This window comes from Eptesicus fuscus, chromosome 4 (assembly GCF_027574615.1).
Source record: "Eptesicus fuscus isolate TK198812 chromosome 4, DD_ASM_mEF_20220401, whole genome shotgun sequence".
NCBI lineage: Eukaryota > Metazoa > Chordata > Mammalia > Chiroptera > Vespertilionidae > Eptesicus > Eptesicus fuscus.
In genome coordinates, this window is record NC_072476.1 from 6,993,878 (window position 1) to 7,119,091 (window position 125,214).

A 125,214-nucleotide genomic window follows, 5' to 3' on the forward strand; every position below is an offset into this window, starting at 1 on the left:
CTGATTCAGCTGGTTCCCTACTTAGTTAGGGTCTCACAAGCTGAAGTCAAAGTTGTGGCCAGCCTGGCTTCTCATCTGGAGCCTTTGGTGTAGAATTCACTTCCAGACTCATCTAGGTTAGTACTGAATTCAGTTCCATTTGGCTGTAGGACTGAGATCCCCATTTATTTGCTGACTCAGCCAAGAGTCATTCTCAGCTTCTAATGGCCATCTACATTCCTTGGCTGAGGGCCTCTCCATATTCAAAGTTGGCAATAGCACATCAAGTCTTCCTGCTTCAAATTTCTCAGATTTGTTCTGTCTTCCTCCTCTGTCACTAGCCGGAGAAGCTTCTCTGCCTTTAAGAGCTCATGTAATTACATTGGGCCTACCTGAATAATTCAGAATAATCTCGCTATCTTAAGGTCAACTGATTAGTAAACTTAATTACATCTGCAAAATACCTTTTTCCATGTAAGATGATATTCAAAGCGATTAGGGCATGGAGTCTTTGGGGGCCATTATTCTCCTTAGCCCTCAAAAATTTGCATCTGTCCTATATGCAAAGTACACTCACTTCTTCCCAAGGTTCTTAAAAGTCTCATCCCACTACAGCACCAAGTCTGAGTCCAAAAATCTCATACATTTCATCAAATCAAAAGTCCCTAATCATATTATCTAAATCAGATGCAGATGTGGCTGTGGGTATAATCCATCCTGGAGCACAATTCTTCTCATCTGTGGACCTGTGAAACTAAAGAAAAGTCATGTTCTCCCAACATGCTATGGTGTGACAGGCATAGAATAATAGCTACAGACATTATGGTTCAAAAAGGGGAGGATGGGTTTTTCCAAAATGGCAGCAGGTTAAGTGACAATCTCCCAGGACCAAACTGGAATTACAGCTAAAATATAGACAAACCATCCTGAATAGTCAACTCAAGACTAGCTGGAGAGACGCCTTATAACCAAGGACATAAAGTGGAGACTGAATAGAAACTGGAAGGAAGAGTGGAGGCATGAGAGGGCTGGCCAGGCTCCCGTAGACAGAAGCTGAAGTTCTGGAGGGATATCTCAGTTGTAGGGGGTTCCCCCTGAAAACTTCGGTGTCTAAACCCCAAGTTGGGCTCCCCAGGCCAGAGCACCAGAACTGAGAAAGATAAATTGGATGTAAAAAAGCAGAAGGATTACTGTCTGCCAGCCAGAGACGACTGGAAATGCAGGCACCCTCTTAAAGGACCAACACACAAAATTTTGTGTGCATCCACTCAACTTTGATTCCAGCAGAGGGAGGGCAGAGTGGACTAGAGCTGTGTGAAGAGAATCCAGGTTTGGGGGCTCTAAGGTTAGAGCTCAAAAGGCAGCATCGTGTATTCCTGTGCTGAGTCACTCCCCCATATTGCAGAAGACATCTTTCTCAGACAGACCTTTACCATCCAGGCAGCTTTTGCTTGGGTGGGGAAGCAATTGCACCACTCTTTGGAGTTTATACCTTCTTATGGTCTATAACTCGAGACTCATTAAGAGACTGAGAATAAAAATCAGCCTGCAAGCAGAGGCAGATCTCTGGATGCTTTGAGTCTTTGCCTGATCTGCTACTGGACCTAGGGCTAGGAAAAGCAGACCTTGGTGTACATCTTGGTCCTTTTCAAAGGCATCCAATCCAGCAGAGGGAGCCACAAGCTGTGGATTGCTGAGACCTTCAAAGAGCATACTCAGGCCCAATCACAAACAGCATCTGATCACCACAGACCCTCCAAAAAGAATGGGAGTCATAGCAGATCTACCTAATACATAGAAACAAACCCAAACAGCCAGCTAAAATGGGAAGACAAAAAAAAAAAAAGCCCCAAATGAAAGAACAAGAGAATTCTCCAAAAGAAGAGCTAAATGAAATGGATATAAGAAATTTATCAGATATAGAAATCAGAATATTGTTTACAAGAATGCTCAATAGCATGAGAAAAGATATAGAAACTATGTAAAATGACTAGTCGGAAATGAAAAATGACATACCAATAATAAATAACACATAGGAAGGAATAAAGAGTAGATTAGGGGAAGCTGGAGATTAGATCAGTGAATTAGAAGACAGGGTAGAAAAAAATCAATCAGAGAACCAAAAAGAAAAAAACAATTAAAAAACAGGACAACTTACAGGACCTGTGGTACAACATGTAATGTAACAATACTCGCATTATAGGAGTACCAGAAGGTGAAGAAACTGAGCAAGGGCTAGAAAACCTGTTGCAAGAAATGATGGCAGAAAACTTCCCTAACGTAGTGAAGGAAAAAGTCACCCAAGTTCAGGAGGCACAGAGAGTCTCAAGCAAGAAGAACCCAAAGAGGCCCACACCTAGACACATCATAATTAAAATGCCAAAAATTAACATCAAAGAGAATCTTAAAGACAGCAATAGAAAAGCAATTTGTTACCTACACAGGAGGTCCCATAAGGCTGTCACTGATTTCTCATCAGAAACAGAAGGGAATGGCATGAAGTATTCAAGGAAATGAAAACCAAGGATCTGAAACTAAGACTACAATATCCAGCAAGGCTATGGTTCAAAATAGAAAATAGATGTTGAAATAAAGAGCTTCCCAGACCAAAAAAAAAAAAGGCTAAAGGAGTTTTTCACCACCAAACCAACATAGCAAGAAATGTTAAAGGGACTGTTGTAACAAGAAAAATTATAGAGAAAGATGGGAATAAAGAATTAAAATGGCACCCTAGCTGGTTTAGCTCAGTGGATAGAGCATCAGCCTGTGGACTGAAGGGTCCTGGGTTCGATTCTGGCCAAGGGCATATGCCCAGGTTGTGGGCTCAATCCCCAGTAGGGGGCATGCAGGAGGCAGCGATCAATGATTCACTCTTATCATTGATGTTTCTATCTCTTCCTCTCTGAAATCAATAAAGATATTTATATATATATATATATATATATATATATATATATATTTAAAAAGAATTAAAATGGCAATAAATAAGTACCTATCAATAATAACCTTAAATGTAAGTAGATTAAATGCTCCAATCAAAAGACATAGGGTAGGAGATTAAAAATGGTGGCAGAGTAAGTGGATGCTACACAAACATGCAACCAGAACCAAACTGGAATTACAACTAAAACACACCAAAAAATAAAAATAAATCACACTAAACTCTGAATAATCAACTGAAGACTAGCTGGAGAGAATCCTGATAATCAAGGATGGAAAGTGGAGACCACATAGAGACTGGTAGGAAGGGCGGAGGCATGAGAGGTCTGGACGAGCTACCATGGAGAGCAGCTGAAGTTCTGGAGATATATCACAACTGTGTGGGGTTGCCACTGAGAACTCTTGCATCTAATACCCAAGCTAGGCCCCCCAAGCAGAGAGCACCAGAACTGAGAAAGGTGCCCACATAACATCTGACTGTGAAAAGCAGCAGAGTTGTGGTCTGCCAGGAAAAAACAGCTGGAAATGCAGGCATCCTCTTAAAGGGCCAATGCACAAAATTCCATGTGCAGCCACTTACCTTGTGCTCCGGCAGAGGGAGGGCAGAGTGGACTGGAGCTGTGTGAGCAGAAGACTGGATTGGGGGCTCTGGGTGAGAGCTCAGAAGGCAGACACTCTGGTTTCCTGTGCTGAGTCATTCCCTCATCTCTGCTGCGGAGGTCACCTTTCTCAGGCAGACATTTGCTATCCTGGAGGTTTTGCCTGCTGGAAAGACAGTTGACCCACCCTATTGGAAAATACCTTGCCCCAAAGTGTGGAGTTTCTGAGGCCCATTGAGACACTGAGAATAACAATTAGCTTCCAGGCAGAAGCAATTGCCTCACCCTATTGGGAAAACTCACCACACTTGTGGACAATTGCCTGAGGACTACTCAAGACTGAATCCAATCAGTCTGCAGGCAAAGGCAGTCTCTGGAGACTTTGAGTCTTTGCCTGATCTAATCAGTCAGAAACAACATTTGACACTATCCTGCACTAGAGATTGAGAGGCATAGCAGAACTACCTAATACATAGTCACAAACCCAACAGGCCACTCAAAATGAGGAGACAAAGAAACAACCCCCAAATGAAAGAACAAGAGAATTCTCCAGAAGAAGAGATCAATGAAATGGAGATAAGACATTTATTTAATATAGAGTTCAGAATAATGATGGTAAAGATGCTAAACAGAATGAGAAAAGGTATAGTGACATGAAAAAAGAACAGTCAGAAATAAAGAATGACATAACACAAAAAAATAACACATTGGATGGAGTACACAGCAGATTAGGTGAAGCTGAGGATCAGATCAGTGAATTAGAAAATAGGGTAGAAAACATCACCCAATCAGAGAACCAAAAGGAAAAAGCAACTAAAAAACAGGAAGACAGCTTAAGGAAGCAGTGGGACAACGTGAAACATAACAATATTCACATAGTAGGTGTGCCAGAAGAGGCAGAAGGGGAGAAAGGGATAGAGGACATGTTTGAAGAAATAATGGCAGAAAACTTTCCTAACCTGGTGAAGGAAAAAGTCACACAAGTTCAGGAGGCACAGAGAGTCCCATGCAAGAAGAACCCAAACAGCCCACACCCAGACACATCATAATTAAAATGCCAAAAATTCGCCCTAACCGGTTTGGCTCAGTGGATAGAGTATCGGCCTGCGGACTGAAAGGTCCCAGGTTCGATTCCGGTCAAGGGCATGTACCTTGGTTGTGAACACATCCCCAGTAGGAGGTGTGCAGGAGGCAGCTGATCGATGTTTCTAATTCTCTATCCCTCTCCCTTCCTCTCTGTAAAAAAAAAATCAATAAAATATATTTTAAAAATAAAAATAAAATGCCAAAAATTCACAACAAAGAGAGAATCTTAAAGGCAGCAAGAGAAAAGCAAACTGTTATCTACAAAGAAGCTCCCATAAGGCTATCACTGATTTTCCATCAGAAACTCTACAGGTCAGAAGGGAATGGTATGAAGTACTCAAGGTAATGGAAAGCAAGGATCTGAAACCAAGATTGCTATATCTAGCAAGGCTATCATTCGAAATAGACAGTGAAATAAAGAGCTTCCCAAACCCTCCCCCTAACCCCCCAAAAAATGGCTAAAGGAGTACATCACCACCAAGCCAACATTACAAGAAATGCTAAAGGAACTGCTGTAATGAGAAGAGGAAATAGAGAGAGAAACCTCTATTTATAGAATTAAAATGGCAATAAATAAGTACCTATCAATAATAACCTTAAATGCAAATGGATTAAATGCTCCAATCAAAAGACATAGAGTAGCTGAATGGATACAAAAAAATGACCCAACCATATGCTGTCTACAAGAGACCCATCTCAGGACAAAAGACTCACACAGGATGACAGAGAAGGGATGGGAACATTTTTTCCCAGGAAAATGGGAAATAAATAAAAGCTGGGGTAGCAATACTCATATCTGATAAAATAGACTTCAAAATGAAGTCCATCACAAGAGACAACAAAGGTCACTACATAATACTAACGGGATCAATCCAACAAGAGGATAGAATCCTGGTAAACATATATGCACCCAATATAGGAGCACCTAAATATATTTTTTAAAACTTCTAGAGGACTTTAAAGGAGAGATGGACAACAATACAGTCATAGTAGGGGACTTTAACACTCTGCTGACTTCATGGGATAGATCTTCCAGACAAAATATTAATAAGGAAACAGTGACTCTAAAGGACACACTGGATCAGATTAATTTAACTGACATTTATAGAACATTTCACCCAAAAGCTGCAGAATATACACTGAGTGGCCAGGTTATTATGATCTCTGAACACATAATAATCTGGCCACTCAGTATGTGTATGTGTGTGTGTGTGTGTGTGTGTGTGTGTGTGTGTGTGTGTGTATGAGGCCCAGTGCATGAATTCGTGCATGGGTGGGGTCTGGCCAGCCTGGCCAGGGGGAGGGTACATGGGCGGTTAGCCTGCCTGCCTGCTGGTTAAACTCCTGGTCGAGGGGACAATTTGCATATTAGCCTTTTATTATATAGGATATACACTGAGTGGCCAGATTATTATACATTCAGAGATCGTAATAATCTGGCCACTCAGTGTAAATTCTTCTCAAGTGCACATGGATCATTCACAAAGACCACATGTTAGGACACAAAACAAGTCTCTACAAGTTCAAGAAGACTGAAATCATATCAAGCATCTTCTCAGATCACAGTAGAATGAAATTAGAAATCAACTACAGTTAAAACACCCAAAAACATTCAAACACATGGAGGCTAGATAGCATGTTATTAAACAACTAGAGGCCCGATGCACGAAGATTCTTACAAGAATGGGCCTTCCTTCCCATGGCTGCTGGCACCGCCTTCGCTCAGGCCGGAGTTGCCTTTCTGCCTTCCCACGCTGCCCAGAGGCCCAGAGCTGCTGGGGCGGTGCGGAATACCTGCGTCGCCATATGCAAATTAACCCACCATCTTTGTTGGGTTAATTTGCATACTCACTCCTGATTGGCTGGTGGGCATTGCGAAAGTATGGTCAATTTGCATCTTTCTCTTTTATTAGTGTAGATGAATGGTTTACCAATGAGATCAAGTAAGAAATCAAAAACTTCCTGGAAACAAATGAAAATTAACACACAACAACCCAAAATCTCTGGGACACAGCAAAAGCAAGGAAGTTCATAGTACTACAGGCCTACCTAAAAACAAACAAACAAACAAGAAAAGTTAATAATAAACTATTTAACCCTACAACTTAAAGAACTAGAAAGAAAACAATAAGAAAAGCCCAGAGTAGTAAGTAGAAGGAAGGAAATAATAAAGATTAGAGCAGAAATAAATGACATAGAGACAAAAACAAAACAAAACAAAATCAATGAAACCAAGAGCTGGTTCTTTGAAAGGATAAACAGGATTGATGAACTGTTAGCCAGGCTCATCAAAAAACAAAGAGAGAGGACCCAAATAAATAAAACCAGAACCGAAAGCAGAGAGGTAACAACTGACACCACAGAAATACTAAGGATTGTAAGAAAATACTATGAACAACTATATGCCAACAAGCTGGACAATGTGGATGAAATGGACAGATTCCTGGAAAAATACAACCTACCAGGAAAAATCAGAAAACCTGAATAGGCCAATAACAATTGGTGAAATTGAAGCAGTAATAAAAAAAACTCCAGCAAACAAAAGCCCAGGTCCAGACAGCTTAATAGGGGAGTTTTACCAAACATTCAAAGAAGAACTAACACATACCCTCCTCACACTATTCCAAGAGGAAGAAACACTTCCAAGCTCTTTTTATGAGGACAGCATTATACTAATTCCAAAACCAGAGAAAGACACTACACAGAAAGAGAATTACAGGCCAATATCCCTGATGAACATAGATGCTAAAATCCTCAACAAAATATTAGCAAATCGGATCCAGCAATATATTAAAAAGATCATACACCATGATCAAGTGGGATTTATTCCAGGGTTGCAAGGCTGGTACAATATTCGCAAATCAATAAATGTGATACATCACATAAACAAATTGAAAGACAAAAATCACATGATCATATCAATAGACGCAGAAAAAGCATTCAACAAACTCCAACACCCATTTTTGATAAGAACTCTCAGCAAAGTGGGAACAGAGGGAGCATATCTCAACACAATAAAGGCCATATACGACAAACCTACAGCGAATATCATATACTCAATGGGCAAAAACATATGACATGATATCTACACTAATAAAAGAGAAAGATGCAAATTGACCGTACCTTCATGATGCTCACCAGCCAATCAGGAGTGCGTATGCAAATTAACCTGACAAAGCTGGCTGGTTAATTTGCATACACAGATGCCAAGTGGCCGGGGGTAGGGCAGGACACCTGTGTTATCGCCATGGCAATGACACAGGCATTCCACACCGCCCCCAGCCACTCCGGGCCTCTGGGCAGCGTGGGAAGGCGGAAAGGTGGCTCCAGGCTGGAGCAAAGGCAGAAAGGCAGCTCTGGGCCAGAGTGAAGGCAGTGCTGGCAGCCAGGGGAAGGAAGGCCCATTCTTGCACGAATCTTTGTGCATCGGCCTCAAGTCTATATATATAAAAGGCTAAGCAACCATCTGACCGTCTGACCAGCCAGTAGGTATGATGTGCACTGACCACCAGAGGGCAGACACTCAACGCAGGAGCTGCCGAGCTGCAGTGACTTGGCAGCAGTGGTTCTTGGGTGACGCACCCCGGAACCAGAGAGGAGGGATCCTGATTCCTCACGAGGCCCCGCGATTCCACCTTTGGCCGTGGGTGGAATATTACTTTTAATTTAATTTCCTTTTAATGTGCACAAATCTGTGCACCAGGCCACTAGTTGTACATAAAAAACCCTAAAAACTCCACCAAAAACTCCTAGATTTAACTAATGAATTTGGCAATGTAGCAGGATACAAAATTAACACCCAGAAATTGATGGTATTTTTATACACCAATAATGAATTAGATGTTGAAAAAAGAGATAGAGGAAAATATAAACAAGTGGAAGAATATACCGTGTTCATGGACTGGTAGAATTAACATCATTAAAATATCCATACTACTCAAAGAAATCTACAGGTTAAATGCAATCCCTATTAAAATGCTAACACCATATTTCACAGATCTAGAACAAATACTCCAAAAATTTATAGGAAACCAAAAAAGACCCTGAATAGCCACAGCAATCTTGAGAAAGAAGAACAAAGTTGGAGGGATCACAATTCCAGATACTAAGTTATACTATAAAGCCACTGTAATCAAAACAGCCTGGTACTGGCACAAGAACAGGAATATAGATCAATGGAATAAAATAGAGACCCCAGAAATCAACCCAAGCCGTTACACTCAATTAATATTTGACAAAGGACACAAGAATATACAATGGAGGCAAGACAGTCTCTTCAATAAATGGTGTTAGGAAAATTGGATAAATACATGCAAAAAATATATATATATACCATACACAAGAATAAACTCAAAATGGGTAAAAGACTTAAATGTAAGCCGTGAAACCATAAAAATCCTAGAAGAAACCATAATCTCAGACATGTCTCGTAGCAATATGTTTGCGGATACATGTCCTAGGGCAAAGGAGAAAATAAACTAAGAAGAAAATAAATAAATGGGACTACATCAAAATAAAAAGCTTCTGCACAAAATGAAAAGGGAGAATATATTTGGCAATGATAAATCAGATAAAGTTTTAATATCCAAAATATATAAGGAACTCATACAACTTAACAAAAGGAAGATAACCAATCTAATTTAAAAATGGGCAAATGACCTAAAGAGACACTTCTCTAAAGCTAACATACAGATGGCCAAGAGACATATGAAAAAAATGCTCAAAGTCACTGATAATCAGAGAGAGGCAAATTAAAACGATTGTGAAGTATGACCTTACACCTGTCAGAATGGCTATAATCAACAAATCAACAGACAAGTGTTGGCGAGGATGTGGAGAAAAGGGAACCCTAGTACACTGCTGCTGGGAATGCAGACTGGTGCAGCCATTATGGAAAATAGTATGGAGTTTCCTCAAAAAATTAAGTAATATTAAGGAACTGCCATTAGACCCACGGGTCCCACTTCTAGGAATATATCCTAAGAAACCCGAAACACCTATTAGAAAGAATGTATGCACCCCTATGTTCATAGCAGCACAATTTACAATAGCTAAGATCTGGAAACAGCCCAAGTGCCCATCAATAGATGAGTCGATAAAAAAGCTGTGGTACATTTACACCAAGGACTACTACACAGCAGTAAAAAAGAAGGATCTCTTACCCGTTGGAGAGTAAGTATTTTTTTTATTGTCTAAAGTTTTACTTAAGTCTCCTTTTTCCCCAATTGACCCCCTCTCTCAGCCATTTCCACCCCGGGCAAGCCCCCACCGCCCCAGTGTCTGTGTCCATTGGTTATGCTAATATGCATGCATACAAGTCCTTTGGTTGCTCTCTAACACCCCTCCCCTCCCCTGCCATTTGTCTCTGGATCTATTCTTGTTCATCAAATTATGTTGATCATTATCTCCCACATATGAGTGAGATCATGTGATATTTATCTTTCTCCGACTGGCTTATTTTGCTTAGCATAATGCTCTCCAGTTCCATCCATGCTGTTGTGGAGAGTAAGTATTATGTTAAGCGAAATAAGCCAGTCAGAGAAAGATAAGTATCACATGATCTCACTCATATATAGAATCTAATGAACAAAATAAACTGATGAACAAAATAGATCCTGAGACATGGAAGCATGGAACAGACTGCGGAACCTCAGAGATAAGGCGGGGGAGGGTGGGTGGGTGGGAAGAGATCAAAGAACTTGCATGCATATATGCAAAACCCATGGACACGGACAATAGGGTGGTGAAGACCTGGGGTGGGCGGTTGGGGTGGGCTAGAAAGGGTCAACGGGGGAAGAAAGAGGATATATGTAATACTTTCAACAATAAAGATTTAATTTTAGAAAAAGTTCTCTCTGCTCCCCCACCCAACATATGAAGTGAAGCAGGGGCAGAATAATAGCAGTAAACATCCCCATTCAGAAAGAAAAATGGGAGACACACACAGTTATTGGTCCATAGTAATTCTAAAATCTTACTGGGCGAGGCTGCAAAGGCCCCCTCCCCCTCCCCTTTCCCCGGAAATGGGACTGCTTCCCGGAACTGGCTCTCCATGTGGCTGGTTTGCCTTAGAGTGGCCCATCCTTTCCTGTTTGGCCACAGTGGAGAAGACATTGGAGGCTATGCCTTTCTGAGGTAGCACAGCATTTCGGTGTCCTTGTTGCTCCTAGAAATTTGGGAGCACTCATGGTCATATTTAGTCTTGAACGCTCATGGTCATATTTCTCCCCATTGAGGCCTTTTTATCTGAATGTATGTGTTACATCCCTAGAAAAAGAATCCCAGGACTTTCCCTCCTGTGTGTTTTCATCTTGCTTCTTCATGGCCCCTGTTGCCCGCTGAGGTTGTCGGTACAACAAAACCAAGCTGACGGGACAGGAGCAGGCTGTTCTGCCGTTTTTCTAGACCGTTGAGTTGCGTATCACACTTGGGACTGATGACTCCACACTTGTCTAACTTGCCTGTGAGGTTCACGATTTTCCCAGCTCTGTGGTCATCAATAATGTCAAATTCACCAAAGTCTCCAGATGATGACTTTGGAGCACAGCCTAATAAGAACCAGATGTTTGCCTTTTCAGCATTGTTGATACTCTGTTGTTGTTTTTAACGTCTCACAAATTTGCATGTCATCCTTGCACAGGGGCCATGCTAACCTTCTCTGTATTGTTACAATTTTAGTGTATGTGCTGCCGAAGCAAGCACAATACCTATTTTTTTTATTATTTAAGGAACAGACATGTATTTTCTTGCCGTTCTGGAGCTAGAGGTCCAAGATCAAGGTGCTGGTAGAGTCAGCTTCCTCGATGTATCTGTCTTTGGTTTGCAGACTGTTGTCCTCATGGCCTCTCCATGTGTCTGTCCTCTGTTGGTGTGCACCTCTGGTTTCTCCTCATGTGTCCAAATTTTCTCTTCTTAGGACACCAGGCAGAGTGGATCGAGCACGATACTCTTGAGAGCATCAGCCAGGGCACCATTATGGTGGCTCGAGAGATGGTGGGAACAGCCACTCATGGTCTTTTAAAAATCCAAGCTAATGGCTTTCATAGAGGGTCGGAGGCTTCTTACCTGTTTGATTCCTGTCAGCCCAATGGGCCAACAGCTAAACTCACATTTCTTTTCAGACATTCCTCCTCTTATTTATTATTATTTTTAAATATACTTTTATTGATTTCAGGGAGAGAAACATCAATGAGAATCACCGATGGGCTGCCCCCTGCATGCTCCCTAATGGCAACTGAGCCTGCAACCCATTCTTGACCAGGAACGGTGACCTCCTGGTTCATGGGTCGATGACCCATCACTGAGCCACACTGGCCGGGCTGATTCGGAGGTTTTCATAAAGGGCATGAGAGCCATACCCTTGATATGGGCCTTGTCACAAAGATGAGTTTTAACCAAACTTTGTGGCTTCAGAGTCTTGTCAGTTTTATCTTTCACTGGTTAAAATGTGGATCATTTGCCTGGAGTTTCAACATTATCTTCCATTTCTACTTAAAAACTGGCCAATTATTTTGTGAGCCAACTCTTTATTACAGTAACTTATCAAATGTACCCAATAGCAACTAATGCATGCAACTAATATTCTCTTTCCCAAAGTTTTTGCCTAAGGCTCCAAGCTCATTTGGATAGAATTTATATTCTTAGTTATTTCCAGCTTATAGTTTAACTAATTGCTTCATCACTGCATAACACCCATCATCATTCTTCCAACTTCCAATGATAGTTTCCTCACCAGCCACTGTCCAGCTCCAAGATCAAAGTCACATAATTCAGGTTTATTTTTCATTGTAGCAGCACCCCACTTCTGGGAACTAGTTCTGTAACGGTTGGTTTAGACTCATGATGATGTGGTAACAACCAATCTCCAAGTATCAGTGGCTCACAGCAAAAGAAGTTCATTTCTTTTACATTACACGTCCTTTTACAGGTGGCTACAGTTCATCTTCATGGTATCTTAATTCTGGGTTCCAGGTTGAAGAAGTCTTGATCTGGCAATTGCCAGGCTCATGGCAGAGGGAAAAGAGAAGGGAAGCTACCAGACTACTCGTTGGTGCTTAAAGCTTCTATTTACATTTCTACTCACATCCAATTGGCCAAACCAAATCGGAGAGCCAAGCCTATTACAAGTGGGGCATGAATGTGAAGTTCTGTAGTGAGGGGCCCCACAGGAATGACAGTATGTATTTGGAATAATGCATCTACCACAGGGCTGTACCAGAAATGTCAGTCATTGAGTTCATCTACTCCTTCTTATACCCTCTGCTATAGCATCTTGTATCATATAACCTCACATATATCTTGGTTAAGGATGAAATCTTGACTCATTATAGAGACAAATTATAGGCAGGCCAATGTAGACAAATTATAGGCAGGCCAATGTAGCCTGACCTAGACCATCAGGTTCCTTTGGTTAGGCATTGAACCATAAAACACTGAATGAACGAGGCAGTTAGTAGAGAGAGATGCAGCTGAAAGCTCGTGATACAAGATGGATTTGGAGAAACCACAACTAACCAAGACCCTGATTTCTGAAAGTTGGGCTGACAGCAGCCAAGCCAGGATTTCGGTGCACACTGCTCTTATGGCCTCACTCAGGTCAGTATCCCTCAGGGACGAGGAGTACACAGGGAGCCTGTGAAACCTCCAGGGCATGTGTCCCTTTGTCTGGTAGGTCTGCTCAGACTTGCTGCTACCTGTTCAAAAACCTTCCATGGGTCCCCTAGTCCAAAGGAGAAGTTCAAGCTAATGAGCCTGGCATCCGAGACCTCAACCTAGCCATCTAGCCACCTCTTCCAGGAGGTTCTAGACCAGTGATGGGCAACCTTTTGAGCTTGGTGTGTCAAACTTCGCCAAAAAACTGAGCATAACTTGGGTAGTGTGTCACTTTGAGGAAAAAAACATTATTTTGCAAATGTTTCATCCTCAGGAGCAGCAAATGTTTCATCCTTGGCATGTGGCCGCGTGTCATCAGAAATGGCTACGCGTGCCGAAACCGGTTTGGCTCAGTGGATAGAGCATCGGCCTGCAGACTGAAAGGTCCCAGGTTCGATTCCGGTCAAGGGCATGTACCTTGGTTGCGGGCACATCCCCAGTAGGGGGTGTGCAAGAGGCAGCTGATAAATGTTTCTCTCTCATCGATGTTTCTGGCTCTCTGTCCCTCTCTCTTCCTCTCTGTAAAAAATCAATAAAATATATTTAAAAAAAAAAAAGAAATGGCTAAGCGTGTCAGTGCTGACACGCGTGTCATAGGTTCGCCATCACTGTTCTAGACAGTTTCCTGAGTGAGTCAGGTAAGCAGCCTTTTAGGGGTGGCGCTGTCCAGCACGGCCAGACAGAAGTCAGAGAGCACACGCGGATACCCGGCTGCACACATGTGGCATAATCTCTGCATGGGCCTGACGGTCTCTAGCAGGTCCCAGTCGATGTCACAGGCGGTGCCGTTTTGTTCTGAAGGCAGAACGGTGCGGGAGTAGAAGATGAAGAGGACAGGATTCTGCTGAGGATCAGGCTGCCGGGGAAGAGATGGAGAATCAGGGAAGCCCAGCGGCCCCGGTCCAAGTCGGTCTTCTGCTGGGGCAGAACCTGGCGGCCGGCAGCTGCTCCGTGGGGTGGACGGCAGATTGTTTGCACACGCTGAGAGCGAGCTCTTTCCCGTAGGTGTCTGAGTTACATCTGTACACAGGGTGCACCATCTCAAGCAAGACAAAGGCGTGGGTCCCCTCCCAGGCTCGCGCAGCTGCAAGTTCAGCAGCCAGGGAGCAGAACCCAGCCTGGCCTTCTCCTGTGAGTGCCTTCCCTGCCAGTCTCTCACAAACTCACGATCTTCTTTCCGCCTCTTTCGCAGGTTTGATCATGCCCCTTGCGCTCTGTGAACCAATCACTTTTGGGTGCGACCGTGGACCTGCTCTGAGGCCCCACCATATCAACATTCTCCCTCTAAAAATGCTGTTTAATACTGGGGTGCTCAGTCTGCCAGGACGACCTACAGACCAATCCCAGTGCTTCTCAGAACAGCATTTAGATCCACTAGCCGTTTTCCAGTCGCAGCCACATCTCAACCATCTGCATACACTCAGGGCCAAGTATACCCACTAGCACCTGGCACAGGCCAACCGCCGCTCCAGGGCCACCCCAAGGCGCCCCAGGATGCCCAGCCGTGGATGGAGGCAGTGAAAGCTGGGGCTGTGTATCTGGGGTCCAGTCCCGCCCTCTGGTCCCTCCCCCAGTCCAGGTCAAAGAGGCCTGGGACCACACCAAGGACATCACATCCAGCCCTTCCACAACTGGGGTCACCACAGCATCCACGTGTGTCCCCCACTCGGTGGCAGATACTGCGGCTGGACAGGTGGGGCAGCCAAGAGCCGCCTGTGGATCGAAGGTGGGATGGGGCAGGGCAGCCAGAACCCAGCCCTGAGATCCTGGGTGGGGTCAGGTGCTGCCTTAGCCCGAAAGCCAGGTGTCCGGAGACAGGTGCCACGCCCAGCTCCAAACACGAGGCACCTGCACTTGGAACGCAGAAATTTAGAGTTGGGGCCTGGAGCTCAAGTGCCTCATAAAAACCAGGCTCCTTGCCTCCTCTGCCTGCTTCAGCCACATGCCCCCTTAGAAACAGCATGTGCTGGTCCGGAGCCGCTGGCTCTCCAGCTGAACTCTCATGTAAAACGCAATGCTTTTTTCTGGGTACGGGTCTGGCCTGTGGGACTCTGCCTGGCAACCTCTCCTTAACTGGCTCCGCATTTAACTCCACTCAAATGGCAAATCTTCTGAGACAGGCCCTTCCCTGTCCACTGTATCCAAAGTAACAGCCTGTTACTCACAATGCCTCTTCTTGGTTGCCAATGCCCACCGATGACACCCCTCCCCCCCGCACACACATACATCTCACCTGTGTCCCAGCCTGGTCTGGCCCGCTGCTCAGGGCTAGGTACCCACAGTGGCCTTTCCCCAGCGACAGTACTGAGCCAGATGGGGGTGTCACCCTCCCGGCCGCACCTGTTCCTGTGGGAGGTGAAAGGCCAGCCTGCTGCAGTCACAGTGCCTGGAACAGTCTGGCTGAAGCCTGCCGAGGCCTGGCCTGGCAGCACGGCCGGGAGGTGGGAAGGCTGGACACGTGGAGGGCCTGGGCCAGCCTTTCCAGGAACACACATGCACGGGGGAGTCTCAACATTTTTTTTTTTAATTTCTTACAAAACCATGTGTCCCATCCAAACAGGACAGTGCAGGCCCTCGCCAGCCATTGTGGCCCAAGGGGGGAGGCCCCCAGGAACGAGTGGCTGCCAACCCCCGAAGAGCCATCCGCCCCCCTGCACGGGGCCAGTGTGAGGAAGGGGGTCCGGCCGCAGGGTCTGTGCTGCCCTGCCCCAGCTGCTGGCAGAGAAGGCACACCCTGGGTCCCTGGTGCTCTTAGTGCCTGCAAGGGAAGGAGGGAGAAGAGGGTCTGAGGGGAGGAGCCGAGGCTGGGGCCCGGGACGGGGCAGGCCAGGGACAGGCCCACAATATCTCACCGAGAACGCACGACGCTATCAGGTCGTCACTGTGATGGAAATGATGACCACCAGGATGAGGACAGAGATGGACACACAGATGGCAATCAGCACCTTTTTCTGCGGGAGAGGAGGGAGTCAGGGACACGCACTCGGGGGGGGGGGGGGGCACCCAGAGGAGGCTCACCTTCCGCGCCTTCCTCTGGTTCTCCAGGGCCCTCTTCACGTGCTCCTGTCCGCGTTCCACGTAGTCTGCTGAGCTCAGGATGTTCTTCTCAATCCGGTCGATCATCTCCCCCTGTCCGGAGGAGGTGGCCGTTCAGGCAGGTGGGACGAGTGGGCTGGGAGGACCCAGGCGTTCGCTCTGCCCACCCCAGCCCCAAACAACCAAAGGACATTCCTGGCAGAAAACACTGCCCTCACGAAGACATGGAGGCGGGACCACCTCTGACACAGTTCACACTCCTGAGGTAGCGCCCAGGCCCCTTGGATCACGTGGTGCCTTCTGCTCTGCCCCCTTGACCCACACAACCCTGATTCGCAGCGGTGTCTTGGAGCCAAGGGCCTTAAACAGTTCATAGCTTTTCACAGAGCATGAACTTTGGTCCCCTCACAAAACTGACTGAATTTGCCCATTCTTCTAGGCCTGTCTCCCACCAGCTGTGGCGCTCTTCCTATCCCGGCTTCCTCATGCATCACCAGCCTCCGGGGTCCGGCACTCCTGAATGAAACCCCTTCCCCACGACTCCCAGCTATAAAAGGGTGCTGGCTGCAGCACTAGTGGGTCAGCTCCTCCAGGACAAGGCTGGACGCTCGCCTCATCCCAGCAACCAGGGCCACAGCAAGAATAACGCTTCCCACCCCAACTTGTACAGATTTTAGGAGACAGGCCCTGGGCGGGGGGGGACTTTGACTACAGCTCTTAAAGGTATAAGGGTGTATTCTACTGGCGGAGGAGCCAGGGTTGGGGCCGTACTTGGGGTGGGGAATGTTATATATAGAAAAGTGGTCGTCTGGGTCGCTGTAGAGGTGGTTGCAACTCGGGGGCACAGCTAAGGATGGGAGTAAGGGCCAGCCTTGAGGGCATGGCCCAGAAGGGAGGGGAACAAAAGCCTGGGGGGGAGAGGCTAAGCGTGGCGGTGGGCTGACAGTTTCGGCTGGAGGTCTGGCTGAACATGGTCTCCTATCTGGGGTCTGGGTCAAGCTCAGCCGGCTCCCTGGGCTGCCCACCTGCATCTCCACCTCCGTAGCCAGAAAAGTGAAGATCTCATGAAGTTCACGAATACTGCGTTCAAGCTGCTGGATCTCACTGTGCCGGGCCGAGATCTCATTTAGGGCCTGCCGCGTCACCTGTGTGTCCTTCAATATCTGGGGAGTAGACAGGAGTGGAGGGACAGGTAACAGGGAAGGCAGCAGCAGGTCAGAAGTTCATGTCGATGTTTATGGCAGCCCCTGGGTCTAGCACTGGGCCAGGGCCCTGCTGACTGACTCCAGGCATGCAAATCCATTCCCTCCTGGGCCTCAGTATCCCCTCAATCCAAAAGGACCTGAGCTTGGAGAGGAAGGGAGGCCCAGCAGAGGGAGGCTGGCTGTGGCCACTCACGTTGGACACGAACACCTCGCTCTGCCCGCTGTCCAGCATCTGTTCGAGCTCCTCATCAGACACCATTCCGGCATTTGCTGTGAAGGAAAAGGCCAGGTTTAGAGCTGGGTCAGGCTCCCCTCCCTGTGGGCCAGGCACCACCACTCACTGATCTTCAGCTGCCTCCGAATCCGCTCCACATTCTTCTCCCGGTATTCGGACTGCATCGAGTTGCACTTGTTGATGAGCTCCACGAATTGCTGGGACAGGACCCCGTGCTACAGATGGAGAACACAGGCTGTGCCTCTCTGCGAGGACCCTTGCCCAGTCTGGGACTCAGGACCCCACCGGGACAGTGAGCAGACAGCATGAGCTGCTACAGGTGCCTGCTGCTTTACCCACACAGTTCAAGCTGAAGGCTCCCCTAGTCCCTCAAAGTAAAAGCCAAAGTCCTGACCAGGGCCTACATGACCGGCCTCTCCCCAATGTCCCCTCTGACCTTACCTCCTTCCACTGTCCCTCCCTTACTTCCTCCAACCACCGTGGGCTCCTTCCTCCTCCCTGAACAAAGCACGCCCCTGCCTTGGGCCTTGCGCTCACTGTTCCTTCGGCCTAGAATGCTCGTGCCTCACGAAGGCCTGGAAGTCTTTGCTCCAGTGTTCCTTTCAGAATGCAGTTTTCTCCGCTTGACTAAAATTGCAACCTACTTCTGCCAGCACTCTCGATCCCTCTTTCCCTGCACCTTTTTCCTTAATACATAACAATGTTCTAAAATAACGTACTTCTTTATTACGGTGATTGTCTGTCCCCGCTGGAATGTAAGCTCCGTGAGGATTGGGATCTTTGGGCTGCTGTAGCCCAAACAGCGAGCACTCGATATGTACTTGTTGACCGCTTGCTGAACACCAGCCTCACTGCTTACACTCGGGTGTGTGCTAGGAAAGCCTGGAGTTCAGTCTGTTGCCCAGGTTTACAGGTCCGGCTGGGCCCTCAGCCTCTTACGCTGATGACCACACAGGCTCCCCTTGAAATGCCCTCTCACCTTGTCCATTTCCCTGGTGCCTCAGTCCTTGGAGAACCTTCCTCAGAGACACAACTGCTCTCCTGGCTTCAGTGCACCCTTTCAAGATGCCCAAACTGCTCCACCTTCCATCTCGGCTCTGCTGAGCTCTGGGCCCACTCACTCCAACTCTGACCTCCAAGAACTCCAAACCCCTCCTCACTGGGCACCCAGTCAGATCACCTCCAATCTTCCTAAGATGTTGATTAAGTGACCTTCCCCCCAGGGAAGTTCCACTTCCTGACTTCCTGAATTCTGCCCACAGGGCAGAGGCTGTCCCGGCATCCGGGCAGGAAACCTCCGTCATTTATGACTGCCCCTGTTTCTTCCTTAGACAGAGCCATGAGCGAACAAGTCCTACGTCAGTAATGTCTTCCTCACCTATTCAAGCTTAACTTCCCACCTTGGCTCCTAGAAAGTACGTCTCCCATAGCTGAGCCCAGGTCGTATCTGGGGACTCAGCAACTTCTCATTGAATGAAGAAAAAGGCAGGGTGTTATAATGAATTGGGAATTCTTGATGTTGGGTGAGTCCTTTCTCTCTCTGAGCCTCAGTTTCCCCATTTGGAAAATCATTAGGTTGGACTTGATGATCTCCAAGTCCCTCCCCTCTTACTTCTATAAAACACTGGCTGAAATGTTCTAGTTCTGGGAATAACAAACCCACCTGCGTTTTCCTCATTCTTGTGTTGACTGAATTATAATTCTCATCAGCTTCTTCCTTCTGGGGCTCAATGGCTGTGGGAAGACACAAGGGCATTGTGGGGGATGGAGGGTGACCTGTGGCTTCTGAAAACTGTTTGGGGATCAGGGCACAGGGCCAGTGTCACACCCAAGTCACACAACAGAGAGATGCTTATCTCCATACGATTTTGGGGGGAAATATAGTTTATCATTAAATGACTAATTCTAAGTCTCTGACAGGGGAAAGCATATTTTTTCTTTGCAATACATCAGCTAATTCCCAGAAGGATGCAGAGGCCTCCTAACAAAACCCCAAATGCCTGCCCAAAGAATGCACACTGGGCGGTAAGAATTTTAGGAGTAAATGGTTTCATAGTAAATAAAAGAACCCGAGAGGCAGGCGTGTGCTGTGGAAAGTGCTATGGGCCGGAACACAGAGACGGAGATTCTAGACTGCTCTGTAACCTGGATCTATCACTGGGCTCTCAGGGCCACAAACTCCCCAGATATGTCAGGAGCTGGGCAGGACCAGAGGGAAGGATCTGTCTCAGGTCCCAGGAGCTCACCCTTTAGCTGCCCGCGGATCTCCCTCCCCAGCTGTTTGATCTCCTCGCGCAGGTTCTGCAGGTCCTGCTTCATGCCTGAAAAAAGAAAGCAGTTCCTACCTCAACAAACCTCCCTTGCCACCACCTGCGTGGAACTACAATACCCAAAATGCGTCTGGTGGAGCATGCGTTCTGCTCCCAGGTTTTCACTCACTATCCTCAGGAAGGGGCGTGGCCAGGATGGTGACCTGCTGTTTCTCCAACTCTCGGACTTTATTCTCCAGCTTGACAATAGTCTGCCGAATTGTCCGGACCTGGGGAGGGTGACCGAGAGGGCTGAAGGAGATACGAAGGTCCTCCAGACCGCGCTGCTCCCCGCGTCCTCCAGGCCCCTCGAGAATTCAGGCAGAGATCCCAGCCTCATACCTTCTGGAAGAACTCATCGTCCGGGCTCCCCAGCCGTGCCGTGCCCGGGTGTACCACCAGCGCGACCCGCTCCCTGTCCTCATCGTCCGAGCTGTCATCCCCCTGCTAGGGCCGAGGGGTCATTGGCATCACTTCCTTGCTGTGGTTCTCTCCCCGCAGGACTCACGGGCTTCCGGGTCTTTCCTTCCTAGCGCTCAGCCACCCCTCCCAGCCCCGAAGACCAGGAATCCTGCATCCCGGCCAGACCCCACCCCGTCCTCCCGTCCCAACCCTGCTGCCCGACTTCTCACCTGCCTCAGCTCTTGGGTCCTGTCCCGCATGGCGGCCCGAGCTCCCTCTCCCCGCACCTGAGCCCTGAGGGCCTCAAGATTCTAAGTTTGGAACTCCCGTACTGCCCTCACACCCTGACACTCCCCTCCGCCTTCACCCTGCGGACCCCCAGGCCCCCCACGAGCCGCCAGAGGCTCTGTCCCTGACACCATCCACAGTCAATGGGACGGTGCTACCCAGGGGACCTCCGGGGTTCCACAGGTTGGAATTCCCTTTTCTTTCCCCCCCCCTCCCGCTCCCGCAGCTTAGGCCCCACCCTCTTTTGGATGACTCGGGGCATGCGCACGGGGTTGCGTCTCCTTCCCGTGGGTGGGAAAGGAGGAGGTCGGAAGCTGCAGTGCCCCGACCGGAAGCAAAATTGCCAGGATGTGAGAGCCCACCCCCTTTACCGGAACTGTCTTCCCAAGGCAACCGTGTTGCCAAAAGGGGTGGAAATGCCTCATTTGTACGTAATCTGAGCGGCCCTGCATCTCACATCACCCCACGGTGCACCCCCGCGTCACGTGACTGGTCGGGTCCCAGTCTCCCAGACCACAGAACGTGACGTTTTGACTGTCACGTGCCCCCCCCCTCCTGTCAACCCTTCTCTGGAACACCCATGTCCCCACGACGTCCCTGGGCGCTCGAGCGGCGCCCCTCCAGCTCCCACGAGGCGGGGAGGGGGCGCTAACTAACTCCAGAGACCTTTGGAAGCAGTAGGTCGTAGGACCCTTGATGAATTCGGCTCTATTTCTTTTGGGTCCAGAGGCGTGGGCAGACTGAAGACTTAGACTTTGGAGCTGTCAGCATCATGGGACCTTGAAATTCAGGAAATAATAAGATCCAGCGTCAGAATTGCAGGATTTTGAAGGCAGAGAATCTGGGGGTGGGAAGTGACCTCACCCAAGCAGAAATCTCTTTTCCCCGCATCGTCCTGGCGCAGCCGGTGACGGCAGGTGGGCGGCTGGCGCCCTGCTTGAGCACTGCAGTCCCACCGCACTCACCACCTTGTGAGCCGCCAGACCGTTTCGGGTTAGCTCAGGCTGAGAAAAGTGTCTGGATTATATTGAGCAGTTTGCCTTGCACCTGGGTTACCCTCCAGAGCCCCCACATTCCACATGATAGTTGATTATAGTTGACCGTGAGCTCTTGAAGTCAGGGTATGATTGTCTTGTTTTTACCTGAGTCCCAGCACCTGGTTCCGTACCTAATGGGCCCTCAGTAAATATCTATGGACAGAATTACAGCCTTTCATGTGTCTGAAGATAAAGCTCATATTCCTTGGTTTTCTCTTTTAGGCTTCAGACTCTCACAGTGACACTTCTCTAACCCTGGCCCTCTAGACGTTCATTCAATAGTTATTAATTGGGCACTTACTATGGGATAGACACTGTTCTAGGAGCAGGAGATACATCAGGGCCTCACAAATAAAAACACCTTGCATTTGTGGAACTTACTCAATAGAAAGAGTCCTATAGCCACTGACTGAGTCCCAGCACACCTAGAATGAATATCAAGTCTCCTGGACCCCACAGCTCTTTGCAGGAAGCTTATACGAAGGTTCAAGCAGGGGGAGGAAAGACCCCTCGCTAGTACGCCCTGGTAAGAAAATCTAGATTCCTGTGACTGAGTTGTTGTGGCCTTCTGGAAAGTCACTTGTCCCTGGGCCTTGATCTCCCATCTATATAAAGAAAGATCATCTTTATGGGTATTCCCTGCTGTACAGTCCAATGATTATGAGTTTGGGAACTGTCCAATGCTGTCTTATCCTATATAAGGGGCTTTGATTCTTCTCCTCTTCCCTCTAGAACCCAGCTCGCCTGGGGGTCAGGAATGAGGATGCTGCCACTCTGATCAACACACAGGGGAAATGAGAGGTTGGAGGGGTTTCAGGAGGCCAAGCCTGTTCCGTGGGATCCCTTGGAGATCATGAGGAAGATTTCTCTGCTCGTGGGTCTTTCATGTCAACCTCTACCTCCATGTCTCCCTGTTCTCTCCCTCTCCCTCTCCCTCTCCCTCTCCCTCTCCTTCTCCCTCTCCCTCTCCCTCTCCCTCTTTCTCCCTCTCCCTCTCCCTCTCCCTCTCCCTCTCCCTCTCCCTCTCCCTCTCCCTCTCCCTCTCCATCTCCCTCTCCCTCTCCTTCTCCCTCTCCCTCTCCCTCTCCCTCTCCTTCTCCCTCTCCCTCTCCCTCTCCCTCTCCCTTCTTTCTCCCTCCTCCCTTCTCCCTCTCCCTTCTTTCTCCCTTCTCCCTCTCCCTTCTTTCTCCCTTCTCCCTCCTCCCTTCTCCCTCTCCCTTCTTTCTCCCTCCTCCCTTCTCCCTCTCCCTTCTTTCTCCCTTCTCCCTTCTCCCTTCTTTCTCCCTTCTCCCTTCTCCCTTCTCCCTTCTCCCTTCTTTCTCCCTTCTCCCTTCTCCCTCTCCCTCTCCCTCTCACTGTGTCTGTCTCAGACTGTCTTTCTGTGTGACACAGTGGAAGGGATTGTGGGCATCTGACTCCTAGTCCTGGGTGTGATCTTGAATAAGTCATTGCTCCTCTCTGGGACTCAGTTTCTCCATTGGACAGCGTGGTCAGGTCATTTCTGCCTTGCCTACGCTAAAAATGGAACAATATCAAGTGAGGTTAGGAAGGATATGGAAGGGTCTTGGGACATGTTGAGTGTTCTGCCTCTTCCGGCTTTTACTGCTGTGAGTTTAGCACTCTCTCAGCCCGGCCTCTCTCTGCTTCTCAGCCTTTGTTTGTTTGTTTTGTTTATTTTTCTCTATTGATTAAGGTATTACATATGTGTCCTTATCCCCCCCACCCCCACCCCAACCCCCACTTCTAAGCCTTTTAATTTTATTGTTGATCCTCATCCAAGGATATTTTTTCCATCACTTTCTAGAGAGAGTGGAAAGGAGGGAGAAGGGCAGGGAGAGAGACAAAGAAACATCGACATGAGAGAGACACACTGGTTGGCTGCCACCCACACGCGCCGCCTTCCGTGGCTGGGGAACCTGCAACTGGGATATGTTGCCCTTGACCGGGAATTGAGCCCATGACCCTGCGGTCTGCAGGGCAATGCTCTAACCACTGGGAAAACCAGCTAGGGCTGCTTCTCAGCCTTTAGACGACTCGCCTTCTTGGTCCTCTGCTGTGATTTGGAATTGTTGTTGCCTTTGTTAAATTGCCCAGGATGATGATATTCACCATTTTATTTGTGGTCTCTGGGTAGGATCGGGGAGCTTTGGGGTGGTGACTTACGGTCCCAGGAGGCTGGCTCAAAGGCACGAGGAGTGGTATGTGGAGGGATGGGGAGCAGGGGCCATCTAGAGAGAATGGTTCTGCGGATGGGGCTTTCCAGAGCTGAACCCTTGCCTTTGTTTCCTGGTCCCTTACTGCTCAGGCCCTTTGAGCAGCCTTGGAGTGGGTATTAAGCATATTGGGTCTTGGATGTGTGAGTATTGGTGGTGTATGCATATTTTTCTTTCAGTATAAAGGTCAGGCCCTACCTGATCCTGAGGCTTGGTAGCCTGCCCCGTCCCTTCCCCTTGTAGATCCATCCTGCAAACACTGGAGCTAGATGACCTGGCTTAGAATCCCAACTCGTTCACCTCCTGTATAATTCCATAAGGCAAGGTACTTAACCTTTCTATGCCTCAGTTTACTCACTTGAAAAATGGGAACAATAATAGTTCCAACTTCATAGGGCTGCTGTAAGGATTACATAAAGTGATATAAGTAAAGTGAATAGAACAGTGCTTGGTACTGTGCTATGTAAGTGTTTGCTGCTATTATATGACGGTATGATGATGACTGTTACTCTGAGGGTGTCAGCAGCCCCAGTGTCTCCGCCAGGGATCCCACTCTGCTGCTTGTCCCCCGCTTTCCACCTCCTAAACCCCACTGTGCACCAGGTCCTAGGCTAGTGGCCTTGCTAACTCCTGCGAATCTCTCATGCCTCCACTTGGATCTGACGCACCATGTATTTGGCTTATTTATTTTATATATTGTTTGTCTTTACCCCTCCTCTCCACCTACCAGAATGTAAACTCCATGAGGACAGGAATTCTCATCTGCATTACTCACTGCTGGGTCCCAAGCACCTACAACCATACCTGGCACACAGTAGCTGATCAATAACTATTCATAAGTGAATGAGATGATCCCTTTTTAAATTTTTATGTATTGATTTGGGAGAGAGAGAGAGAAACATTGATTTGTTGTTCCATTTATTTATGCATTCACTGGTTGATTCTCATACATGCCCTGACTAGAGAATGAACCCACAACCTTGGCATATCAGGATGATGCTCTAACCAACTAAGCTACTCAGCCAGGGCCAAATTACTTATTTTAAATATAAAATTTATATAGCATTTACTATGTACCAGGTGCCAAATAAGCACTTCATAAATATTTACTTATTTAATCTCCATACCAATTCGGTGAGATAGATAGAAACTGAAGCACAGAGATATTAAGTAACTTGCCCTAAGTTACACACTAGTAAGTGAGAGAGCTAGGATTTGAACCCAGAGAGGAAGCTCCAGAGTCTATGCTCTTAACCACTACACTAGGATCCAAGGGTAAAACTCATCAGAGGTGGCTCCCGGGGCTGCATCCACCTTTGGGGACTTGCTGCTACCTATTGATGCCCTGCTTTGGATCATCTGGGGTCGGAGGGGGCAGACTGCCTGAGTCTGAGCCTTCTTCCTTCCCACACCTTCAGTTGGGGCTGACAGCGGGGGGAGTTGTGGGTCCTTTTCTCTCTCATGGTTAGCTGTGTCCCCGGAGACAAAGATATTCATGCATGCCTCAGGTTAAAGGGCCTCTGTTCACCCCCAAATGTCTGTGAGGCTGTTTTTGTGCCAAGCTCCAAAGGCCACAGAGATGGAGCCCCAAGTCTTTTCTCATGATGTGCTTTGGGCCTGACCTTGATCACTTCCTAGAGCTTCACTGAGAACCTCTCCTCTTCGAACCCTACACCTATTCACATGGCTTTGCCTGACATCTATATGCTCCCAAACCCACGTCTCCAACTCACAATGTTCTCTTGAGTTCCAGACCCTGGAATCTACCTGCCCCCTAGACATTCTAGAGGTCCCATAGGCATCTTAAACTCAACGTGTCCCAAACAGGATGTATCCCTACCCGCCCCCCCCCCCCCCCCCCGCCCCAGACTTTCCTAAACCAGCTTCTGATTTTCCTGTTTCTTCACTATATGGGTGACATAAGGTTACCCATGCCATAACCTTGTTCTTAAACTTCACTCTAAAGGTGATGGATCAGCCTGGCCGGCATGGCTCAGTGATGGAACATCAACCTATGTATGAACCAAGAGGTCACAGTTCGATTCCTGGTCAGGGCACATGCCCGGATTGAGGACTTGATCCCCAGTGTGGGGCGTGCAGAAGGCAGCCAATCAATGATTCTTTCTCATCATTGATGTTTCTATCTCTCCCTCTCCCTTCCTCTCTGAAATCAATAAAAATTTATTTTAAAGAAGTAAAGGTGATAGATTACACAGTTGTCAGGATAAACTTCAAAAAATCCTAGAAGAAAATATGGGCAAAATCCTTCATAACTCTCGGAGTGAAGTAAAATTCAGAAGCTATAAATAACAGAATAATGTATTTGTCTACATGAAAAAAGTCTGCATGGTAAAAACATCAAAGCAAGATCGAAAGACAAACAACAAACTGGAAAAATATGTGCAATTCCTATTATATACAAAGTATTAATATCCCTACTAGTTCAAGAGCTTCCACATATTGATAAGAAAGACCAATAGTTAAATAAAGAATGCGAAAAACAGACAGATCACAAAAAAGTAAATGATAAGGATTTAAACACATGCGAATGTTCAACTTCATATATAATAAGAGAAATGAAAATTAAGATAATACTGAAATAACATTTTTTATTTCATTAGCAAAAATCTATGTTTGGTAAAACACTCTTTTGGTAAGACTGTGGCAGAAACAGTGACTTTTACCCATTGTTGGTAGAAATGCAAAATGATACAACCCAGATAATACTTATCAAAATTATAAATGCAGATACACTTTGAACCAGCAGTCCCATTTCTGAATCTATCTGAAAGGTTTTCCTGCTGTATCCGTGAGCTGCTGCTTCATAAGAAACCATCTCAGTACTCACTGGCATAAAACAGTGATTTATTTTTCCAGGTCCTAGGGATGGCCGGGTGGTTTTTCTGCTGGTCTTACCTTAGATGACAAGTGGTTGGGGGGCTGGCACCGCTGCTGGAGCTGGACGGCCCGTGACGGTCTCTCTCACACGCCCATGTCTGGGGCCTTAGCTCTGGTGGCCGGGTGGGATGGGATGTTGAGCCCCTCTCTCCGTGTGCTATTTCATCCGGGTTTCTTCATAGCACAGAGGCCTCAGGATTCCAAGAAGGTGAGAGTAGAAGCAGGGTCTCTTGAGACACTGCTCAGAAGTTACACATTACTTCTGCCATATTCTCTCTTTTTTTTTTTAATTAAAAAATTTTAATTCATTGATTTGAGAGAGAGAGATTTGTCATTCCACCCACCCATGCATTCATTGGTTGATTCTTATTTGTGCCCTGACCAGGGATCAAACTTGCAACGTTGGCGTGTCAGGAGGATGCTCTAAGCAACTGAGCTACCTGGCCAGGGCACTTCTGCCATATTCTATTAGTCAAAGCAAGTCACAAGTCCACACCAGCTGCACAGGGTGGATAAATAGAATTTTCACTCACATTATGAAAGGACATATATAGCAATGTTCTGCATTGAATATTATCCGCAATAGGTCAGAAACTTGTCCATCAGCAGGTATGCAGCTCTCAAAAAGGATGAGGGTGCTCATTATGTATAAATATGAAAGCGCTTCCAAATATGTTGTTAGCTAAATACCCGGGACCAAGGTGTAGAGTGAGTGTATCATGCTACTGTTATATAATTAAAGAGTGTGTATGTGTGTGTGTATTTGCTTGTATTGTCATAAAGAAATCCTGGAAGGTACATAAGAAACTAATAAAAGTGGTTCTCTATGGGTGGTTTGTGAGAACAAGGTGGCGAGTACAGTTGTTAGAGTAAGAATTTTCACTGTACAGTAATACTTGATATTATTTAGATTTTTTAAATATGTATTTTTATTGATTTCAGAGAGGAAAGGAGAGGGAGAAAGAGATAGAAACATCTTTGATGAGTGAGAATCATTGATAGGCTGCTTCCAGCATGCCCCCTACTGGGGATTGAGCCCGAAACCTGGGCACGTACCCTTGACTGGAATTGAACCTGGGACCCTTTCAGTCCGCAGGCCGACGCTCTATCCACTGAGCCAAACCAGCCAGGGATTATTTAGCTTTTTGAACCATGTTAAAGTATTGCCTATTTTGAGTAACTAAATCAAGGAAAGCTACCTTTGAATAAGTTTAAGCAAAGGAGTATGTCTTAATCAGCTCAGGCTGCTATAACAAAATACCGTAGACTTGGAGGCCTAAGCAACAAACATTTATTGCTCCCAGTTTTGGAGGCTGAGAAGTCCAAGGTCAAGGTGCCTGGAGATTCAGTTCTTGGTCAGGGCTTCTTCCTGGCTTGCAGGTGGCCGTCCTCTTCAGGTGGCAGAGAGAAAAGCGTTTGGTCTCTCTTCCTTTGCTTAGAAGGGCACTACTCCAATCAGGGGCTCTACCCTACTGTCCTCAACCAGCTCTAATCACCTCCCCAAAGCCCTACCTCCTGACACCATTACTTGGGGGTTAGGGCTTTGACATATGCATTGGGGGTGGGGGGTGGGGGACATTCAGCCCATCACGGAATGCTATGACCAGACTTTCGTTTTGTAAAGATCCCTGTGTGGCCGCGTACAGGGGCCCACCGATGGCTGTGACATGTGCACTACGCAAGACAGACACACGAGGGGCACCAATTACGTTGCAGACATCACCTATGTGAGTATTCATTGCAGCAATTACCTGACAGAGGGAGGGAGAGCGTCCTGGGGAAGGGACTCCTTTTTCTGTTTGCACAAGGACACAGTTAGGGTCGGCAGTCGCCCTGCCCTGCCGTGTGAAGGTTGATTTGGCAGATCAGTTCGAAATCACCTCAGGCCAAAAATAATGAGGTCTACACTGAGGCCTGGAGGTGGGTGGAATACCCGCTGAAGAGAGGGAGTCTGTCAGACACAGCTGCAGACTGGAAGTGCTGGTGAGGGAGTGGGAGGGTCCTAGGTCACTCCCGGGTCTCTGGCTCTGGCTGACCGTGGAGGCAAGTTTGTTGGAATAAGAGAAATATCTTAAAATAAATTGCTTTTTTAAATCACAGCAACAGACTTTTAGAAAATGTAAAAACATCATTTACAAAAGTATATAGTACCTAAGTAAGTCTTTTAAAGATAGGTTAATATCCTTTATGTGAAAAAAATTTTAAATTTTATAGAAAGACTTTAAAGAGGTCCTGAACAAATGGATAGATATACCATGTAAATGGATAGGAGACTCAATGTTGTAATGACTCAGTTCCCCCAAAATATATCTACAAAGCCAGTTCCATGTGTCTCTGCTGCCGGATGTTGACTGTTTTTTTGGTGGAGAGAAGGGCTGGGATGAGCCTCCTGGGCGGCAGATAACCAGTTCACCTGGAGAATGATTCAACAGCCCACCACTTCTGCCTGGAGTGGACCCCAGCTCCTGCCGTGAGCAACTTAAACTCTTTGTGCTTGAGTTTCCTTGTTTGTAAACGGAGATAATAGTAGTATCCTCAGATGGTCGTTTTGAAGATGAAATGAATTAATAGAAATAAAACATTTAAAACAGAGCTTGGTACATGATATGTACTATATGAGACTTCACTATTGCCCTTGCTAGGTGCCTCAGTTGGTTAGAACATTGTCCAATACGCCGAGGTTGCAGGTTTGGTCCCCGGTCAGGGCACCTAAGAAACAACTAATGCATGCATAAGTAAGTGGAACAACAAATTTATGCCCCCCCCTCCTTGCTCTCTAAAAAATAAAGAAGAGCTATTATTATCACTATTATTAATATTATATTCATGCTACAGGTTTATGATGATCTGAAAGGGGAGTGGAAATAGTAGGGGGCTGTGCTACTGAATTCCAGGGGCCTAAGGAACGAAACCTGAAAACGGGCTGTGAGGGCTGGGGAGCAGCAGGGGCACACACCAGAGTAACAGGGCCCGTGGCATCGGCTGCAGTTGAGATTTTCAAGTTACAAATGGCTCCCACGCTCATTTTCCCAGTAAACCCGCTCACACGGCGCCCGCAGGGTGCGGAATGTGGCCCATTTCACAGGTTTGTAGCTTAGGGCTTAGAGAAGCTAGGTGACTGGCTCCACGGAGCAGGTTGAGGTTGCTTTGCTCATCGCTGTGTCTCCAGCATCGAGCATAATCCTGGTGCAAAGAGTCGTCTCCTTAAATGCTAGTTAATGGGTGAACGGGTCAAATGGGTATTCGTTCTTCGGCTCCTGAGCACGGCAGGGTGGTGGGTCCTGTGCCAGGTGCCACGGGAGGCAGAGATGAATGAGGTGGGGTCCTGGAAGCTGAGGCTCTCGGAGTCCAGCCTGTTGCTAAGCTGTGTGTACATTTCTCCGCCCACAGCACTGAGGCTCTGAAGGGCAGCTGCTCTGGGAAGGAGCCCAAACCTGCTGCAGAAATAGAGCTTTGCAGTGAGGCGTCCCTGAGATTTGGGGGTGTTTCTTACACAGCACAGCCCAGCCTTAGCCTTGCCACCTGATAAACCCAGACTTGACTGAAAGTAAGACTGGCCAGAGGTGGTTGTGAAAACCGAGGTTTCTGGGCTCCATCCCAGATTCCTGAATGGAAATTCCCAGGGTGGAGGCCTGGCAGCCTGTATCTGCGGCACGCTTTCCCTCCAGCTTCGGGAGGGTCCAGGAACATCCCAGCAGCTGGACTCTGAAAGAAGGGTAGGCGGCGGGTTTGGAAATATGACAGGATAGGTGCTCCGGGATCAGGAACACGAGGAAGCACGTGGAAATGGGAAAATGCAGGGACTGGGATCGGGGAACGTGAGGATGGTGGTGTGGCCGAAAGTGGGGAGTCAAGTCAGAAAATCTGAGCCCTGGGGAACCGGGGAGGCAGGAACAGAGGCCGGCTTGGCTATGCTGATGCTTTAGAACGGCCACGCAGGCAGGAGGCTGTATAGGAGGTGGGTGTGTGGTCCCGGCATCCCACCTCATAGGGTTCTTGGGTGGACTTCAAGCGATCATGGATGCACTTAGCTCAAAATCACTGGACAACGAGGATTACCATCGTTGTTACATCGTGTGTCTGTGTCCGTCTTTAGAACGGCAGTCAGATTTGAATTGCACACCTTTCACTCATACATTCGTTTAACAAATATGTGTTTATTGAGCATCTACTGTGTGGCAGGTGCTATAGTGCCCCTGGAAAACCAGCAATGAGCAAAGCAAAGAGAATGCCTGTCTTCATGAAGCTTTCTCCTTGTCTTTATGCCTGGGTAAAGGCGTGAGGGCATATGGCATTCACTCACTCCGTCACTTAGATTTTCAGGGAACATCTACTTTGTGCCGGACCTTGTGTTGGTTGTCGGGGAGAAGCAGGCAGGAGTCGGGCCCAGTCTGGTCTAGTGGGGAAGCAGACTCAGCCCCCGCCTCATCACACTGTCTGCCTGGACTGCTGGCAGAGGTCGACCTGGGCTTTGAAAGTGACCATCAGAGAAGGGATAAGACAGTGTACCCAGCAGAGGAAATGGCACAGTGACAGGCTTGAGGTATTTGGGATCTGTGACTCTTTGGTGTGGTTAAGGCCTTGGGTTCGTGGCACAGGGAAGGAAGTAGTAGGAGAGATGAGGCGATGGTGGTGTGATTTCAAATGCCAGAGCAGCGACTGAGTGCAGTCAGGGGGCGGCGGGGGGCATGGAGTTATTGGTGCAGGGGTTGATATGATCACATTGGTTTGGGGGCGGTCACACTAGCAGCTGGGAGGAGATGTGGATGTGAAGGAAAGAGCCTGCAGGCGGGGAGACCAGAGAGGAGGCTCTCCCTCAGGCCCAGGGGAAAGCAGATGAGGGCCTGGACTGACCCACGGTGGTTGCATGGAGAGGACCTAGGAGGCGGCTCTGGATTCGGCCACTGAGGCAAAGCTGTAATGTTGTGGTTTCACAAGAATGGGCTTTGTCATCAGAGAATGCAAGTGAGACGCAGCTGAGTACCCTGCCCGGCCCTCCACGAGGCCAGGTGCCCAGACGCGCGCTAGGGAAGGCGCGGCCAGCACGGTTGGGGCGGTTCCGTCGAAGCCTTGGCCTCGCTCGCTAGCGCTGCGGATGTACTAGGATCACACCTTTTGTCTCTGTCCTCGGTGCCCAGCCCAGGGCTCAGGCACGCAACAGCTGCTGCCTCTGAGGAGCAGGATCTGGCTTGCGTATAGATGTCAATATTGTAGACATGCAGACACACAGCTGAACCTGGGGTGGTGAGAAGGTAAAGAAAGCAGATGAGATGGGGCCTGGGGAACCCCGCTGTGGGGGGGGGGGGGTTGTGGAAGAATGGAGGGGTCTGTGAGGAGGCTGAGAAACAACATCCAGAAGTGTGTGTGTGTGTGTGTGTGTGTGTGTGTGTGTGTGTGTGTTGTGGGGGGGTGGGCGGGGTAGAGGCAGGAGACAGGCTGGGAACCAAGGAGGGGAGGGTTTAAAGAAGAGCCCTGGCTGGTTTGACTCAGTGGATAGAGCGTCGGCCTGCAGACTGAAGGGTCCCAGGTTCAATTTCGGCCAAGGGCACATGCCTGGGTTGTGGGCTTGGTCCCCAGTAGGGGGTGTGCAGGAGGCAGCCAATCAATGATTCTCTCTCATTGATGTTTCTGTCTCTCTCTCCCTCTCCTTTCCTCTCTGAAATCAATAAAAATACATTTTAAAGAATAAAGAAAGAAAGAAGAGAGAAGTCATCAGGGTCATATGTCCCTGAAAGATCACGGAGGATAAGGCCTGACAGGTAGTCGATGGATTTGCTATCAAAGAGGTCACTGGTACTTGGCAAAAATAGGTTCAAGGCCTGTTGGGGGCCAAAGCCCCATTACAGGAGTACAGGGGTGAGGTCACGCTGCGACATGGAGATGGAGAGGAGAGGTGGGCACCGAGGAGACGGATGCAGGTACCTGGATGGTCAGGGGTATCAGAATTCCCCTCCCCATGTGAACGAATTTCCATTTTATCTTAAAGATAGGCCAGGAGGTCTGGTTAGGTAGTGAGCATCCTGTCCCTGGAGGTAGACAAGCAGAGCTCTGAGACTCCCTGCTGCCCAGGGACTCAGGCTTCCAGTGGGAAAGGCTGTGCAAAAAGATGATGCCCCTTGTCCTTCTCAGCTGGGCTCGGCTGATTCCTCACATCACAAAAGCCACCTAGAGGGTCAGGCTTGCTATTTCTAGTGTCCAGAGAGTCTCCTGCAGGGCCACACACTCACACACACTCACACACACACACTCACACTCACACACACACTCACACACACACACACACTCACACACACACACACACACACACACTCTCACACACACACACACTCACACACACACACTCACACACACACACTCACACACACACACACACACACTCACACACACACTCACACACACACACTCACACACTCACACACACACACACACTCACACACACACACTCACACACACACACACTCACACACACACACACACACACTCACACACTCACACACACACACACACTCACACTCACACACACACACTCACACACACACACTCACACACACACTCACACACACACACTCACACACACACACACTCACACACACACACACACACACACACACACACACACACACACACACACACTCACACACACACACACACACACACACACACACACACACACACACACACACACACTCACACACACACACACACACACACACACACTCACACACACACACACACACACTCACACACACACACACACACACACACACACTCACACACACACACACACACACACACACACACACACACACACACACACTCACACACAGAGGTGGTCGTGCACAGGCTCACACATACTCCCAGACACAAAACATAAAATCTACCCCCGGCGCCTGCTGTCAGGGATTCACAGCGCCGCTCCCCGGATTTTCATTCTCTTACCCCTTCTCGCTGCTGTCCCACCCCCGCCCCGCCCCGCCCCCAGCATCCCCAGCCTCCTGCACCTCCTCCGTCCTCTCCGCATCTCTCCGGCTCCCAGCTCTGCTCCCCCCACCCCTCCCCTAGGACTCTCCGGGTCTCCGCTTCCTGGGTCCCCCTCCCCCGGACTACAACCCCCAGGCGCCCCCAGACCCGGGTGCTGCGCATGCCCCCTGCTCCCCGCCCCCTCCCGGTTCCCCCCTCCCTCCCGTGCTCCTCACCTCCCTCCGCCCCCCTCCCCCGCGCCTCGGCTCCCGCATCCCTCCATCCCAGCCTGTGCCGCAGCCGCATCGCCACCGCAGCCCCGGCAGAGCCGAGCCGGTCCAGGCCCTTGCCCCTGCTCGGCCCTCCGCCCGCCGCCCCCGGTCCCGCCCCCGCCTGCGGCGCCTCCCCCAGCGGCTCTGCTGCTCCCCCTGTACCCCCAGACCCCTGCCTCCAGCACCGAGCCTGAAGGTAGGAGCAGCAGCCGAGGCGGGAGGACGAGGAGGAGGAGGAGGAGCCGTCGCAGGATGAAGGATCGGACTCAGGAGCTGCGGAGTGTGAGCTTGGGGGTGGGGAAAATGGGGGGAGGGACCCCAATATTTGGGGAGCGCGTGGGGGTGGAGTGGGGCAGGTGCTGGGTTGTGGGGGCAAATGATGAGACTGGCGGTTGGTGGCAGGGGCACCACAATTTCTGGAGGCACCTGATGTTCCCCAGTGAACCTGCATTTTGGGGACAGTGGCTGGAAGGTGTTGGAAGCCGGTAAGACACAAGGGGCAGGAGAGGTCTCACGGGCCTCGGACACCCCACCTCCCAGGAGGGCCCTGGGTCCGCTCTGGGGGTGGGAAAGAGTGAGTGTCAGGAAGGAACCGGAGGGTGCTGTCAGCCCCAGCAGCAGATTTTCGGGGTCAGAAGGATGGGCTGTTAGTGGGCCAGGCTGAGCTCAGGACCGGACATGGGGGAGGCTCTGGGGAAGGACACAGGTTGGGACTGAGATGCCAACACCTGGCAGTGAATGAAGTGCGAGTGTGAGTGTGTGTGCGCGCACGTGTGTGCTGCTCTCCATGGGAAGGGGCACCTCAGACCCAGGAGGGAAGGGGCTGCCTCAGGAGACAGCCAGAGGGCCAGGGCCTGAGATGGGGTGACCCAGAGGTTGGAGGTGGGGATGCAGAGGAGAAGGGGAGGAGGCTCCAGGCACAGGGCCGTGGAATTGGGTTGTCTGACATGGACTGTGCTCTGCGGGGGAACTGCCGCTGAACAGCTGGCAGGCCGCCGTGGCCTGGTCCGCCGTGGCCCGGTCTGCCGTGGGCCCGGTCTGCCGTGGGCCCGGTCTGCCGTGGGCCCGGTCCGCCGTGGGCCCGGTCCGCCGTGGCCCGGTCTGCAGGCCTGAGAGGCCAGGCTCCGGAGCTGGCCCGGCAGGGAGTTGTGCTTGGGGGACTGGTGTCTGCGTGAAGGCTGCGTTTGGAGGGGCTGGGAGCGTTTGGAGGGGCTGGGAGCGGGAGCTTGATGGGAATGGTGTCTGGTGGGGAGGAGGCTGGGGGATTCGGAGAAATGACCGGGGCTCCAGGAGGCAGAGCTGACACCCTGCTGTGGGCTCCGGTCTTGTGGTGTTACGTTCTTAAAGCACTAGCCCCAGCTGGTTCACTCCATTCGACAGGTCAGGGAAACGGGTTCGGAGATGGGCAGGGACTTGCCCAAGGTCACCAAGCAAGTGTGTGGGGTGGAGGTGGGGGATAAAAACTCTTTGGAGAGCCCCCCTGGATTTGGGGGTGGGGAACCAGGTCACTAAGACGAGAGGAAGGGGCTCCGAGGCCCGTGAGTGCTGTCTCTGGGGAGAGCTGGGTTGGCGAGTGGGAAGGAAGCAGGAATTGGTGGTCAGGGCAGGGAATGTGAGGTTTATTTCTTTATTAAACTTACCGAATAGGCATCAGGAAAATAACAGTAATAAAAAATAACCAACACTTATGTGCCAGACCCCGTTCTAAGTTTTTTATACATATTAACTCGTTGTGATTGTCACAGCGACTCTAGGAGGCTGGAACTAGTGTTAGCCCATTTTAAAGATAAGGAAACTGAGGCCCAGAGAGGTTAAGTAACTTAACCGAAGTCACGTAGCTAATAAAAGGCGGCCAGGCAGGCTGGCTCCATCGGGGCTCTAAACCACCCTTCTCTCGGGAAGTCATTGCCATCCATAATTTTTTAGACCCTCACCCGCCTCCTGGGCAGGGAGGCAGACTGAGAGACTCCCTCATTTTATAGCTGAGGAAACTAAAGCCCAGAGTGGTTACCTAACTCGCCCAAGGTCACACAGCTAGCAAGTGAGGAGTTTGGACTTGAACCCAGAGCCCCTGCTGCCAAGACTCTCCGTGACTCCAAAATCCAGAGGAATGGAACGTGGAGTGGGGTGAGGGTGGAATTAGAGAGAGGGGGAGGGAGAAAGGGATGGAGGAGGAGGCAGGGGTTGGGAGTCTTCATCTGAGTGGGTCGGGGGACCCTGCCCAGGGGTGAGGAATCTGTCTGCTCGGGCTACTGGGGGCAGCGAGGTGGAAGAGGAGGGAAGTGGTATGGAGGGCTGGCGGGCTGGAGGGCTGGGTGCCTGCTGATGGCTCTGGTGTTAGTCATAGCTCTGGGAAACTGGAGATTTGGGAGGGGGTGGGTGGAGAGGAAAGAAGCTGCCAGATGCAAGGAGTGCTGAGGGTCTCCCTGCCAGAGTGAAGAGCAAGGAGGCTGGGAAGCAGGAGAAACTGAGCAGGGCGTGGGAGGCCTGGGAAAGGGCTCTCTAAGCGCTGAGAGGGATGGGGCAGTGGTGGGAGGGGACGTCAGCCCAGCAGGTGATTGTCTTTCCACCAGTGCTTTAGAGTCCCCAGGGGGTTGTCAGATAGGTTTATCACTTAGCAGTTGAGGGCACAGGTTTGGGAGTCAGACTGTTTGAGTTCAAATCCTGGCTTTGCTACTTCCTGTGTGACCTTGGGTAAGTTGCTTAACCTCTCTGATAGTCATTTTTTTCATGTGTGAAATCCGAGTATTTGACAATTTGCAGGGTTATCCTAAGGGTTGAGATTAGTTACTGTGCAAAAGTACCCAGAAGAAGGCCTGGTGCCCAGCAGGACTCTATGAAGGTTTGTTATTCCACAGCTGACTTGTTTGTTTCTCTTGAACCCTTGAGATGGGCAGGATGTGACCCTAATTTATTTGAGAGTGAATTGAGGACCACACAGGTAACCTGACTTGCTCAAGGTCACACAGCGGTTAATGGCAGAGCCAGGGTCAAACCAGGATTTTCTGCCTCCAGTGTACCAAACCCCTTTGGTCGGGAGCTAGGAGGTGCTTGGCTGGAATGGAGGCTGCAATCGGGGTTAATCAGCTGGATTGGTGTCCCAAGATCCAGAAACTGGGGCCCGGGATGGGGCTCAAGAGGAGAGGAGGGAGAGCAAGGGAGGCAGAGAAGAAGGCTGGTGGGAGAGAGAAGGCACTAGGAGACGCGTGGGCTGGGGAATGGGAAGGCCGGAGACAGAGGAAACGGGGAGACTGGGAAATGGAGGACGGCGAGGCCTGCGCTGAGGGGGCTTGACTCAGGCCTCGTGGGAATGGGGGCCGGCCCGAGTCCCCCGTGCAGCGCGCAGGTGCGGACGGGCACAGCAGGCGCCTTAGAACGGCAGACCTGGAGGAACAGGAGAGAAGCCCGTGTGTACGGAGGGACAGAGACCAGGAGAGCCGGGGTGATGGCCGGGCCACCAGCTGCACGCGGCGTGTTCCTGCGCTTCAAACAGCGAGCTCCCCCTGCTTCTGGGGACCTTTGCACTTGTTGTTCCCGCGGCCAGAGTGCCGGTCCCTCTGTTTTTAATGCCTCCCTCTGCCGTGAGTTCTGCTCCCCAGGTTTGGCACAGGTGACTCCTTCAGGATTGGCTCAAGGGTCAACCCCCCAAAAGGCCTCCCTGGCCGTCCTGCGTCAAGCCGCCCCTGGCTCATGTCTCTCCGTCACGTCCCTGGTTTCTCTCTCTCCTGCTCTCGGCACAGCCGACACTGTCCTGATCGTTTTTCACTGTCTGTCTCCCTCCACTGGCACGTCAGCTCCTTGGGGCAGGACCTTCTTCCCGTCTTGTTCACCATGTTCTCAGGCGCCTGGGAGCGAACTCGGCCCAGGTCGTGCCAGTCCATCCTGGGCAGGTGAATGAGGGGCTCAGTGGGCAGAGGGAGGATGCGGAAGGGAGGAAGTGGGAAGGCAGGGAAGGCAGAGGAGAGAGGCGGGTGGGAGGGCTAGCCTAGATGCTGGTAGGAGGAGAGGCCCAGGTCGGGGCACAGATGGGCAGAAGGGGGGATACAGGGGGGACACGCTGCTGCCTCTAGATCAAGCGATGCTTGCACCCCTGAGGAGCGCGCGTGAGCACGTGTGTGCGTACATGGGCCCCTGTGTGTTCACACACACACACTCTGTGACTTTTCTGTCACCCGATTCCAGTCTCTTCCCACCTCTGTTTTAGTCACCCTCTCAGCATCGGTCGCTTTGGGCAGTGACTTGCTGGCTCACATTGTCCCTCTCCTCCTTCCATCTGCCCACCTGTCTGTTGTCCCCTGCTGCTGACACGCACACAGGGCCCTTGGTGTCCAATGGGAGGACCGCAGCTAGAGGCTTGGGTCTGATCTGATCACCCCTGTTCCCCAGGCAGCTCCTAGGGGCCCAGGATCTCTTCTCTCCTTCCGTCCTCAAGCGCTTGAGGGGTTGTCGAGCCGTAAAGAGCAAAGTGTCTGGCTTCAAGTCTAGGCATCGCCCTATCAGCACCCATCAGCTGTATAATCTTGGGCAAGTTATTTAACCTCCCATGCCTCAGTTTCCTCATCTGTCAAATGGGAATATGGATAGTATCTACTTCATGGAGTGGCTGTAAGGATTAAACAAGAAATTCAAAGCACTTGTAACAGGGCCTGCGCCTGGTAATCAGTACATGTGTGTTGTGTTAGATATATATTATTCTTTTTAAAAATATATATTTTTATTGATTTCTTAGAGGAAGGGAAAGAGAGAGAGAAAACATCAATGATGAGAATCATGGATTGGCTGCCTCCTGCACGCCCCCCACTGGGGATTGAGCCGCAACTCAGGCATATGCCCGACTGGGAATTGAACCGTGACCTCCTGGTTTGTAGGTCAACTGAGCCACATTGGCCGGGGCTAATTCTTTTTTTTTTTCTTTCAATAAAATTTTAGTTAATTGATTGATTTTAAATATATGTTTTACTGATTTCAGAGAGGAAGGGAGAGAAAGAGAGAGATAGAAACATCAATGATGAGAGGGAATCATTGATTGGCTGCCTCCTGCACGTTGGACTGAGCCCACAACCCAGGTATGTGCCTTTGACCAGGAAGCAAATCCAAGACCCTTCAGTTCAGGGGCTGACACTCGAACCACTGAGCAACACCAGCTAGGGCAAGGACATGATTTTTAAAAATTGATTTTAGAGAGGAGAAAGAGAGAAAAACATCAGTTGGTTGCCTCCCACACGGATCCCAACTGGGAATCAAACCCACAACCTGGGTATGTGCCCTGACTGGGAATCGAACCAGTGACCTTTAGCTGCACGGGACAATGCTCCAACCAACTGAGCCACACCAGCAGGGCTAGATGCAGGCAATTCTTACCTCCATTTTGCTCATGAGGAAACAGAGGCTTGAATTGTCCAGTGAAGAGGCTCAGTCGCATTTGACCCTCTGTTCCAAGGTAGTCTCATGTGCCCGCAGCCTCTCTCTTTCAGGCCAGCTTCCAGGAGTGGAGGCCGTGCTCATCATTAAACACGTACACCCCAGAGCAGGGGCTCAGCCCACCATCTCACAGCCGAACCGGGCCCAGAGCGGGCGGGGTTCTCCTAGGGTCACACAGCGAGTGGGGAGGGGAGAACGCTCCTTGTGGGAGCTCTCCCTGCCGCCAGGCACCTCTGATGCTTTTCTGTCCTGGCCACGGGAGTTCAGCGGGAGTGAGGACACAGCGAACGGACTCTCTGAGGCCAGGTAGGAAGGGAAGGATGGAGGGGAAAGAGCCTGGGATTTAGCACCGGGCAGTTCAGGCCCCACCTCTGGCCTTATTTGCTGCGAAGCCTTAGACAGGTAGGCAACTTCTCTGAGCCTGTTTCGTCACCTGTAACGTGGGAGGGGAAGGGGTAATAGCCGCCCCCACTCGGCATTCATCTTCTCTCTGGCAGCGTGGGGCATTTCCCCGCCTGGTTTCATTGCCCTCCTGCCACCATTTGGGGTGGACGTGATTGCCGCCCAGCAAATGCAGAGGCTGAGGCTCAGAGGGGAGAAGTCATGTGGCCTTCTAGCTACGGACTTGGGCAAATTCCTTAGCCTCTCTCTGTCTCAGTTTCCCCATCTACAAAAGGGAGCTAGAATGCCTATCTCGGGGGGTATGTGCAAGAATTAGGAGAGCCCTGGCCAGTGTAGCTCGGTTGGCTGGAGCGTTGCCCGTGCACTGGAAGGTGGCAGGTTTGATTCCTGGTCAGGGCACCTACCTAGGCTGCAGGTTAGCGCCCAGTCAGGGTGCATATATAGCCGCTTGATGTTTCTCTCTCACGTCGATATTTCTCTCTCTCTCCCCCCTCTCTCAAAAATCAATGAAACACATTTTTTAAAATATAATCAAATGGGTAAATATATGCAGAGGGCATAGAATGGTAGCCATAACATGCTGTGTAAATGTTTGCCATGATTATAACGTTGGTCAATGGTCCTCATAGAGTTTTAATGAAGATTAAATGAGATAACAAGATGGTAAGGTCTGTGCAAAGGTGCTATTCAATGATAACATTTTGCCAGGACCTCAGGGCACAGAGCCTCCCCCAGATTGGACCTTGAGAGGGAGATAGCTGGGGGCAGAGGTGCTGGAAGGAGGTGGCTGACGGGGTGGGGGCTGCAGGAGTCTCCAGCTGTGGAGGGGTTTGGGGGAGGCCTGTCTTAGATGCCTACCGTTTCCCCACTCCTTTCAGCCTGGGCACCACTTCCCTTTATCCCCTCTGACCTCCTGCTCCCTCATCTGTGAAATGGGGACAGTGGTATTTGTTCTTCCTTTCTCAGCAGGGCTACAGCGGTGAGGATCAAGGGATTATGGATGCAGAAGTGTTTGTTTGTGAACTGTAGCGGATCGTTAGCGCTCAGCTCTGTAATTATTACACCAAATAGGTCATCCTTGGGTCCTCTGTCTCTTTTCCTGTCTCAAGGACAGGGATAGGCAGGTAGCGTGCCTCAGGGCAGAAGCTAAGGAACTGGCTCTGGGAACAATAGGAGGGACAGGAATTAGACTTCAGGAAGTCTAAGTCAGCAGTGGAAGGGAAAGAGACAGAGAACCGGAAGGTGAGGCCTCATGACCTGAGGGCAGCTGGGCCAAGTCGAGTGCCTGGAGGCAGAGAAGGGGCAGAGGCCTGGCTTGTGGTGCCAGGGGAAGGAGTCCTCATGGGGCAGCTGGCGTTTTGAGGACAGGGCAGCATGGGAGGCTGGGGGGGCTTCAGAGATGAGCCAAGCATCCCCAAGTCTCGAAGGGCCAAGGTCTAAGGGGGCGGTCCCGGGCAGGTGCGGGCTTGAGAAGCCCCATCAGAGTCCGAAGGCCTACCTGGTGCCACCCTTCTCCTGGGGCGGCTGTGGGCAGAGGTGGAGGAGCCTCCCTCTCCTGGGGGACTTAGGGGTTCTCTGGAAATTAAATGTAAGTGCACACACCTTCTGACGGGGTGTGGGGTCGTCTGCGGAGAATTCCTGGCGTTTCCGGAGTCCGGCCGGGTCTTCTCTGGGCTGGCGGTTCCTTCGGTGCTATCGGGCTCTGCGATCCCGCGTTCACCGGGCTGTCTAGATTGCATCTAGGTCCCATCTGGCTGTCTAGGTTCGATCTGCGCTGTCTGGCATCTGTCTGTGCCGAGTCTGGTTCGGTCTGAGCCGTCTGGTTCTGCCAGGCTCTGTCTGCGATCTGCTTGGACCCTGTGAGGTTCCATGTGAGCCCTTCTCTCTAGATCCCCCGGCCCTGCCAGGCAGACACTTTTTGGATCCTGCCTTGACTTCATGCAGGCTCTGGACTTAGATCTGAGTGGTGGTTAGGGTCTTGCTGGGACTCAGGGTGAACTCTAAGTTTCCAGTGGGGCTGATTCGGGCTCCAGGAATTAAGCTTGGAGGGCTCAGCTTTTGTCCTGACTTCTGCCCCACGCAGAGAATCTTGAGTCAGGAGTGTAGCACCGGTGAGCCTCCCTGCCCCTCTCCCTTTCCCAGCTCCGAACGAATACCAGGCTCAGAGGGCCTCCCGAATGCCCCGGGGCGCGGGGGACCCGTGGTGTCCACACGTAGCTGCATGCAGCTCTGCTGTGGGTCTGCGTGTGGGTGAACGTCAGCACGTTAGTGTGTCTCCGTGTGGGTGTCAGTGGGTCTGTCTGCGCCTTGTGTGTGTCACTGGCTCTCGGTGGAGGTGTGGGTGTGTGAATCCCTTTGTGTCTCTGAGCCCTGCGGGTGGAGGGCTGAGCAGCTGCAGGTTGCAACTAGGAAATCCAAGCCAGTGAGAGTAGGTGGGTGTGAAGTTGGAAGAGGCTGGATGAAAGCAAGTGAACTCACCCAGGAGAGTCGGGGAGTCGGCGGGGCAGCGGGGGCCGAGCAAGCTGAGGGGGTGCGGTGGGCAGGAGGAGGAAGACACAGAAGGGAGGGGGGGTACTGCTGTGTCACCTCCAGCCCTCACCGGGCCTGACTGCTTGCTGGCAGTGAATTGACCTTGTATAGGGGACGTGGCTGGAAGAGGGGGATGCAGGACGGGAAGAAGAGGGGAGCAAAGGGAGGCCTGGCCCCAGAGGCTGAGGGATGGTGGAGAGGGTCAGGCTCCTGGGACTCCATTCCAGACCCCTTCTCAGCGCCCAGAGCCAGTGCCTGCAGGCTGGCATTAGCTGGTTGTTACAGATTGAAATACTTCTGTCCTGGTTGGCTAACAGCAGGTGTCCTGTGGCCACCTGCCTCGAGGGGGACTGCATTCCCAGGGCCACATCCACCCCTGAGAGGCGCCTTTTGCTAATTCCCCATCAGCCACCTGGCCTCGGGTTTGCTGTGCACCCATAGCCAGTGTTCATCCTGACGCCTGGGGCTGGCCCGCACCTGCCTACGGCCCCTCCGAACACTCCCGCTCTGAGCCTCGAGCTGGCAGGAGGACGGGGCGGGGCTGCTCATGGTGTCCACCTTTCCTTGTCTCGCAGGCGAAAGACAGTGACGATGAGGAGGAGGTGGTCCATGTGGATCGGGATCACTTCATGGATGAGTTCTTTGAACAGGTAACCGAGTCTCCAATACTCCAGACCCAGAACCTGGCCCCCAGCCAACAACTCCCCCCTCCCCACTCTCTAGTCCTACACCCCTTGGCCTTTTACCAGTCCCTCGGGGTCTGGCCCATTCCCCTGAACCCGGAGTGAGCCCTGTGGATGCCCTGTCTGGCCTGAACACTTGGCGGGGCATCGCCAATTTGCCGCCCCAGGTGGAAGAGATCCGGGGCTGCATTGAGAAGCTGTCGGAGGATGTGGAGCAAGTGAAGAAACAGCACAGCGCCATCCTGGCCGCCCCCAACCCGGATGAGAGTGAGTGCTGCTGCGGAGTGGCCGGGGGCTGGGGCTGGGGTCCACCCAGACTTCTCACTCACCCTGGCCCCCTCCTCAGAGACCAAACAGGAGCTGGAGGACCTCACTGCAGACATCAAGAAGACGGCCAACAAGGTTCGGTCCAAATTGAAAGGTGAGGATTGCAATCCCCTGACTAAGGAGAAAAAGAGCTCTGCCTTCCAGCGACCAGACAGGCCTTTCTCTCAGGAGTGCCTACACACTTCTAGGAGCCAGGTTCTCACCCAGTAGAAAGCACACAGCCCCAGTTTCCCTCCTTGCTCCAGATTCTTTGAAGATAGAGACACGACAGGGAAATGAGGGAGAGGGGGCGGGCTGGCCAGATTGTATGTGAGCTCTGCTGATTCCATCAGCATGAAGGTCCATCAGAAGAATATAGCCTCCCAAATGGCTTTAGTTTCACTAAGGCCTCATTTCCCCAGAACAGGTGCCAGGCACAGTCCTCAGCACCCAGTAGGTGGGTTCAGCAAATGCTTCTGAATTGGTACCCTCGGCTCAGGACAGATTGGACGGTGTGGCTGACATCAGGGGCTGGCAGGCTTTCAGGAGGGACTTGCCAAATGCTCACGTATTCGCTCTAATTTAAGGACTTGGGTGCTGGTAATAACCACCTTCCCCCAAGGCATTGTGGGTTGGGAACCTCCTTGTCTGCCGGTGCCAGGGTAATGGCAGTGTTACCCTGATGCTACCTTGTATGCTCGTGGTAATCCAGCGGCAGGAAACATTTGCCAAGCACCTACTCCGTCCGAGCCACATGCTGGGCTTTGGGGAAAAGGAACCATGCCAGATGCCTGGGCCTGCGTGCTGTGACCTTGGTCCGGGGAGATGAGGACGGAGACTTGATGCCCTCCCGGGCTCGACAGGAGGCCATGCGTTAGCTAGTGCTGATCTGTAAAAACAAACCGTTTGCACTCAGGAGCGTGTGCTGGAAAGGAAAATGACCTAAACTGGGAGCACATGAAGTACAGCTCCAGGCAGAGGGAGCCCCGCTTACATCCTCCCTCATTTGGACAAGACCCTGCCCTCAGCAAGAAAAATGGAAGCAATTTCAAAGCTGGCTTTTTTTTGGTAGCAAAATCTTTTCTTTCCAAATGAAATTTTATAAAGAACCCCAATATATACAGCACATAAAAATCAGGCTGTTCTGGCTGAACTGGGGCCGGAACACTCCAGTCAAGTTCCTTCTCAAAATCAGGGTTCCATGGAACCCAGCTTAGAAATCCCTGGGCTCAGTGATTTCCTTGGGCTCATCAAGCTCTGACCTTACATGTCTCTCTGTTGGACCATGAGGAGGGCTCCATGGTTTAGGGGTTCAGGAAAAGATCAAGAGACTAGGAAAAGTGGCAGAAGCTTCTAGAAGCTGACCTTCCAGACCCTCTTCTCCATCCTCCTCCAGCTGTGTGGTGGCACGAGCTCAGGTTTTGTGTGTGACTTGGAGTTGTTTTACCCACTCAGACCTCAGTTTCTGGTCTGAAAGTGGATTGGTGTCACTGACCTCCCAGGATTTTCGTAAGAAGTCAGTGAGACTGTGAAGTAAAGGACCCCTTCGCCCAGGGCGGGGCTCCAGTCCCGTCTGACAATAGGATCCGAGTCTGGACCAGAGATTCTGACATCCCTGGGGTGTGTGGGTGCCTTTCCTGCAGCAGCTGGGCCTAAGTTGCCCCTCGGTCACTGCCCCGCGTTGCTGGCAGGGAGTCGGGGTGCCATCCAGCCCCATAGGTCCCTGCTGCCAGCAGGAGGCCCTTCCAGGTCTGAGAGGGCCTGGTGGTGACTCATCCCCGCCCCCTCTCCCAGCACAGGACACCTTACTACAAGCTCTGTTTTAGAAAATCTGAATAAGTGTCAGGAGTGCAGGAAACCCCAGTTAATCTGTGTGCTTTTCCAGAATCCTTTAGAAGTGGGAATTCCGGGACAGGGCTACCTTGTAGGGCAGGGGGAACGCTATTTTCTCTATGGAACGTCCATCCACTCACGTAGAATTTGCCAAGGAAATGGTGGCCTCTGACCCACCTGGAAGTGCTCGCCTTCCACGGAAAACCCCAGGGTGGGCTCCGGGCCCTTCCCGAGAATGGCGAGCGGAGTTCCCTGCCCCCAGGGCCGTCCCAGGGGCCTGGGCCCCGCTCCCCCGTGGGAATGGGCCGTGGTTTCAGCTATGGGACTTCCCAAGACCCAGGCCAACGACGGAGCCAACAGTGCCCTTCCGTCTGGTTACTCACCGGCCCTCGGCCTCCCTCCCCGCTGCCTTCCTGACCCCCTCAAACGTCTGTCCCTTTACTTTTCGGCCTCCTGCCCCTCACCATGGAACCTTTACTGTCTGCCTTCGCCACGGGTGTGACATCTCTTCACAGGCCTGGGGCCTGCCTCGGGGTGTCGGCCCTTCCTCCGTCCCGGACCCCCGCCCCACACGCCCCGGGTCTGCGGCCCGTCACTGCATCCTCTCTCCCGCAGCGATCGAGCAAAGCATCGAGCAGGAGGAGGGGCTGAACCGTTCCTCCGCGGACCTGCGCATCCGCAAGACTCAGGTGGGAGGCGGGCCAGGCGGGGGCGTGTCCGGGATGGAGCCGGGGAGGGGCCATGCTGTGGGGGCGGGGCTACGGTGGAGGGCGGGGCCGATGGGCGGGGCTACAGCGGGGCAGGGTTACAGCGGAGGGAGGGGCCTATGGGCGGGTTACAGCGGAGGGAGGGACCGGTGGGCGGGGTTACAGCGGGGCGGGGTTACGGCGGGGCGGGGTTACAGCGGAGGGAGGGGCCTATGGACGGGGTTACAGCGGTGGGCGGGGTTACAGCGGAGGGAGGGGCCTATGGACGGGGTTACAGCGGGAGCGGGGTTACAGCGGGGCGGGTACCGGTCACGTCCTAATGCCCAGGCCCCGGCCGCCGCTGGTTTGGGCGTAAGATGGGGAGACAAGCGGAAGGGGACCGTGCTCTTGTGAGGCATTGGGATGGGGCGTGATCACCCCTCCTCTCACTCCACGTGTGCACTAACGGCTCCCCCTTGGTCTCTGCTCCCTGCCTCCTCATGTGTGTGCCCCCACCCCAGCATTCTACACTCTCCCGGAAGTTCGTGGAAGTAATGACCGAATATAACGCGACCCAGTCCAAGTACCGGGACCGCTGCAAGGACAGGATCCAGCGGCAGCTGGAGATCAGTGCGTGTGCCTCCCCTCCCGACGCCCCAGGCCTGCCCAAGCCTCCTCCCAGGCCCTTCCTCTCGGTGGAGGGGCGCCTGGCCGAGAGCCCCATGGAAGGGTGGTGTCCCCGGTCCCTGCCCCATGCCACCACCTCAGCGCAGGCTGGCCCAACCCTGAGCATGGAGTCCTTCCTCCCCACAGCCGGAAGGACCACAACCAACGAAGAACTGGAAGACATGCTGGAGAGCGGGAAGTTGGCCATCTTCACTGACGATGTGAGCGCGGGCGGGGGTTGGTCTGTTTTGGAAAGCAGCTGCATCTCCGCCCCAAGCTTAGGTTAAAGGGAAGGTCCTAAGTCCACCTGCAATAACTGGCCTCGGAAGGCCGGGAACTGGAACTGGGGAATTCCATGGAGCAGAACAGGGAGGCACCCCATAAAAAGGACCAACAGTAGTGTGCCAGGCACTGTTTTAAGCACTTTACACATTCACATTTACCTGCTAACCTCGTTGCACCCTCACCACAGCCCTCTGAGGGAGCCACACTTCACGGGGGAGGAAACGGTGCCCAAAGAGGTTAAGTAACTCGCTGAGGTCACACAGCTGGGGGCAGAGCCAGCACTGGAATCCACATGGGGGTGCTGATCTGGACTCTTCGGTACTAAGATACAGAACGCCCTACTGACGCAGGCTGTTTCACCCAATGACTAATGTGCCTACCTTTTGAAATTTTTAAAAAACCCTGTTTTCGTTTTGCACACTGTCCTGCCTTGTCATCTTGTATGTGAATGGATGGGCTTCCCCCAGCTGCAGTTCTTCTTTCTCTTTTAAGTTTTACCCTGGCCTGCCAGTTCTGTCTATTTATGCTTCTGGCGGTGGAATGGCTCTCCTTAAGGTCTAGACCAGGTTACAGTATGTTCAGGGACTTTCTAGCATATTGTCCCTTAGATAATTGGCCTTTGTTAAATTAGCTTTGAGCAAATTGATTGTGGGCCACTAGCCTGGAGCTCTCCACACAGCTCTGCTAGGCTGTTTGTCTGAGGACGGGGTGAAGCTGGTGAGTGGTTCTAAGAAGGCAGAGCTGACCCCTGCCAGTTAACCAGCCCATGCAGGGTGGCTGTGCAAGGCTCAGACAGGCGCCGTGGTAGCTGACTTCCACAGCCAGGGGAGGCTTCCTGGGACGTGGCATTGAGCTGAGCCTTAAGAGACAAGGAGCGTGTGGACGGGGAGATGGGCAAAGGACACTATAGACAAAGGCACAGACTGGGCAAAGACAGGGAGAGTGGACCACTTGCCAAACAGCCATCGGATGATTTTGGCTCCTGTTGGATAGCAGGAGATGAGGGTAGAAAAGGAGCCTGAGCCTTGACCGCTAAGATAAAGGTGTGGCCCTGGCCGGTTTGGCTCGGTGGATAGAGCATCCGCCTGCAGACTGAAGGGTCCTGGGTTCGATTCCGGTCAAGGGCATATGCCCCGGTTTCGGGCTCGATCCCCAGTAGGAGGTGTGCAGGAGGCAGCCTGATCAATGATTCTCTCATCATTGATGTTTCTCTCTCCCTCTCCCTTCCTCTCTGAAATCAATAAAAAAATATTATTTTTAAAAGATAAAGGTGTGTACCCTCTGGATAGGGGGAGCCCTGGCAGGTTTTAGAGCAGAGGAGTGGCTTGATGTGGTCTAAACAATGAATGCTCTGAGGAGTGAGCGGCCTGGCTCAGGCCAGGCATCTGTGGGGAGGAGGTGTATCTAATTCTGGGTTGGAGTCTCTCTCCCACCGACTCTTGAGGCTTCAGTGCACTCATTTATTTCTCCCTCGTCTCATGTCATGTTCTCCAGGGGACTTGTGGGCACCCTGCCTTCTCATCTGGGCCTCCTTCTCTGCTTGCTATTCTCTCTCTCTCTCTCTCTCTCCTCCTCCCCACCCCACCCCACCCCTTTCTCTCTGCTGTGTCTTCTTCCATTTCTCTATCTTCCTTTGACCAGACAGGGGCCCAAATACTGGTGGGGCCTTGGACCTCTGTCTCCCTTCCCAGGGCTTCTGGGCTAAGGTGGAGGCTGGGGACAATGTTATTTCCTGTAATTTAACAAACTTGTCTTCGGTGCTTCCTGTATGCCAGGCACTATTCTGATCAATGTACACATATTAACTCATTTCATCTCCACAGCGACCATGAGGTGGGCACTATTATTATCCAATAATTTGCAGTGAGTTTTCTAGGTGGGGAGACTGAGGCCCAGAGAGGTTAGATCATTTGCCCAGGGTTGCAGCTAGTGAGTGACAGCTAGGGTTGGACCCAGGTGCTCTGGCTGCAGCTCTGAGCTCTAATGGGAGTGAAGGGTGGTCTTCAGCAGCCCCCCTCCCCATCGCCCTAGATCAAAATGGACTCCCAGATGACGAAGCAGGCGCTGAATGAGATCGAGACGAGGCACAACGAGATCATCAAACTGGAAACCAGCATCCGCGAGCTGCACGACATGTTTGTGGACATGGCCATGCTCGTGGAAAGCCAGGTACTGCTCTGCCCTCGCTCCGCCATCTGGAAGCCGCCCCAGCTCCCCGTTTCCTCCTCCAGCCCAGCCCACGCCTCCCCGTGCACACCCCCTCTGCAGGGCGAGATGATTGACCGAATTGAATACAACGTGGAACATTCCGTGGACTATGTGGAGCGAGCTGTGTCTGACACGAAGAAAGCCGTGAGATATCAGAGCAAGGCCCGGAGGGTGAGCCGGGGCGGGGGAGGGCCTGTGGGGCAGGTGGGCTGGAGCTGGCGGGCGGGGCGGGGCGGGGCTCTGGCCAGGGCTGAGGCAAGTGATGAAATTCCCTGAAAGGCCTTATCTCTGGCTCTGACCTCTTCGTTTTTCTGTTTTCTCTCCCCTCTTCTTTTCCCTCACACCCTCCCCCCATCTTTCTGTCTGTTTCTCTTTCTCTGAAACCGCCCCTCTCTCCTCCTCCTGTCCCATTGCCCTTTCTGCCTGCAGAAGAAAATCATGATCATCATTTGCTGTGTGGTGCTGGGGGTGGTCTTGGCGTCATCCATTGGGGGGACGCTGGGCTTGTAGGCCCACCACCCCTATCTCCCCCAGACCCTTCCCCCACCACATCGGGAGCAATACCCCCACTACCCCTTTCACTCCATCCCCTGCTCCAGGCTCACCCCCAAGACAGACCCAGGCAGCCCTCCCCTTACCCTCCCCCCCACCTCCCGCCATCAGACCCTGGAGTCCCTGGACCTCACTGCACCATGGACCCTCCCCCCCCACATAAATAGCAGCGGGCGTGATTACACATGCACACCAACATGCATGCCGCCGGCACGTGCTCGAGACGAGTGGACACCCCCGCGTGTGTGTGTGCGTGCACAGATGTGTGTAGAAGCACCACATCGCCCTTCTTGCCCCCACCGGTCTGTGTGTTGTCTTAGCTTTCGCCTTCGCTCGGTTGTCGTGTAGACGGTGGCCGGGATCACACAGCAGCCCACCGAGCCCTGCTCTGTCTTCTGTGAACAGGTGTGTGTGTCCACAGGTCTGTGGGCACATAATCTGTGTACATGGACTTGTGTGTTTGAGTGTTTGACTCTAATGCAATAGCACTTCTTCCACTGACACCCCTCCCCCACATCTGCTATAAACGGGGCAGGCTGTGAGTGTAAGATGCTCATTCCCAGAGGATCCAGCTAGGCCCCAGTTCACAGGCCATGGCAGGCACCCCATGGAGAGAGATGTGGAGCTGATCTTCCTGGTTTAGTCACCCCAGGCATGGGTCCTGGGGAGCGTGTGTGTGTGTGTGTGTGTGTGTGTGTGTGGTGAGCCTTGGAGTTGAGCCAACGGGAAGCATACACGTATAAGTAACCTGGCTTGGCTTGTATGTCCACATACATTTCCCCAGCAGGTGATGTGAGAAACACGTGTGTGTCTCAGGATCTGCCTGAGTGCTGTAGGTCCCCTCAGACAGAGCCGTCCCTGGTGCGCACTGGGCACGCTCGGGTGGGCACCGGAAGCTGTATTTCAACGCTGTTTGGACGGTCCGTGTGAGCATGTGTGTGCACTGCACGGAAGCATTCTCCAGTGTTTCTGTCCCGTTGACTATATGCACACGTTTCTCTTTAAGGTCTCGTGCCCCATCCAGGTTTGTCTATGCAGGTTGATTTGCCCCTCCCTCTCCCTGGAGCTGCTGCCAGTATCTGGCAGCGGCCACACACTGCAATATCAACATTGTGCAACTGGCGTCCCGCCCTGGCAGGTGTCAGAGCCCCTGACACACAGCCCAGACGCTTCTCTTCCTCCGTGTCCCTGCCAGAGGACAGGCCTGCACCCATGAGGGCTGGGACACCGTGTGCTCACGCATGCCAAGGCTCAGGAGGCCTCGTGTAGGTGACCACACCCAGGCACACAGCAGCACACTGGAGCACACGTGCATGCTACCATGGGCATGGGGCCCACACAGGCCTGCCCCCATTTGCACATGAACGCCTCCTGGAAGGGCTAGTGTGAGAACGTTACTGATGAGGCCGGTGTGGAGGGCGACCCCGGACAGCTAGGGAGAGAGCACTCCTGCCTTCCGCACACTTACCTCAGAGCATTTGTCTCCCTCGCCCCACCTGATGCTCTGGGCTCCGTCTCAGGGACCTTGGTCTGGGGAGCTGTTTGTTGCAGGCGCACTGGAGTGGCCAGTGTGGCCGCAGCCACTCAGGATGGGCTAAGTCCCAGGATCCATCCCCTGGACACATTTGCCGACACGTCTGCAATCACTGCTCCCCAACCAGGGTGGGCACCGGCCTGGGTTTCTGATGGTGAGGAAAGGGCTAGCTCCTCCCTCGTGTAGGCAACTCATGCACAGGTGGTTTCGTGCGTTTGGTGGCTGATGGGAGGTACACGAGCAAAGGATAATGTTAGAAGCCCCCTGCACTCCGTGGCTGAGGAACAGGGACCCACATGTACAGGATTGAACACACAAGTACAGGAATGTGCTCTGCCCTAGGGGTGGGCATCCATGTGCACTGGGTAAAGGACTCAGGGTTGTGTGCAGATCATTTCCCAGGGTTCCACTTTATGTGAAGCGTGTGTGTGTGTGTGTGTGTGTGTGTGTGTGAGAGAGAGAGAGAGAGAGAGAGAGCGAGAGAGAGAGAGAGAGACAGAGAGAGAGAGAGAAAGCAGATGTGACCTGGGACACAATACCCTCTTCCCCGCCTGGCTGTTTGGGCTCTACTTGTGTGTGGCCAATACGTGTAAGCCCCAAGGTGTGCTGTCCTGAAGAGGGGCCCTGACTGCATTCCCAGAATGCCCTTCTGCAGGACAGGAAGTGGCCCTGTGTCTGCCGGCAGCCCTCCCGCTCCCTTCTCACTTGTTTGGGGACATCAGGGAAGACCCCAGCACTTCCCCCACCCCTCCCTTTTTCCTTCCGGTTGCCCAGCCAGGACACCCTTTCCGCCCAGGTGTTTCCTGAATTTGCACAGCCTTGGGGCCACCAGAAGGCTGGAGCCATGCAGCTGCCTCCTCGAGTGGTATTAGGCCCATAGCTGCCCATCTCAGCGTCAGACCAGAGGATCCCGAGGTCTGCTGCGCCCCAGCTTCCCCAAGTCCCAACCTCATATGATGTGTTTGCTTGTTGGCTGCTGTGTCCCATGTGTTCTGGAGTGTTGTCTGGGGTGGTGTCTTGTACGTGGTCTTGGAGGAGTGTGTGCTGCCCACCCTCCCACACCTACAACCATGTGTGCCCGGGGGTGGTCCCGGGCCTGGCCAGGGCTCACTGCTTCCCTTTCCCTCTCCCCTTTAGCCCTAGCTCTGCCTCTCACAAAGCACACTGCGCGTGTCCATCCCATGTGCCTGTGGGTCGATGCACGCTCATGCCACGCCTTGAGCGTGTGTACATGATGTGTTCTATGCATTCACCCTGCCCCCCAGCCCGCCCCGCAAAGGACAAGATGGTGGCCCCCGGCTCCCTTCCACCCCACCTGCCCCCTGCCCGCTGTGCAGCCGTGTGCGTTGGCGTGTGTTTCCGTGTCGCTGGCGTGTCACGTGATGTAGCTGTGTTTGCTGACATGAGCCCCTGCCCCCTCTGTTTCTCCTTTGGTTTCTAGAGCTCTTTCCCTCGCCTCTCCAGAGGGGACAGGACTCTTGGGGCCTGGCTGGGGGCCCAGAGCCAGGCCACCCTCTCCTGTTAGCCCTCAGAGACCCATTTCTCTCTATTGGTGACCAAGTTGCAAATGGATAAAACACAGGAAAATTCTGCCCTCTCTCCCCAGCCCTGCATGTCCTGTCCCCAGAGCCCCCTACCCCCACCCTGGGCCGGGTTGGGCCCCGTGGAACGGGAGAAATAGCAACCAATCCAACAGCGGGCGTGCTGCGTGCTCACTTCCTTCTGTCCCCACACGGGACGGGCGCCGCGGGGAGGGGCCCCACGGGGGAGGCAGGCCAGGGAGCTGGGCAGGCACTGGACACAGATGTAAAGGAGTTTTAATCCAGGGCACGGGCAGGTACAGTTTCTGGGGTACCCTCAGGCAGAGACCTCACAACATGGCAGGAACTACATTTGGGCACAGGGGTGGGAAGAAGTGAAAATACAGATTCCTCAGCTTTCACTGAGGAGAATTAAAAGATAGAACCTTAGGGTGATACATGTTTTAAAATAATGGGGATGTGACCCTCCCTGAGGGACAAAGGTGGTAGGAGGAGCCAGAAAGCCTCTTCATTCTGAGCCCAGGCCTGAGGGTCCTGCTGGGGCGGCAGGAGGCCAGCAGGAGGCCTGTGGAACTTGTCCTCGCTTCCTGCTTGCAAAGCCAATGGGAGGCAGTGAGAACATCAGGGAAATCAGAACCCGCCAACCAGACCGCAGGCCTGGGTGAGAGCGAAGACATCCTGCCCCAGAACGGAGAGGCGGCGGGCCGCGGACTCGGTGCTCATGGTTTAACCCGAGGGCTCCAGGACAGCCGATCTGGCTGCAGACCCTCCAGCCCTAGAGGGCAGCCTCCCCCTCTGTCGAGGCCCGGGTGGATGTGCTACGCTGGGCTCCAGGCCCAGCTCCGTTGTCACTGGGCCGAACTGTCCGTGGTCCGCATCCAGCGAATGGTGCGGGTCCGGCTCTCCTCCCATGAGAACAGGGGCTCGTAGCCAAAATGGCGTTGAGCCTTGTCAGTGCTGACGGTGAAGGTGGTGTTGGCCATGGCCAAGGTGTACGGGTTGAGCAGGGGCGCATAGAGCAGGAGCGGCCGCAGCAGCCACTGCAGCAGGGCGTTGAGGGCGGCCAGCAGCATCAGGAGCCAGTAGGGCAGCAGCGGGCGGGTGCCCACCAGCCGCAGTCCGCAGGGGCCCAGGAACTCCATGTTGAAGTCCTCGTAGCTCTTGTAGGGAGACCTGTCATAGCAGAAGTACACCTGGCCACCCATTAACGCCGCTCGCCGCTGTAGCTCCCGGGCCACCAGCACATGCATCCAGGCCACGTTGCCTGCCAGAGGGAAGTGGGGTGGACGTGCCCCTGAGTGTCCCTGTGATCATGTAGCTGCTCTCCCAGGCCAGCCCACATACAAGCCACCTCCTCTTTGGGCCCATGTAGATGCTGCCCCTCTCCTCTCCCTCAGCCTATGCCTTTTCCGTCTGCCTTCCCAACGTGCAAGGATGCTGTTTCCCTGTGGCCCACATCTAGTCTGCCCTCGCCCATGCACAGGCCGTTCTTTTCTATGCAGGCTCCACACTGCACCCCTTCCAGAACCATGCAGGTTCTTAGCCTAGCCCGGGCCTCACCTACATAGACCCGTCCGTGCTCCACAGAGGCTGGGATGGCCCGGAAGAGCCGGCCTCCCAGGCGCAGGCCCTGGTGATAGATGTCCCTCATGATCTGGTGGCCTTCACCATAGATGCCGGTGGGACGCAGAGCACATGTCACCAAGGGCAGCCCCCCACGGACCTGGCAACAAAAGGTAGGCATGGCTAAGACCTAGGAGCCAGTGGCCTGCCCTCTTCCAGCTGGGAAGGGAAGGGAGGTGCCAGGGCAGGACACAAAGAAGCCCCGCTGGCGTGGCTCTGCATCTCCTCGTCTCACCTTCCTTCCGTTGGCTTCCAGGACCAGCTGCTCAGCTAGGGCCTTGCTGCAAGGATAGGGATGTCTGTGTACTGCTTCATATGGGGTGTCCTCATTGCCCCTAGGGGGAGAGAGAAGACTCTTAATGCTGAGGGGAGATGGGCTCTTAAAGTATTGTGGGGGACCCCAGCTCACCTGTAGAAGGGGTGGCCTTTGATGTTCGGCCCCACAACTTCCATGCTGCTCGTGTAGACCAGGAACTGTGTTCCAGTCTGCACACAAGCCTCAATCACATTCTTCGTGCCTGGGGAGGCGGGGTGTGTGTCCAAACTGAACCTTCCTCCCTTTCTGTATCTTTCCCCTTCCCATCCCAAATCGGGATGAAGGCATATGGCTTCCTCCCCCAGGTCCAGGGAAAACCACACAGGTTGGCGAGGGCTGGCCTTCTATTACAGGGACAGGAGTACACACAGGACTGACTGACGCAGGAGAATCACAGAGGTCAAGGTCAGAGCGGGGGGAGGGACACACAGTCAAGATCAGGCCATGGGCCAGTATTAAGTGCATTATTAGAACGGTGGGGGAATATCTCACCCTGCACGTTGACCGCATGGATGGTCTCAGGACTGGCCCTCCCAAACACGTCCACCAGCCCGGCTGTGTGGATGACCACATGGGCTCCAGCCATAGCCGCTGCCACCTCGTGGGCCTGGGTCACATCCCCCTGGATGGCAGTCACCTGCACTGGCCCTGGTAGGAGTGGGGCAGGCAGAGGCAATGTCAGAGCTGAGCCCACGTCAGCTGTTTGGTTCAGCCTACACCCCTGGGAGCCACATGTTTCCAGTGTGACTCACTCACCCCATTCCTGCGCACTGGAGAACACAAACAGGCATCACCCTTTCCACCAGTGAAGGGGGTCCACGCCCTCCCCGCAGCTCCCCTCCACGATCACCTGTCTTCAGCTCCTCCAGCCAGGGACCCAGGTGCAGGTCAAAGATCCGCAGCTCACGGAGCCGGGGTTCCTGCTGCAGCAGCATTCGGACCACATGCTCCCCCAGGAAGCCACAGCCACCTGTGACCAGGTATACCAGCTTCTGGGCCTGTGCAGAGTCTGCCATGTCCTGCTAGGGAGAGACCCTGGTTCACCTGAGTTGCCTGCGGTGTGCTACCTGCCCAGCACCAGCAGCCCACCCGATGTTCCTTGAAGGGGCCTCCAGCCTAGTGGCCTGGAGCGGTGACCAGGGGCCACAACTGTTCCAGTGGGTGCAGCAGCCAGGCTACCTGCCCTCTGACCCTGCTAACTGGTTACTGAGATGTGGTCAGGGCTTGCAGGAAGGACTCAGTGTTTGAGGTGGAGGGGAGGTTCTGGGATAAAAACAGTGGGGGAGGGAGGGAAGAAGGGCGGGAGGGAAGGAGGGCGGGAGGGAGGGTAGAGGGAGGTGGGCAGGGCTGGGGCTAGGGAAGGGGACCTCAGACATCAGCTCTGCCTACCTGCAGCCACAGTCCCAGGGTGCCCAAACTAGCCACCAGAGCTGGTCTTCTCTCGTTTCCGGCCAGCGATAAATGGTTGTCCCCTTCCGCTTGCTCCTCCCTCCTGGCCATTCCAGGAACAGCCTCCACCCCTCCTCTCCTACTCTTGCCACAGGGCCCCCCCTGGTGGCCACTGCGCTCCACTGGCATCTGGTTCCAGCAAAGAACTTGGGGAAGGGGGTCGGGAAAGCCAAAACCTGCTGGATGGGCACTGCGGGGCTGGGGGAAGGGATGGGATAGGCAGAGTGACCTCACTCCTGCATGATGTCAGTCCTTGCCTCTTGCTGGATTTCCCAGGAGGGAGAAGCCCAGCCGCAGCTGTGGTTCTGGGAAGGGAGGCCTGACCTTGGCCAGGTCTGGCTGGCCTTGCTGGGGGATTTCTAGGTGGCGGTTCCAGCCTGTCAGGTGGCCCAGAGCAATGGTGGCTGTCTGCGGGTCTGGGTTCTTGCCCCATAGCCCCTCTACCCACCCCAACTCCAGGCCACCCATTTCCCCCTCTTCACTTGCCCCACCCTGTCCTCAACCCCCATCCCACCCTACTCTTTCCCAAAGATACTGACCAAGCACTTTTTGTACAATAAAGTTTAATCACAATTATAAAAATGTGGCATTGGGTTTGCGCTATTAACATATGTACAATCCAGCCCAACAGGAAGGGCCCGCTCCCCCCACCATCCTGGCCTGGCCCAACCAGAGCTTACAGACACCAGGGTAGAAGGTGACCCACAGGGTCTGGCAGGAACAGAAGACAAGGCAGGGTTCCAGGCACGGAGTCCCCAGGACTGGGAGGCACAGGGCCCCCCTCCCCAGGGGGAGAACATGGCCACTGCCCCTAGAGACCCCTAAACTGGGGAGGGGTGCACGCAGGGCACACAAGGGAAGTCCCCATTAACACAAAGCAAGAGGGCTGTGCAGCCCCCAAGAACAGGATCTATACAGGCTGGCACCCCAGGTTTCCACAGGAAACAGCTGCTGGCAGCTACAAAACATTTACAGCTTCTTCTCCGCAAAGAAAAAAATTAGGGGGTGGGAGGCAGGGGTGACAGGGGAGGCAGACACTGCCTTAAGGGACTGAGGCTCCCTTGCAGGGCTCAGGGGCCCAACTCCATATTCAGAGATGGGGGCATGTGGGCCCTCCTGAGCCCACTAAGGCTGGGGTGCTGGGAGCTCAGGGCACCAAGGGGAATAAATAGGGGTGTGGGCGCCCGTCTGCCCACCTCAGTTGAGGGAGCCCCGGCAGCTCTCGGTGCCGCACAGACACGGGATCTTGTTGTCCTCCAGCGGAAACTTGTAGTCGTAGGTGATCTCCTCGTCCACGCCGATGGGCTGCTTGGAGTAAATCACGATCTTCTTCTGAGACTCGATGGTGATCACCTTGGCATAGCAGTTGGGCTGCAGGAGGGAGGCAGAGTGAGCTGTGTCCACCTGCTTGGACCCCACCGCCCTGGCCAGGCCCCAGCGCACCGTGCAGCAGTGGTTGATGAACCTCGCCAGGTTGCCACACTTGGTGGCATCGATGATGGTGTCGTGGTCCACCCGGAACAGGTAGCTGCTGCCAATGCCCTCCTGCACGTAGCGCTTCTCCCTCATATCGGCCACCATCTGGTAGGATGGGTGCGACCGTCAGGGAGCTGTCCTCAGAGGGTAGCCTCTGTGATTGGGGTCTGCACAGTTTCCCAGCTGCCTGGGGCCACAATGACCTGTCCTGGGTCTGTAGCTCTCTGGCTCCCACTAACCCAACCTGTGGACACTCCTGACTGCTTCCAGGAGCCCTCCCTCATGGCCAGCCCCCTACACCTTCGCTGCCGTTATAAGCCACCCAAAGAGGACCCCAGGGACATGGCACTGGTCACTGGGCAGAAGCAGCCACTGGCTGCTCCTGGAGTGTCTGCCAGGCTCCCAGTCTACCGTGGGGCTGTGGCAGTTCCCAAGATGACAGTCGTCATTTCACGGACTGAATTCTACTCCTCTCTTCTCCCAGGACCCTCTCTCCAAAAAGGCACCCTCTGGCTGCTGCTGGTGGTCCACAATAGGACCCAGATGCTTGCATGAGGAGCAGCTGCTATTTCCCAGAAAACGGGGCACCAAAACCTCTGCGCTCTTCCCTTGGACGCTCTCCCCCAGGGCCTCAGCGGCTGGCTCGGTGCTGGGTCTCCTCCCAAACTTCCATCCGCAGCCAAGATCCACCTCAGAGGAGCTGCTGGGTGTCCTCCTCTAGAAGTTCCGACTGGAACTCATCTGAACCGCACATCTGCTCCTCCTCCTCCTCACTCCCCATCTCACTGGCAGCCCTTACTCCCAGCTGTTAAAGGCAGCGCCCTGAGAAATGGCCTCACCCGCCCCCCTCGCCCTCACTCTGCAGAGCCAATGTGGTTGCCTGTCTTGCCAGCTACCTTGGACCCACAGACTCTGGGACCTTGGCTGCCACTGCCGAGCCCAGGAACCCCTCCTTTGACTGGTTCTCTGCAACAGCCCCCCCTCCCACCGCACTGCCCTGTCTCTAGTTCTCTCTTCACACTGCAGCCACAGGGAGCCTGCAACCTCTCAAGTCCTCTCCTATTTAACACTTCACAGCAACTTTCCTCCTCTCACCATCGGTCCCAACTTACCCATGTGGCTCCTAACTTCTGGGGAGTCTGGCCTCACCTGCCCCTCCTGCTGTATGTCCCTGCCTGACCCAAGTTTCTCCAATTAGCACAGGGCCCTCCTTGCACCTCCCTCACCTCAGCCTGGGGAGTTCGACATCCTTTAGGCTCCTGGTGTAGACACCACTGTGGTCCAACCACCCAGCCTCTCTGAACTTCCCCTTTTGTAACAAGCAAATACCATCCTTTATTGTAGTTACTTGTTCAATGTCTGTCTTCCCCACTAAACTGAGGTCCTTAAAGGGAGAGAGATTAGTCTTGTTCCTTGCTGCATCATTAATATCTAGTTTACTAGTACTCATTACTAGAAAGGGAGGGAGGGAGAAGGGGAGAGAGGGAGGGAGGGAGGGAGGTAGGGAGGGAGGGGAGAGAGGGAAGAAGTGGTTTCAATGGCTAAGCCTTGGAGGCAGGAGGGTATGTGGGGCTTTGTCCAGAGGGTTGGATGGGTCTCATGTCAGCATCCCAAGGTGCCATTGCGTTGGGAGCTGGGTGTGGGACCTCCTCACCTGGCGGATGTTCTGACCCACATATTCAATGACCATCTCATCAGCTGCGATGGGTTCCATGGCAAACAGACCCCACTCGTGGATCCGGCTCCGGCCGAATCGGAGCTTCTTCTTCCGGAACTAGAGGGCAGAAGGTAGATGCTGCTGGATGCCTCCTCAACCTGTCTCCTGGCTCTTCCTGCAGATCTCCAGGGCAGGAGGGTGCTCTAGCCACTCACCCCCTCCGCACCCCTCGGGGACCCCACGATGCTGCCCTTCCACTGAGTCTCTCTCCTCCTGGAGTCCCGCTCCTCACCTTGAGCTGGTTTAGCTTCAGCAGATCACTATCCATGATGGCTGAGGTGCCAATGGCACTCAGCAGCCGCCGCTGCTCAGATCGGCGCTCCGAAAGCACACGGTTAGTCCCCTGTGAGAAACGGGACAGAGGAGGAACGTGACGGAGAGACAAAGGGAAGAGGATGGCGGTGGGCCACAGACCAGGGCAGGGCCTCACCTGAGTGTCCGCCCCTTCCAGCTGCCGGGCTGAGACAGGGCACACATCCAGGTACCTGTCCTTCTCCTTCTTGCTGATGGGGTAGTAGCCTTCGCTGCGGGCGGAGCCCGTCTGGTGCTCCCGGGGCCCATCCTGGGGCCGCCGCTTGCGTCTGGGAGTGCTCAGGTTGGTGAGTGCAGGGTGTGTTAAGGAAGAGAATGGGTCCCACACTGGCCGGGTCCCTGGGGCCCCACTCCCCTGTCCCTCCAGTCCCAGCCCAAGGAAAGGGTAACTGACCTTTGCTGGAGGCCCTGAGCATACTTGGTATGAGGAGTAGAAAGATGAGAGAAGTAAGTCTTAGGCCACCTTTTCTGCCAGAAACACTTTGGGAGGCAGAGAGAAAACACCCAGGTAGCCAGAGGAGAAAGACCTAGGCTGAAGGTCGGGGGCAAAAAGAAGTGGACAGGGAGGAAGAGAAACGCAGACACGAGGAGTTGTCTGAAGAGAACACTGCCCCGCTGTGTGACCTCAGGAAAGCCCGCCCCACTCCCGGGCCTGTCTTTCTGTCCTGAGAAGGCCGCCTCCGGGATCAGGATATTGGTGTGATGGACCCAGTGGGTGTCGTTAAGCCAGTCAGCCCCGCTTGTCTGCTGCAGCAGCTGCTCGTACGTGAGCCGCAGGTAGCCCATGTCCTCCAAATCCAGGCCTGAGTTCCAAATGTCATACAGGATGGTCATCTGCTCAAACTCACTGCGGGGTTCAAAGGTGGGAGGCGGTGGGGGAGGGGGTGGCGGTGGTGGCCTCCGGCGCCGAGTGTGGGAACGGAGGCTGCGCCGCCGGATAGCCCCCTCCCCGTTGCTGCTGCTGCTGCTGCTGCTCTCAGATGACTCGGACTCCTCCTCTTCCTCCTCCTCACCCTCCTCCTGCTGCTTTGGTTCCTCTGCCTCAGCCACCACCACCTCAGGGGCCTCCAGGACCTCATCTGCTGGGGAGCTGAAGAGGGCTGCAGGGGCAGGAACGGGCTCCGGCGGCCGAGGGGACGGTGTGAAGGGTTGAGGCTTGATGGCCAGGGCATAGTTGTGCTCCAGTAGGATGTGGCTGAGCAGAGGGCCCAGGCGGTCTGCCTCGTCCGATGTCTCTGTGGCCTCTGGGTCATCGCCAATAGGCAAGGCAGCCAACCCACGTCGGGCTGGGGTCAGGGCCAGGTTGGCCAGCACCGCCAGGTCCACTTCTGTCCCTGGCTCAGCCTCCTCTTCCTCGGCAGAGCGGCCTCGGCCTGCGGCCCGGCTCCGACCTCCTCGGGACACCTCCTCCGGCCAACTCTTGACCAGAGATGCGTGGTCCAGGGGCAGATTGCGAATGGTCCGCTCCACGCCCCGGGGGGCTTTGCGGGAGATGGGGCCAGGAGCCTTGACCTGCTGGGGGGCAGCTGGGGAAGGTTCTGGGGCGGGCACTTCCTCCACAGCAGAGAAGGAGACGGTTTTCCGGCGTTTCTTGGGTGGGGGCAAGAGGGGGATCGGAGAGGAGGGGCGCTCGTCAGGGCAGGGGGCAGGGGCCGGAGGGCCAGCCGGAGGCTCTGGGGGAGGCTGGGGCGCACTGGGTGCTGGTTCCTCAGTGGAACCTAGGGAAGGAAGCACAGGGAACGGAGAGGGTCAGCTTCTTGGCCCAGCAGCATGAGACGGATTCGTTATGAGCTTGCGGCTGGCCAGCCTCACCGCGGAGTCCACACCCCAGCTGCCTTTCAACAGGCTGCACTCATGCTCCCCTGAGCTGCCAACAGACACTCCTGCGCTCAGGGAACACGCTGCCTGCCTCTCACACCTGCAAGGCCGCGGCACTCTGGGCTCCCCTGACAGGTTGGCTTCTACACCTGTCCATTCATGCCTCCCACATTCCCTGAGCACCACAGGGAGCAGACACTTGCAAAGCACCCAGTTTACAGTGCAATGGACACAATGACATGAAACAATGCACAGCCAAACTGAAGAGTGGGGGTAGGGTGGGGCTCTGCGGAGACGAACACTCAGACTCCAGCCTTTTAACCAAGCCTGGTGGTGACAGAACTACATCCGACAAGCAGGCACACAGACCAAGACAATTTTTGCCAGCTGCATTTATGAGGATACAATGAGCCAGGTCTGAATTAAAGTATCCATCATTTCAACCACAAACAGTATTCTCTGTTTAGTGAGTGGAAAAAGATACAATATAAGCTGAATCTTTGTGATAAAATATTTTATAAAATGTGCCTTCCTCCCCACTTTCCCCCAAACATCACTGGGGATTTACCAAAGTGAGGAGGGGTCAAGAATTCCCCCCTAAAGAAGCTGAAGGTAAAGCTGAGATCCAAGGAAGAGGGGTACCTTACTATCTTTGAACAGGCCATGCTGTCTCTCCCCTAATAACCGCCACAGGAGGAAGCACATCCTCCCTCTGTTGGGACCCCCTCCCCCTCCCCCCACCCCCGTCCCTGGCCCAAGTCTGCTGCAGAACGCAGGGGTCTCAACACTGCTCAATACACGAATAGCCCTTTCCCTGGGGCAGCCCGTCCTGCAGATCTGACCCATCAGACAATCCTCACGAGGCCAGTTCACGCTCTGCCCTCTCATCCTAGGTTTCAGCCACCCAAGCATGGCCTTTCAGACCTCTGGCCCTTTGCTGACAGCGTTCCCTGGGTTTGGAATGCCTCTCCCCTTGCCCGTTGGGAAAGCTGACATGCAGCTTTTAGGCCCAGGTCAATGCCACCTCCTTTGTGAAGGCTTCCCCGACTTCCCCAAACACTGGGAACACCTTCCTCTCGGAACCAGAAGACAGGTGGTTCCCAGCTGTTTGTCTCCAGGTTGGCTGCAACAGGTTAACAGCTGAGATTTTATGCCAAGCACTAATCCAAGCCCTTTACATACTGTATTAACTCATTTAATTCTCACAACAACCCTAGGAAATGGGTACTATTGTTAACCCCATTTGACAGAAAAGGACACTGAGGCAGGGAGAGGTCAATAACATGCCAAGGCCACACAGCTAGCAAATGCCAGAGTAAGATCTACAGCCCGGCAGCCAGAGTTGAGTTTGTCCTCTTCCCCACTGCCCTACGCTGATCTGCACGCTCTGCATTGGGACTCAGTGGTTTCATACCTAGCTCTGCCACTCACAGAGCTCAAGGGCAGCCTGCACCAGGCCCGGCCGAGCAGGCAGTTATCACATGTGTCCAATGCCTTAACAGATGTTCCCCAATCCGGCAACCTCAGCAGAGCTCAGCCTGCACTTCCTAAGGCTCTGGACTCCACCTGGTGTCCACTCTGAAGCCAGCAAGGCCCTGCGGTGCTCGTCCCAGGTGCTCCAGTTTGAGTCCTCTCATCACTTCTCCCCAACGTTTTGGGATAGCCTTCTCCCTGACCCATCCTCCCAACCTGACCCACTTAGCTTTCTAGAAGCCTGGCTCCTACGGAGAAGAAATTCCCTTCCTGGCTCAGCTTCTTCACACAAATTTCCCTGGCCATGCCTTTCATTTAGGGAGACAGCCTGTGGGGTACCTTCCTAGTTTACACAACTCCCAGAAGCCAGTTTCTACTGCATGACTGACCCTCATTAACGGAGGGCTACCTGACCCAAGCCAGCCCCACCAGAAGCTTCCCTGGAGGAAGGCTCTAGGACAGGAGTGGGGCTCTCTGTGGGGCAGAGGAAGTCCATGTGCAGAAGAAGAAGAAGGAACCAGACTGGAAGACAGAAGAAAAGCAAGTCCTAAAGGCGGCAGGTCTGTCTTTGGGCTCCTCCAGACAAACCCTGCCCCAGGCTCCTGCCTTTGGGCCACATAGTCCTCTAATCAGTGTGTCCTTGGTAACTTGCATTTTCCTATCATTTTCTAAAAACTAAGGGATCTGCCATAACTGTCTTCTCCTCTCGCACCCTTGCCATCTATTTCAGGAACTCTGATGTCCCACCTGCTTACCCAGTTTCACATCTCCAGTGGCCTCCCTCCTCCTCAGCTACCTCCGCAGTCACACACCTGACTCCGTCACCTTCTGGAATAGCTCCACCGTGAAACTTACACTCTGACTCCGGACCTCTGACCACAATACCCAGCTCCTTTCAGTCTGAACCTTTTCTTTTTTTTGTTTAATCCTCACCACCGAAGGTATTTTTTCCATTGCTCTTCAGAGAGAGGGGAAGGGAGGTGTGGGGGAGAGTGTGAGAGAGGGAAACATCGATTGAGAGAGACTACAATTGCCTCCCACATGTGCCCCAACCTTGAGCAAGGATCAAACCTGCAACCCAGGTACGTGCCCTTGACCAGGAATCAAACCCGAGACCTTTTGGTGCAGGGTGATGCTGTAACCACTGAGCAACACTGGCCAGGGCCCAATGAACCTTTTCCATTTCCCATCCTTCTATCTCACTCCAGCCTATCGCCCTCCTGCTACATTAACTTCTTTCTTCCTCATGCCCAAATTGCAGGGGCTCTCACTTTGTCCTCGCCTTTCACAGAACTTCCTACATCCTTCTACCACCTCTACCCTGTAGACCCCCAACCCTGAATCTAGCGCACCCTGCCCTCTCTCCTCCCTGACCCATAACCCCAGCCTCAGCAGGGCTTCTGAGCTGTGGCAAGTCCAGTCAGCTTTCATCCTCACTCCCACTCTCCTCTCTTCCCAAAGGCTCCTACTCCACCAGCCCCCTCAGCCTCGGAAAATGTCCCACTTTCCTAGTGCAAAGTGAACAAGGGGCCTTCAGGTATGAAACCCCACATCTCCTAACCTCCTGTTTATAGATAGATTAGCATCAGACCTAGAGTACACCCTTCCCCCCATGCTAATACAGCAAGTATTCCTCTCTCCTAGCTCATTTTCCTGCTCCCTGTTCCCTTCAGTGTATGAACATGTTCAAGTCTCACCAACTTTGTAAAGCTAACCCGCCATAACCCTGCTTCTTGCTGTCTCTCCAATCCCAGCTGGGTAACCTTGAGTATCTCACTAAACCTCAAAGTCCTCACAGATGGGAATAAGAATGTTGTGAGGATTGCCCTAGCCGATTTGGATCAGTGGACAGAGCGTCGGCCTGAGGACTGAAGGGTCCCGAATTTGATTCTGTGTCAAGGGCACGTACATAGGCTGTAGGCGCCCCCCCAGCCCAGGCCCTGGTCAGGGCGCTTGCAGGAGGCAACCAATCAATGTGGTTCTCTCACATCAGTGTTTCTCTCTGTCTTTCCTTCTTTTTGCCACTCTCTCTGAAAATCAATGGAAAAAATATCCCCAGGTGAGGATTAAAAAAATAATAGTAATTAAAAAAAAACAAAAACCCTAGCTGGTTTGGCTTAGTGGATAGAGCATCGGCCTGTGGACTGAAGGGTCCCGGGTTCAATTCTGGTCACGGGCACACACCTGGATTTCAGGCTCAATCCCCAGTAGGGGGCATGCAGGAGGCAGCCGATCAATGATTCTCTCTCATCACTGATGTTTCTATCTCTCTCTCCTTCTCCCTTCCTCTCTGAAATAATATATTAAAAAAAAAAAAAAAAAAAAAGAATGTTATGAAAATGGAATGAGAAAATAAAATTGCAATGTGCCAGGCTCATTACTCAATAAATGCTAATATAATTACAACCCTCAACTCTCTTTCCTTTCACAAGACTAGTCTACCCTCCCAGAAGATTGGTTATCTCTATTGCCTGTCCTCACTCCCATAACTTGGCTCCAGTCTGATCCATTCTGTGAAATTGATAAGGTCACCAGTGACCTAACTGCCAAATCCAACAGACACTTTTCCTATCTTACAACCTCTCTTGTGGTCTGCTGATACAAGCCACTCCCTCCTCCAGAAACTCCAAGCTTCCCACTTTCCTTCCCGCCTATCTGATCACTCCTTTTCAGCCTCTGCTGGCTACCCTTTGCACACCTGTCTCTTATCCTACCTAATAAAATAGTAATATGCAAATTGACCGCACCTTTGCTACGACCAAGCCACGCCCACCAGCCAAAGCCATGCCCGCAAGCCAATCAGGGTGAGTATGCAAATTACCCAACAAAGATGGCGGTTAATTTGCATACACGGAGGAAGGGAGGAGTGAAGACTGAAGACAACTTAGAAGGAAGAGGGAGGAAAAAACGGAAAGCAAGGTGGCTGCCAGAGGGAAAGCCCAGGCGGGGCGGGGTGGGCGGCAGCGGAGCGCGGGTGCAGGCACGGTAGCGGCAGCAGTAGCGGCAGTGGTAGCGGTAGCGGTAGTGCACGCAGCTGCAGCGGCCGCTTGCAGGATTCTTCCTGCAAATGGGCTACTAGTAAGACTATAAAGCTCTGGCCCCCCTCTCTCATCCCAAACATCCTTCTAGGGCAGCGGTCGCCAACTGGTGGTCCGCGGACCACTGGTGGTCCATGAGGTCCGAAAGGTTGGCAACCGCTGGTTTAAGGAAACCTTTGGAGCAGCGGTTGCCAACTGGTGGTCCGCGAGGTCTGATTGGTGACCGCTATTCTAGGGTACACACGTTTTCACATCCATACTTTCACTACTCTCAAATATCTACCTCACTTCCAGCCTACTGCTTTCTTCAGATCTACTGGCCCAACTACCCGTTGAATGTAGTCGCTCACACCACATACCTGCAGGCCTTGCTGGAGACTTCTCCTGTTCAGGGAGCGGTGTGATGGGGGAGCCCGCAATCCTCTCTGGCTTGGGTTCCTCCACAGGTGCTGGCAGGGGCACAGGGACGTCTCTAGGTGGTGGTGACACTGAGGAGATGGTTGCTGGCTGCTCTTCTTCCTCTTCTTCTTCAGAGGACTCAGATGAGGATGACGATGAGGAGGATGAGGAGGAAGATGAGGAAGATGAGGAGCTGGACGAGCTGCCACTCTCTGAGTCCGAGGTGCTATCATTTTCACCATCTGAGTCAGCATACAGAGAACATTTGGAGGACGAATCGCTTCCCTCGTCCTCGCCTGGAAATCCAGAAGGGGCAATCAGGCGAGATGGGAAGATCCTCACTTGGCTCCTTCACTGACTCACTACTGTGGATATATTGGGCTCTGTGCTAGGTGCTGGGAAGCCCGGCCTCAAGGTGCTGGGAAGCCCGGCCTCAAGGAGCTGGGTAGGCACACAATTTGTTCGTACTGTGGTAAGCCTCAGTGGGAAGGGCTGGGGAGCCTGGCAAAGGGAAACCCTGATTTCTGCCTGGAGGGTCAAGTCAAGGAAGGCACCCCTGTGAAGGGATGTCGAAGTCAAGAAAGACAAGTAGGAGTTCACCAATCAGACATGGGGCGAAGCAGGGATGTCAAAGGTTAAGAGAAGATGGGGCGCTGAGAGACTGGTGAGCAGTCCTCTCGAACTACCGAAGCTTTCCCCACAGTGTTCTTAGAGAACTTCCTGGACTCCAGGGTAGAATAAGCTTAGGGCTATTACATGCTCTGTATTTCTGGGACATGATAATACATTGTAAGGGCTCTAAGAATTAAGAATTTTGCAGTCTTTGAGGGACATAATTGGGTAAACTAGAATAGAAGGTACTGGTGGCCAGGGAGGGTCTGGAAGATGACAAGATGATCCCAAACAGATAAGCAAGAGCGGGATTATGAATGACCTCAAGTGTCAGGCTGAGGAGTCACCTTGTGGAAAACAGGGAGCCAGGAAAAGACTTTACAGCGAGTCCAGTGTGCATTTTAGGGAAGATAATTTCCATCAACAGGCTGGAAAATGGCTGGGAATGGGGGGAAGAATGGAAATGGAGACAAAAAATCATTCAAAACTGCTTCAGCCTCTAAGTGAGAGAGGCAGGATAGCAGGATCTCAGGCGACAATTCAAGAAACATGGAGGTGGTGAAACTGGAAGGCGTCTAGCCCAAGTGGATGTGTAGGGGCCGCACACACTCGCTCCTGGCAGGGAACTTTGCCCGCACTTTACTGAAAAGAGGCTCTCAGACCATCAGTCTCCCCATTCTGGCCTCTTAAGAAATGGTACCATCAGATATAAACAGTCCATCTTTCCCCAGTTCTCCCACCCGTTACTCTCTGCCTCATTAACCTATTCTATCTTCTTCAAAACACATATCTGTATCTCAAGAACTACTATTTGTTCACTTGTTTGTCAAGTCTCCCCCTCCCTACCAACTGATCACGAGCGCCTCAAAAGCAGGAATCACATCTGTCCTGGTCACTGATGTGTCCCCAACACATAGAAGAGTGCCTGGCAGAACAGGGGCTCAATATACAGGGTGGAGCAAAAGTAGGTTTACAAGTTTCGAGTATGTGAAACACAGTTCAGTCTTTTATTATTATTTTGGGTTACTTCCTGTACAAACAACTGTAAACCCGACTTTTCCCCTACCCTATATATTTCTAAACAAAGGAATGAAAAGAAAGACTAAACCATGTACCCAAGCCTCAATAAAAACGGAGGAACAAACAAGTATTCAACCGGAGAACACAACGGTGTCTGGTAATGGCAGTGGCAGGGAGAAGAGGGAGGCATGGCTCAGTGGCTGGGCCTTAAAGGAAGAGCAGTGCTCAAAGATGGAAAGGCTCACTCTGGAGGCATCAAAGGGCAGCAAGAGAATGCAACCTCTTATTTCAAGGGCCTGGGAAAAGAAACAGGCTCTATTGGGTTGTCTTCAGGGGACAGCCTTGTTTCAGTAGCAGAGGTAAGCAGGTATTGGGGTCGTTGTTTACATGGGCTAAGGGTACCAAAGGGTAGAGCTAAAAAAGTTGTTTTTGGGGAGGACAACGGCGACCAACAAATCCAGCAGCAACATGTGGGTTCAGAAAAGGATGAGGCAGGTGGCCGAACCCCTTTCTCCCCAAGCCAGAATTCTACTGTATTGTCTGTGCTTACCATCTGATGCCTGTGTCTCCTTCTTTGCAGTATCCATGGCTTCCTCATGATCGTCATCTTCCTCATCTTCCTCCTCCTCCTCGTCCTCCTCAAGGAAAGGGATAAATAGGGACTCACAGGAAAAGGGCAGCTGGTCCTCTGGAAGGCACAGCTCCCTGGGTTCCAGCCCAAAGGGAAGTGGCCATGGGCACAGCAACACAGGAAGTAGGCTCCTGGCAGGGACCGGGTGCCCTGGCTCCTCACCTTCTCCGAGGAGGACTCCTGGGATGCCTCCTCCCCCTCGCTGTCCAGAGCAAAGGACTTGCGGTGCTTGCCCTGGGTCTTGCTTCGCTCTTCATCGCGCTTTTGGGGCTTGGTCCCTGGACGTCCTGCCTCTCCAGCCTCCTTCTCTCGCTCAGGGTCTAGGCCCGGGTGAGTGGCAGTTAGGACAATTTACCATCAGCAGTAAGTTACCATTTCCCGACCCTGCGAAAGGAGCTGTGCATACACTGTCGCTCATCTTCCTCCCAGTCCCACCAGACAGACCTCGTTTTATAGACAAGAAGCCGAAGCTCAGCGCAAAACCCTCAGCAATACCTTATATTTTAGTTTTAAACATGTCACGCTCATTTTATCTTTCACTGTTTTCTGGGTGGGGTGGAAGAGGCAGATGCCTGGCCCAAGAAAATACTGCTAAGGCCAATGGGTTTCCAGGGAAGCAGATCAGACTCAATAAGGAAGTTTTCTAGACACAAGCTGTCAACCAATAACTTAAACTTAGGCAAATTGGTAGAAGGCATAAAAGAGCTTAACCTATTTAACCTTGAAATTCTATGATCTTTAGATGTGAATGTTATTTCCATTTAATAAAAGGAAAATTAAAGTACAGAAAACTTAAATCAACATACCAGTGTACAAACCGTAACTAAAATCCAGGACGGTCCCATCGGAAGCTTTTCACCTCTCTCAAAACTGCTTTCTTTAACCCTCTACCATAATCTCCACTTGGCTCTTCGCCTTTAAGACACCGTTATCCCCGCCTCTTGCTTTCCTCTCAGAATCTAAATAACCTTTCCCCTTTCTCCTTCTACCCAACCTTCCCACTCACCATCTTCGTCCTCCTCAGCTGGAGTGGAAGGCCGGGGCCTCTTTTCCTCACTGGCCTCTGAAATTTCTGAAGGCTCTTTTCGTTTTACCTGGGGGGTGGGAAGAGACAGAGTCCATTTAGACCTCAAAAACTTGTACCCAAGGAGGGGGATGGCCTGTCCCCACCCTACTAGGCAAGACCCCAGTTCTGGGTACCTTAAAAGAAGGCAGCCGCAGGGCCCCTCGCAGTCCTGACCCAAAGGCGAAGGCCTCGATGCCTGTGGTACCCCCACTCTTCGCCCAGTCTACGAGGGACAGCAGGCCTGGCTCTTTGAGCTTTGTCTTCTCTTTATCTTCCTCCTTGGCTTGCTGTTTGGCTGCGTTCTGGAATGGCTGCAGGCAGTAGGGGGGCTGAGCCTCAGAACCCAGGTGCTCCCTCCTGCCTCCTGCCTGGAACTACTCCCAGGCCCCAGGAAAATAGAATCGCATCTACTCACTCCTCCATCTGATGCACATCTATGCCATACCTCCCCTGCACCAGCCCCTGTAGAGGTACTTCCTCAGAAGTCGGCTCACTTATAGTCCCATCAACCTCAGGAAGCAGCTACTATCCTTCCCACTTCACAATGCAGGCACTGAAGACTGAAGTCCACAGACACTGAAGGGCCTTGTCCACTGCAAGTCAGCAGTGGAGCCAGGACACAGTTCTTCAGACTCTTAGGCTCATGCTTTCCTACTGTCTCCGTGCCCAATTCCCCGTCCAACCAGTGTCCCAGTACTGTCTCCGTGCCCAATTCCCCGTCCAACCAGTGTCCCAGTACTGTCTCCGTGCCCAATTCCCCATCCAACCAGTGTCCCAGTACTGTCTCCGTGCCCAATTCCCCGTCCAACCAGTGTCCCAGTACTGTCTCCGTGCCCAATTCCCCGTCCAACCAGGGTCCCAGTACTGTCTCCGTGCCTTGGTCCTCCTATTCTGAGCTGTGTAGCTTGGAGAAGCAGGGATTTATTTCCCCCAAGGAGCCCCAAGTTTCCCCAGTCCCAGGCATTGGCCCTCACCTTGGCCTTCTCTTCCTTGCTCTCCCACCACTGGTCAAAGGCTCCAAAGGCCACATTTTCCACCATCTTGCGGTTGAGGTCTCGCTGCATGATGCTCTTCATCTCTTGGACGAGGGTGGCCAGCACACGGCCCACAGTGCCTGCTGACGGCAGGGCCTTGCCCTCTGCCAGCTCTGCTTCCTCCCTTGGAGGTAGTCGGGCCTCCTCTCCCGAGACTGAAGAGGAGGGCAGGGGCTCAGCTGCCACGGGCAAAGGCAGGTGGTAAGCCTCCCGGGAATATGCCCCTCGGCCTTCTTGCCCTTGTGTGTACAGAGCATAGGGCAAGCCATAGGCTGCCTCCTGTGGGGGTGGGAATGGGAGGAAGGCCTCCCCAAAGGCCCCACCATGGGGACCAGCCGAGGCAGCAGTCAATCCCTTGCCCTGCCGCAGCTGGTGGAGCCGAGTTAACATCTGGGTCTGCATCTGGAAGGACATGGGCATTCCTCCCCACTGAGCCCCAAGTCGATCCATGAGCTCTAGGGAGTTCACAAAGTCATAGATGTGAGGGGGTGGCGGAGGAGGTGGGGGGTACTCAGGGGGCGGTGGCCCATCAGGTCGGGGTGGGAGGAGGTAGGCAGGCTGGTGGGGATAACCAAGGGGAAGGGAAGCCAGGTAGGGAGGGGGAGGAGGGGGTGGGGGGGGAGGAGGTGGAGGCTGTTGGGGGGGCGTTGGGGCTGGAGGGGGTGAGCCGCCCCTGTCGTCATCGGAGATCTCCATGTCCTCTCCAGAAGAGCATGGAGAAGCCTGTAGGGGTGCAGAGGAGGGTCACAGAAAGCTTCTGCCTGTTCCCTGGGCTTTTTCTCAAATCTGTTCTCATCTAGTTCCCTTCCCTCTCCCTCTGGGCTCAACCCTGCCTCCCTGATCCCAGGTATCTCCGCTGCTTGAGCCCAACCTCACCTGGTTCTGTCCGTTGGCCTTGGGAGACTCCCGGGTAGCCCCTGGATCCCCACTCCCTGCAGGTGCCACATCCTCAAAATTAGCTGGGGCTGGAGGAGGCGTGCAGGGCCCGTGACCTGAACCAGAAGGCACCTCAATCCCTGTGTCTCTAGCCCCAGGGCCTGTGGTGGAGTTCTCTTCCTCTTCCTCTGTGTCAGAGGCCAGGAAAGAAAACTTGGAGCGCTGCTCCTTCAGCAACATCTCAATGCGGGAATCCAGGCTGCTGTGCTGAGCAAAGGGCACACTCTCATTGGTGGTCTCTGGGGCTGGGGAGCCGGAACGGGCAGGTGAAGCTGGGCGGGGGGAGGTCCGAGCTTCTTCTCTCTCCGGGCTGGGCCCCCCAGCACCACCACCTCCACCAGGTTCTGGAGGCTCCGGGGGTGGAGCCTCTGAGGCAGGAGGCCGGTAGTCCTGGTCAGTGGGACGGCTGGGTTCAGGGGGCAAATAGGAGGTGTAGGAAGGTGGGAAGCGCTCAGCTGTATTTTCAGCAAAAGGTGCCCCGGGGGGCTCCTCCCGAGTTGCCCGGCGGGGTGGGTAGGAAGAATGGCGTTGGTAGCGATTCCAGCTTTCATAATATGCTGGGTAGTTTGAGTCAGAACCACGAAAATGAGAGGATGAGGAAGAAGAGGACGAGGAGGACGAGGACAATGAGGAGGAAGAGGTGGAGGATGTGGCGGTGGCTGCAGTGGTGGCAGAAATGGCTGCAGAGGTGGTCGTGGGGGCTGAAGATGCAGAGAAATGGCGGCGGGAAAAGGAATCTTGGTAGCTGTTCTCTGACCGCCGGGGCTTGAAGGAGGTGGAAGTGGTGCTGGAGAAAAGATGCAGGAGTTAGCTGGGTTCAGCTCTGTATGACCAAAACCTAGGGTCCCAATTCTCAGTCCCCAAGCCCTTCTACGCTGTCCCGAAAGGAAGATGGAAATGCTGTTGGGTTCCTAGCTAGAGTGAGTTCCCTGAGAACAGGGACAAATCCTTCCCAACTCCCTTTTCAAGTTGGTTTCTTCTTTCCAGTGGCAGCTCCCAGAATCTGGGGGTCCCAAAGGGTGTTTACCCTGTACCTGCTGGAATAGGCAGAGTCCTGAGAGTAGGGGGTGCTGCCCCGAGACGTGTAGGGGGTTCCTTGGGAGGACTGAGGGGTGAACTGGCCGAAGGAAGATGGGGTGTCTTGTCGGCTGCTGGAGAAGCTTGTGTCCTGGGAGCAGGGGGTGCCATTGCCAGGAGTGCCCACCACAGCAGTGCCTGCTGGGTAGGCAGCTGTGTCAGAGGAGGGGCGGCGGCGGGACTCAGTCTGGAAGGGGAGAGTGGAGCAGGGAGAAAGGAAAAAAGATCAATTACCATTTAACAATTCACCCTTCCCCAAACTTCGAATCCCAATTCCCTGTCATTTGAAAGCATCTAGGCATCTTTTCTTGGTTCTTCCTATACTTAACAGTGAAGTCCAGAGCCTCCCAAAGACTGGTCCTGGCACTCAAGGACTGTGCCCACATGGCTAGGGCTATGGCAACCACAAGCTTCTCACCGTCTCAGTGGCTGCACCAGGGCCCTGGAACTTCTCACTCAGGGCCTTGCCCCCAGTGGGCACCGTCTGAGGGGTGTAGGAGCCATTGACAATCAGTTCATAGTACTTCATTCGTTGTTGTCCTAGGAGGAGAAAAATGGGAACCAACAGAGTCAGAGAGAGAAAACACCTCCTTCCTAAGATGGTTTTCCCACTTATTCCTCAGGCCTCAAGTTGATCTTGGGTTTGGGGACTTCAATTCTTCTTCCCTATCTCTGTATCTGGAACCTTCTACCTCATCTCCACGTAACAACTACTACAAACGACATATAGAACAACACTTCACAGTTCCCTCTACCAGAAGGGAAAAGCATCAGTACACCTACTTAACAGGTTTAAAGAAAATTGACCTGCACAAAGTCGGTTAGTAGCAGAACTCAAATTCAGACCCAGGTCGTCTAATGCTAGATCCTATCGTGTTCTTCATCCTATAAACTCAAGAGTTGCAAAAACAAAGTTTTATTTGCCTTACATAATCACTTAACAAATTTTTTGGGGGTAGGGGGTTAACATTTTAAAATCATGAGATCTGATATAAAAACCTTGATTTCTTGCTTCAAAAAAACAAAAAATAAACAGATTATTTGGCAGTATTAGTCCTCTTTCCCACTTGCAAATTGGCTAATGCCAACTAACAGCTGCCTCCTTTAGATGGCACTGTGCTACAGTATGCCACAGCCCCTACCCTTCCCTATGATTCCTAACCCGACTGCTTCCTCCACTTACCTATTAGCATATATACAGGTCTCTCATGCTCCATCCAAAGTTTCAAAACCTAGTATTTTGGGGAATTCAGTGTCAAAACCTGAGCTGAAGCTATTTACTCTAGTTTGTTTTTTAATCCTCACCTGAGGATATTTTTGTCGTTGATTTTTTCAAAGAGAATGAAAGGGAGGGGGGGAGAGGTAGGAAGGGAGAGAGAAAGATAAAGAGAGGAGAGAGAGAGAGAGAGAGAGAGAGAGAGAGAGACAGAGACAGAGACAGAGGCAGACAGACAGACACATCGATGTGAGCGAGATACATTGACTGGTTGCCTCCCACACATGCCCTGAGGTACATGCCACTGACCGGTTATCAAACCTGAGACCCTTCCACTGAGCTGAACCAGCCAGGGCTATTTACTCTAGTTTTTATTTATCCAACCCAGTGTGACCCTTCATACACTTTCTTATAAAAATAGCCCTATGCTGGTACAGCCCCAATGATGCTGAATACACACAAAAAATACGTGTACCATAACCCTTTGCAAAATTCTGATTTCAGAAACCCATCTGGCCCCAAGAGTTTCAGATGAGGAATCATGAACCTGATCACATACCTGACTCCAACCGGCTCCAACCGGCATTCACATGTACAAGCTCTGCCAGAGCCCAACTTTGGCAGCAGGCAGGGGAACCCTCACCTTTGATGTCGAGCTGGGCATGGATGATGTTGCCCATGACGGAGGTAAGGTGGAGGTTTTTGACCGTTTCCTTGGCTCCTCGAGTGCTGGTGAAGAGCACTCGGGCCAGGCCCAGGTGCTTGCGAGTACGGGGGTGAAGAAGGATCTCCACCTCTTCCACCTCGCCATACTTCCGGCACATATCCTTCAGGAAGGTCTCCCGCACGTTGTCATTCAGTCTCGCAAAAGTCACTTCCTTCAGAGGGATCTGCCCAATATAGAACTCATCCAGCTGTGGAGAGGACAAGCGCTAAGTCTGGGGTCGTAATACTTTTTCCTTTTGGAAACTTTAGAGAGATCCATGAGATCAAGAGAGATAGGACTGGGAAATAAGAGGCAAGGGCAGGGGACCCCAACAAGGGATACATCAGTCTTGATCCCTCTCTCTCTCTCGAATTCTTTTCATCACAGAATAATGGCAAGAACCAGGAAAAGAAAGGTATGAACTGAGAAATAAACACACATGGAAGAAACTAGATGTAAAGAAATCTCACTAACTCAGCTTTTACTAAGTAATTACCATGGACTGGGCACTAGGAATATAGAGATGAAAAAAAAGGAGATTCCTGGTCAGAAAAAATAGATAAGACAGAGACACATACAATTATGACATGGCAGTAAGTGTCAGCAGAGGTGTACAGAGGTTGTTTGGGAGTCCAGAAAAAGAAACCTTTGTTCAGAGAGAAGGCAGGGAAGCATTCATACAGATGGTGTCATTTGTATTGGGCTTTTGAGATAAAGAAGAGTTCACCAAAATTACAAGGACTTACTGGTAAAAGGCCGTGACATTATGAAATAACTTAGCATTTCCTAGAAACTGAGGAGTGTATAGAGGATGGAACACAGGTGAGCAGTATCAAGGTAGGAGATGAGGCTTGACCAGCTCAATAATCATAAATGTCAATGCACAAAAACATGGACTTGGCAACAAAAGTAAAATAAGAGTAAAATTAAAGCGACAATGACAGCAGGGTGGAACATGAAATGAAGAGAATGGAAGCAAGGAAACCAGGTGAAATGAATACAAGAGTATGTATTAAAGATATGGCAATGGAAATAGAATAATTAAGATAAAATGGTTTAGGAAAAAGGGTCGGCAGAACTTTATGACAGATTATGCGATAAAGGAAAGGAGAATCATAGGATGACTTCCGGGTTTCTAGCTTGGGCAGCTAAGTAAATGGGGGGAGAGCAGGATTAAAGGGGTAAAGATAATTTGTTTTGGATGTCTCGAATCTGAGATGTCTGTGGGGCCTCCAGATGGAGCTTCCCACTACCAGGCATACACGTTTGAAGTTCGAGACTGATCTTGGCTAGAAACAGAGATTTAGAAGTCATGAACATTTTGGTAATAGTCAAAATAATGGATGTGGAAGAGATTGTCCAGGGAAAGTGTACAAAGTGAAAAAAGGGGCAAGGGAACCCCACAAATGATTTATTTATAAGTGAATAAAGAATTAGTGAGGAAAACCAAGAACCCCCGTTTTCTAGGCCCAGCCCAAGGCCTGTTGAGTACCCTGCCTGGACAGAGACATGGGAATCCTCTGACATAGATGGAGGGTCAAATGGCCGAAGGAGAGGTGAGGAACAGAGGACTTCAGGGATTGAGTCCCTGGCCTTAGCACTCCCTTATTTGTTGGGAAACTGGGGTATCAGACCAGAGCACTGTCAAAGAATACATATACTGTCTAGGAATACAGAGTGGGAAGTACAGCGGCTAAACACGTCTTCATGTCATTCAAGAAGTCAACACCCCCGCTTAGGACACCTAACCCACGCCTTTCTAGAAGATAAATCGATTTCCTGTCCAGAACAACTCAGCCTCACAGCCTGTTAGATGTGGCTGTGATCCTTTCATTGGAAAACTCTTATTCAGCGACATTTAGACTAGACTGCCAGGATGGAGCCTCCACACCCTCCAAGGGCCACCACACCAAGACACCAGCAGACACATACCTTAAACTTAGGGACTGGGAGGGAAAAGTCTCTGTTTTTGGACCTGACATGGCAACGGGGGTCTTGGAGGTCTTCGACTGGGATATACTTTGAGTCCTAGGAAGGAAAGCAGGAACAGAAAGATAGCTCAAGGTGAAACCACGCTGTTGAGCTCTAAGCCCATTTGGAGACCCATATGCAAAAGAGTTGGGCGCTGGTTAACCACTTTTTAAGAAGGCAGGCTCTGGATATGGAAGTTCTGGGTGCTGAACAGAGCCAACAGGAGAATGGGCCTGGAGGTTCCTGGATGGCAAGGAAAGGCCTGGGTACTCACGTTGACACTGAAGTGGACTCCATCATAGCGGTACACCTTTTGAGAAGGCCTGCGCAAGGCAGGGTCCAAGGCAGGATCCACGATGAGCTTGTAGTTTCGCCACTGGAAGCTCGGGGTCTTCTGCCCATCTCCCCCACCTTCCTGATCCATCTTTGCTCATTTACACTGTTACAAGAGAGGTATACACAAGGGGTTCAGATCTTAGGCCTGACTCCCTTGCTGCCCCTCACCGACTAGCCCAGACTTCAGGTTCTCTCATCACCCCAGTTTCCACACCTCACCATGACCCGTAGCTCCCCCAGATTTTCCAAGTACACTCTTTCACCGTAACAACACATTCTCTCCACCCCTCAACTCTTGCCCTCAGACCACCAGGCCCATCTCGTGCCCCCAGCTCTACCCAGCGCGCGCCCCACTTGCCCTCAGAGCAAGACCCCTCCCCCGCCCCCTGGCAGGCCCCGCCCCCTCCCGCCTCCTCACCGGCCAGCGGCCCGGGCCAAGCCCGGCTCCCGCTCCCACACACCCGCTCGGGTCCCCGCGCCCCGATCCTCTCGCCAAGAGGTGGCACCTATTCGGGGCGTTGGAAACACCGCGAGACCGAGCCCGAGACCCGGCTTCGGCCCCGAATCTGGGCGGGGGGGTAGGGGAACGCGCACCGCTGCCCTCTCCTCCCGCCCCGGTGCGTTCTGCCCCCCCCCCATCTCCGCGCACGCGCGGCGCGGCCCCACTCACCCGCTCGTGTCGAGCGGCTCCCCCTCCCCCCACCCCGCGCGGCACCTCAGTGGCGCGAGGCGGCGGCGGCGGCGGCGGCAGCGCGAGACCCGGCCCCGCAGCGGTGGCGGCGGCGGCGCCCCCCCACCACCACCTCCCCGGCGCGCGCACCAAACACCACCGCCACCTGCGCGAGGCCCAGCAGGCACAGCGTCGACATTCGCACTTTCGCCACGGGCGCCACTGGGAGACCAACGGGGCCGAGGATAGCGGTTTCGCCTCGGCCGGCGTCCTAGGAGGCTTGAGAATTGCAGCCTAGGGAGCTTGGAGATTGGCCGCATCCCCCGGAGAGTGGGCTTCACCACGACTATCCAGCTGCTCTGGCCTGGGGCCGTTGACGAATCGGCGGCGACGAAAGCAGCGACTAATCCCCGAGGAAAAGGGGGCGGGGCGAAGGGGAGGAGGCCAGCCAGAGCTGGGGAGATGAGTGGCGCGTTGAACGGGCGCAGATTCGTCAGGCGGGCGGGGCGAATGGGTGGACGAGACGCGGGCTCCTCTGCTCCTCTTGCCTGCCCCTTTCTTGCGCGGCCAAACGTCCAAGAGGCTGCAGATTCGCCACAGGTCCTGGCCCCAGCTCTTGCCTCCCTTTACCCGCTTTGGTGAAGTCAAGAAAGTAATGCCTGTTTAGGCAACCCCTGTTGGCAAGACAGCCACTTTTCTGGATTTTCTTCCTAGTACAATTCAGGGGACTGCCCAATTCCGACCCGAGGAAAGTGGCTATGGCTCAAAGCTCCTCAGAGTCCGATGAGAATTTCCGGCTGAGCACCGGGGCCTGAGGAATCCTGGGGAGCCGGACTCACGAATCTGCGAGCCTGTGGGCGGGGCCGCGGCGCCTGCGCAGAGGGCGTGGCCAGCGTGCGGCCCGGCGTCGCGGGGCTCTTCCTACTGTAGGACCCACCGAAACCGGGCGGCCTGGGAGGGGCGCCCTTGAGGTGGAAAATACAACCAACAGTGGTGACTCAGGCTGTTTGCCCGGCGCCGCACAGACCGTAATGCAGGGAGCGTTTTCCTTTCGTGATCCCCCTTGGGCCACTGGCTGCTTAAGATGCCCACTTGGCAGATGGGGAGACTGAGACCTGCAGAGGGTTCCGCATTTTGCCTGTACTCGGCCACTACTGGTCTTAAAGTTTTATGATAAACGTGGTGGAGCTTAAAGACCCTAGAGTGGGTCCTATAAAAAGTAAACTCGGTTTTACAGTAGTAACTAGGTGAGCTGGTCGCATCATGGTCCCAGTGCCCGCCGTTTTCAGCGGGATAGGGTGGAGGCTATCCTTACGCGGTCTCGCCGCTCGAGGGCAGCAGCACTCCAGGCTTACCCGGGGCCTAAGGTCGCCTGAGGCTGGGCATCCTGTATTTCTGTCTTGGACGCAGGGTATTCTGGTCTCCAGGTGATGGCATACCCCGGAGGCCCCTCTGCCTGAGCTGAGGATGCGTTAGGTTCCAGACATCTCTGTCTACATCTCTCGCTGTATTACCTTGGGCAAATCATTGACCTCTCACAGCTTCAGATTCTTACTCTGAAATGGATGTTGATGTCACGCAGGATTAATGTAGGCATCAAAAAAAAAAAAAAAAAAAAGCATAGGAAAAGCCCTTGAAGCCTTGTCCATGCAAATTTGTCATTTTAAGAAATAGGAAATGAGGAAAGGGGTACTTGGTCAAGATGTCACACCATAAGAATAGAAGAGAGAGGATTGGGACCTTTTAAATTTTTGAGGAAAACGAGGCTGAAAAAATGAATTTGCGTGGAAGCGTGTGCGATGAGATCATATTGCTTTCTCGTCCGAGTTGAAAGGTATTGGCTCCTTTTCTCAAGTCAAACAGAAAGAGATTCCCCGTGTGATGGTAAAGGTAATCCAAGTTTTCACTGACTAGCTGTGTGGTTCTGAGCGAGATCCTCAGCCTTCTTGGACCCCAGGTCCCTTACCTCTGAAATGGAAATCAAGACTTATCTCTTTAGGTGGCTATGAGGGTTCAATGAGATAACCTATGAAAAGCCCCTACTTTGTAATAGTCGCTCAAAGAAAAAAAACTTGCAAAAGAAACATACTAAATCCTCAGTGGAAGAGAGACCCTGGGCTCAGGAACAAGAGTGCAAACGCCTTTTGCCTTGGAATAACTCATGCTCCACATTCAGAAGCTACTGGCCAGAAGGGGGTCACCCTTGCCCAGCACCCAGTCTCTCCTGGTCTCTTAGCAACAAGGCGCCTGATCCTAAGAAGACCTCCCCTTCGCTCCATTCACGGCCACAGACACATCTGTGAAACACAATTTATTATACAAACAAGGTGCATCAAAAACTCAGTGTCAGAATAGCTCTGTATTCCAAGGGTTAGGGACTTGACCTCCCTTAAAACCTCCTCACCCCACCCCTTGCCAGGGAGTCAAGCTGGGAACACAGGCCCTCAGTCTCCAAAGACCCCCAAGACTGGCACAGAAGAGTGAGAAGCAGATATAGAAGCATTAATTGTGTGTCTGGGGAGTTGGACAGGCACTTGAACCTCAAAAAAATAGGGAGGCTCCTCCTAGAAAAGGCTGGACCTATGCCTGGGCAGAAACACCAAATCCCTCTCTATAACAACTAAAGCAAGAGTGTGAAACCCATCAAAACTGACAGGTCTGGCCAGAGTGGCTCAGCGGTTCCGCATCAACCTATGAACCAGGAGATCATGGGTGTGCAGGAAGCAGCCGATCAATGATCCTCTCTTATCATTGGTGTTTCTATCTCTCTCTCCCTCTCCCTTCCTCTCTGAAATCAAAAGGAAAAGAAAAAAAAAAAGGAGCATGTACCGGTTGCAGGTTCATCCCCGGCTAGTTGGGGCAAGTGTGGGAGGTAAGCAGTCAATGTGTCTGTCTCACCTGGATGTCTCTCTCACGCCCTCCCTTCCTTTCATTCTCTCTAAAAAGCAATGAAAAAATATCCTCAGGTGAGGATTTTAAAAAAATAAAAATAAGGGAAGCGTTGGCTGCCTTCTAGGGCAGTTGGGTGGGTATGTAATCTGACCTCCACATCCTGTATAGGGGCAAGTGGCTAGGGGTCAGCACCAAAGGTCTGACCAGGGTCTCCCTGCCTTTCTTCCACCTGGTGTATGAACCTTAGACTGAAGACCTTCCGCTTTCTCCCTTGCTCCTCCCAGGTGTAGAACTACACTCATGGGACAGGCTAACAAGGAGAATCCCGGGAATGTGGGAGCTGCCCCAAGGCCCAGCCCAAAGGACCCTGAGGTCAGGAATCTGGTTTCTACCTAAGAGTGGCCACAAGAAGTGCCTCCAGGCAGTCAGGGAACAGTGATCTAGACCAGGGGCCTCTGGCTGACCCCCGAAGAAGGCAGTGCTTGTAACAGGTGGCTAACACACGCGTCACACAGCCTGCAGCTCCCCCTGCAGGCGACTCAGCTCCTCTAACTCCTGCTTGTGGCGGTCTGTTTTGTGTGCCACCAAGGAGCGGTAAAAATGCAGGGCAAAGGCCACAAACACAAGCCCCACAGGTACCATGATTGCTGTGGAGGCCATGGCTGCTTGCCATCCTGGTCCATGGACCCCACCACCACCACATGCTTGCTGGGGTGGGCAGGCCTCAGATGGCGCAGCCTGTGGAGGGGCTACTGAAGCAGAGGGTGGCTTAGACGCTGGACTCAGGGAAGTGGCCACTGGTGGTAGAGTCCCAGGCACCTGGGAGGCAGGTACCATAGGTGCTGGCTTGCCCACGGGGGCCCCAATGGGCACAAACTTGACCCAGCCAACAAGGACAACTTCAGCGAGGAAGAGGAAGGTGCCTAAGGCAGTGGAGAAGCCCCAGGCCAGCTCCACGTAGCGGTGGAGTCGCTGGTGTGGAGACTGGTGGACAGAGTTGAGGTTGTGGATGTTGCTAACAGCTTCAATGTGGGGCAGCAGACACGTGGAGACCATGAGCGCGAAGAGGTGCACAGCCACGAGGACGGTGGTGCAGGCACTAAAGGCCACCAGCAGGCCTGGCGGGTACTCGTAGTTGTTCTCCAGTTGGACTTCCACCATGGCCACCTGTGGGGACAAGAGGGGATGGATTGAGTGTCTATAACTTCCTGAACAGTAGCAAGTCTGTATCCTTAGGACCTAGAACAGTGCCTGGCAGACTCTCAGTCTTGCCCTGGCCAGTGTAGCTCAGTTGGTTAGAGTGTCATCCCATTCACCAAAAGGTTGCAGGTTTGATTCCTGGTCAGGGCACATACCTAGGTTTGGGTTTGATCCCTGGTTGGGGAGCATACGGGAGGCAACCAATAGTAGTTTCTCACCTCTCTCTCTCTCTCTCTCTCATCTTCCTCCCATCCAAGTACTAACCAGGCCCAACCCTGCTTAGTTTCCGAGATTAGATGAGATCTGACTCAATCAGGGAGGTATGGCCATAGACTTCTCTCTAAAAATCAAGAAAAACATATCCTTGGGTGAAGATTAAAAAAAAAAAAAAAAGACTCTCAGTCTTTGTTGAGTGCATGAATGGGCAGCCTTGGGAAGGCTCTGGCCTGTCTGGGCCTTAGTTTCCCCATCTAGCTATTAAAACAGCTGGATGACATTTTTCTGACAATCTTAGCTTGTTATAAACATAGGGGTTAAAAAGCAGATTCTGGAGCTGGGCTACCTGGGTTCATTTTCAGATCTACAAGCTGTGTAGTCTTGAGCAAGTGACTTAATCTCTCCGTGCCTCAATCGCCTCATCTGGAAAATGGGGATTGATAATAGCACCTATCTGCTTTATAAAATTGTGAAAATTGAATGAGATAATATACATCAAGTGATAAGAATAGTGCAAGGCACATAGTAAGCACTAAGTGTTTGCTGTTATTATTAGTGTTAACACTGAAGTCCAAGGCCACAGTTTGCAAATTGGCACACCATGAACCCAAAAATCAAATTGCCCATTTTTAAAACTCAAGAGATTTTGCCCTGGCCAGGTGCTCAGTGGTTAGAGCATCAGCTCAGAGACCCAAAGGTCGGAGGTTCCATTCCCAATTCTTGGTCAAGGGTCAAGGGCACATACCTCAGTTGCAGGTTCCATCCCCTGGGACCGGAAAGGGACCTCATCCAGGAGGGAGGCGACCAATCAATGTGTCTCTCTCAAGTCAGTATTTCTTTCTCTCCCTCTCTCTCTCTCCTTCATCCCTCCCCCTCATCCCTCCCTTCACTCTCTCTAAAAATCAGTGGGGAAAAAAATCCTCGGGTGAGGATAAAAAACTAAATAAAACTCAAGGAATTTCATAGAAATATCCCAATTTCCAGATCCTCTTAAAAATTTGGAGGATCTGGTTACACCCGGTCCACATTCTTGCATGACAACTATCAGCTAGAGTTGAGTCATGGCTGCTGCCTTTGAACCGGGCAGGGTCTCTTTATAGCCACAGTCCCCACAAAACCAACTTGGCTTCCACATTACCTGCCTGGATCCTGTTCAAGGTTTGTATAAATTTGGACTCTAGAACTAGACTGCCCAAGTTCACATCCTGCCACTTGCTTGCTGTGGGACTCTGGGCCGGTGATAGAACAACTCTGATCCTGTTTTTTCATCTGCAAAATCGCCATTAATAGTGGTACCTACTTCATAGGATAGTAGATAACATACATAAAGCTCTAAGCACAGTGCCTGGTACTTAATGACAGTTTAATACTATTTGTATGTTATTTTCACCCAGGCCACCTGAATTCCAGGATCTGGATCTTTTCCCAATATTCTTGCAGGACCCATTAGATTGCTCTGGGGCTGAGGGAAGGAGGAAGGTGAGGAGCCTGGAGAGTGGTGGCAGGAAGACAAGGATGAGTGTTTTGGAAAGTGGGCCATGAAGGGTATCAGCAGGTGTTCCCCACAGACGGGCATCTGGGCCAGGCCTACTCCTGCTTTCTCCCGTAGCCTGACCCAGGGCACGACTGGAGCCAGTCCTGCCCCCAGAACCTACTCATCTGGCCTCCGGATCCTGCAGAGAAGATCCTGGCCTTTAAGCTGTCACCCCAGCAACATGCAAGTCCAGCAGCAGGCCAGACTGAACCATGGGGTGGATGGGGGTGGGTAGGTCCATGAGACTGCGTCTTTTCCTCTCCAGTCTGTATAGGGGAAGGAGAGCCAACTCCCTGTTCCTAGATGACTCCACGTTAGGAAGGGTAGACTGGCCTGTGGATCCTGGGCCACCACATAAAAATAAATCATAGACCTAGAATGCCCCTTGAGGATAGAGACTTTCCCTCTGATCATTTTAAATACAGAAGCTGTGGCACTGAGAAGGGTAGGGACTAACCCAAATCACCTAGTGCTCTGACCCTTTTATCCCCATCTCAATTTGCCCCCCAAAACAGGTTCCTATAAGGATACCTCCCCCCCACCACTCCCCGCATACACACACCTCGCTCCTGCCAGCCAATTAACAGGTAGTCTAAGCCATCTTTGATGTGTATCTTGCTGTAACATGCTTAGATCTAGGGTTTGAGGACAAGAATCAGCTCATCCTAGGGCAGGCACTTGGCAGACTACAGAGGGCACACCCTCTACCATCTCACAATTTCCCACTGACCTGCAAAGTGGTGGAGACCTGCCCAGGGTCTCCGGCCACAGCAGGACCGAGCTGACTCCTCACCCTGGGACCTCCCTCAGTCCCACTTCCCGAGGCCTCCTCTGGGACCGTTAGCTGACTTCATCTTCCCACACCACCAGTTTATCAGCTCGGGAATCATGTAATCAGTTTCCTAATCAGCTTCTTTCCCCACAGACTTCCTCACAGGCATCCTCTCCTCAAAGCTTCCTGGGCTACACTAAGCACCCTTGGTACCTGCTGGGGACTAGATGCCTTCCTTGGGATGGGCCCCACCTTCAGTTGGGTGACCACCCCATCTGTTTATTTTCTCTAACCCCACCTCCAGCTGTGCATACAGCCGCACCCCAGCTCTGATTTGCCTTTGAACCTCTCATGGCAGGGGTGGGGGGTGGTGTCTAATAATCACTTCTGCCTGGACTAGGCTTTTGGACCTCTTTGTCCCACCCATGCATATGCATCCCCCTTGGTGGTTTATCTATCCCCATACATGATTTGTATCCATGACATTTTTACACTTGTTTATCCTCCCTGTGGCCCAGTTTATGCCAGGGGTCTGTTCACCCCCCCTTCGCCCCATTAAAAAGGGATTTGTCATCCCTCGGGAACTTGTTTGTTCCCCTCTTTTACCTCTTACAACCCAGTCATTCCTTTTCCTTTGCCCGGCCTCCCTTGGGTACCCGTTTACTTTGCCTATGGCCCCTTCCTCACCCCCACCCTGTGCACCCCTCCCCTCCCCTCACCATGGCGAAGCCCGAGAGCAGGGCAGACGTGCGGCTGGAGGCTTTGAGCTTGGCCCGGCTGAGGTAGAGGCGGCGCCAGCTGAGCGCCCGCAGCGAGTGCTGACTGGCCCCCATGAGGTCCAAGTAGCCGCGGTGCACGAACTCCCGGTACGTGGCCGAGCCCGTGGGGCACTCGGCCTCCGGGTTCAGCGGGGCCTGCTCGCCCGCGTCCCCCTGGCCGCCCTTCATCCTGGGGGGGCCGCAGCACCAGGGGGCCTGGGCAGTCAGGGCGGGGTCGAGTAGCCTCGGGGTGTCCAGGAGGGTCGGTCCAGGCCGGGAAGAGACCCCATCCCCTGCGGGGTGAGCCGAGATGTGGGCGGCAGGTGCCCAGGAAGAGGCAGTCGGGGCTGAGCAGAAAGAGTAGGCGTCTGCGGGGAGCCCTAGGGGCCGAAGCGGGACAGCAGAGGCCGAAACAGGAACTGGGGCAGAGGCGGAGCCGGGGCGGCCACATGATGGGGTGGAGTCCGGGGGCGTCCGCAGAGATCTCCAGGGACCCCTGTGACACGAGTCCAGCTAGAATGTCATGCAGGCGCCCTAGCTCCGCTGAGGGTAACCTCAGCCCCCGCTGTGCCCGGGAGTTCCCGGACCCTGGACCACTCCGAGTACATCGGGACATCCCGAGTCCAGAGCTCCAATCCTCTACCTAAACTGTAAACTCGGGAAAGGTGAGCCCATCTGCTGTAGGGGTCCTGGTGAACTCAGTTCCGGGAAGCCAGGGATGCCCAAGGCTCCTCCGAGAGCCCCAAAGGGTTAGCACTCAGGTCCTCCCTGCCCTACCCCCCTCTCCCGACGCCGCAGACACAGGAACTCAGTCACCCCAGCTGGAAGATTTTGAGTTTTATAGCAAACCATATTGTACAGACCCGGGGCCCAGCCCCGGCTGGGTCCCCCACGTGCCCCCCGCCGGGCTGCCTCTTTCCCCTCCCCCAAGCGGCCCCAACCTCAAGCCTTCGCGACCCCCAGGACCCCTCCCGTCGACCTCTGATCCGCCCAGTCCCTCCCCCCACCCGCGCACCTCCCTGTTACCTGAGGTATGTGGATAAATCCCCCCTCCCCTACATGGTACAACCCAGCTACCCCGGAGGCCTGGGCTGAGGGGCGGGCCCTGGCTCCCCAAGCCCCGCCCCCACACCGGAGGAAAGGGCAGGGGTGGGCCAAGACTGTTACTAAGTTCCCACGGCAACCAAGAGGGGCCATTACCAGCCTTAGCCCTGGCTTTGGGACGTGTCCATTGGCTGCTATTTCCATGGCAACCAGGAGTGGCAGTTCCCTGGGCAAATGGGATACAAGTTTCCATGACGATGAGTGGGCAGAGCCAAACTGAAGGAGTCTCATCTTCCCCATCGCTGGGATGGCACCCCACTCCACTTCAGGTCAGGAGGGGTGGAACTGCTCAATACAGTAAAGCGAGAAAGAGCCTGGTGGTGGCGCAGCGCCCACCGGTCCAGTCTCAGTCCAAGCGGTCCGGCCCTCACACTCCAGCTCCCCCAAGTCCGAGATTCCCCAGGTTCAAGTAACACTTCAGTACAGATGAATGTTCAAGTATTGAACGGGGAGGCAGGCAGGGGGCTGGGGTACCCCTCACCACTCCCCTGGGCCACGCTGAACAGCAGATAGGCCAGCTGGCCCCCACTCCTCGCAATAGCTGCCATTGTCAGTGACTTTCAAGGAGTCGGGGTTGGGGGAAGGAACTGAAACTGGGGAGTAAGAGGAGGAGTGACCCCCTGAGGGAGTGCTACTGCCCCCACACCTGCTCCCCCCGACCCCTCACTTAGCCCTGGCTTTCCCTGGTTCCCCGAGGATCCCCACCTCTCACACCTGGACTCCCAATGGCTCCTCTGGTTTCCCTTTTTGCCCCTCCCTCCCAACTCCAAGTATCTGGTCTGTTCCCTGCACCCCTGGTGGTCTGCTTGCTGCCCCCCTCCCCCAGCCCGTCCTCCACCTCCCCAGCCCCTGGCTCCCAGTATCCTGGATGCAGATGTGTTTCCCCCATTCTCCCTCCCTCAGACTTGCACCTTACCCCCCCGCCCACCATCCCTTTGGCTCAGCAACCCCAGTACCTCTGACCCACTCCCCCCAGGGGATGGACAATGAAGCAGGTGGAAGGGGGAGGGGAGGGGAAAGAGACCCCCAGAAATATCAGTGCAGGGGGCAGAGTGGGGAGGCTGGCTCAAGTCCCTGGGCAGGAATCCCAAGTCGGAAAACTCGGGAATCCCAAGTCATGAGGTGGGTAACCTGGCCTCCTGGCAGGAGTGAAATGAAGGCCGGAGGTCCAGGCTCCTGAAGAGTCGGGGGGTAGGGAGGGGCACCCAACTAGCTGTCCTTGAGAAGCAACTTCTCCTCTGGGCAGCGGAAGGGGCCAGGGGGCCCGGCAGCTGCCAGCCGGGCACAAGCTTCAGGTGAGAGCTGGCGGCAGGAGCGCAGGTCTAGGCGGCGTAGGCGAGGACAGCGGCGGAACAGCGGAAGGCAATGGTCAGTGAGGCGGTGGCAACCTGGGGATGGGGTAACGGTAACCAACACCAGGAAAGTGAGTAGGGCATAGGCACTGGTCATGGGAATCAACAGGCTAGCAGGATGGACAGACAGGGGAACATGCTTACCAGCAAGATTGAGGTGTACCAGGGTCTCTCGAAGTGGGGAGGTGGGGGCCGTGAGGAGATGAACACTGGGATCCCCGACATGGGCGCAGTGGCTGAGGTCCAGGGCGCTCAGCTGGGGCGCGTGGCGCAGCAGGAGTCGCAGGGAGGCATCTGTCAGCTCTAGGCCTGCCAAGCGCAGCTCTGCTACCCCCTGCAGCCGCCCACGGCTCTCCGTTTGCCCTGGGCAGGCAGATGAAAGGTGAGCACACCCCTCTGCTTCCACTCCTGCACCTAGGCCCCCAGGCCAGCTATGTTTACATCCCTGTGTTCCTCACCCCCAAATCTGCTCCCACTATATGTGAGCCTCGGCTGGGGCTTGCTGTGTGGCTTGCTCTTGTCCTCATCTCATCTGTTCATTGCTCACGCTGCCTCCTCAGTGAGGCCTGCCATGATTACTCCACTTGAAACTGTAATATTCCACAATATTATTTTCCCCCACTTTCCCACCATCTGGCATATATATTTTTTCTCTCTCCTTCCATGAAGGCAAGAATTTTTGTTTGTCTTGTTCTTGCTTTAACCCCAACAATTGGGACATAGGTGCTCAATATATAGTCACTCATCTAACAAATGACATCCCTACCAGGACTGCCATTCTAGGCTGCTCTCCCACTTCCATCTCCTTCCATGATTAGTCAAGTCACCAACTGGATCCCTTTCTCTCCACCCCCCCTGCCACCACTCTGAGTCGACACCACTCTTGCCTCAACTCCTGCCCCAACCTCCTCATTCACTCTCGTCTCGCCTCTTCTTCCGGAATCCAAAGAGAGCCATTCTCAAATACAAGTGGGCCAACATCCGTTCTGTGCTAAAAACTCTCGAGAGCACCTCAAAGAAGTTCGATCTCCTTGGTGTAACCCTGCAGTCCCTACAGGGCCTGTCACTTTCTCAGCTCTTCACTCCTCTCCCTCACCCCCAAACACCCGGACCGATTCCCCAGGTGGCCCTGCCCTGACACTCCCCTTGTGGCCACCTGTGCTGTCCTCTGCCTGGCCAGTGTCACTGGCTTTCAGGTCTTACTCCGTCTCTTCCTTTATCTCTGGGTACATGAGCTCACACTGCTCAACTCTGCACCCAAAAGCGCATGGTCTGCTTCCCTTTTACTGAATTTACCATGTTCCTGGCATTACAGTTTCTGTTTGTTTTTTAAAAACTAAACGCCTGTGGTGCACCAGCAGCCACTAATTGAGCACTCACTGTGCGCCAGACACAGGCTGAACGCTGCCTGCCCTTAGGCCAGTGGCTCTCAAACTCTGTCCCTTGGAAGGCTAGTTAAAATGGATTGCTGGCCCTACCCCCAGAGTTTAGGTACTCTAAGTTGGGGCCTCAGAGTTTATTTTTCTAGCAAGTGATGTTGAAGCTGCTGCTCTGGAGACCATGCTTTAAGAACCACAGCCTTGGGAGACAAGCTCTCTGATGATCATTCCTGTTTACCGGTGAGAAAATGGAGGCTCAAACCATTAAGCAACCTGTCCAAAGTCACATGACTATGAAGTAACAAAGCCAGGACAGCAGGCCTGGTGGCTCCAAGTCCAAACACCTACCACCATGCTATATACCTCCCGGCACCAGCAGAGCCCTTAGGTAACCTAGATCAGATGCCACAAACTCATGAACCTAGCCTACACGAGTGTTTTAAGGAATCTGCGTATGCTAAAAATTTTCTAAGTGACTAAGCCTACCAAAAGGACATTTAAAAAATACATATTTTTTCTTGTTGATTTCAGAGAGGAAGTGAAAGGGAGAGATAGAAACATCAATGAGAGAGAATCATTGATGGGCTGCATGCGCCCCCCGCCCTGGGGATCGAGCCCAAAACCTGGGCATGTGCCAACTGGGAATCAAACCATGACCTCCTGGTTCACAGGTCGATGCTCAACCACTAAGCCACATGGGCTGGGCCTAAAGGACATATTTATTTATTTATTTAATTTATTTATTTAATGTTTGGTGTTTTTTTAAAAAAATTGATTTCAGAGAGGAAGGGAGAGGGAGAGAGAGAAACATCAATGGTGAGAGAGAATCATTGACTGGATGCCTCCTGCACGCCCCCTACTGGAGATTGAGCCCGCAACCTGGGCATGTACCCTTGACCAGAATCAAACCCAGGACCCTTCAGTCCACAGGCCAATGCTCTATCCACTGAGCCAAACCAGCTAGGGCAAAGGACATTTTTATAAAGAAACTAGAGGTCTGGTGCACGAATTTGTGCACAGGTGGGGTCCAGCTGGCTCCCCCCATGTGAGCCCGATCGGGCCAGGCTGGCGGGGGGGGGGGGGGGGCGGGGGGGAAGGGAGAGCGGGGCGGGGGAGGGGAGGGGGGAGCGGGGAGGTGGGGAAGGGGACGTGTGAGGTTGGCCGGCCAGCCCTGTCCCTGATGGGGGTAGGGTGCAATCGGGGGTGGGGCTGGTCAGGGGGAGGGTTAAATAATTTTCATCATTTAACACACACCCCCCCGCCCCCATTGCGCTGATTGGCCGGCCGCAGTGTCAGTTGTTCTGGTTGCTTGGCTTTTATATATATCGATTTAGATATTGAGCTTTTCCTTGAAAATGGTAAGATCTGACATCACTGGGCTACCCTTTCACCTGACAATTGGCTGGGAATGGGCTGCTAGAGCCTACTTTCTCAAGTCCTGCACCAATCTCATCACTTGCTGCCTCTGTGAGGACCTGACTTGGCAAGCTCTGAACTCCAGCTGCTCCTTTTTTTCATTTGAGGAGCTGAGAGCTTAGAGAGGGAATACATTACAGATACCATCAACCTTGGGCCACAGCTTAAGCCACTAGAGGAAAGCAGAGGAAAGAGGGCACGCTGGCCTTGACAGGGAAAAGGAGGCAGCAGTGAGGGTTTCACTGAGGTGGCAGCATTCAAGCTGGTCCTTCAAGGACTAACCCTGTGGAGAGGTGGGAGAAGAACAGGCCAGACAGAAAATAGCAGGGGCAAAAGCAAGAAGTAGAAATTTTAAGTTTTGCTCCAGGAACGCTGTACAAACCAGCAGCCACGATCAGAAAAGTAGGTGTAGAGTTCCAACACGCACAATGGGCCTGAGGGCCCGGAAGGCTCATCTTCACAAGCTCCTGCTAAAGGCGCTGAAACGGAGATGAATTCAGGCAGGAGGAGATGGGGTCGGTCTGCCAGCCAACCAGCACTTCCTCACCTTGTGGGATGCAGTGTTCCCAATGCCCACCCGTACACGAGCCCAAACCTTCCTGGCTCGGTCCAGGTCCAGGAAGACTGGGCAATGGGTGAATGCTCTGGTTTGGCTTTGCCTGTGTGACTTGCAGCACTCAACCCCTCTGGACCTCTGGGACCTCATCCAGAAAATGCAAAGAATCCTAGCTGCTTCTCTACTCCTTTTCCAAGGCTGCTGTGCAGGGGTGCGGGGGAGGAGGGTGGGAAGATGGGAGCCATGGAAGAGCCGTGAAAGCAAGATAGCCCTTGCCCTCACAGAGCTTAAGAACCTAGTGAGAGGAAAGGTTTTAACCAGGTCATTTCACAACAGTACACTGCTATACTGGGAGGGAACTCTCTCAAAGTTGAAGAGGGACTCTGATTTCAATGGGGAAGAGAATCATGGAGGGCTTCTAGGAAGCAGTGGCATTTACGTTGCAGCCTGAAAGGTGATTAGGAGTTAATTAGATGAAGGAAGATAAGAGCATTCTAGGCAGAGAAGAGTAGGCAAAGGCCCTGGGGCTGGAGGGAACTTGGCAAGGAGGTTGAGGTGGCTAAAATGCAGGAACCTCATGGGTGAGCAGGAACCAGACTATGGCAGGCCTTAGTGAATACAGTAAAACACTGATCTTTATCCAAAGAACACCAGGAAGCAACAAAAAAAGAGTTTACAGCACAGGAGTGAAATGGATACATTTGTCTTTCTGGATGGTTCCCCTGACTTTGGTGTGAAGAACAGACTAGTGTGGACCAGAGAAGATGCTATTGTAAGCACCCTATCTCTTGGCTAGACAAGGAGGCCCCAGGCCTCAGGACCCCCACCCCATACCTTGTATGACCCCCAAGGTGACCAGACCTCTGCTCACCCGACCAGCCTCAGCTCCCAGCATCCCCCTCAGTCAATATGGGCCTCCTGCCCCACAAAACTACTTATTCTGCCTCAAACTCCTTGGAAAAACCTGGTCCCTTTCAGGTCTCAGTTTAGTTCCTTTCAAGGAGGGCTTCTTGCATTGCTCCTTCACCACCCCGCCCCCCGCCAACAGCCCTTAGCCTACCACATCATGCTACAGAATTCTCTATTTCTGAGTCAGTCTCTCTCTGCATGACTGGGGTTCCACCAGGGTGGGGGATGAGGCTGATTCAGGCTGAGGTCTCCAGGGTCCTATCCAGGCCCAGGCCCAGGCCCAGGCCCAAAATGTGTTCAACAATAAAAGCTGCATTTACTTGGCAGGGTACCTGGGCCTGACCCACAGTGAAGAGGTGGCCGGTCTGACTGGGAAGATGATACTACCACTCCACGCAAACTTCCAAGTCAACTGGCTCCCTCTTTCTGCTCTTTTCCCTTAGGAAAATCCGTATCTTTTGACTGCAGGGCAAGGGAGTCTAGGGACTAAATTGCTCAGCCATATTTTTACTGGATCCACACGTGAATTTTAAAAGAATCTGAATTAATTTCCATCGTTTAGAAACCAGGATATGCCACAGAAAATATATATTCCTGGCTCCTCTGGACAAACAGAAGCGACTGGCCACTGCCAGTGCTAGCAATAGCCACTGCTCCCTTGGGAGAAGGCTGTCCAGTGGAGCCCACCATACCCAGCGGCTTCCCTTAGATCCCCTGGCTTTTCCCAGAATCCTGTGTCATCCTCCTGTCCTCCATTGTGCTTCATCCCATAATTATCTCCCCCTGGAGGCCAGGGACTACATCCTCTTCCCTCCCCTCCCATCACAGGGCCCAGCACACAGCAGGTGAGCGAATGAATGAACAATGGCCAAGCAGGCCTTCCTTTTCAAACTCAAGTCTCCCATCCTTTCTCCAAACCCTTTAAACCTCGCATGGGCCTCAGAACCCCACCCTGCCCAACCCGTTCTACAATGAGCCAACGGAGGCTGCACCTGGTTTGGTGTCTGGCGGAGGCAGCAGCAGCTCTCGGAGCTGGGAGTCTTTAACATCCTCAATCCAGCGCAGGTCCAGGAGCCGCAGGGCTGGCAGTGGGGCTGAGCCCAGGGCAGAGACAGAGAGCCAGGAGCAGCCAGACAGCACCAGTTCCTGCAGGCCTGGGGGAAGTTAGGAAGCTGGTGCTAGGAGGGCTCTGTGCCAGGCTTATCCCACGAGTCAGTCTATCCAACCTCACCACCTTGCCATACCTTGCAGTCGGTTCAGAAGCCACATGAGTTGCTTCTTGGAGACACCTGTCCAGCTGAGGTCCAGGGCTCGGGGCTGGCGACGAACCACACCACTAAGCATGGGGGGAGTGAGTGACTTCCGCCGGCTCAGGTCCATTCGAGGCCACAGACGCTTGTCATAGCACCTGGCAGCCACAAGAGGGTAGACAGCCCTCAGCTCTCGGAGCTCACAGCCCGTCCCACACTCAATGGCACACCCCAGTTTTCTCCCGATCCATACAGAAGGTGGGAGGAGGGGGCTGCAGGAAGCTCCAGGACCCAGGCCAAGAGGATTGAGTTTGGGGCTCAAACCCATTACTAAACTAGATGCAAGTTTAGTTAAAAACTATTTTAGTTAAGAATTTTCAAATAGTCTTCCTGCTGGCAAAGTCCGTCCTCCTTGCGCCTCAGAGGCCTAGTTTAGAAAATGAAGACAATGATCCTTACTGGCCTGCCCCATAGGGCTGCTGTAAGAGCAAATGAGGTCATTCTGGTGTTCGTACCTTACAGCTTAAGACACACACAAACATCCTATATACCATAGTTGCTGTAACACCAAAGGGAGCTTCGGCACTCCCAGCCCCCACCTGGGACTGCTCACTAAGTTATGTTGTCGGCTTGTGGTCACGTCTCCTCTACCAGTTTCTGCTCTTGATCCACGTCAGCCCCATCCTGATGGCCAGCTGCCTAAGGCTTGCCTTACAGCCCTTTTGCTCTCTGTATTTGACTATTGTGTCCCATGAACTACAATGTAGGCTCCACAAGGGCACATCTGGCCTTTTCCCTCCGTTCCCCAGTACCCAGCACTGTGCCATGGCACAGCAGGTTATCTGTTGCAACGAATGGGGCCAAGCTTCCATGAGCACTGCTCACAACACTCTTCCCTTACAGCTTTTCATTTATTCACCCAGTCAATGTTTACGGAAGACCTGGCAGGTCCAAGGTGTTGAAGCCACAAAGATGAATGAGGTCTGAACAAAGGTAAAGCAGGTTTCCCGATCCCAGCATTTCTGACAGCCTTGACATGCCCTTTGGAAAAGGGCTTCCCAAACTTATTTTATCAGGGAACCCTTCCCCACCAAGGTTACCTATTAATACTTTGCAGTGCACTAAGAGTTCCTTGAGACTCCCTTTGAAAACTTTTTTAAAAATATATATATATTTTTTATTGATTTCAGAGAGAAAGGGAGAGGGAGAAAGAGATAGAAACATCAATGATGAGAGAGAATTATTAATCGGCTGCCTCCTGCACGCCCCCTAATGGGGATCGAGCCCACAATCCAGGCATGTGCCTTTGACCAGAATCGAACCTGGGACCCTTTAGTCTGCAGGCCAATGCTCTATCCACTGAGCCAAACCGGCTAGGGCTGAAAACTCTTCTTAATGCAGTTCTTGAGGGCATGTCAGGAATTTCCCACTGGGTTAGATGAACTGTGTCAGAAGTGGCAGGGGTGGAGAGGGCCCAGGAAGCTGTATCTCCCCCTGCCCCCCAATTCTGAAGGGCTTTTTCTCCAACCCCAGTCATTTGCTATTCACTTATCTGCAGAACATGAATTTATCTTTAAATTGATCCCCTCTATGCACTTAAAACCAACACTGTTTCACATAAATGTGTTAACCATAGAAATAAATACAATGAACACAGACCAGGGTTATTAAATTCTAACCGGGTGTCGCTGTAGCTTTGGTCTAACACCTAAATAAAGACTTTCTGTTAGACAGGGAGATGAATATAAGAAAGGTACTAAAGATGCAATAGCACACAATGGAGAGACCTCCTTTTCAAAATTAATAAAAGAAGCCTTTTTGTGCCACTTAAAACTGCCAGGCATACCTCAGAGCCCCTGGGTGACATTTTAGGGAACGCTGGAGGCCCAGACATTGAGGCTTCAATCCCAACAACTCCACCTCCCTGCCCTACCTATCACCTCCTACCACTCCTTCCTCTTCTGGCATTCTAGCCTCTCCCGCTCCCGCTCCCATCCACTCAACCACTAACATTTGCAAATCTCTCCAATTTTTTAAAAAATATATATATTTTATTGATTTTTTTACAGAGAGGAAGAGAGAGGAATAGAGAGTTAGAAACATCGATGAGAGAGAAACATCGATCAGCTGCCTCTTGCACATCCTGGGGATGTGCCCGCAACCAAGGTACATGCCCTTGACCGGAATCGAACCTGGGACCCTTGAGTCCGCAGGCCAACGCTCTATCCACTGAGCCAAACTGGTTTCAGCAAATCTCTCCAATTCTAAAAAGGAAAAGAACAAAACAAAAACCCCACCCTCAACACAACTTCTGTCCTTAGGTCCTGCCCCTTCTCTTTACTCAATAAAATCCCTATCCACCAGTTTGGCTCAGTGGATAGAGCATCGGCCTGCTGACTGAAGGGTCCCGGGTTCGATTCCAGTCAAGGGCACGTACCTTGGTTGCGGGCACATCCCCAGTGGGAGGTGTGCAGGAGGCAGCTGATCGATGTTTCTAACTCTCTATCTCTCTCCCTTCCTCTCTGTAAAAAATCAATAAAATATATTTAAAACAAACAAACAAACAAACAAACACAAAACCTCTCTCTACCCACTCTGACCCAATCCTGAGTCCCAGCTCAACTGCGACCACCACCTTAAAGCTCCTCCTGGATCTTCCATGGCTGGAAAGGAATCCTTTCCCCCTGGAGGTACACATAGGCTCCCAATTGTTCTGTATCATACTCCACAAGAGCCAGGCCACACCATCAGCCTGCCTACAGACACACAAGGCTGTCTGGTGCCAACACATTTTGGCACATATGTTGTGCTGGAAATGCCAACCAACCCAGATCCTTAAAGGCTCATCGCCAGTGCCTCTTCTTCCAGGAAGTCTCCCCTGACTTTCCTTGTCCTGAAGCTAATCGATCCCTTTGCTCTTGCGTGACCAGGAAACTGGATTTGAATCTCAGAGCGGCAGCCAACAGTCAGTGAGAGTCCTACTGATACTTAGTGTCCAGCCTCCACTGGGCACAAAGCAGTCAGAAAGTGGGGGAGACACAGCCAGTCCACAGAAACTGAAGCAACAAAGAACATGATAAGAGTCGATGAGAAGACTGAGACAGGGGAGCCGCCCAGGGAGACAATGCCTGATGAGATTTTAAGGACAGCAGTCATTACTCCAGTGAGGAGTGGGTAGGAAGAGAGTGTACATTCCAGATGGGGAAGAACTAGTACCCAGGTCCAGGATCCAGAGAGAACACAGAGAGCTCAGAGACGCTCAGCCAGCATGAACAAAGGGCAATTCATCATCTCTTAATAATAAGAATGATGATGATGATGACTATAGCACTAATAACTACTATTTATCAAGGGTTTACTATGTGCCAGGTACTGTTGTATGTATTAAACATTTAACCTCACAATAGCCCTAGCAGGTAAATATTATTATCATCACCTTTTTAAAGAGAAATGAGGCTCAGAGAGGTTAAGAAACTTGTTCAAGGTATCACAGCTACTAAATGGTAGCAGAGCCAGGGCTTAAACCAAGCTGGTTGGATCGGGAGCCTGAGCTCTGGTGAGTGGGGAAGAGACAGAGGCTGAGGCTACAGAGGGGGCCTAGGGTAGGGGTGACATGTCAAGAAGGACTAGAATGGCCCTGGCCAGTGTTGCTCAGTTGGTTGGAGTGTTGTTCCATGCACCAAAGGGTCGAGGGTTCGGTCCCCGGTTAGGGTGCATGAGGGAGGCAGCCGATCAATGCTCGCGCGCGCTCTCTCTCTCGCTCTCTCTCTCTCTCTCCCCCCCCCTCTATCTTTAAAATCAATTTAAAAATATCCTCGGGTGAGGATATAAATAAGTAAATAAATAAACAGAATTAAAAAAAACATTTTTTTAAAAGAAAGGCTAGAATGCCAGGCTGAATTGCTGTGGCCACAGAGCTCAGAGGTGAAGGGCATGGGTATCTAAATCCCAGCTCTGCCACCTCTGTGCTTTGTGTGACCTTAGACAAGTCACTTGCCCTCTTTGGGCCATTCTCCAAACTATAAACGGAATTAAATGCAACACTTAATTCCAAGGTTTGCTGCAAAGACGAAGAGACAGTACAGGGGAGGTGTTCGGTGCAGTCACCGGGGCACTGTCCATGTCCGTTAGGACTGCGGGAGCTCGTGAGGCAACAGGGGGCCATGACGGGTTCTTTCTAAGCTGGGGAGTAAGGCTAAGGCCAAAAGCAGGAAGAACTCTTCAGGGACTAAAGCATGCCATCATCCAGGGGGGTCAAGGCTTGATGTTCAAGTTCTCTAAACCATTCACTTTACCCTTAACTCCAGCTACCCCGAGTCATCCCCTACTAAGCCCACCTCCAAAGTCCTAAAATGTAGTCCTAAACCTCCCCTTGCAGAGGCCCTTTGGGGACACAGAGATGGAGCAGCCCAAACGGCCACCTGTTAGGAGCTCAACAGCCTCCTGGTCTCCAGCCAAAGCCAGTTCTTCCCTCTCAGCTCTCGGTTCCCTGATGCTTCTGTTGTCCTCCAATCTGTCCATCGCTAAGCCTCTGCTTCCAACCCCTGCTGGCCTCGACCCTGTGTTCCAGTCCCTTCCTTGCCACTCTCTCTGCCCATGTCCTCCAAAGTCCCACCCCTCTTCCCTGAAACTCAACAACTTCGACACTTCTGCCTGCCTTCTCTCCCCTCCCTTTTTAAAAATTGATTTGAGAGATCAATTTATTTATGCATTCATTGGTTGCTTCCTGTATGTGCCCTGGTCAGAGATCGAACCCAAAACCTTGGCATATCAGAACAACTCTAACCAACTGAGCTACTACCCTGCCAGGGCTTCCCCTCACTCTTGACAGATCACTTCGCCTCCCAGTTCCGAGAAAAGATAGAAGTCACAGAGAGGAAAGCCTGCAGCGTCCTGCTCCCCACTACAAATCTCTCTCACTACCTCCTTCTACACTCCGTCCTCATTTCCTCACTGTCACTCATTCACTCGATGAACATTTTCTTAGTACCGGCTGTATGCCAGGTACCATTTTAGAAACCAGGTACAGCAGCAAGTCCTGGCCTTGACCCTATGTGACCTGGCTTCCGTCTCCCCACCCCCATGTAGCACAGCCAAGGACACCAAGGCCTCCTTGTAGCAAAATCCAACCGCCACTCTGGTCCTTGATCTCCTTTTGCCAACATCCAACACTGTTCACCACTCGCTCCTTCCTCAGTCTCCCTCCCTCAGAGCACAGCTCCACCCTGATTTCCTCCAAGTCTCTGGCTGCCTTTTCTCTAACTCACCCATACTGACACTGTCTTCTGCTTTCTTCCGTGAAGCTGGTATCTACAGATTAAAAACCCCCAAACTGGGATCTTTCTCTTAATAAATCGCTTTGCCTTCTAGTTCCAAGAGAAGACAGAAGCCACCAGACAGGACAACCTGCAACTGCCTGTTTGTTCACTGCTGTGTCCCTAGTTTCTAAACTCGGACCTTTCTCCTGAGCCTCAGACTGCAGCATCCAGCTGTTTCCCCGCTAGCTCCGACTGGCCCACAAACCTTCCAGACCACACGTGTCAAATCTGCGTGCTTCCCTTTCCCCTAGAACTTGCCTCTCTTCCTTTGGTATTCCCCAGCGTGAGGACCGGCACCGTGCCCACCCAGGCCTGTGGGCCAGAAACTCGTTTGAGTCACCCGCGGCCCCATAGCCACTTAGTCACCAAATCCAAGCTCTTCTGTTTTTGGTGTGTGTTTTTTGTTGTTGTTTTTTTAATATGTTTTATTGATTTTTTTAACAGAGAGGAAGGTAGAGGGATAGAGAGCTAGAAACATCGATGAGAGAGAAACATCGATCAGCTGCCTCCTGCACACCCCCCACTGGGGACGTGCCCGCAACCAAGGTACATGCCCTTGACCGGAATCGAACCTGGGACCTTTCAGTCCACAGGCCGACGCTCTATCCACTGAGCCAAACCGGTTTCGGCTGTTTTTGTTTTTTAAAAATATATCTTTATTGATTTCAGAGAGGAAGGGAGAGGGGAGAGAAATAGAAATATCAATGATGAGAGAGAATCATTGATCGGCTGCCTCATGCGTGTCCCTACTGGGAATCGAACCTGCAATCCCCGTGGCCGGAATCGAACCCAGGACCCTTCAGTTTGCAGGCCCACGATCTACCCACTGAGCCAAACCAGCCAGAGCTCTTCTGCTTCTTAAATAAGTTCTCAACCTGAGTCACTTCTCTCCATTCCCTGCCCCTGCTTCTGCCCCCAGGCCTTACAGAGCCTTCTGAGTGTTCCCATTGTGCCCCCCGGGCCCCTGCTCTGCCCTACCCTCCTCTTCGTATGGAAAACCACCGTTTTATTGAGTATTTGGTACCCTCCAGGAACTACGCTAAGTACTTTGCAAGAACCATCTCACTTAATCCCCACAAAGTATTAATTTGAACTCCAGATAGTGGATGAGAACACTGAGGCTTGGTAGGTATAACTGTCCAACCATGGCCATACACCCAGGAAGTGCCGGAGTCACAGCTGATGAAACACATAAGGACCAAACTCCAGGGCCCACGCTGGACACCACTGTGCAGTCCAGCCTCTCTCTACCTCTGGTCACACGTCTCTCCTTGAGGCCGAAACCAAGTCCTCCTCAGTTCTGATTCCCATGTACAAGCACAGGGCTGGCCTTGCTGAAGAGGCCTCAGCAAACACTTCCTCAGCTATTACATGAGGCCGGTGGTCACCTCCAGCAGCTGCTGTAACTATCTGCTTCTGTGTTGCAGGCTGCCGTGGAGCTATGTTCTGAGGACACAGATCTGTGTTCTGAGGATGTGGAAGTCTGTGCTTTCAGTAATCACTTTAACTGAGTGAATAATAATGATTATGGTTAAGGCATCGAGTAGTTTCTTTTTCCCACGTACTGCCCTCAGCTACAAAAACACTATGAGGTATACAGACAATGCAGTATGGAACTGCACCCCTGAAACCTACATAATTTTACTAATCCATGTCAACACAATAAGTTAAATGAAAAACAACACACCACACCAACAACTCTGAAGTAAATGTTTTGGTCCTCCTGGTTTAACAGATGAAGAAAATGAGGCCAGAAGCAGTTAAGAAACTGGCCCAACGGCAGACAGCTCCTGAGAGGAAGAGTCAGACTGAAGCACAGGCACTGACCTCCAGAGACCAGTAGGCACGCACTAGCACGCAGAATCCACAGGAAAAGGATCAGAGTTTGAGTTCAGCCACTAGCTTGTACTGTGACTTCAGGAGTCCCGCATTCCCTCACAGGGCTGCTATCATGGGGAAAAACCAGCTAACTTTTGCAAAGTGGCCAACAGGGTGTCTAGTCCACAGTAAGTGCTTGAGAAAGAGCCTGAATTTTCTCATGGAATAAAATATTTCTTGAGCATCTATACTGCCCTTTGTCCCGTGCTGGGAACATGAAGATAAAACAGACACAGTATCTGCACCACCCCAGAAACTGATTGGAACATGAAAATGAATAAATGAATGAAGGCTCAGCCCCTCTATGAGCTGTGAGGGGAACAGAGTGTTCCGAGAGTTTGATTGGGGGAGGAAGACCAGGGGTTTGGGAAGCTGAGGGAGATTTCTGAATAAACAAGGTTCAGGAAGCAGTGGGGAGATGGGGGAGGACAGGCAGAGGGAGCTGGTAGCGGCTCTGGGGCATGAAGACGTTACTTAGGGTCAGGAGGCCCAAGTATGGCTGCTTGTGAGAAGGCAGGGCCCATCTCAGCAAAGAGCTTTCTTATGTGTAAATGAAAAAGGTAAGATTGTCCTCAGAAGAGGAAGTGTGAAAAGCAAACGAGATGATGCATGTACAGCAGTGAGCACTATGCTTGGCACATACTAAACACTCATAAATTATACTGTTAAGAGGAAAGATTCGGGAACAAGAGGGGCTGGGTTCAAATTCCTGGTTCTATTGCTTCCTCTCCACATGACCTTGACCTCAGCTTCATCTGTAAAGGGGAGTAATAGTACCTACCTCACAAAGTCGTTATGAGGATTAAATGAGCTCAAAAACAGAAAGCAGTCTGCGCACAGTAAATGCAGAAGTACCATGCTGTAGTGTGCTCACGCTACAGAAATAACTGACCAGGGAGGGAGGAGGAGGAACAGGCGACAAGTCACCCAGAAAGTGAGGAGGGTGTCAGCAATAGAACCTAGGCCTGTGCAGGCCACTCACCAGCGGCTCCAAGTCCGGCAGACGCGCATGCAGATGCACAGCTCTCGGGGCCCAAGGTGCTGGAAGACACGAAGCCAGGCAGCACGGGGCAGAGGGTGGTCGGATCCAGCAGCCAAAGGCAGTGTGTCGGGCTCAGGACTTCGAGGTGGGGGCCGTACCACATGACGCTCCAGCTGTGGGGGCCGGGGTGGTGGGGCAGGGCCCAAGGGCCAACTGAGGAGGGGCCCCCCACTGCCAGGGCGTACAGCCCGTCGCCCCCCGCGGTTCTCTTTCTCGCCTGAGCTGCCCCTGGCTGGCCGTCGCCCATTTCGGGCCTCGCCAGGGGCCTCATCCTCACTCAGGGATGTGCCTGATGAGTCGGAGTCTGAGTCTGAGTCCGAGGAGGACGAGGAGGTGTCAGGCACCCGCTCTAGCAGCTGGCACATCCGCTTGAAACGCTCTAACTTCTCCCTCTGTGGTGATGGGGATGGCACCGCTGGGCCCTCAGCAGAGGCCAAAGGTGGCTTTGGTTTCTGCAGAAAGAGAGGAGACTGCTCTAGGGTCCGACACATACTTTCCCACCCCCCTGCCCTTGAGGAGTCACCAGGGGATGCACAGTCCAAGGGATAGTCCTGATCCAGCCCTGGCTCTGAGCGACGTGAGGCATTGCCCAAGCCATGCCTGAACTTCACATTCCTTATCTGTCACATGAAGGCACTGATTCAAAGAATTAAATGCCTTATGGGTTCCAGTAGCTCATGAATTTCCACAAGCAGCATGCTACGAAAACACAGTCCAGATCTGAGTATTGGCTTGGCCATCTGTGTGACCTTGGGAAGCCCCTGTCTCACCATCTACAACGTGGGACACTGGACTAGACCATTCCAAGTGTCCGGTCAAGGATGTGAGAATAACAAAGACCACCTGGCCCTAGGCAGAGCATCCCACACTCGCTGACTCGTCACATCCTCACAGTGCTTGAATGGAGTGGCAACCTGGGTCACTCTTTTTAGACATGAGGCAAATGGGCTCAGAGAGATTAAGCGCCCAAGTGACAAATGGCAGAGGTGGGATTTGAATGCAATCAGGCAGATTTAGTGTGTCCATGCAAAGTGACATCTGATTCCTTGCTTTGCTGTATGACCTTAGGCCAGTCTTTTAACCTCTCTGGACCTCATTTTCCTCGAATCTAGGTAAGTTTTATAATTTACAAAGCCCATTTACTTTCAGTAGATTTAAGTAGTGGGATAAGTAGATAAGGAAGGTAGATTTCCCAAATGAGAAAACTGAGGCTCAGAGCAGCTGACAAACTGCCAAGACCACACGGAGTCAGCAGGCAGAGATTTGGACTCAGTTCTTTCCCCTTTAAGATTTGGAAAAATGATGTAAAAGGGTCAGATAATACCCTGAGGGTTCTTGGAAAGTCAGGGGCTCCTGTGGCCCTGGCCCCAACCCACTCCCCGCCTCCACTCTTCCCAGGGTCCACATGCCCATCGTGGCCAAGTGGAGCAGGGGCAGGACAAGGTGAGCAGGAAAACACAGATCTGTCTCCAGGGTGGAGGGTGGGGCAGGGAAAGATGGGACAGGGAGGGAGGAGGTCCCCGGCACACCTCCCAGTGTTCGGGAGGGAGCCCAGGGTGGCAGGACGAGAAAGCTTGGCTTGGATTCAGAACCCTGGGGGGCAGAAGGCCTTGGCCGCCTGGGTCCGATCCTCGGAGGAGGCAGGCGTCTCCACCCACCTTCTTCAGGTGCCTCTCCCGGCCTCCTTTCACCTACCAGGGAAAGAGGGAGACATAGGGAAAGGGAGAGACCCTTTAGGCCCTCATTGTCCACAACTAAGATCCATGCCCTCCTCTTGGACTACAATTCCCAGAAGCCCCCACCTCAAGGAGAATTCTGAGCATGCTCACCTTCTAACCAATGTCTTGGCTCAGTGAGTATGCTCTCATCTCTTTCTTCCCCCTCAGGCCCTTTCCAGCCCCTCCTTCTTCCTCTGGAGCAGCTTTGAGTATGCTCTTTCCCTAATCCCTAAGTACCCAGGGCTCCCAACGCTTCACTGCCCAGTGCCAGCTGCCCCTCTCACCTGTACCTCTCCTCCCCATCCTCCCCCAGCACCTCCTGAATTACATCTCCTAGCAATCCCTGAGGGAACCCATGGAGGGCCCACCCTCCCCAAAAAGGAAGAGGACTACCACTCCCAGATTCCCTTGGCTGAACCTAGTGAGCATGCTCCCTGGCTCACCTTTTTCTTTGGGGTTGGGGGCTCATTCCCTGACTCCCTCTCCTTTCTTTTGGGGGGCCCAGGCACGTCCTCTGGGGGGGGCCCAGCAGGCAGGGGGCCCTTGCGCCTGGGTGGGGGTGGTGGAAGTGGCGGCTCCTCCGTCAGCTTCCATCCACTCCCCAGGCTGGCACCCTCCTCTCCGTTGTCAGTCCTTCGGCGGCCTGGTCCCTCACCCGAATCCTGAGGAGATGAATGCTGGGGGTGAGATTCTGCATAGCTCCCCAGCCCACTGGGAGCCCAGCACCCAGCCCAGTCCTGCCCCTACCTTGCTGGTCCGGCCTTCCTGGGTACAGCGAGGGCACTCCCAGCAGTTAGGAATTTCCGCATTGATAACACCCTCAGCCTTCCCCATCTGTGGGCAGAGGGCAGGGAATGGATATAGGGGATCAGTCAAGTCAGAGGCAGTGTCCCCACCTCCTTGCTCCCTGGCCATGTGCCCCTCCCAGACGCCAGGTTCCCCAGGGCCATCACCTTCAGGCAGCCAGGGTGGACGATCTCGTTGCAGATTGTACACTCCATGAGGCTCAGACCAAATTTTTCTTCCTCTCCCTCCACTGTGTCCTCCTTCCCAGCCTCCCCACACAAGAGGCACACAGCTGTGTGTGGGAGCACGGGCTGTTGGGGGGAGAAGGGGCATCAGGGACCCCGAAAGCAAGCAACAGGGGAAGACCCTTCTTTCTGGGAGCCTTGGCCAGCTGCTGGAGGAGGTTTAGAACCTCTGGGCCAAGCTGGATCAAATCTTGAATTTCTTTCTTCTTTTTTGGCAGTGTGACCTTGAGCAACTGATTTAATCTCATTCCTGTTTCTCCATTTGTAAAATGGGGCTAGGAGTTTTTCCTGTGCACAACTCGTTAAGAATGAGATAATGCAAGATGGGCATTTGTTACATCGCTTGTTCTCACTGTTGTAATGTTCAGCTAGACCCAGGGCCTGTGTGACCCTGGAATTGTTGCTGGCTTTGTGAGAAAGGGAGACCATAAGCAAACATGGCACTAATACTCCGAGAGAGGGCTGGAGGGGAGGCGACAGCAGCCTGGGATGATTCTGAGTTTGCTCAGTGGCAGCCTAAGCGTTGCTCTGGAGCTCACAATGAATCAGGTTTGGGCAAGACCCCTGGGAACACCAAAGGTTGGTCTTCAGGAAAAGGGAAGAGCCTTCAGATAAGAGGACTTTGGGGAGGACAGTGGTAATACTGAGTCATATTGGGGAAAAGGTTGTGAGACAGGCTCAAGGAAGAAGCAGGTAGGGGGAAGAAGGAACAAGAAAGTGGGCAAGGGCTGGGGGACAAGGAGAAGAGAGGGGCGGTGGGTGGAGAGACCAAGCAGTAAAGAGTCGTGGAGGGAAAAGGAAGTGATGGTGTGGGGAGGGGGACACAGGATGCTACTGGAGGCCCATGGCTGCAGGGGACGGGCCGCTCTCTGGAGCCCTGGGAAGCTCAAAGGATGCGGACAGCTGAGAAGAAACCTGTGTTCCTCAGAAACCTACTGTGTGCTGGGCCTTGCATATCTGTGCTATTGTTTACAACTCAGCAAAAGAAACATTTTGCAGAGACAGTACCTTTGGGATTCAGTGATTTGCTCAAGGTCACACAAAGGGTAAGCTCAGCCTCAAATCCAAGGCCCCTCTGGCAGGTGAGGAAGAGGCCAAAGAAGGCTAAGTAAGACCTATTCACAGGGGCTAGCTCAGGGCAGCCACTGTGCACAGATACCTCTAAGCAGTGGGATGCGAGGGGCCAGGTTTTCTATCTGTCTGTGCCTCTGAAAGTTGGGGCAAGTATGACGGTAGAGACTGGGTTAGATTCTTCTGTGACCTAACATCGCCCTCAGCTTGGAGCTGAGGGGGGGAAACGGGCCCGATGGACATCTGAACAAACCAGTGAATGAATGAGCGAACGAACAGCAACTCTACAGTAAACCCCAGGAAGGAGCTACCAGCCACCCCAGAAGGCACTTAGGCCCCCCGGGGAAGGGCGCCCAGAGCCCAGAGCGGGGCAGAACTCACGGCAGTGCACTGCCGGAGCAGGCACGACTGCTTCATGCGCCCGGGCCCCCCGAACTTCTTCATGTCTCGGCAGAAGTGGCAGTCCCCGCACTCAGTTCGCACACAGGCCCGGCAGCGGCGGCAGCGGGTTCGGCGTCGGCGCGCTCCGGCCCCCGGCCCCCGGCTGCTCGACGACATTGGGGGCGTCAGCAACGCCGAGGGCTGTGGGGGAATGGTGACAGGGTCAGGTGGGCCCACGGGAGCCCTGAGCGGGGAAACTCCTGACAGCTCCCTCCTTTTCTAGGCAGCAAGAACTCACCCTCCTCCCCAGGGAGCCAAGGAACATGGAGGTCACCCCTCCTGCAGGGCGTAGGGGGAGCCACTCTCTGGGGGCCTACCTCTCCCAAGCAGCTCACCTGGCGCCTCTGGGAGCCTGAGAACTGGCTTCCTCACCTCTGCCTCCTCTAAGGCTTCCTCACCGCCTCCTTGACTCGCCCAAGGAGGACGAGGGAAGGGGCCTCCCCACTGACACCCCCACCTCAAAGCTCCTGGGAAAGCCAGGGGCTCCTTGTCTGTGGAGTTGCATTAGGAGGTCCCAACTTTTCCCGTTCCCCAATGTACTATACCCCGAGCTCTCCCCCACCTGAAATTCTCCACGTTTACCTCCGAGGCACCCGGATTCTTAGATGGAAGCGCCAGACCTTTCTTTCTCCCTCCTCTCTCTCCTCTCATACAATGACCACCCAATTTCTCGTCCCCCAAAACCAGATCCAATGGGATCCTTGCCCCCCAAATCCCTAAAGATTCACTCTGCTGCCCAACTTCCAGGGCTCTGAGACCCTCCTTCCCCCAAGATCTCAATTCCTTAGCTCCCCCAGAGCGCCCTCTGCTCTAAGACACCCTCCTTTTGTATTTCTCAGTCAACCTGGGCGACCTCCTGGATTCCCTGGGACTCTAGAACCCAGCCTGACATCTTCACAGAACACAGGGGGGGCGCCTCCATGTGCCCCAAGCCCAGCTTCCCAGGCAGCTTTCCTCCCCTAATTGTCTAGAATCCCTTGGGCTGTCCTTCCCATGGAAACCAAACCCTCCGAGATCCCAGCAGGCCTGGAGGGTCTCTTCCTGGCCCCGGTCTTACCCCAGCTTCCCCCTTTCCAGGGACTTCCAGACCCATCTATGGGGGTGGGGAAGGGGCCCTCCAGCGCTCCAGGGGAGGGGCCTAGAGGGCGGCAACTGCGGCAGGGATGGGGGTCTGCAAGGGGAAGCAGCATCGAGGAGGGAAGGCCAGCTCCCGGGGTTGAGAGGTAGCAGGATGAAGGGCTGGAGATGAGGAGTTGGGAGCAAAGAGAGGGTGAGGCTGGGGGCGGGGAAGGGAGAGAGAGGCCGGGCTGAGGATGAATGGGAGTGGGAGCTGCCCAGGTCTGGGGGTGAGGAGGAGCCGCACGAACCCACCTCACACGTGTCCCGGGAGCCATCTCTCCCTTCTCGGCAGCTCCCGGCGGGTCGGCGGCCATCGGCGGCGGGGGGGCCGGGCGGCGCGGGGCGCGGAACGCTCAGAACGCCGGGGTCCACGGCCCCCCGAGGGCGCTCGGCCCCTCCCTCCGGCGGAGGCCGGGACGGCGGCGAGTGGAGATGGGGGGCGCCGGGGGCGAGGCCCTCCCACGGGCTGCGGCGCGGCCCTTCCAGGGGGAGGTCCTGCTCTGGGGGGCTCAGTCCCTCAGCCCCCCCAGGCCAACGGGGGCTCCTCGGGCGCAGGGTGCTCAGCTTCTGCCCGGGCCCCACTCAGTCCGGGGTCCGAGTCTCAGCTCCCCTCCCCCTTCTCTCCCCAGCGCCCCCGACCCTTTAACTGGCCCCTTCCCGGCCCCCACTGCCCAGGGGTCTAGGGCCCGGCCTGGGACCCCCCACCGTTTCCGGGGTTCAAGCCCCGCCCACCACCGGTTCCCGGGGAGGGGGGGGTCCCTGTAACCTGCCCCCCTCCCCTGGGTCCTCCCCTAGACTGCGGCCCCCTGCCCTACCACTATCTGGCGAATCGAGGGGGGTGAAGGAAGCTGCTCCGGCCCCGCCCCCCCCAGCCTGCGTACGCCCCCGCCCTTTCCCCCTCCCCCCAGCGCGCGACCCTCCAGAGATAGGGATTTAAATAAAATTTGAATAAATCCCCTTCCTCAAGCAGAAGGTTGGAAGGAAAGGATGGAAGGAGGTAGGGAAAGGGGGAGGGGACAATCGGGGTGCCTCAGCCCCCTTGGTCCCCCGGCCCCGCGCAGCTTCGGCCCGGGGCCCTGGCCGCCTCTCTCATCCCTCCAGAGCTCCTTCCTCCTTCCTCCTCTCTTCCCCCTCCCGTCCCTCCTCCTTCCCTCCTCCTCCTCCTCCTTACTCCCTCCTTCTCCCAGAGGAACCCCGCCCCCTGCCTCCTCCTTCCCTCACCACTCCACTTGCCGGGACGAGCACGCGCAGGGAACGACGGAAGTCGTAGTCCTGCGGGCACTGGTGCTACCGTGGGAACAATGGGGCGCTGGGGCTAACGGGGACTACAAACAAGATGGCGGAGGGCGTGCCAAACTGAGAGCTGAGGATGCCGGGAGTTATAGTCCGGTTGCCCGAAGGCTCCCCGTTGCAGAGCATACAGATGGAGTGGGAACGATGACTACAAACAAGATGGCCTTCTTCCCCGGCCCGACCTCCTTCCCAGGCACTCACACGCCCTCCTGTCCACAACCCTCCGCGTGTGTGGTACCTGACGGGAGTCGCAGTCCATCTGCTGCCTTCCCGCTGCCATTTCTACTTCTCAGGAACAATGGAAAGGTGAAAAGGAACGAGGACTACAAACAAGATGGCTGAAGAGGGGCGTACAACCTGACTAGTAGTCGATCTCATGAGGTGCGATGGGAATAGTAGTTTTCCTAGGTTGCTAGTGTTCCTTAAGAATGACGAAACTGGGAGGTTAAGGAGACTACCACAAAGATGGCAGGTTACCTAGCCTCTTCCCGTCGCCTCATTCTACCACCTTGAGCACCTCGCCCGCCTGTAACATCGAAATCCCCCTCCCGGAGGCGCAGAGCCTGGCGGGAGTTGCAGTCTTCCCGTCTCTTCTATTATCTTCGGTCGAGACAATGGAAATAAAAAGGGGCGGGGACTGTCTGCAAAAATGGCGGCCGAAGGGAAGGGGAGACGACGACCTGGGATTTGTAGTCTACGCCCTAAGGCTACTCCCTGCGAAAACCGGGAAAAGGACTACAGTAAAGATGGCGGCTTACCGCTCGCCCTTTGTGGCAAGGCCTGCTGGGGGACGTAGTCCTTTGGCTTCTATAGAGAAAGGACGTGGGCAGTAGGCCAGTGCATTGAGCTGCGAGCGAACGGGAACCTGGAGTTGTGCTCTCTCCGCTACCCCCTTCTCGGAGATCTGCCGGGAAATGTAGTCCCACGCCTTCCCTCGTTAGTGGAGGGGGAGGATTTATGTCACTAGTGGGGATCAGTGCAGGCGAGGGAGAAAGAAGTATGGGCAATCCAAGAATATATCATGTCCGCCTCCCCGTGTGGCGAGGACTGAATATTTCTGGGGCGGCTCTTAAAGGAAAGCAAATGAGTATTGTCGCGACAGAGGAGGGGTGGTTCAGGCCGAAAGCACCGTCACGCTGTTGACCCTTGGGAAGCTTGTACACCTCATATCCGATGCTTGTTCCCGCAGACCACAGGGAATCAATCAGGTCGTGAGGGTTCCAGGGAAAAGGCTCAGAGATCATGCAAAATCCCCGCCCCTCCTTCGGAAGTCACCAAATCTCGGTTTTCACATCTGAAAAATGGGGATAATGATACCTACCTCCAAGCAGAGTTAGGAGTGTAAAGACAATGGTCACGAAAGTTCCCAGCTCAGGGCCTGACATGGGGCACGTATTGGTAGTCCCCTTTTCAAGCTCCGTTTTAGCCCAGTTGTTCTGGGATCCCAGGAATCCATCATGCTAGAAGTTCGCTCCTGGTGGGCAGGCTATTCCCAATTGAACTTCATTCTCTCCCCTCACCCCCTCCTCAGTCTGGTCCTCCAGCGTCCACTACCGAGCACTGCTCCTAGGGGGCGCCCATTCTCCACTTGACTGAGGTCCTACTGCAATCCGAGGTGGTAGGCGCTGCATACTGCCCAGCCTCCTCTCCAGCCAGCTTGGAGGGATCCTCCTAACCTCAGCTGCCAAAGCAAACGGAACTGCTTTCCACCTCAGTGCCTTCTTACCTGCCTTTTCTACCTGGAAAAGGGTCCTGCGAAAGACTTGATGGGTCTGGTTTCTCTGTCAGAGAAAGTTAACCGCTGGCCAGTAAGGTGTGAAATCCTAAGTTTGCAGGGACTGAACTGAGGCTCCTTCTAGCTCACGTTTATCAGTCAGGAAATCCTTGGCTGTCGAAGGATTGTCTCCTCTGTGTCCTCATTGTTTTAGCTTCGGCTTGCACGATTACTTGAGGAAAGCTTGGGAACTGTTCCCTCTGCCTGTTATGCCCTTCCCCTCCTCCTGTTCCACTTCTCCACTTGATTAATTACTCACCCTTCAGGTCTCTGTTTAAATGCCACGGTCCCCATGAAGCCTTCCTGTAATTCCCATTTGAGATTCACTTATTGACTCTTCTACTAGCCCAGTGGTCGGCAAACTCATTAGTCCACAGAGCCAAGTATCAACAGTACGACGACTGAGATTTCTTTTGAGAGCCAAATTTTTTAAACTTAAACTTCTTCTAACACCACATCTTCAAAATAGACTCTCCCAGGCCGTGGTATTTTGTGGAAGAGCCACACTCAAGGGGCCAAAGAGCCGCATGTGGCTTGCGAGCCGCAGTTTGCCGACCACGGTACTAGAGTATAAGTTTCATGAGAAGTCCAGCTCACATGTTAAGTGCGTTCAGCACCTCATTTGATCCTCATAAGAATGCTATGAGCTAGAATTCCATTTTATAGATGAGAAAACTGGGGCTTAGAATGGATGAGTTGTAGAGTCAGGATTCAAACCCAAGACTCCAGAGTCCATCTTCATAACTAGGGGGACACCCGCAAACTGATTAAATCGAGCCCATGTGTATGTTTGGTTTGGCACAACACCAACAAATTTCTCATGCGAAAATGGATTTTTATGCCGAAACCGGTTTGGCTCAGTGGATAGAGCGTCTGCCTGCGGACTCAAGGGTCCCAGGTTCGATTCCGGTCAAGGGCATGTACCTTGGTTGCGGGCACATCCCCAGTGGGGGGTGTGCAAGAGGCAGCTGATCGATGTTTCTCTCTCATCGATGTTTCTAACTCTCTATCCCTCTCCCTTCCCCTCTGTAAAAAATCAATAAAATATATATTTTTTTAAAAATGGATTTTTACTTTAATTTGAAATCCTGAAGTCTAGCAACTGGGTGGGTAAGGGGAAATGGCAGAGTGAGATTGCATATAAAGATATAAGAAATGCCCTGGCTGGTTTGGCTCAGAGGATAGAGCATTGGCCTGCAGACTGGAGGGTCCCGGGTTGGATTCCAGTCAAGGGCACCTGCTCGGGTTGCGGGCTTGATCCCCAGTGGGGGGCATGCAGGAGGCAGCCAATCAATGGTTCTCTCTCATCATTGATGTTTCTATCTCTATCTCCCTCTCCCTTCTTTGAAATCAATAAAAATATTTTACTTTTCACTTTATAATCTACTCTAAAGTTTGAGATCTTTACCATAAGCAGGTATTATTTATATGCTGAAAACATGAGTTGAAAATACTATAATGTAGCCATGTTGACATTAAAATATAAAGATGATAGGGGAGTAGGGAGTTGGGTGAAAAGGTGAAGGGATTAAGAAGTACAAATTGGTTGTTACAGAATAGCCATGGGGATGTAAAGTACAGCATAGGGAATACAGTCAATAATATTCTAATAACTATGTACGGTGTCATGGTATGAGATGGGTACGAGATTTATTGGGATGATCACAGTAAATTATATAATGTCTGCTCACTGGGGTGTGCTCTGAAACTAATATAATATTGTATGTAATCTGTAATTGGAAAATAAAAAATGATTTTTAAAAAAGACCAGCTCAGCCAACGTGGCTCAGTGGTTGAGTGTCAAACTCTGAACCAGGGGGTCACCGTTCTATTCCTGGCCAGGTATATGCCTGGGTTGAGGGCTGTGGGGCGTGCAGGAAGCAGCTGATCAATGATTCTCTCATCATTAATGTTTCTCTCCCTCTCCCTTCCTCTCTGAAATCAATAAAAATATTTTTTAAAAATTTAAAAGACCATATTCAGACCTTCTCAGACATAAGTGAACTCAGGGAATACAGCACCCATGAGCCCCTTTACTTTTGTATAAAAATGATGTTTGGTCCTGGCCAGTTGCTCAGTGGTTAGAGCATTGGCCTGAGGACTGAAGGGTTGAGGGTTCAATTTCCCATCAAGGGCTCGTAACTGGGTTGCAGATGTCACAGCCCCCCCCCAACCCCCCCCCCCCCGCCCAGGCGCATGCAGGAGGCAACCAATCAATGTGTCTCTCTCTCACATCGATTTTTTTCCCCCCCCACCCCAACCCCTCCATTCTCACATCGATTTTTCTCTGTCTCTTCCCCTCCCTTCCATTCTTTCTAGAAATCAAAGGAAAAAATATCTTCAGGTGAGGATTAACAACAACAAAAAATGATGTTTGTTTTCTGTCAACCTTTTTAATGCATTTTGTTTAAGAATCTCTGGAAGGGTGGCTTAAGGCCACTGGTTAGTGGTGGCTTCCTATGCGAGGGCCTGGGCTCTGGGACTGCAGACCAGTTTCAGAAACAGGCTCTGCTGAGGAGTTGCTGAAAGGAATGGCGGGCACCTGCCTGCTCTCAGACCTATCTGAGAATGAGCACAGCACACTGAGTTCCGGAGCTGGAGCAGCCCACTAATCCTGCAGTTCCTTTTTACCAGTGGCTGGTCTTCCTTCTCAGTCTCTTCTGGGTCTTTGTAGAAGTTTATAGCTTCCGTGTCAGCAGGGTAGGCGAGGTTCTCGGGCAGTAACACATAACAACCACGTTTTAGGTGCCTTGTAACAGCAAAGGTCTGCTGCACGTCTCCTGCTGGTCAGTGGAGGGAGGTCTGCTCCTCAGGGAGGTGGAGGGAAGAAGCCCAATACGCGCTTCCGTGATCGCCGTCTAATCACAGAAGAGTGGGGAAGGAGGACTTGGTGCCATGCTCACTGGTTTTTTAGCTTCTTCCAGGAAGAGACACATGGCAGTTCTGCTCACATTGTATTGATGGGACTGTAAAATGGTGCAGATACTATGGAAGACAGTATGGTGGGTCCTCAATAAACTAAACATCCATTTAATGTTTAATTAGTTAATTAAATGCCTAACTTCAAAGGAGGCAGAAAGCAGAACTCCTCACACGCCTGGAGGGAGGAGAACTGGAACATTTGTGAGCAGCCCTAATGACAAGCACAGCTTCCTGTGGTCCCTGGGGACGTTAGTCCCACCGTGTTCAGGGTTTCCTGGGCAAGCACCCACTACGAGACACGGAATCAATTCTTTTGTTGCCACATGATATGGCAATATCCAAATAAAGAGAACTGAAAATGCCACTGTGGGAGGGTGATGGTCAGCCCCGAGATCACAATCACAAAAAGCAAAGCTCCCCAAAACTGTGTGGATCTCATGAGTGTAAGACCCCAGAGGTAAAATGCTCAGCAATGGGCATGGCTTCAGGTGGCTGCAGAACGTCCATAGGGCTCTTTGGCCAGTGTTCCCGGAGGATCTGAGGTCAACAGTAGCTGAGTTTCTACTGGTAATCACGTTGAATTTCTCCCTGAGGCGCTTCAAATTGGTCATGTAGATAACATCACATTTCTTTTTGCATTTCATTTGGGAACCATGATTGATGCTCTGAGTGGGTTCCTGCAGCAAAGGCTCTGGACGTCATAAAAGTTTCCCTATATAAGATGGGAAATTATATATGAACTAGAGGCCCAGTGCCGGCCGGAGCCTTCCTTCATTCCGCACCAACCCCTGGTGGTTAGCGCACATCATAGCAAGTGATCGAACTCCCGGTCAGTCGAACTGCCGAGGCGATACTTTGCATATTAGGCTTCTATATATATACTAGAGGCCTGGTGCATGAAAATTCATGCGCTGGAGGGGGCGTCCCTCAGCCCTGCTTGTCCCCTCTCTCAGTCTGGGAGCCCTCAGGGGCAAGAGGCAACCAGGGAAGGTGATGCCCCCATCACACCTCTGCTGCTGCCACTGCCGGCAGCACAAGCCTCGGCTGTTCCTGGTTACCTGTGCTTCGGGCAGGCCCTGGGCGGCTGGGGGGCTAAGGGGACTGGGAGTGGCCGGGCCTGGCGGGACTAAGGAGACTGGGCACTGCCATCTTGTGGCTGTGGGTGCCGCCATCTTTGAGAGCGTGGCAGTCAATTAGCATATTCCCTCCTTATTGGCTGTGGGTGCCACCATTTTTGTGACAGTGTGAGTGTCAATTAGCATATTCCCTTTTTATTAGATAGGATAGATATTTTGCCATAAGTAAAACTTTAAAAAAATTTAAATATATTTTTTATTGATTTCAGAGAGGAAGAGAAAGAGAGAGAGAGAGATAGAAACATCAATGATGAGAAAGAATCATTGATCAGCTGCCTCCTGAATGCCCCCTGCTGGGGATTGAGCCTGCAACTTGGGCATGTGCCCTTGACTGGAATCGAACCTGGGACCCTTCAGTCTGCAGGTCTACGCTCTATCCACTGAGCCAAACCAGGTAGGGCTTAAAATTTTTTTAAAATATATTTTTATTGGTTTCAGAGAGGAAGGGAAAGGGAGAGAGAGAGAAACATCAATGATGAGAGAGATTCATCGATCGGCTGCCTCCTGCAAGCCCCCTACTGAGGATCAAGCCAGTAACCCTGGCATGTGCCCTTGACCAGAATCGAACCTGGTCCTCAGGTGGATGCTCTATCCACTGAGCCAAACCTGGTAGGGCTAATTATTTTTTTTTTAAGTTTTTCATTATATTATGGTAGGATCTAAAGATAAAACAGAATGGACTCCTCTAGGTAGAATGGAAAGGGCATGATCCTTTCTTTAAAATGCTATCTATATTTATAAAAGCCTAAGCGACTGGCCGACTGGAAGCTATGACGCGCATTGACCATGCTCAAGGCAGGAGCAGAAACCACAGGCATGGAAACATGGAACAGACTGATGAATCTCAGAGGGAAGGGGGTGAATCTCAGAGGGTGCAGCCTGGCCTGAACCCTCTTGCAATCAGGGACCCCTTGGGGGATGTTGGAGAGCTGGTTTCATCCCTATCTCTGCAGGCCAGCCCGAGGGACCCCACCGGTGCACAAATCCATGCACCGGGCCTCTAGTTCGAAGATAAAGATCTAGCTAACCTAGATGAGTCAAAAAAATTTGTTGATTTGAGAAAAAAAAGGGGGGGAGAGAACTTTTGGATACAAACAGCAGTGTGGTGATTTCAGGGGTGGTGGTTGGAAGTGGAAGAGGGTATAGGGGGAAAATGGTGATAGAAAAAAAGAAAAGAAAAATTGTTGGTTATCATCGAAAATATTTAAATATCAATCTAAATAATTAAGGAAATGAGGGTAGCAGATAGAATACACTGTAAGTGTAAATGCATACTATAACTATTAGTAAGCTAAAAATGGTAACATAACCAACAAAAATCTGGATATAGAGGAAGAGAGTGAGAGGAATGCTGGGAATGAATTGGGAGTAGCTAATGTGGAAGGAAGTAAACTAGCCATAGTTACTTTTAAAACGTGATTAAGGGCAGGTGCTGGCTAGAAGGGGTCAATGGGGGCAAAGAGGGACACCTGTAATACTTGCTTGTGTGTGTGTGTGTGTGTGTGTGTGTGTGTGTGTGTGTGTTAATCCTCACCCGAGGATATTTTCCATTGATTTTTAGAGAGAGTAGAAGGGAGGGGGAGAGACAGAGAAACATTGATGTGAGAGAGACACATCTATTGGTTGCCTCCTGCCTGTGCCAGAGCCAGCATCGAACCTGCAACCGAGGTATATTCCCTTGACCGGAATCAAACCCAGAACCCTTCAGTCTGGGATCCAGACACTCTATCCACTGAGCCAAACGGACTAGGGCTATAATGCTTTCAACAATAAAGATTTTTTAAAAACAAAACATGTGGGCAGTGCCCTCAGCGGTCCCAGATCTGTCTCTTGCTTCAACAGTGTTTCGATGAAACATACCCAGGGATGCCCCTTCGTCCAGCCTCTGACTACTCACCTATGTCTTATCCACTCACCACCGTCAGAACCCCCTCTGGGACCAGCCAACACACCGGTTTTTTTCCTACCTTAACTCCTTATTGCTGAACAACCATGAGCTCCCAAATTCGTCAGAATTATTCCACCGAGGTGGAGGCTGCGGCCAACGGCCTGGCCAGCCTGCACCTGCGGGCCTCCCACACCTACCTCTCTCGGCTTCTATTTTGAACGTGACGATGTGGCTCTTGAGGGCGTGGGCCACTTCTGTGAGTTGGCGGAGAAGAAGCGTGAGGGTGCTGAGCGTCTATTAAAGTTGCCAAACCAGCGTAGTGGCCACATTCTTTTTCAGGACATGCTGAAGCCTTCCAAGATGAGTGGGCAAAACTCAGGACGCCATGGAAGCCCTGGCCTTGGAGAGGAGCCTGACCCAGGCCCTGTGGATCTGCAGGCCCTGGGTTCTACCCACGCAGAATTTCACCTCCTCAGCTCCGTGACTTCCTGCAGGACCACTTCCTGGGTGAGGAGGTGAAACTCACCAAGAAGATGGGCGACACCTGACTCACCTCCGCAGGCTGCCGGCCCCCAGGCTGGGCTGGGCGAGTATCTCTTCGAAAGGCTCACCCTGAAGCACGACTAGGAGCCCTCTGCCTTCCCCTGGTGTCTGGCTTTTACCCGGGCTTCTCCCTGAAACTGCGAGGCAATCTTTGAAGCACCCTGAAGCCCTCTCCCATGCATTGGACCAAATGAAACAATAAAGCTTTTTGCAGCAAAGCAAACAAACAAACAAACAAACACACCACCCAAAACAAAAACATGTCATCTCTATACACCGAGTGGCCAGATCATTATGACCACCTGACGTTTGTAGGCACATTAGCCGTACACTGCATCGTATGGGGTATGGAAGCCGAAGGCCTGTTCGAACACCTTTGCTGTCTGCAGTTACCGAGATAAAATGTCGCCAATTCGCACAGGAACACAAGAATTGGACAGTAGAGCATTGGAAAAAAGTCATGTGGTCCGATGAATCACGTTTCCTGTTGCATCATGCAGATGGCAGAGTGAGAATTTCGCAGAAACAGCATGAAAGCATGCACCCCACATGAATGAGCTGGTGGGGGCAGTGTTATGGTTTGGGGCATGTTTTCCTGGCATGATTTGGGCCCTTTAATTCGTGTGGAACAACGTCTGAATAGCACAACATACCTAAGTATCGTTGCTGATCAAGTTCATCCTATCATGTTGATGGTGTATCCCAATGGAGATGGCTTCTTCCAACAAGACAATGCGCCATGCCACGGCGCTCGTATTGTGCAGGAGCAGTTTCAAGAACATGAGGGAGACTTTACCTTGCTTAGGTGGCCCCCACAATCCCCAGATCTCAATCCAATTGAGCATTTGTGGGGCAAAGTTAAAAGAGCCATCAGGCAGCTGGTTCCACAACCATCAAATCTCACAGAACTGGACAGTGCTATTCATCAGGCATGGGGTCAGATTCCTCGCATCACCTTTCAACATCTCATGGAGTCAATGCCAGAAGAATCGCCGCAGTATTGAAGGCAAAAGGTGGCCCAACGAAGTACTGATGGGGTGGTCATAATAATCTGGCCACTCATTGTGCATAAAAGAGTAATACGCAAATCGACCAAACAGCCGAACAACCAGAATGACAGCTCGACCAGTTGCTATGAGGCACACTGACCACCTCTGGGTCCTTCCTGCTGGCCGGCAGGCTCTGATCCCCTGATGGTGACCGGGGGTGGGTGCAGTGGGGGGTGGGGATGGCTGCCAGCAGCCGGGGAAGATGGCCCTGATCACAGACCAGGCCTAGGGACCGTACCAACGTGAATTTTGTGCACCAGGCCTCTAGTCCATAGATAATAATTCATCCTCCATGTTTTTTTTAAATAAATCTTTATTGTTCAGATTATTACAATTGTTCCTCTTTTTTCCCCCCATAGCTCCCCTCCACCCGGTTCTCACCCCACCCTCTGCCCTTATCCTCCCCCTCACTGTCCTCATTTTTGTCCAGTCTCTTCCCGCACCCCCCACACCCCTTTCCCCCTGAGAATTGTCAGTCTACTCCCTTTCTATGCCCCTGATTCTATTATATTCACCAGTTTATTCTGTTCATCAGATTTTTTATTCACTTGATTTTTAGATTCACTTGTTGATAGATATGTATTTGTTGTTCATAATTTTTATCTTTACCTTTTTTTTCTTCTTCCTCTTCTTAAAGAATACCTTTCAGCATTTCATATAATACTGGTTTGGCAGTGATGAACTCCTTTAGCTTTTTCTTATCTGTGAAGCTCTTTATCTGACCTTCAATTCTGAATGATAGCTTTGCTGGGTAGAGTACTCTTGGTTGTAGGTTCTTGCTATTCATCACTTTGAATATTTCTTGCCACTCCCTTCTGGCCTGCATAGTTTCTGTTGCGAAATCAGCTGACAATCATATGGGTGCTCCCTTGTAGGTAACTAACTGTTTTTCTCTTGCTGCTTTTAAGATTCTCTTTGTCTTTTGCTCTTGGCATTTTAATTATTATGTGTCTTAGTGTGGTCCTCTTTGGATTTCTTTGTTTGTGGTTCTCTGCACTTCCTGGACTTGTAAGTCTATTTCTTTCAACAGGTGGGGGAAGTTTCCTGTCATTATTTCTTCAAATAGGTTTTCAGTATCTTGCTCTCTCTCTTCTCTGGCACCCCCATAATTCGGATGTTGCTATGCTTGAAGTTGTCCCAGAGGCTCCTTACACTATCTTCATATTTTTTTATTCTTTATTCTTTTTTCTTTTCTGGTTGGGTGTTTTTTGCTTCTTTGTATTTCAAATCTTTGACTTGATTCTTGCGATCCTCTAGTCTGCTGTTAGATCTCTGTATATTATTCTTTATTTCAGTCAGTGTATACTTAATTTCAAGTTGGTCCTTTTTCATATCCTCGAGGGTCTCGCTAAATTTATCGGCCTTTTCTAGAAAATTCTTGAAAAACCTTATAACTATGGTTTTGAACTCTATATCCAGTCATTTGCTTTCCTCCATTTCTTTCATTTGTGACCTGTTTCTTTGTCTCCGCATTTTGGCTGCTTCCCTGAGTTGATAGAGTGGCTTTGTGTGCTAGGTGTCCTATAGGGCCCAGTGGCTCAGCCTCCCCCGTTACCTGAGGTGGACACTCTTGGTGCACCCCTTTGTGGGCTGTGTGCACAGTCTTGTTGTAGTTAAGCCTTGATTGTTGTTGGTATCACTAGGAGGAATTGACTTCCAGGCCAATTGGCTGTGAGGATGAACTGTGTCTACACTGGGAGAACTTCTTTGCTGGAGACACCCTTATGAGACAAGACTTGCAAAAGCCTCTCTGTTCAGCTTGGATGGGGCAGAGTCTCAGGGCGGAGCAGACAGCAATGGCTTCCTGTCAGCCCTGTCCTAAGAGGCCCCTGGGTCTCAGTTTCCCACGGTAATTGCTGCAAGCACCTCTGAGAGAAAGCCGCCCTCGAGTTTCGCCCACTGCCAGACAGTCCAGTTTCTCCCTGAATGAGTCTGGGTCCCCAGAGTTTTGCCTGGAACTGGAGTTCAGAGCAGTTGGGAGCTTTTGTCTCCCTCTCAATTGAGAAAGCCAGCCGTGTACTCAGTTGCCAGCCCTCTCCGAGTGCGCGCCTCCATACCTCTGCCTTCTGCAGCTCCTCTGAGTCTCAGTGTGCTTTTCTCTTTCCTTCTAGTTGTAGAATTTCCACTCAGCCAGCCTTCCTGTGGTTCTGGATGATGTCCGTTTTGTCTTTTAGTTTTGAAATTGTTGTGCAAGGCAGCAGTTTAGGTGTCTACCTATGCCGCCATCTTGGTTTCTCCATCCTCCATGTTTTAAAAAAATCTTTTTCTTTTTTTTTTGTTTTATTATATATATATATATAAATAAATAAAACAAAAAAATAAAAATATATTTTTAAAACACACATATACACACACACACACACACACACACACATATTATTGATTTTTTACAGAGAGGAGGGGAGAGGGATAGAGAGTTAGTAACATCAATGAGAGAGAAATATCGATCAGCTGCCTCCTACACACCCCCTACTGGGAATGTGCCCACAACCAAGGCACATGCCCTTGACCGGAATCAAACCTGGGACCTTTCAGTCCGCAGGTCAACACTCTATCCACTGAGCCAAACCAGTTAGGGCTCTTTTTTTCTTTTTAAGATTTTAAAACCAGAATTTATTTTTATTTAAAAATGCTCAAGAGGCCCTAGCTGGTTTGGCTCAGTGGATAGAGCATCGGCCTGCAGACTAAAGGGTCCCAGGTTCAATTCCGGTCAAGGGTACATGCCCGGGGTTGCGGGCTCCATCCCCAGTGGGGGGCATGCAGGAGGCAGCTGATCAATGATTCTTTCTCATCATTGATGTTTCTATCTCTCCCTCTCCCTTCCTCTCTGAAATCAATAAAAAAATATTTTAAAAATTTTCTGGAAAATTCAAATATGCCTAAATGGTTGATTTAGGACCACTACCACTAGATCGAATAAATGAATAGTAAGCACCTCTTGTATGCCAAGCCTAATGCTAGGCATCTATGATGTAAAACTCCTGTCTTAATCCAGAATGAGAAGGGAACCTCAGGCCTTTGTCTAGAGATGAGATTTATTCTCCCCATCATGCAGGGTCTGTAAGGCTATGGCATCCAGCACAACATTACATCCAAAGCACAGCGGAGAGCCTAACACCAGCTGCCTCTGGGCCTCCTGCCTCCATCCCTTTCTGAAATGGGCTCAGCTTCTCCATCCCTCTGGGCCCAGGACAGCCCCTAAACTCCAGCTACTCCTCCACAGATACTAGGAACCCCCAAGGACTTGGATCTGCTGCCCAACATGCTCTTTCACTGGAATGACCTGAATCTCCCTGCTTTCTTTGGTTAAGCTAGAGTCAGGAGTCAGCTGCCTCTCAAAGAGGGCTGATTCCCATCCTTCCTTCCTTCCTTCCTTCCTTCCTTTTCCTTCCTTCCTTCCTTCCTTCCTTCCTGTTTCCCTTCCTTCCTTCCTTCCTGTTTCCTTCCTGTTTTCCTTCCTTCCTTCTTTCTTTCTTTCTTTCTTTCTTTCTTTCTTTCTTTCTTTCTTTCTTTCTTTCTTTCTTCATTCCCCCCGCCCCACTCATTTTTTTTTCTCTTTCACATTTATGGTTATCTTTCCCCATCTGAAATATTTCTCTCTTACTGTTTTCTCTAACAATTAAAATACAGTCAATATGCAACAGCTTTAGAATTTGTATATTATTTCAACTTTAGTGTACAGCTGTTAGTTTCAGTTCACCTTGATTTTTAACTCTTTATTATGGAAAGTTTTGAAAACGTAAAAGTAGAACAGTGTAATGAAACCCCTTATCCATGTAACGCTTACTCACGTCAACATTTATCAACATACGACTAACTCAGTTTCATGTAATCCCCCATTCATCCCCCTCCCCTATCCCCATTGCATTATTTTAAAGCAAATCCCAGACATCATAACATTTCACTTGTAATATTCTTCAGATATATCTCTAAGAAATGAGGAACCTTTTTTCTTAACACAACCAGAGACTTTTGTCATATCTTACTAAATAATGGTAATTCCTTAATACGATCTAATACATAGTCGGTGTTCAAATTTCCTGGATTATCTCATAAATGTCTCTTCTCAGTTGGTTTATGGAAACCAGGCCCACACATTGCATTTGTTGCTGAAGTGGGCGGCGTCTGACCTGGCTCCGAATGGTCCCTGCCTCCTGGTCTTCCCGACCCTCCACATAGGCTGGACCTAGTGACTTAACTGCTATAACGAACAGATTCAGCAAAAGGGGTGAGCTGTCACTTCATGAAAGACTGTGACTTCCATCTTCTCAGCACGCTCTCTGGCTCCTCTGACGTCATGTTGTGAGAGGTCCACGTGGCCAGGAACTGCGAGCAGCCTCCAGCGAACAGCCAGGGGGGACTGAGGTCCTCAGACCAGCCACCCCCTGGGAACGGGATCCTGCCAATGTCACATGAGTGAACTTAGACGCAGATTCTTCGGCCACTTGAGACTGCAGCCCTGACCTTGACTGCTGCAGCCTTTTGAGAGCCTCTCAGCCCAGTTTCCTGACCCACAGCAATGGAAATAATACATGTTGTTTTATTTTCTAGTGCTTTTTTTAAGAGAAAGAGAGAGAGAGGAAGATAGCTTTGTTGTTCCATTTATTTATGTATTTATTGGTTGTTTCTTGCACGTGCCCCGACAGGGGATCAAATCCACAACCTTGGCATATCCAGATGACACTCTAACCAACTGAGCTGCCCGGCAGGAGTGAATAAATGTTATTTTAAACCACCAGGTTTGGGGGCAACTTGTTACATGTGAATTTTTATATATTTAAGACAACAAACTATATTTACAGGAAAATCAGCTTGACTACATATGAAATGTTGAAGAAATTATAGGGAATCTGAAATGTCAGACCTCCTTTGTTTTACTTTGTGTTAAAAAAAAAATATAAATATATATATATATAAATATATATATATTTCAGAGAGGAAGGGAGAGGGAGAGAGAGATAGAAACATCAATGATGAGAAAGAATCATTGATTGGCTACCTCCTGCACACCCCCTATAGGGGATCGAGCTCACAACCTGGGCATGTGCCCTGACTAGGAATCGAACCATGACCTCCTGGTTCATGGGTTGACGCTCAACCACTGAGCCACGCCAGCCTGGCTTACTTTGTGTTTTGAACTGTCTGGATTTTTCCTGCAAATTACTACTGGGTCTGTGCAATTTCATTGCTCTTCATTTCTATGCCATATATTTCAGTCCTTGTTTTAGTTAGCTCTTGCTTCCTAAATTTAGTGGCTTAAAACAGCAGCAATCATTTATGATCTCTCCTGGTTTCTGTGGGTCAGGAATTCGGTCAGGCCACGGTAGGGATGACTTGTCTCTGGTCCACCATGTTTGGGGTCTCAGCTAGAAGTCTTGAAAGCTGGGGGGCTGGAATCATCTAAAGCTTCATTCACTTACATGTGTGGTGGCTATTTCTGCTGGCTGTTGGCTGAGGGCCTGGTCTGGGGCTGTCGGCCAGACACCTCCCCATGGCCTCTTATGTGGCCTAGGCTTCCTTACAACACGGGACCTGAGTTCCAAGAGCAAGTGTCCAAGAGAGACACTTCTTATGACCTAGCTTCAGAAGTCACACGTTGCTTCTGCCACGTTCTGGTTGTTACTGTTGAGTCTCTAAAACCAGCCCACGTTCAAGGGCACGAGAATTGCACTCCTTTCGAAGGGAGGCATGTCAATAAATATGTGGACATGTTTTCAAATCAACAGGACATTCATGACAGTGTCAGTGGAAGCGTGACCCACTCGTGTTCTGTATTGGAGAGAGTGCGTGTCAGTAATCACAGCAATATGTGTGTGCACTTACAGTAAAAAAGAAACAAGAGAGAGATGCCTTTAAATTTATCAACCTTTAACCTTTTACTTTAGTAAGTGTGTTTTGTGACTCTCTTTTGAAGGCTTTCTCTTAGCCCAACTTTTAAAGTATCTGTCTATGTTTTTGCTTAGTAATTTTAGAGCTCTCTCTCACATGTAACACATTTTTAAAATGGTGTTAGGACGGAATCTGCCTTCTATCAGGTTCCTGAGAAACAGAGCCCAGAATGGGAGTTCTTGACCACGTGCCTGGGGAATTGTTCTAGAAGAAGGAGAATGAGGCCATCGGGACAGGGCAGTGAGGAAAAGCTGAGCAACAATGTGGTCTGCGCTGGTGACGAGCTTAGTCTAGAGAGAGTTATGGAGCCCCAATGGTCCCACCAAGTTAGTTCCACCTGGAGGCATCCAGACCGTTCAGACACTGGGCAAGGTCTGCCATGAGGAGGGGCAGGGGCAGCGGGGGGGGGGGGGTCACTATTGGAAAGGGATCTGGGGCAGCTCAGAACTGAAAGGTTTGCGACGCAGGAAACAAGACACAGAGTCCAGGCCATGAAAAAGGGGGGAGGTTTTAATCTTGCGCTCCCGGGCGAAACTCACCGGTCCGAGAGTGGGCCAGGGGAGTTCGCGCCAAAACAGGGGCTTAGGTACTTCCTTTATACAGCCGTTTGGTGAGGGGAGGGTGGAGAGCATGAGAGATGTGGAATTCCTGCCTCGGGCAGGGGTTTGGGAAGGCTAGCAAGGTTCTGGGAAGGGGCCAGTTATCTGCCAGTTATCTTCGTCACCATCTACCTTGCGGGTGCTTGCATGGCTGTGGTCTTTCCCCCATGCCTCGACCTAACATCCCAGCCTTTTTGGTGATAGGGGGCGCCGAAATCGTCCTGGCTACTTCCTGCTGACCAGGGGCGAAGAGGGTGGGGGATGTTAAAGGCCAGGGTCAGGCAGAGGCGGGTTGAGGGGCAGCCGAGTGTAGGGATGGAGCAGGAGCTGGTTTACAGTCACATTTCTGCGATCCGGGAGCGGATGAATTTGAGGAGGCAGGGAGCTAGGGAAAAAAAGACACAGATGAGAATTGGGGGCCCTATCAGAGGTAGGGTCCAGGTAGCTCTAAAGAGAGTTGTTCCAGGAGTGTCTTGCACGTCTACCGATGTTACTTGCCGCTGCAGGGAGGCTAAGGAGGTAATCCTGAGCAGAGATTATGCTGTTCCCGAGGACCTCCCCCAGCGAGGCCTATGAGGCAGCGATACTTACCCCCAACATGACAGGGAGGAAGGCGGCCCTGTGGGCCCGGGGGTGGGATGAAGGGAGCAACCAGTTAAGCTCCGACTCTCCATACAAGGTTAGCTGGGGAACTACTGTGACCCCGAAGCAAGGCCCGGGGTCAGAGGAGTTGATGCAGTTGCTTAAGGTGCCGTTGCACCAAAAGAAGGTACCCGGGCTGGACTTGGTGGGACTGGCTGCATGTGGTTTTGGGTATAGTTCCAAGTGACCCGTCCCACAGTTACCGCGTTGCTGGTCTGGTAGCATATCCACGGGGGCAAGGTGGGCTCTGGAGTTTCGGGTTTCTAGAGGGGAATGCCAGCCAGGGGAGGCTGACATTCACCATGTCCTTGAGTTCCTGGAGGAGTCATGAGTGGGACGGCAGCCAGCAATGGTCTTTGGAGAGAGACACATAAAAAGCAGTGGGAGACATTGGGCAGGGTGTGGGTCTCATTAAGGAATAGTAGAGTGTGTTGGATAAATTGGAGCCAAGAAGATAGGACTTCTACCCGGGGGGAATCAGGCAGCTTCCCTTTAAGGGAATTTTCGGCCTGTAGGATGCTTTTGGAGACCTGGATGGTTGGATAAGAGGTTAGACACTGAATATTCTGGTTTAGCTTAAGAAGTATCCAGCAACCTTGTCCTGCCAGGCTTGGAGACTGAACCCTCACTTTCTTGCTCAGAGTAACTTCTTTCTTTTTTTTCTTTCTTTCTCTTCTCCATCTCATCACATGCACAACCTTCACAAAAACCTTCACAATTTCAAATTAGCCTTCAAATCTTCCTTCTATGTCCTTCAAAAATGCATAACCATGCCTTAGACCTTCTATTCAGTATTTCTAAAAGGCGATGGGGGAGGGAGCAGGCTCCGCAGCCAGTTCCCAGGCTAGCCAGGCCTCTAGCCGCTTCAGT

The 125,214-nt window shown here is 52.1% G+C and overlaps 5 protein-coding genes, 1 long non-coding RNA gene and 1 other non-coding gene across 17 annotated transcripts; 2 read left to right on the forward strand and 5 right to left on the reverse strand.

The window, feature by feature from the left end:
* Positions 1-11,199: 11,199 nt before the first annotated feature.
* On the reverse strand, positions 11,200-11,306 carry LOC114226847 (U6 spliceosomal RNA). Its single transcript, XR_003612965.2, has one exon. It is a non-coding gene; the product is annotated as a U6 spliceosomal RNA (small nuclear RNA).
* Positions 11,307-15,759: 4,453 nt separating this feature from the next.
* On the reverse strand, positions 15,760-20,949 carry STX4 (syntaxin 4). Of its 4 annotated transcripts, none has more exons than XM_054714196.1 (11): positions 20,674-20,949; positions 20,384-20,485; positions 20,172-20,293; positions 19,979-20,053; positions 19,396-19,466; positions 17,839-17,947; positions 17,691-17,767; positions 17,318-17,455; positions 16,275-16,385; positions 16,109-16,207; positions 15,760-16,014 (listed from the first exon to the last, which is right to left on the reverse strand). In XM_054714196.1, exons 2-10 carry the CDS (start codon positions 20,479-20,481, stop codon positions 16,127-16,129), a joined length of 882 nt encoding a protein of 293 aa, XP_054570171.1. In that variant the 5' UTR covers positions 20,482-20,485; positions 20,674-20,949; the 3' UTR covers positions 15,760-16,014; positions 16,109-16,126. The 4 variants fall into 4 exon arrangements, with proteins under 4 accessions (XP_054570171.1, XP_054570170.1, XP_008151019.1 ...); XM_054714195.1 differs by having other exon boundaries at positions 20,384-20,488; XM_008152797.3 differs by having other exon boundaries at positions 20,172-20,271; positions 20,674-20,948.
* A 13,414-nt stretch (positions 20,950-34,363) lies between these two features.
* Positions 34,364-55,951, forward strand: STX1B (syntaxin 1B). 3 transcript variants are annotated; one of them, XM_054714465.1, is made up of 11 exons: positions 34,364-34,393; positions 42,018-42,034; positions 43,050-43,113; positions 43,314-43,413; positions 43,493-43,567; positions 45,901-45,974; positions 46,493-46,601; positions 46,785-46,858; positions 48,954-49,091; positions 49,191-49,301; positions 49,560-49,640. In XM_054714465.1, the coding sequence occupies exons 1-11, from the start codon at positions 34,364-34,366 to the stop codon at positions 49,638-49,640; spliced, it is 873 nt and encodes a 290-aa protein (XP_054570440.1). The 3 variants fall into 3 exon arrangements, with proteins under 3 accessions (XP_054570440.1, XP_054570439.1, XP_008151022.1); XM_054714464.1 differs by lacking the exons at positions 42,018-42,034; positions 49,560-49,640 and adding an exon at positions 55,530-55,951 and having other exon boundaries at positions 43,039-43,113; XM_008152800.3 differs by lacking the exon at positions 42,018-42,034 and having other exon boundaries at positions 43,039-43,113.
* Positions 55,952-56,691: 740 nt separating this feature from the next.
* SETD1A (SET domain containing 1A, histone lysine methyltransferase) lies at positions 56,692-77,703 on the reverse strand. 3 transcript variants are annotated; one of them, XM_054714467.1, is made up of 19 exons: positions 77,654-77,703; positions 76,922-77,086; positions 76,609-76,704; positions 74,614-74,884; positions 73,173-73,294; positions 72,712-72,941; positions 71,618-72,464; positions 70,682-71,464; positions 69,842-70,018; positions 69,648-69,735; positions 68,804-68,961; positions 68,561-68,645; positions 66,339-66,674; positions 60,346-61,368; positions 59,769-59,941; positions 59,571-59,681; positions 59,276-59,395; positions 57,589-57,726; positions 56,692-57,516 (listed from the first exon to the last, which is right to left on the reverse strand). In XM_054714467.1, exons 2-19 carry the CDS (start codon positions 77,069-77,071, stop codon positions 57,343-57,345), a joined length of 5,082 nt encoding a protein of 1,693 aa, XP_054570442.1. In that variant the 5' UTR covers positions 77,072-77,086; positions 77,654-77,703; the 3' UTR covers positions 56,692-57,342. The 3 variants fall into 3 exon arrangements, with proteins under 3 accessions (XP_054570442.1, XP_054570443.1, XP_054570441.1); XM_054714468.1 differs by lacking the exon at positions 77,654-77,703 and adding an exon at positions 77,402-77,437 and having other exon boundaries at positions 66,339-66,620; XM_054714466.1 differs by lacking the exon at positions 77,654-77,703 and adding an exon at positions 77,402-77,437.
* A 2,244-nt stretch (positions 77,704-79,947) lies between these two features.
* ORAI3 (ORAI calcium release-activated calcium modulator 3) lies at positions 79,948-85,506 on the reverse strand. Its single transcript, XM_008152803.3, has 2 exons — positions 84,987-85,506; positions 79,948-81,712 (listed from the first exon to the last, which is right to left on the reverse strand). The coding sequence occupies exons 1-2, from the start codon at positions 85,212-85,214 to the stop codon at positions 81,053-81,055; spliced, it is 888 nt and encodes a 295-aa protein (XP_008151025.1). The 5' UTR covers positions 85,215-85,506; the 3' UTR covers positions 79,948-81,052.
* A 1,536-nt stretch (positions 85,507-87,042) lies between these two features.
* On the reverse strand, positions 87,043-107,453 carry FBXL19 (F-box and leucine rich repeat protein 19). Of its 4 annotated transcripts, none has more exons than XM_008152805.3 (11): positions 106,862-107,453; positions 105,431-105,631; positions 103,901-104,044; positions 103,695-103,781; positions 103,391-103,609; positions 102,888-102,920; positions 101,170-101,681; positions 92,986-93,149; positions 92,734-92,895; positions 87,626-87,844; positions 87,043-87,517 (listed from the first exon to the last, which is right to left on the reverse strand). In XM_008152805.3, exons 2-11 carry the CDS (start codon positions 105,605-105,607, stop codon positions 87,339-87,341), a joined length of 1,896 nt encoding a protein of 631 aa, XP_008151027.1. In that variant the 5' UTR covers positions 105,608-105,631; positions 106,862-107,453; the 3' UTR covers positions 87,043-87,338. The 4 variants fall into 4 exon arrangements, 3 of the variants coding, with proteins under 3 accessions (XP_008151027.1, XP_027983273.1, XP_027983274.1); XM_028127472.2 differs by having other exon boundaries at positions 102,759-102,920; XM_028127473.2 differs by lacking the exon at positions 102,888-102,920.
* LOC129148777 (uncharacterized) lies at positions 93,898-100,483 on the forward strand. Its single transcript, XR_008555741.1, has 2 exons — positions 93,898-93,984; positions 100,045-100,483. It is a non-coding gene; the product is annotated as an uncharacterized LOC129148777 (long non-coding RNA).
* Positions 107,454-125,214: the final 17,761 nt, after the last annotated feature.

Bases quoted from the DNA above. Each gene is read 5' to 3' on its own strand.
- STX4 (XM_054714194.1), bottom strand. From the start codon at position 20,703: ATGCGGGACAGGACCCAAGAGCTGAGGCAG. The intron at 20,054-20,171 runs GTGAGTGAAAAC...TTCTTTTTTCAG, and splicing joins CACGCCCCTTCCTGAGGATA to GCATGAAGCAGGACCTGCAG. The intron at 17,768-17,838 runs GTGAGTGGTGGT...TTTCCTTCACAG, and splicing joins TCGGAGGCAGCTGAAGATCA to CAAATGCCGGAATGGTGTCT.
- ORAI3 (XM_008152803.3), bottom strand. From the start codon at position 85,214: ATGAAGGGCGGCCAGGGGGACGCGGGCGAGCAGGCCCCGCTGAACCCG. The intron at 81,713-84,986 runs GTGAGGGGAGGG...TTGTCCCCACAG, and splicing joins TGCTCTCGGGCTTCGCCATG to GTGGCCATGGTGGAAGTCCA.
- STX1B (XM_054714464.1), top strand. From the start codon at position 34,364: ATGAAGGATCGGACTCAGGAGCTGCGGAGT. The intron at 43,568-45,900 runs GTGAGGATTGCA...TCTCTCCCGCAG, and splicing joins GGTTCGGTCCAAATTGAAAG to CGATCGAGCAAAGCATCGAG. The intron at 46,602-46,784 runs GTGCGTGTGCCT...TCCTCCCCACAG, and splicing joins CCAGCGGCAGCTGGAGATCA to CCGGAAGGACCACAACCAAC.
- SETD1A (XM_054714467.1), bottom strand. From the start codon at position 77,071: ATGGATCAGGAAGGTGGGGGAGATGGGCAGAAGACCCCGAGCTTCCAG. The intron at 72,942-73,172 runs GTGAGAAGCTTG...CTCCCCTTCCAG, and splicing joins CTGGTGCAGCCACTGAGACG to ACTGAGTCCCGCCGCCGCCC. The intron at 59,682-59,768 runs GTGAGGCCCTGC...CGTTTCTCACAG, and splicing joins TGGAAGGGGCGGACACTCAG to GGGACTAACCGTGTGCTTTC.
- FBXL19 (XM_028127472.2), bottom strand. From the start codon at position 105,607: ATGTCGTCGAGCAGCCGGGGGCCGGGGGCCGGAGCGCGCCGACGCCGA. The intron at 103,610-103,694 runs GTAGGGGCAGGA...TCATCTCCTCAG, and splicing joins AGGAAGGCCGGACCAGCAAG to GATTCGGGTGAGGGACCAGG. The intron at 87,518-87,625 runs GTAAGCATGTTC...CCCCATCCCCAG, and splicing joins GGTACACCTCAATCTTGCTG to GTTGCCACCGCCTCACTGAC.